The 144,179-nt window shown below is 32.9% G+C and overlaps 8 protein-coding genes across 12 annotated transcripts; 4 read left to right on the top strand and 4 right to left on the bottom strand.

Moving 5' to 3' along the window:
- Positions 1-16,588: 16,588 nt before the first annotated feature.
- LOC120084969 (uncharacterized) lies at positions 16,589-17,077 on the bottom strand. Its single transcript, XM_039040781.1, has one exon. The coding sequence runs from the start codon at positions 17,075-17,077 to the stop codon at positions 16,589-16,591; it is 489 nt and encodes a 162-aa protein (XP_038896709.1).
- A 12,770-nt stretch (positions 17,078-29,847) lies between these two features.
- Positions 29,848-32,795, bottom strand: LOC120086609 (beta-glucuronosyltransferase GlcAT14B-like). 2 transcript variants are annotated; one of them, XM_039043342.2, is made up of 5 exons: positions 32,530-32,795; positions 31,259-31,920; positions 30,835-30,910; positions 30,641-30,756; positions 29,848-30,528 (listed from the first exon to the last, which is right to left on the bottom strand). In XM_039043342.2, exons 2-5 carry the CDS (start codon positions 31,845-31,847, stop codon positions 30,026-30,028), a joined length of 1,284 nt encoding a protein of 427 aa, XP_038899270.1. In that variant the 5' UTR covers positions 31,848-31,920; positions 32,530-32,795; the 3' UTR covers positions 29,848-30,025. The 2 variants fall into 2 exon arrangements, with proteins under 2 accessions (XP_038899270.1, XP_090173569.1); XM_090317443.1 differs by lacking the exon at positions 32,530-32,795 and having other exon boundaries at positions 31,259-31,995.
- Positions 32,796-44,260: 11,465 nt separating this feature from the next.
- On the top strand, positions 44,261-49,077 carry LOC120085866 (proton pump-interactor 1-like). 2 transcript variants are annotated; one of them, XM_090317785.1, is made up of 8 exons: positions 44,261-44,657; positions 45,142-45,544; positions 46,207-46,395; positions 46,523-46,702; positions 46,796-46,990; positions 47,607-47,705; positions 47,812-48,333; positions 48,429-49,077. In XM_090317785.1, exons 2-8 carry the CDS (start codon positions 45,170-45,172, stop codon positions 48,771-48,773), a joined length of 1,905 nt encoding a protein of 634 aa, XP_090173911.1. In that variant the 5' UTR covers positions 44,261-44,657; positions 45,142-45,169; the 3' UTR covers positions 48,774-49,077. The 2 variants fall into 2 exon arrangements, with proteins under 2 accessions (XP_090173911.1, XP_090173910.1); XM_090317784.1 differs by lacking the exon at positions 44,261-44,657 and adding an exon at positions 44,664-44,781 and having other exon boundaries at positions 47,812-49,077.
- A 677-nt stretch (positions 49,078-49,754) lies between these two features.
- Positions 49,755-54,532, top strand: DRP5A (Dynamin related protein 5A). The gene is made up of 8 exons (XM_039041211.2): positions 49,755-50,225; positions 50,415-50,606; positions 50,707-50,913; positions 51,165-51,593; positions 52,358-52,585; positions 52,664-52,859; positions 53,117-53,798; positions 53,984-54,532. Exons 1-8 carry the CDS (start codon positions 49,806-49,808, stop codon positions 54,171-54,173), a joined length of 2,544 nt encoding a protein of 847 aa, XP_038897139.1. The 5' UTR covers positions 49,755-49,805; the 3' UTR covers positions 54,174-54,532.
- Positions 54,533-66,551: 12,019 nt separating this feature from the next.
- LOC120085053 (VQ motif-containing protein) lies at positions 66,552-67,835 on the top strand. Its single transcript, XM_039040891.2, has one exon. The coding sequence runs from the start codon at positions 66,842-66,844 to the stop codon at positions 67,595-67,597; it is 756 nt and encodes a 251-aa protein (XP_038896819.1). The 5' UTR covers positions 66,552-66,841; the 3' UTR covers positions 67,598-67,835.
- A 5,344-nt stretch (positions 67,836-73,179) lies between these two features.
- Positions 73,180-81,093, bottom strand: LOC120086357 (haloacid dehalogenase-like hydrolase family protein). 2 transcript variants are annotated; one of them, XM_039042973.2, is made up of 13 exons: positions 80,517-81,093; positions 79,801-79,937; positions 78,796-78,891; positions 77,837-77,956; positions 77,296-77,385; positions 76,755-76,895; positions 76,420-76,575; positions 75,944-76,093; positions 75,771-75,872; positions 74,276-74,385; positions 74,057-74,175; positions 73,488-73,586; positions 73,180-73,294 (listed from the first exon to the last, which is right to left on the bottom strand). In XM_039042973.2, the coding sequence occupies exons 1-12, from the start codon at positions 80,740-80,742 to the stop codon at positions 73,495-73,497; spliced, it is 1,539 nt and encodes a 512-aa protein (XP_038898901.2). In that variant the 5' UTR covers positions 80,743-81,093; the 3' UTR covers positions 73,180-73,294; positions 73,488-73,494. The 2 variants fall into 2 exon arrangements, with proteins under 2 accessions (XP_038898901.2, XP_038898900.2); XM_039042972.2 differs by lacking the exon at positions 73,180-73,294 and having other exon boundaries at positions 73,340-73,586.
- Positions 81,094-91,290: 10,197 nt separating this feature from the next.
- On the top strand, positions 91,291-106,696 carry EMB2737 (embryo defective 2737). 2 transcript variants are annotated; one of them, XM_039042586.2, is made up of 12 exons: positions 91,291-91,718; positions 92,205-92,269; positions 92,782-92,880; positions 93,021-93,153; positions 93,522-93,581; positions 99,882-99,941; positions 101,609-101,731; positions 102,433-102,504; positions 103,272-103,409; positions 104,223-104,378; positions 104,718-104,822; positions 106,266-106,696. In XM_039042586.2, exons 1-12 carry the CDS (start codon positions 91,494-91,496, stop codon positions 106,296-106,298), a joined length of 1,269 nt encoding a protein of 422 aa, XP_038898514.1. In that variant the 5' UTR covers positions 91,291-91,493; the 3' UTR covers positions 106,299-106,696. The 2 variants fall into 2 exon arrangements, with proteins under 2 accessions (XP_038898514.1, XP_038898515.1); XM_039042587.2 differs by having other exon boundaries at positions 91,379-91,718; positions 92,205-92,304.
- Positions 106,697-142,241: 35,545 nt separating this feature from the next.
- Positions 142,242-144,077, bottom strand: ENODL1 (early nodulin-like protein 1). Its single transcript, XM_090317400.1, has 2 exons — positions 143,851-144,077; positions 142,242-143,770 (listed from the first exon to the last, which is right to left on the bottom strand). Exons 1-2 carry the CDS (start codon positions 144,023-144,025, stop codon positions 142,452-142,454), a joined length of 1,494 nt encoding a protein of 497 aa, XP_090173526.1. The 5' UTR covers positions 144,026-144,077; the 3' UTR covers positions 142,242-142,451.
- Between the last annotated feature and the right edge of the window lie 102 nt (positions 144,078-144,179).

The raw sequence follows: 144,179 nt of genomic DNA on the forward strand, positions 1-144,179 counted from the left end.
TACTTTGGTTATTTAAAAGAAAAACAATTAATTATCTAATAACTAATATTATTATAAACATAAATGATAACAAACTTATCATACTATATTTATAACCTATAATTTTAATATTTCATCTCATGAAACATATAAACCATAGTTCTTTTTCCATTCCATGGTATATGTAAATCTCATTTACATCAATCCTCCACTAGATGTATCTTATATATCATACCGATTATATCATATATAATCAAAATACCTCTTGTCAATTTGAACATTTCAAATCAATACCAAGAATTGACACTCAACAGAATCCAAGCTACCAAGGGAACCTTATGAACCTGTAGATCCGAAGCTCCAACGGTACGTGAATAATTGACTAAACTCTTTAGTCACGGGATCCACCATCCGTTAACTGCCAGTCACTTCATTAAAGATTGACAACTAAACTCTCCTCACTACAGATATATTATGTGTCCATCTTAACCAATCAGCAGTGCGATAACCCTTCACAGATCACTCGTAAGTACAGCTGAGCCAACTGTTATGCCCCTATAGTTACATCTGTCTCCTTAAGTACCACAGACCCTCAAATGAACATAAGTCATAGTCCTACTATGACTGAGTCTTCTCTTCCAAAGAGAAATTGTGGCCACTATGTTCAAGCCCTAGAATTAGCCTTTATGGGAACAATCTTTCTACTTATCCCTGCTTCGAGAAAGGAGTGAATTCCATCTTGTGGATTGAGTTCCCAGCTCCCAGATTAGACAAGTCCCCAAAAAGGTAGGCATGTTGAGTTGGCAATCTGGACTCGCACCCATACTAATCAAAGGACCGACCTCAAAGTTAGGAGTTCCCAAAACACTCAGGATTGAGGTCGTGTCACCTATGGTCATTTAGGTAAGATGCAAGTCTCTAGTATCAACGGCGTTATATACAGAGTCTAGTCATCTCGTGGTCCAGGTCTTATATAAACTCTTTGTATAGGACACCCCCACTCCACATCTTCATATGAATAGTTAGGATCGACCATCTGTAGTAGTTTACAACACTTGCAAACCTCTACAAAGTGGGTCGTATCCGTAGTGTCACCAGGATCAGGTATCCCACCTTAATCATTATACTACAGATCAATTTAGGTTATCACTTAAGGCATGATCCACTTGTATATCACATATACATGCTTAAGTTCACATAAGATAACCAAGGAGCTTTGTTTATTGGATATGAGTAAATTTCAGAATTAAATAACAATTATTTTATTCATTGAACAATGTGTATCTTTACAAAACAACAAGACTCTGGGAGAATTAGGACACCAATCCCAATTCTGGCTGTTATTGCCGTACTGAACATTTGGTCTTTTAGCTGTTGTTGCCGTACTGAACATTTCAATGTTAAACAAGGCTTTTATGACTAACGTCCTTAGTATATATAAGTTATTTTCCATTGAACCATAACCAATCTCCATTCCATTCTTGAAAATAAACACTTTATTCTTAGAAAAGGAGATAGTGTAGCTTTGTTCAATGAGACAAGAAACCGAGATTAAGTTCCTCTTAATATGAGGAACTACAAAAACATTATCCAGTAACAGATAACGTTTCTTGTCAATAAATAACTTCAGCCTGTCTACAACAACAGCTAAAACAACCTCACCATTATTGACTCGAAGAGTCATCTCTCCCTGTGGCAACGTTTGCCAGGAACTAAATCCTTGGTAAGAGGAACTGACATGATTGGTAGCACCTGAATCAAGGATCCAGACAGAATCATCATTCTTTATCAGACATGTCTCCAAGACCAATAAATCATATTTAGTGTCTTGTCTCCTCTTTTGGAGAGTAGTGGAATGGATGTCATTTACCACGAAATTCGTTTCACACGATTCTTTCCACTGTAATAAATCGATCATTTTTAAAAACTTTAAACGGAAATACTAATGTGTTGTTGAAAAGAAAAACACATTGACCTACATTAGGTTTTAAGCAAATACCCATTGTAAAACAAAACAACATCCAATAAGGTTTTAGCAAAACTAACATGAACCCCATGTGACATCTAGTTTCGCAATGACGCTTCAAAGGTTTAGGACAAAAGCCGCCGAAGAGAGGTCAGTTATCCTTCCTTTGAATTGAGAAGATCTCAATCAATCATTAATACCAGAACAACTCTTGTTTCTATAACGATTATCCATCATTGATTTGGCCAAGAGATCATTAACTTATTTAACAATCTCCCGTAAGTGTGACCCGCCATTTTAAACCCTAAAGATCCGTCCCAAAAGGCCAATCCGAAGGGAAAAAATCCGATTGGGGAAAAATCTAAAGCAACTCTATCTATTTCTGAAGTTCACCTTGATATTGACCAATTGCACAAAACCCATCCGAAGGGGGCCGCTCCGAAGGCGACACGAGGGCGTACAGAATGATCTTACGGTGTGAACCAATGACAGAGACCATAGGACGTGTTGACACATACCCTTCACCCACTTACTATAAATACTCTCTCCGTCCACCTTGATATTGACTCATGCAAACACCATCCGAAGGGGGATGCATCCTAGGGCATCTCGAGGCCAAGCATGAATTTCACAGTGTGAACATATAGGGAGAAACGTGAGTGGAAGCATAGACATATCTGATACGCCTCCTCCTCCCATTGAGTATTTTATAACCTTGGGTTTAACTTACTTAAAAAAAACACGGCTAAAGATTTTAACTAAGTGACTTTTAGGTTTTCCCAAGAGTAGCTTTTACCTTGGATAGTTGAACAACTTTTGATCATCATCCATTAAACTCTTTAACGGAGTCTTTGACCAATACATCGCATGCTTGTTGAAAATTTATCTAATTCACCTTTGCAGGTAGGTTCCCAGGTAGGGGTATTACGTTTCCGTCAACTTAAGAATCCCAGCCTAGCCAGAACCCGTCTTAGACAAAAGGTCCCTTATAGATAGGTTTACAACAAATTTAATCTTTTATTCCAACCAATTTAATCCTATTAAACCGATTTTAAAAGATTAATCTAGGTTACTAAACTCTTTAGAATCACTTGAACTTAGGTGTATCTCAAACCAATTTTAAAACCTTTTTAAAGCACTTGAGTTCACCCTAGCATGCAACTCTAAATTATTGATTTTAGGTCTAATTTCCTTTATAACACTTATAAACGGAAACAACCACAATGCTAAGCTAACACATGCAAGGCATTCACAACGATTATAAACAGCCTAAGTGTCATGCTCAATGCATTGTCTATTCATTGCTACTTCTTTTATATAACACTTATACAAAAACCACAAAGAAACAAGCAAGATATGTTTCCATTCACCCTTAGACTATAGCATTTATAATAATAGAATGATGCATGATAATGCTTAATGCATGCAAAATATAACTCTTATATTTCATGATGCATGCGCATGCTTTCAAGTAATTTCTTCATGCAATATTATAAAATTATAATACATGTTGCATGAATAATTGCACAATCTAAGGTGGGTTTTTAACTATATGACAAACACTTTGGCATATAAGCACCATACATCACATGTATAAGTTATAAAAGTCGATGAACCGGGTAAAATTGCCTTAAAAATATATAAAAGAAAAGCTAACTATTACAAAGACAAGGTGTCTCGGGTTCAAAAAGGCGAACCGGGTCTTGAATCGCTCGACAAAGCATTGGTTCTCCAACCATCCATCGTGTATTAAGCTCCCGCGATCGTCTACACGATAAAACAAACTTTTTGCTCTGTCGCTTACCAGCGCTCCCAGAACTAAACGATCATTTAGCATACACTATACGATCTTCTAGAAAAATCGCACGATCGTTTATCTATTATTGCACGATCGTGTACCTTTACTAAGCGATGAAGCCTAAAGTACACGATTGCTTAGCACGCTCTGCACAGCGCCTGCCTTCCGCAATCGTCTAAATGACTACGATGCCGCGAAGCACCATCACCTAAGTGATCGCTTAACTAGCGTCTCCGTATCGTATACGTGCGATCGCTTAGCTAAGCGATGAAGCTTGCTAACTACACGATCGTCTAGCGCACGCCTTCTACTAAACGACGAGCATTGCATTCTCTCACTACGATCACCTACCTCCAGCGCCTACGCGATTGCGCAACCAACGCGACACGATATGGTAAACGATTTACCCCATCGCTTAGCATTAGCTAAATGATCGATTAGAAAATACTATACGATCGTCTAGAACAAAAAATCTAAACGATCGCTTAGTAAAATCCCTACGATCGTTTACCTGAGGCTACACGATTCGACCAACGCTTTATCTTCTTCTTCGTTGAGAACAACATCGCCATGCGCCGAAGCTTCATCACGAATAACTCGACAAACTCGAACTTTTTGAATTACAGACTCGATTGCAAAGTTAATTTCACCCAAAACGCAAGGGCCTTTACAATTAACACTTTGTAATACCGAAAGCTTTAACAAAAAGGCAATTAAACCCGAAACGTTCATCACATTCATCCACAAATGTAGAAAACGGTTAACTACAAATGCAGAAACCCATCGCGACTGTAAAAAGCGTTCAATTCAGATCTGTAATTTGGAATATCAGAGAACCTGGCTCTGATACCAATTGAAGGAAATCAGAAACGAGGATTTCCATGAGCAGCGGAACAAGACTATTCCAAATTACAATCATGAATCAACAAAACATTTACAGTCGACTTCAAACAAACGATTATGCAATTCATATAGAAATTACAGCATGTAAAATACAAAGGAATAGAGAGTAAAACTCTACACACATAGGCAGAAGCATCTTCACGCTTCGATGCGCACTCTGATAAAACAACAGCGACCACGGACACTCGATCTCCATGATCGCAACACCGCACGAACATAGCACAAACATTTCACGCTCGTCCTCAACGATCTTCTTGGTCATTAACTCCTTCGCAACATGAACGGCCTCCACAGCACCACGAATGACCTTCAGAAAACCTCGATGGTGTCGAGTTGAGTCTGACACCACCAACAAGGGGATCTTGGTATTCTCGATGTGAGAATCGAGAGGGTGGGATCTGTTCAAACTTGGTATGAGGCAGATGAAGGGAGGAAACAACGATCGCGTATACGACTGGGCAAGTGGGAGATGGCTGAGACCTATCGTATAGGTTGATGCCTAATCGTTTAGATAAAGCTATGTGATCATCTAACAAAAGCTATTCGATCGTTTAGCTCTATTTTTTAGTTTGATATGTCGCGTATAGACTTTACATGATCGTTTACCTTGGGCCAACGATCGTCTATCAAAGCTATGTGATCGTTTAGCTCGCACCTGCATGATCGTTTAGCTCGCCTAGCCATCGTTTAGTAAATCTGTATTTACTTGACGACTCGTGAGTTTCTTTGCGCGAGAGACAAAAACTCAAAAACTTTTTTCAATCGTTTGTAAAACCTCATTTTTTAGAAAATAGGAAACTAATTTTCTTTTAAACTCACGGTTACCATGATCCAATAACCACCCACTACTTTGGTTATTTAAAAGAAAAAGAATTAATTCTAACCTATATTATAAACATAAATGATAACCAACTTATCATACTATATTTATAACCTATAGTTTTAATATTTCATCTCATGAAACATATAAACCATAGTTCTTTTTCTATTCCATGGTATATGTAAATCTCATTTACATCAATCCTCCACTAGATGTATCTTATATATCATACCGATTATATCATATATAATCAAAATACCTCTTGTCAATTTGAACATTTCAAATCAACACCAAGAACTGACACTCAACAGAATCCAAGCTACCAAGGTACCTTATGGACCTGTAGATCCGAAGCTCTAACGGTACGTGAATAACCGACTAAACTCTTTAGTCACGGGATCCACCATCCGTTAACTGCCAGACACTCAACTAAAGATCGACAGCTGAACTCTCCTCACTACAGATATATTATGTGTCCATCTTAATCAATCAGCAGTGCGACAACCCTTCACAGATCGCTTGTAAGTACAACTGGGCCAATAACCGTTATGCATATGTAGTTACATCTGTCTCCTTAACTACCACTGATCCCTCAAATGAACATAAGTCACAGTCCTACTATGACTGAGTCTTCTCTTCCAAAGAGAAGTTGTGGCCACTATGTTCAAGCCCCATAATCAGCCTGTTGGTTCGGAAAAATTTAAGGACGGATGGGGTTGTACATGCAATCATGCTTTAGACATGGCTTAATCTATGCGTTTACGCCCATGCATCAGAGGTCATGCGTCGGAATGAAAATGCGTTAATCTAGTGTGCAATGACCATTTGTTCCTATCACAAGTTTTCTTACACTTGCGCCAAGTATAACGCGAACGTAAGTTTCTCGGGTAATCCGAGGTCGAACACAGGGACTTGTCACTCGATAATGCTTGTGAAGCAATGCATTTGAGGCGATGAAAAGAAAAAATAAAAAGAAGAAGCTTAATGGATTTACACACTACTTCTACTCCTATCTAAACAGATTGAGCAATAGAAGACTTGTGATGAGAATAGATAGATACACAACAACCATTAATGCATAGTGATGTTTATTTTCTTAAATCGCCTAAGTAATCCCAGCTCATTGCACTAGCGCATCGCACACCTCTCGGTGGTCAGCCGCATGACTATATCTCTGTAGTGCATGGTTGCATCGAGCATAAGATTGTGCCTATCTCTAAGAACAATACATACTTTACTTTAGTGCGTTCCATTTCTTACCTTCTCAGGTAGTTAGACGCGCCTATTTAACTTATAGACAAGCAATGTAACAACCCATAGATAAGCGTTGTTACAACCTTTCACCAAGCAAAGAGGATTAACTCACTATACTCGCATAATGCACACCTCTCGATGGGTTGCTACATGCGTCCTATCTCTAGGCTACACGATTAAGTATGCGATCACCTTTGATAAATAAACGTTGAAGATAAACAATGATAGAGATAAAGATGATGAAGAAGATGGCATTGAAGGAATCAAGAGATGCATTGATTTCAAATCGTCTTATTATCTTAAGCTAAAATGTAATACAATACAGAGGTTAGAAGAGAAATGAAGGACTGTGCATTAAGGCTGTCGGTGGTGCCATGGATGAATGGTGGAGATCTCTCTCGAGCTCTATCTCCGGCGAAAGCTCCGGTCGTCACTCGGTCTAGTTTGTGGAGGTGAAGAATTCTCACTGAAAATCTTGCTCAAGCTCTCATCTGTGATCGCAAACCTCTGCCTTGAGGCAGAAGTTCGGATGTCTTGAAATGAAGGTTCAAAAGGCTATTTATAGAGTTTAAATGCTGACAGCTATCATGATTGTGTTATAGCTCACTGCTGCTTTTGTCGCGGTATGGGCAATGTCACATTGTCTTATCTTGTTGATACTCCCAAGGTATGCATCCGAGCTTGATTCAGCTGAAGTATGAACACGTTCTACCGATCTTGCGATCATCCTTCTATTATGGTTGTCACTCCGTGGCTGCAATTTCCAATTGATCACCGCAACTTCCATGCGATGGACGCATGCGATCCAACTTTCAGTGCATGCATTTGTCTTTGAAATCGCTTGGTTTCAGCGCATGCATTTGTCTGTGATTGCTTATTTCAAACGCATGTGTTTGATTCCTGCGATAGCTACAAAAATAGACACTTTGGCATGGAGTAACGCATAATATTGGGGTCAGTGAGGATTTAGGTGCTAATCGACGTAAAACTCAATTTTTCGCAAATGCTAAGTATTATCACCGCATTTTCTACTTATTAGCCCTCATGATTCTAAATAAAAGGCGTATAATAATTGGCATTTCTGCCAGTTATCACAGCCCTTATGGGAGCAATCTCTAAATAAAACGCATGTGGCTGAGGGATTTGGTTTAGTGATTCGAGGATAAAACAGATATTTGACCCAGTCGTTATTACGAACAACTTGTGAAGGGTCGACTTGTTGATTATGGTTAAATCATGTGGACATAATATCTATAGTGAGGGGAGTGCAACTATGGGCTTTAGTGGAGTGACCCATTAGTTAACGAATGGAGATTAATTTGGTCTAATGAGTTTAGCCAATTAATCTCGGATCGTTGGAGCCCACGATCTGTAGGTCCAGTAGGTCCCCCTACTAGCTCGTAACGGACTAGGTTTAGAATAGCGTGATAAGTTAATTTGAAACGTTCAAACTAGAATTAAGGGAATCAGTAATTATATGAGATATAATTACATGTTTAATTTTAGAATTAAATGGAATGGAAGAATTTATATATTTAAATATGATTTAAATATATAAAGATGAATATGTATTAAAATTAATTTAATATTTGATATTAAAGTAATTAATTTATGAAATTAATTAGATTTTTCATTTTCTAAAATCAAAATAGATTTTATAAAATCAAATTTTGATTTTGTGATAAAATTAGAAAAAGTAAAAAAAACAAAATACTAAAATGGAAAAAAAAAAGATTTTCCATTATCCATCTTTTAAGTAGCTTACACATAATGCATCTTCTTGGCCTTGTCTTCTCCAGGCATGAGCTGCAACTCATACAACTCTTTTCTTTGCATGTTGATCTGCAATATAATGAAGATATTTGAGTGAAAATCGGACATGCAATCTATAGAGATTTTGAAAGAAATTTTGGTTTGAAGAAAGAATTCTTCAGCTAGTTTTCTACAGTGAGCATTTCTCCTTCTTCCATTGATTCAAGCTTGTTTTGAGTCCCACAACTCAATCTAGAGCACCAAGAGAATAGTGAGGAAGATCTTGAGGTGGTCTATAACAAGATATGGAGAAGATAGCAGTTGGTGAATGAGCTTTGAAGAAGTTCTACAAGAGGTATGTCTTGAAACTCACCTGTTTCTGCAAAAACATGCTTTATATTTTGCCAAAATTAGTAACTTTGAGTGCTTAGATGATCCTTGTACTTCTGTTGTTGTTGATACAATCCTACACATACTAAACCTCCTTTATATAGAGATAGGAAGCTTACCATGCATTACATTAGCTAGACACATTATAAGACACATTAGTACATAAGATGACACTTAAAGTTTAAAAGCCAAACATTTGTACAATACATTGAAACTTAAATTTGACATGCGTACAACATTTTGTCTTCATTTGGATTTTTTTGTCTACTGATTTGGATCAGTAGATTGAGTTAGCATGTGGATGTGATGCACAAAATTTGCAAATTCGTTGTCCTCCTCTTCTTCTTGAATGTGGGATGTATATTCTTCTTGGATGGTAGTGGATTGAGACGAAATTTGTTGAAGGATAATATTGAGTTCTTTTTCATTTGATACTTGTGTCATTGCAGTCATCAATCTTGATTTTTGAATCAAGAATTGTTGGTTTTTTCTAGGTTTGGCTTCATGTTGTGGGGATAGATGGAAAACTATTTTTCCACCACATTTTTTGAAGCAACGGCTGTGTTGAATTTGTCCCACAACTTGATTCTATATGATCGAGAAAGGTAGGAGATAAATTTTATTCTGTAACTGAGTAATTCCAGCAAAAGATCCATGCTAGATGAAAATAATTTGAAAAACTTAGAGTTAAGTCAAAAGAATTTGAGAAAATATTATTTGAAAAGTATTTAAAACTTTTAAGAATTGGGTATGGTAGGATAGTCTCATTATGGCCAAATATATCCCATTAATCATTAAACCATAATGAAAAATTTTGAATACATGTTTTGTCAAACATTATAAACCAAGAATGATTAAAATTGTTTAACCAAAACATATTGTACCAAGCATTTTGATAATCGATGTATGAATAAGTTTATGGAGAAAATTGATGAGAATTTTTTTTTTTGGGTATAAATACTTTGATTCCATTTAGTTGGAGTTAAAACACGAAAAATTCTAACTTTTGAAAAGGTAATTCTATTGGGGTCGTCTTTGTTCATATTATGAGTGATTTCAATTGAGTCGGTATCAACAAGAATAAATTCATAGAATAAACGAGTTTTTTGTGGATGATTTGGAATAAAATGGAAATTTGACGGAAATGTTTTTTTGAATTGTTTCAAGCGTAGAGTTACCTAGGAATTCTGGTTCAAGAGTTGTAATATATGAAGTATGGATTTTATTATGGTAAAAAGTAGATGAAGATATCAATAATTAAAAGTTTTGTTTGAGGGTATAACTTCTGAATTTTGAGAGTTTGAGTTTGTAATGGCTTGGACATAAGTGGTTGGAGGAGTGGATGACTCCTTAATTTTGATAGGGAAGAGTTGATTGTCAAGGCAGAAGGCTTTGAAGGGATGAAAGATCCCAAAATTTGAAATTTAGTTGATAACGGTATTGCTATATGATTTTTCCCTTTTCAATCCTTCATTCCTGGTGATGATTCTCCTTTGAGAAATTGAAACGCTTAAGAGTACGAGGCTTTAGTTTGTGGAGGTGTTGATTGTTGTTGTTATTCTTGATCACGATCATGCTTTTCTTTTTTCTTGCAAGTAGAATTCACTTTTTCTTTTCTTTCTCTCTTTCACTCTCTCTTTTAGTCTTGCCTTGAAGAAATTCTCTAGTGAGGTAATTAGGAAAGGGAGTTTGTACTTCCTTTTATAGCTTCAATCTTGAAGTCAAAACAAGAAAGTATTGCTTGCCATTTGGCAAAAATTTATCGAGAAACCAGAGTTTTAACATCCTTTTGTAAAACATTTGTAGTTGCTGTGCAATCAACATATTAAAAAAGTTTTGTTGATTAAATTATTTTGAAATTTGTTGGTACATAAAACAATTGATAAAATCTCTTTTTTATGGTGGAATAATTTTTTTGAGATCCTAGCCAGATACCCGAATGATATCTAACTAGTTGTTCGATACTATTGATGGACTATTTGAGAATGTCTCCATATTTTATATTTGATGCATCTGTTTCTACAATGAGTGATGCATGTGGATTGATGATGGATAAACATAGAAGACTCTTGACTAGACATTTGATGGTTTTAATGATGCATGTATGTTGATGAGTCTTTGGAGGGGGATTTTTTCTGAGTATTTCATATAAGGTTCATATGTTTCTCGTAAATTTGGAATAAAATCTGATATATAATTTAAGCAACCTAAGAATCTTTGTAATTGATTTTTATTGGTGATTTCATCTGGAAATTTGTAGCAAATTCTATTGATCTTTGAATTGGTTTTATTTTTCCTTGAAAAATATCGTATCCTAAGAACCTTATTTTTTGTTGAAATAATTTTATTTTAGGTAAAGAAACAATTAAACCATTTTATTTAATTATTTTGTAAAATATTTTTAAATTTTTAAATTTTTAAATTTTGTTCTATGGATTGTGAAAAGATTAAAACATCATCAATATAGTCAGTTGTAATTCTTGATATGGGTTAAAAATGTCATTCATAATATTTTGAAATTCATAAAGGGCATTTTTCAGTCCAAATGACATTACATTCCATTCGTATTGTCCAAATGGAACATTGAATGCTTTTATACTTATCTTTTCAGCAATTTGAATTTGTCAAAATCCAGATTTCATATCAAATTTTGTGAAGATTAAGGCATTTTGTATTCAGTTAATTAGGTTTTTTTTTTTTTTGTATGGAATAACATATCCATTCTAGAACAGAATTTAAAGGTTTGTAATTGATTACAAGACGAGTACTCCTTATTCAATTTCTGCTTAAGCAGCACGACTCCAGGGTGATTTGCTAGGTCGTATAACTCCTTTCTCTAGAAGTTCTTCAATTTCTTTATGGCAGTGTTTTAATAATTCAGCATTCATCTATATAGGTCTTGCTTTTATAGGAATTTTTTATATATATGGTAGGCTAACAATGTGTTGCTTTCTTTCCCAAAAGACAGTAGGAATAGAAGCACATATATCTTTTTCAATTAATTCTTTAAAGCGATTAATTTGATTTTGGATATAAGGGTCATCTAATTATTTTTCGATTCTTTTATAACTTATTTCGTCTTTTAGAAATTGTATTTGTTGTGTCTTTCTTTTAATGGAATTAATAGTTTTAAATGTTGAGAAATTTTGAATATAATTTATTAATTTAGTAGATATTGGATTTACAAATTTGAAAGTAATGTTTTGATCTAAATTTTTTTAATTTATTTCTTTCTCATTTACTGAGAATGGATAAAGTTGGGATAGGAATGGAGTTCCTAATATTATATCTTCATCTAATTCTTTAACTAATATGAAGGTATTTTTTAAACAATATCTTTGATTGCTGATATGTGCATTTGAAAGTTTGTAATGAATTTTTAATCGTTGACCAATGGTACCATGTAATTTCTATGAGGTTGTTTTAAAATATTTGGTAGGTATTAAGCCTTCTCGTATATAGTTTTGATCCGCTCCTAAGTCAATTAAAACCTAAGAAGTTAAATGGTATTCCTTATTTATGACAAGATTAATAATAGAGTACCATTTTTGTATTTGAACTTTATTAATAAGATTGGTAAACGATTCATATGAAATTTTATCGGCGTTGTTATCAGTTTCTATGTTTTCAGGATTCTCAGAAGTAGAAGGTTGATCAATTATTTGTTGAGTTTGAAGTAATAAGAGTTCGAATTTTATTTGAGAATTTTCTTTTTTAATGTTGGAAATTTCTTCCTTTATTATATTTATTTCCTTTTGAAGATCAAGAATAGTTACTGGTTTTGTTTTTTGTTCGAAGCGAGAAATTATATCTTTAAGATTGTAATGTTGGAAACTTTGTTGTTTAGGTTCTTCTATAATAAGATCTTTAAGTTTTTCAAAATATTCTCTCTTAATTTCAAAGTCTTCAATTTGACGAATGACTTCAAAAAGAATTTCTTTGTCTCTTGAAATATCATTTATAGTTTTATTGCATGTACATGTCTCGATTTGATTATCACTAGAGGATATTGATATTCCATAATCAGAATTATCAATATGTTCTTGGATTTCAAAAATTTGGTCATAAGAAGATTCTTCATTCTCGTCTGACGAAGAGGAAGAGTCTGAAGATGTTAATAAATTTAATAATCAAATTTTTAAATCTTCATCTATTTCTAAACTATTAATTTTTCCTTTCATAGGACAATTGGGAGCTATGTGTCCATTTTGTCTACATTTATAACAAGTAATCTCTTTTCTTTTCTTAGTAGTTTTATAATTTTTAAATCTTCTTTTCTGTTTTGATCTATATAAGTTTGTTTTGTTTGGGTTATTTTGAAAATATCCTTGGGTTTTATAAGGTTTTCAGTAACAATTTTATTTAAATTGCTTGGGTCGTTTTCTTTTTTAGGGAGCTTGTATTTTCTCATAACCATATTGAGCACAAAAAGACAAAAGTTCTTGTTTTTGTTTATGAAATTCATTTTTTTATTTTTGCCTTCAATTTAAGGTCCGTGCATAAAGCTAAACCTTCATTGTTTATAAAGTTAATTAGTTCACCGTAGGTTAGATTATCAAAAGGAATTGTACCTTGATAAGTTTGTCTTATTATTTGGCGTACCTTTTCTGTAAATAATTTTGGCAATCCTGAGAGGAATCTTTCTTTCCAATATTGATTATTGCAATATGTTCGGGTGTAGACTTTGCTCAAGAAAATATCTTTATACCATCTGAAATCTTAGAAGTTTCGGACAGGTAAGGTTGGAAAGAATTTCAGAACTTCGTTCTTGGAAATTGAACGAGTTCTCCTATAAAGTTTTTGGTAATGGTGTAAATCAAAGTTGCAATAGAATCTTGTGTTTGACTTATTCCTGAACTACTTAATTCAACTTTAATGGCAGTTAGTATTTTTGTTTTGTCACTTGAAGATACATAATTATATTTTAAATTGTCAGTGAAAACGGAAATTAGCATTTGAGCAATTTGGTAGTCTGTATTTTGATGTATTTTGTAAACAATGGCTACTAAGGTCATCTCATACATAAATTTAGAATTTGATGTTCAGCCATGCCATCTATATTCCATTCATAGATGTCATTTTCTGTATATTTAGCATGGCTTAATTGATGTCTCTCTTAGTATTGCATGTCAAGGAGAGATGGCCTGGAATAATAGTTTCTTAATTTTGGATATGTAGGATTTGTTATCTTTTGAAAGGTGAGATTCTGAAATTGTTTTTCCAGGTTATTTTCAAAATTGTCTTCTAATTTATGTAAGTCATCAAGATTGTCTTTATTTCATGTATGTCAGAATGATTTTTACCGAGAGTTTCATTTATAGTATTAATTCTTGATGTTGAGGTTGATGTATTAAATGCTTTTGTGGAATTTAGATTCCGGTTTTGTAATTGAAGGTTAATTTTGTCTAAAATATTATTAGATTCTTTACTTCAAAAATTAATTAGTTTTAAATTTTTATCATATTTCAAAAAGTTTAAACAAAGGTTTTGTCTTATCAATTAGTTGAGGATGTGATTTTATAGGATAATGTTGAGATTCAAGTTTGGATTCTATTCTTTACTTGGTTCGATATTGTATGTAAAATTTTATTAGAATAATTATTCTGTAATAGTATATTTTTAATATCTTTTAATGTTTGTACTTTTGTTTCAATTTCAGGTATGTAGCAACCCCACCTCCTAGAACTACTAAAAAGGGGATCGCTACTGCATGCATGCATAAATATTTTCATTGTGGAAAATAAAGTAAATTAAAATAGAATAATCACGATTTTGAACTGCTTTAGGTATATAAGAAAATGTTCTGACATTATCTCAAAATCTTAAATCATTCAACCTGGGCATCCTTTTCAGCAAGAAACAAATCATAAATAATAAAAAAAATTATAATAAAACCATGAATGTAATAAAAACAAAACATGCGAAAATATAAAGGGTCAAATGCAGAAGCGAATTTTGGTTCCTTTGTCACTGTCACGGATTCCTCTTATCAGTCGCCCGAGTGTCCTTGTCCTTATCTAGAAAAAAAAATAAAGATAAAGGGTGAGTATAAAATACTCGGTAAGTGATCCCATTACCGGGATCAGACTATGCATCCATGAGCAAAAAAAGATAGCCCGTAGCTCATACAGCTACATCGGTTTTTTGATGATGAAAGGAAAACCAAAAGACGTACTATCTTGCCTTGAAACACATGTCTAGCGACCCGTAGGCACACCGTCAAACATGATAATAACATGAACGTGAACCCGTCGACTCACGCATGTCCAGCGGCCCATAGGATCACCTTCAAAACATGAAACATGAAAATAAAAGTAACATGAACGTAAACTTGTTGGCTCACTCATGTCTAGCGACCCATAGCACACCATCAACATGGTAATAACATGAACGTAAACCTATCGGTTCACGCATGTCTAGCGGCCTGTAGGCACACCGTCAAACATGATAAAAACATAAACGTAAACCTGTCGGTTCACGCATGTCTAGTGGCCCATAGGCACACCGTCAAACATGAAACTAGACCCGTAGGTCTTATGAAATAAAACATGCGTCAAGGCGAGACAATAAGCCGCTCTACTGGTCTATTCATGTATCACATACATAATATTAGTACTGATTAAAAATTTGAACATGCTCATAATACTTGTAACTGCCATGCAACATGCAATCATAATGACAAACAAAATCATGCTCCAAAGTCCACTAAGTAACTTTATAGGTCTAATCTAGGTCGCCTGGCACGAAGGCACCAGTAATAGTATCACTTACCTCAACTTGGTCTCAAAAGTCTGCACAAATAACTCCTTAATAGCCCTTGGATAAAACTTAAACCAACCCTAAGACATTAACCACAAGTTTAGTTTAGCAACTATGGCCTAGGAAGTGAGTAAAAAAATTAAGTAAATCCTCGGGGTTCAAGTCCAAAGGATAACCAACCAACTTACACAAAACATACCCAAACTAAACTCTCAGTTGAAAAGAATAGTCTCTTCTTTGATAGCAATGCCCCAGAATCTTCCAAAATCCAAATCCTGGAAGTCGACACAATAGGTAATAACCAAAATTGTTTCCAACACCAAGTGACACTCCAAAAAGACTCAAACACTAACCCTTGCCCAAAATAATCCAACTCTTGTCCAATCTCAAAAAGGCAGTGGCGGATGAATGACGCCGACTTGGCTGGGCGCGACGGTAGAAACAAAATTGGACGGCGAGACAGCGATGGACGACTGAGCGCGGCGACGAGACAGCAGCGAATGACCGACGCTCTGACGCTGCGACGGGACGGTGCTGGCAAAGCAGCAAGGTGAGGCGGTGCTGCGGCTAGGGTTTGGAAGGAAGGAATAGAAGAAGAAGAAGGAAAAAGAAGGGGACGGCGTGCGGGGGTTGAGGAGAGAGAGAGAAAAAAAAACTTACTTTTTTTTCTTTCTCCTTTTCTCTTTTTTTTTAACCTTTCCTCAATATATATATACTTATATGTTCTTCTTTTAAAAAAATACAATAAACACATTTAATTATCTCCATAGATAATCAAATCTCCAAATGCAAGCCAAAATAAAACTCAATTAATTCTAAATAATTAAATCATATTTTAACTTAGCCAAAAAAAAAAATAAATCTCATATAATTTATCCAAGTAGCCAACATTAAAAAAAAAATAATTACAAAATAAATCAGGATGTTACATTCTCCCCCCCTTAAGAAACTTTCATCCTCGAAAGTTCTAATCCTGAAAAAGCTCGGGATAATGCACCCTCATGTCATCCTCACACTCCCACATTGCTTCCTCGAACTGTTGATTCTGCCAAAGAACCTTCACCAAAGCTATCTCCTTGTTGTGCAAAACTTTCACTTCCCTGGCTAAGATTCGAATGGGCTCCTCTTTGTAGCTCAGGTTCTCATTTAAATGCAAAGGCTCATAATCCACAACATGAGATGAGTCTGCTACGTACTTCCTCAACATGGAAACATGAAAAACATTGTGAACTGCAGAAAGAGATGGGGGCAAGGCCAGCCGGTAGGCTACAGGGCCAACCTGCTTCAAGATCTCAAATGGCCCGATGAAACAAGAGTTCAACTTACCCCTCTTACCAAACCTCAACACGCTCTTCATAGATGCCACTTTCAGAAACACCTTTCCACCTACCTCAAACTTCAGATCCTTATGCCTAACATCAACGTAACTCTTCTGCCTGCTTTGAGCCGTCAACATTCGGGCCCTAATCTTCTATATTGCCTCGTTCATGGTTTGTACTAACTCAGGTCCTAGTAATTTTCGCTCACCAACTTCATCCCAGCATACAGGTGACCTACAACTCTTCCCATAAAGGGCATCAAACGGTGACATGCAAATGGTTACCTGATAACTATTATTATAGGCAAACTTTATCAAATGCAGGTAAGAGTCCTAACTCCCTGCAAACTCTAGCACACAAGAACGTAACATATCCTCTAGTGTTTGGTTTAAACGCTCAATTTGACCGTCAGTTTGTGGGTGAAAAGCCGTACTGAAATATAAACGTGTACCCAATGCTGCGTGAAGGCTCTTCCAAAAACTGGAGGTAAATCGAGGGTCCCTATCAGACACAATGGACACTGGTACCCCGTGCAATCTTACCACTTCTTTCATATACAACTGGGCCCACCTACTCACTGAATATGTACACTTCCCTGGAATAAAATGTGCCAACTTGGTGAGTCTGTCCACTATAACCTAAATTACTGTAAAACCCTTCGCGGTTCGCGGCAAACCTACAATGAAGTCCATCGAGACATGCTCCCAATTCCATTTTGGTATGCTCAAAGGTTGCAACAAACCTGCTGGCTTTTGTCTTGGGGCCTTTACCTGCTGACACACCAAGAACTTACTGACAAACTCTAATATCTCCACTTTCATGTTATTCCACCAGTAGCAACGTTTTAGGTCTTGGTACATTTTGGTACTGCCAGGATGTATTGAAAATGGGGAGTTATGAGCTTCCCATAACAGATCGTTCTTGAGGTCACTATCTGCTGGAACACATAAACGTCTTCGAAAAGTAAGACCATTATCTACTGACAAGGAGAACTCACCACCCTGTCATGTCTTCACTTGTTACGTTACTTCAATTAAGTAAGGATCACTGCGTTGAGCACCAATGATCCTCTGCCTTAAACTTGGTTGTATTGACAATTGTGCTAACTGCGCAGAGATCTCCCCTACCACCACTGCTATCTCGACTCGCTCAAGGTCCTTACATAAACGACTATGAAAGAAAGAAAGGCCTAGTCGAAGGAGAAGGAGGCAGGCGTTAGCTTATGATTTCTGTTGTCCAATCAACTAATGGGGTTTTGGGGTGTGCAACCTGAATTGCTTAATCTATTCTAGAATGTCAAAGAAATGGTTGCCCTAATCAATAAGCGAGGTTGACGGGCGATCCTAAGGAAAGAAGAATGAAAGGGATAAGGCTTCAAGAAGAACCTAAAGAGGAAGCTCCACCGAAAGAAGAAGAGGAAATAAGACTCGAGTTTCTGGAAATATTTCAATAGGGAGTTCCATAGCGAAAACGGAGAGAGGAAAATTCAGAAAAGAGAAAAAAAAGAAGAAGATTGTGGTGATAAGGACTGCTGAATGGGTTACCTTCCTAGTTAGAGCATCCGCCACTACATTTACCTTTCCTGGGTGGTACAGAATCTCACAATCATAATCTTTCACTAGCTCCAACCACCTACGTTGTCTCATGTTTAACTCCTTCTGAGTGAAGAAGTATTTTAAACTCTAGTGGTCGGTAAACATCTGTATCTTCTCGCCATACAAATAGTGCCTCCAGATTTTTAAAGCAAAGACCACAACTGCTAACTCCAAATCATGTGTGGGATAGTTCAGTTCATGGTTCTTTAGCTGGTGAGAGGCATAAGCAACTACCTTACCTTGCGGCATCAACACACACCCAACCCTCTCTTGGAGGCATCACTGTAAATAACAAAACCACCTGTTCCATCTGGTATGGTGAGAACTGGGGCAGTAACCAACCTTTGCTTGAGATCTTGGAAATTATCCTTGCAAGCCTTACTCCAAATAAAGGAAGCTCATTTTCTTGTCAACTGGGTCAGAGAGATGGCTATACGGGAAAAGTCTTTCACAAACGACGATAATAGCCTGCCAACCCCAAGAAACTGCATACCTCTCCGACTGTGGTAGGACGAGACCAACTCGTGACTGCCTCGATCTTTGCAGGATCAATAGATACACCTTCCTTGGACACCACATACCCTAGAAAGGACACTTGCTTTACCCAGAACTCGCATTTGGTAAACTTAGCATATAACTGTTGCGCCCTCAAGGTCTCTAGAACCTTTTGTAAATGTTCCTCGTGCTCCACCTCTGTCTTCGAGTAAACCAAAATGTCATCTATAAAGACTATCACGAAGGTGTCAAGAAATTCCTTAAACACCCTATTCATCAGGTCCATGAATACTGCAGGAACCTTCGTCAACCCAAATGACATCACGACAAACTCATAATGCCCATATCTCGAACAAAAAGCTGTATTGGGGATATCACTGTCCTTTATCCTCAACTGATGATACCCCAACCAAAGATCAATCTTAGAAAACACTGTAGCTCCCTGCAACTAGTCAAAAAAGTCATTAATCCTGAAAGCGGATACTTATTTTTTATAGTCACCTTGTTTAGTTCCCTGTAGTCAATGCAGAGCCGTAATGAACCATCTTTCTTTTTCACAAACAGCACCGGCACACCTAAGGGGACACACTAGGGCATATGAAACCCTTATCCAACAACTCTTGCAACTGAACCTTAAGTTCCTTCAGTTCTGCTAGGACCATTCTGTACGAAGCTTTCGAGATAGAAGTTGTGCCTGGCTCTAACTCGATAGTCACGTACCACTGGCTCCAAAGTCAAAGAGACCTCAGGTTCTCTAGTTTCGACGACACTAGCCAAGATACTCTAGGTACCCTGGTTAAGCAACCTCTGGCTTTCATGGCAGAAATCACTTTGGGCAGGACCACGATCCCCGCCCCTTTAAATTTAAAGCTGGCTTCTATGGGAGGGTTAAAGATCACCTCCTTGCGAGAGAAATCTATACTGGCATGGTTAGCAACTAGTCAATCCATGCCCAAAATCACATCAAAATCTCGCATGTCCAAGACTAATAAAGTCACATCCAGGGTATGACTCGCTACTTCAATCTGACATGCTTTTATCTTCTCCTTTGCTAACATAATTTCTCCAGATAGAGTGGAAACTGACAACACAGAGTGCAAAAGCTCTAGTTCTAACATGGCATGCTTAACAAACAACGATGATATAAACGAATGGAATGAACCCGAATCAAACAATACTAGCACAAAATGTCCCAAGAATGGGAGCATACCTGTCACAACAGTGTCTGCTTTATCGGCCTCCTGTCGGGTGGTAGAGTAAATACGACCTTGTTGATACTAAGGCCTACCTAAACTCCTCTGTTCATGGCCTACAAACTGGTTCCCATAACCGAACGTGCTTCTAGCCAGACATCTATCTATCGAGTGCCCCTCCTGCTTACAATGAAAACAAACCCCAGTGCCTGCCAAACATCGACCATAGTGACGTCTTCCACACGAGTTACACACCGGTCGCATTCTCTCCACCATACCTGCCTCAGCAGTCTGCTACTTAAAATGTCGAGGCGGTCTGTCTGAACTTTAAACCTTCTGATGGGGGTGAGGCTTGAAAGACTTTTGATCTTCCTTCCTCTTCTGACCGGAGGAAGGTCCCACCCTAAACGCTCATGAATACTCGTCTCTTGACTATGGGTCAACCTCGGCTGCCAAGCGAAGTGCCTCAACATGAGTGGTTGGTTTGAATGCTCGCACGATACCTCGTATACTGTCTTTTAGGTCTTGAACGAACCTTTCTGCCCTCATAGCTTCCATGGCGACCAACTCCGAAGCAAACCAGGATAAGGTGTCAAACTCCTGGTCATACTCCTCCATGACCTGTGTCCCTGCCTCAGCTCTAAGAACTCCTTCTGCTTATTGTACCTCAGGTTGGCAAAGAAGTACTTCGCATAAAAGCGCTCCTTAAACTGCTTCCATGTCACTGGATCCCCTCTTACACCAACATCCTTTCTGCCGACTGCCACCAAATTTGAGCTTTATCGATAAACATAAAAATGATACGTTGCACCTTCTAATCTTCTGGGCATTTCATATAAAAAAGATTGTTTCATTCGTGGATATCTATAATTCTGTATTGGTAAGGTCATTTAGTGACCCATTGAAGGTGTTGGGATTGTGCTTCCTGAAATCTTGCAAATGTTTGGCCTCCACCGAAAGGCCTGACATGCTTTGGTTCTGGATCATGTTCTGAGTCTAGACTTGTGACACCTGATCCTGTGGTGGTGGTGTCTGATGGAACTGGGCAAACTGGGCTAGTCGTTCATCCAACATGTCCTTCACCTTACCCAACACGACTGATGTAACTGCTTCCCCAATAGTGGCTTCCCAATCTGTAACCTCTGCTGGAGCACAGGGGTGCTCTGCGTCTGTGGTGGCGTGGTCGTTTGCTGGACTCTACTTCGTGTCTGGGTTCGCTGCCACCCTGACCCTGAGGGGTCCCTCGTCGGCAAGGAATCCTCTGGTACCGAAGGGTCCTGAACTTGTGCATCTTGAAGTTGTGGATCCTCATCATGAGGATCTTGATCCTGAACTGATGGATTCTGCTCTTCAGGAATATGCCCCCTTTCGGTAACTCTATGACTGCCTCTTCCCCTAACGAACCATTTTCCTGACAGTTATTCACAACCACCCCTTAGCTACTTTTCTTACTAGCACAAAACACATCAATTGCAATCATAATGCTACTAACTCGGGTGCATATTATCCTAAATACTTTTCATAAAGAACACACCTGGTGATGACGAAGAATTCGTTATAGGCCAAAAGGAACAACCTGGACTTACATAATAAGTCAATCTATAGAACCTCAAAACACGGGTTCTGATACCAACTATAACAACCCCACCTCCTAAGACTACTAAAAGGGGATCGCTACTGCGTGCATGCATAAATATTCTCATTGAGGAAAATAAAGTAAATTAAAATAGAATAATCACGATTTTGAACTGCTTTAGGTATACAAGAAAATGTTCTGATATTATCTCAAAATCTTAAATCATTCAACCCGGGCATCCTTTTCAGCAAGAAACAAATCATAAATAATAAAAAAAAGTTTATAATAAAACCATGAATGTAATAAAAACAAAACATGCGAAAATATAAAGGGTTAAATGCGGAAGCGAAATCTAGTTCCTTTGGCACTGTCACGAATTCCTCTTGTCAGTCGTCCGAGTGTCCTTGCCCTTACCTGGAAAAAAAATAAAGATAAAGGGTGAGTATAAAATACTCAGTAAGTGATCCCATTACTGGGATTAGACTATGCATCCACGAGCAAAGAAAGATAGCCCGTGGCTCATACAGCTACATCGATTTTTGATGATGAAAGGAAAACCAAAAGACGTACTATCTTGCCTTGAAACACATGTCTAGCAGCTCGTTGGCACACCGTCAAACATGATAATAACGTGAATGTGAACCCGTTGACTCACGCATGTCTAGCGGCCCGTAGGCTCGCCGTCAAAACATGAAACATGAAAATAAAAGTAACATGAACGTAAACCTATCGGCTCATGCATGTCTAGTGGCCCGTAGGCACACCGTCAAACATGATAATAACATGAACGTAAACCTGTCAGTTCACGCATGTCTAGTGGCCCGTAGGCACACCATCAAACATGAAACTAGACCTGAAATAAAACATGCGTCAAGGTGAGACAATAAACCACTCTGCTAGTCTATTCATGCATCACATACATAATATCAATATTGATTAGAAATTTGAACATGCTCATAATACTTTAACTGTCATGCAACATGCAATCATAACGACAAACAAAATAATGCTCCATAGTCCATCAAGTAACTTTATAGGTCTAATCTAGATCGCCTGGCACGAAGGCGAAGGCACCAGTAATAGTATCACTTACCTCAACTTGGTCTCAAAAGTCTGCACAAATAACTCCTTAATAGCCCTTGGATAAAACTCAAATCAACCCTAAGACATTAACCACAAGTTTAGTTTAGCAACTATGGCCTAGAAAGTGAGTCAAAAATTAAGTAAATCCTCAAGGTCCAAGTCCAAAGGATCACCAACCAACCTACACAAAACTTACCCAAACTAAACTCTCCGTTGAAAAGAATGGTCTCTTCTTTAACAGCAACGCCCCAAAATCTTCCAAAATCCAAATCCTGAAAGTCGACACAATGGGTAATAACTAAAATTATTTCCAACACCAAGTAACACTCCAAAAAGAAACACCAACCCTTGCCCAAAATAATCCAACTCTTACCCAATCTCAAAAAGGCAGTGGCGGACGAACGACGACGACTTGGTTGGGTGCGGCGGCAGAAACGAAACTGAACGGCGAGGCGCGGCGGCAAGACAGCGGCGGATGACTGAGCGCGGTGGTGAGACAACAGCAGACGACCGACACTCTGACGCTGCGACGGGATGGCGCTGGCGAAGCAGCGAGGTGAGGCGGCACTACGTCTAGGGTTTGGAAGGAAGGAACGGAAGAAGAAGAAGGAAAAAGAAGGGGACGGCGAGCATGGGTTGAGGAGAGAGAGGGAAAAAAAACTTACCTTTTTTTTTTCTTTTTCCTTTTCTCTTTTTTTTTTTTTTTAACCTTTCCTCAAGTATAAATAACAAAACTAAACTTCTTCTTTTTCCCTTTTAAAAAAAATTCCTTAATAAATTTCCAAAATATATATATACTTATATATTTTTTCTTTTAAAAAAATCCAATAAACACATTTAATTATCTCTATAGATAATCAAATCTCCAAATGCAAGCCAAAATAAAACTCAATTAATTCCAAATTATTAAATCATATTTTAACTTAGCCAAAAAAAACATAAATCTCATATAATTTATCCTAGTAGGCAACATAAAAAAAACTTAATTACAAAATAAATCAAGATGTTACAAGGTACATCTATTATATTAAACTATTGTCTCATCAATACTAATATATTCATCATTCTTCATAATTTTACATTCCATACAATTCAAAATTTTCCATTCCATACAATCATCATTTAATTTCTTTCTTTGCCACATGTCAAGCATGCATGCTTCCATCAACTTCATCTATTCCATCTACTTCATGCTACATGCACATCGCGTGTCCAATTCAAAACATCTTCATACTATATGTATGTATGTATGTATTTGATTGAATTCCTTTATGGAAAATTTTGAAAGTTATGCATAATAGCTAATTATTCTTCCTAAAGCTACACTTGAAGCTGTATAAATCAATTAGTGTTCATTATTTTTTCCATGCACCTATAGTTGCACATATTTTAAATTAATAAATGCTTATAAACTAATGAACATATATCAAACATGTTGTGCTCTTGTATTAGCAGTTTGAGAAAGAAATTTTGAAACATTGTGATGAATATTTATCTAATATCTTTTAAGGTTGAATAAAACATACGAGCAGGTGTTTGTATAAAAAATAATGAATTTAGACCAAATAATATAATATCATTCTCTGAAGTGAATGTTTCAATATTTAATCATTGAGGTCGAAATCATGTTAATAAATGAAGAAGTAATCATTCTATTAAAACCACACATATATAATGTTTTGAAGAAAGATTTCATTTTTCAAATGTGATGCAAAAGAGACAATAATTTTTTATTTGTTGTACAATAAGAATTAAAATCCTTATTAATGAAAAAGAAACAATACGTGGAAGCAAACTTTGAGAATTTATTTGAATCTCCTAAAAAGATAGTAAGTTATCTTTTTAACTCCTAAATATGATATTATATTACAAGTTTCTTAGAATCTCTTAAAGAGATTATTGTTGTTTTTTAAAACTTCCATTTGAGATATTTGGATTTCTTTTAAATCTCCCGAAGAGAATAAGAGCAAATAATATTTATGTTTTTCATTTAGTACATCTATGCATATTATAATTAAAAGTAGACAATATATTTTCAAAAATTCAAATGCTTGAAGCGAAAAATCAAATATGATATTAAGTCATGTAGATTTGATTAAAGATTTTGAAAATTGACAATTGATATACTTTATTTTCTTGTAAATCAAAGAGAAGTTTAGTAAATTTAGAAAGTATACGTTGTAATTGATATCATCTAGAAAGATTGATAATAAGAATAATATATGGTATTTGTATACTATATCTATAGTCTTCTATGGGAAGTGCATATAGAAAAGTTATGTTTTTCCTTCTAAATTGTGTTCATATATATTTGTACATTTGAAATATATATTAACAATGAACCTAAAGTTCATCGATCCAAATATATTTTCCTTTGACATGATGAGTCATTTTGGGTCAATAGTGAAAATAATTTTTGAAAATATACATTGATATCTATTGAAGAACTAGAAGATTCTCCATCTAATAAATTGTCATGGTGTCGTGTTCTCAAGAAATTAATTATCAAACTCTCACTAGCTAAAATTGAAATTGAACTTTTCTTACTTTTGGAACAGATTCATAGTTTTATGGTTTTTGTTGATGCAACCAATTGATAGTCACATATATACTTAATATTTTGTTTTGATAATGCTAGTGAGTTTGCATCCCAAATATTTGATAATTGATTGGGATAAGTGTTAAACATCCTGTAACTTATGTTCAAATAGCAAAACTTCTAGATTTGTATGAAATCATGTTATTATGTATGCTCGATCAAAGACTAATGAACTTATGGCCAGAAGCCAAATATATTTCATATGCAAGATATGGAGTAGGTGTTTAAATTGTTCCACAACAACAATTAAGATGATGAAACAATTAAAATCTATGTTGAAATTGATTTTACATCAATTAGTTACTTTGAATCCGTGGATTGTTTTACACACAATTTAATTGTTATTAATGAGACAAATTTTCTAACATTAGAGGGAGAAATTAAGGAAAAGTTGGAAAAATAAATTGAATAAAATACATAAGTATTGTCTAGTTTGATCATCATACAGATCACTTTGAACTAGAAGTTCAAAAGATAATTCATTTGTAAAATATAACAAATCAATACTAGATTCTTTACATAACACTTACAGATGCAAGAAAGTGACCAAGTTATATCTCAATGCAACAAGTTATATACTAATGAGTCTGCAATGCAACACAACTGAAGCGTGATAGACAAATAGGTTCCAAAGATAAAGATCATCAAAAAAAGTTATTAATCAATGACTCAATTGAGAATATACATATTCTCGAAGAAATCCTAAATATGAGCACTCATAAAAATTTTGAAGTAAATGAGGAGAATAAATAGATCTCAATAAATTATATGTCATGACAAGAAAAGGATGGAACCATACTCAAATAAGTTGACAACATTTCTACATACACTATTGCTCACGATATTATTTATGAAAATGAGGATTATATACTCAGATATATTGAAAAATGTCACTACATAGAAATGATTGACTTATGTAGAAAGAAACATTCCAATAGAAATAAATTCATTTTCCAAATCATGAGAACTAGTAGTTCAGTCATTAGAGAATATCAAATATGTGGGAGTATTTGTAAGAAAAACAAATAGAATGGGTCGCAATATATAAAGCGAGACAATTTCTACAATAATTCTCGCAAAGAATTGGTATTGATCATAAGGAGACATTATCCTATGGTGGATACAATACCATGAAATATTTAATTTATCTAATTGTGGATGAAAAAAAGCTTAACATGCATCTTATGGATGTAGTTATTGTACATTTATATGAATCTCTTAATAATATATCCTTGAAGGATTAAAGGTACCAAAATCATATGAGTAAAATATTGGAGAATGATATATATATCATAGAGATTTTTATAAAACATTCCTTATGAATGTAAAATAATCATCTTATTAAATATTTGAAGATATGAGGGTATAAAAATAACCCTATTTATCTATATGCTTTTATAAAGAAATCACAACATGAGATTTACTATACATTATTTAATATATATATATATATATATTGATGATTTGAGCAAAAACTCCTTATGAGATTTCAAAGGCAATAGAGTTTCTTAAAAAATAAATTAAGATAGTAAGTTTTGTTTTAGCTTGCAAATAAAGCATAAAGCAAATGAAATTGCAACAACTTATATATAAAATATCTTACATGGACTAGTTACTTTACCATGGTGGTTCATTCACTTAGTATAAAAAAAAATTAAATCATCTGATATCAGAAAAATAATGAAGAACTTTAGGTCCTAAAGAATCATAATTTTGATAAATAAATACACTTATATCTTACTAGTTTATACACTACCTATTGTAGTATTTTTTGTAAATTTGTTACATAAATATAATATTTCTCCAAAGAAAGATTTTAGAGTAAAGTTAAACATATGCTATGTTTTTATTTGAGAATTAGTCTACATGGATTTATTATATTCTCATAAATCTAATTGTGATCTAGTTGATTGTGAAGATGTAGGTTACTTAGTACATTAAGAAGAATTTTATATTATGACAGTCTATAAAGCAAATTATAATAACTTATACTTTAATTCATGCTGAAATCATGATGATTCACGAGGCTAGCAAATAGTGTTCTTATATGAAGACAATAAATTATCAAATGACAACATCACTTTTCAACAAAATTCTTCAAAAGATGACTTGAAGGACTTATTGATGAAGGTGCTACCCTACAACAACATTTGATAAGTTAACCACAACATTTGTTTGTGACAACTAAGAGTATCAAGTGATATTTTTATGAGGGGAGTAAATATGTTACACTATTTTTCCTTCACTAGCCTATTGGATTTTTCTTAGTAAGGTTTTAATGAGACACATATTATATATTCTATGCACATCTAAGGGGGAGTATTATAAATATGATAATTATGTAGATGTCCATGCTAACTTCCGTAAGTTAAAACTCATCCATTAACCTCTCAATTAATCCTCATAATTATCTTGTCCCCTCCTTATGTTTCATTCTTGTAACCACTATTCTCACAACCCTATAAATAGAAGTTGTAGAGATCATTTGAAAACGCACCTCAATTGAGCATAATATATATGTTCTATTTTCTTCTCTCCATTTCTTTCTTATATTCTTATGTTTGTTCTTCTCTCCTCTCTATCTTATGACATTTTCAAAATTATTTATAGAAGAAGACTAATATTTTTATTTAAAAAATTAAAAATAAAATGTAGATTCTTTTCCAGATTTATTGAAGAATAAAAACTAAAATGATATTTAATTTTTTTTTTTTTGTAACAATTAATGTGTGATTCAAAAGTTTTTTTCTTTTTTTCTTTTTTTTTTTTGTAAATTCAAGTTTATTTCATTGAATTAATTATATAATGTGCAGTGAGATGAACAAACTCATAAGCTAAGTTAAATACACAAATTTAATTGCAATTTTGTGGCGCACACGCTTACTTCTCAGACGTCGTTAATTTGGTTTGAAAACCATCCTCCATGATGTGAAATCTGTTTGAATTGATTGCAGTTGGTTTTCTTAGTTTTGTATTCTAAAGAAAAATGTTAAATAAATAAATATATCAAATTAGACTCGATTTCTTAATTTTTGAGTTGCACAGAGTTAGAGTTGCAAAAGTCTAACTCGTGAACCAAATACTTCTTGGATCTTGGGAGGCATTTATCAAATCTATTCTCTTCCAAATATTTCTCTTTGTGTTCACATATATGTTTCTAGTTTCTTGTATAATAGTAAAGCCAATAAATGAAGTTTTTTTCCAAAATAGTTGAAATATCTTTAATTTTGAAAAATAGTTGTTGGTAGAAAGCTTCTTATATTATAAGTTGTCATTGTCAACCTTAATTGGGAGCTTATTTACTCATGGCTATTATGGATTCCCAAAAGCATGTTCTCTTGCAAATCATGATTTTGGTTATTAAAAGTACTTCTAATCATGAAGTTTTATCAAAATAACATTTTTATCCCTAAATTTTATTTCATAACGATTTACTAGTCTTGTTATTTTCAATCTCATATTAATAGTCTCTATATTTTAAATTTTATAACAGTATTATGGTCTCATTTGGTAATCATTTAATTTTTTTTTAAAAAAAAAAAATTAAGCCAACTTTGATAATGGTCAACTCTAGTGACCGACTGCAATCACCAACTTTATTGATCATCTCCAACGACTAACTCTAACAACCAATTGCTAAAAGAAATACTCGATTGATGAAAATGTTTATACACATTTAAAAATATTAGTTCATAGTATTTAATAGAATGTCTTTAGTATATAAATCAAACAAACTTATATATAAAAACAAGTAAAAGAACCAAATTAGGAACAACGGGTTGACAAGGCTAAGAAGCCAACTAGGAAAATCCTTCCATCACAACGAGAATAAATCTCTTCCCATCGCCTAACGAGCCAAGCCATCAACCATCATATTTTAAAAAATAATAATAAATAAATAAAAATCTCTTATGAACTTTTAATCAACTTCGTCTTATCCTCTTTTTAATCATTTTGAATCAACTTCTTTTTAATTCTTAATAAGAATCAAGTAAAACACAGTAAAGATGATTTCAAAGAACACTCATGATTTTAGTCTTACATTTTAATCCATGCAGTTGTAAACGAGTATACTAGCTTAGATGACGTTTTCACTATTCGTTTCCAAATTGTGAAACAGATTTTTGTTTTCCTATATAGAGGAACATAGCATAAGAAATCATAATCCAGCATGTTTGGCCTCATTTGGAAAAATGAAAAGCAATAAGCATGATGAAAATTAAGAAAGGGCTGTAAATATTACTAAACGGACCAGGATTAACAACATGCGCTCCCTTTTAATGATATTTTTAGTACTTATTTCAAAATTGTGAAACATGTTCATGTTTCTTTACATATAAACTGTGAAATATAACGAAAAGAATCATCATCAAACATGGTTGTTTCTCATTTGTAAATTAGAAACAAGAAATAGAATGGTGACATGAATGTTATTGATAACATCTATGACCAGAGAATGAAAAGTGACATGGGAACAAGAATTCCAAACTTTTTTTTTTTTATCTTTTAGCTTCTTCATGAATCAATATTTCTTCTAGCTAAGACTATTTACACTGATCTTGACCTACTTTAGCAGCCAAAGTTAGCTTGGTTATGAGGCGGCGAAGCCTCTTAGCTCCTGGCCCTGGCTTGATCTTCAATGGGTTTCCAACTTTTGTGCATTTTGGCTTCCCAGAGCACCACCCACCAGGGGTAAAACTCCCTTTATCATCACGTCCCAGTAGCTCCTGATCAATCTTGTCCAGCACAGGGTTGTCTTGCCGAAACTTCCGAGCAAAGGCAGCACCACTGGCTATCATCTTTTCGGTGTCGTTAATGGTGAGGGCATGAGGATGCTGTCGCGGTGGCACGTCCCAAGAGATGTAATGCAAGTCATGGTTAACTGCAGTTTTTGCAAACTCAGGCTCATTGCAGATTACAGTGTGAAAGTAGCCTTCTGGGGAGGAAACGAAGTTTGTGTAGTACATGAGAAGTGTTCTAGGGAGGTTGTCCCAACCCCATATGAGGTACTCCACAAATGAACGAGACAGAACCATCCATGCCGATCCTAGTAAAAGAAAAATCCAAGAACTCTTTTGATAACGTTTCTGTTTTTAAATGAACCAAAAGTATTCAAATTCAGTAGATTAGAATGTTAAATCTGTTATCTCATCACAAACCAGTGAACAACTTGAAAGCTGTGGGCAGAGCTCGTGGGGGGTTAACCCAAAAAACATCTGATTTGGTTGTTTTGTATAATCCAGGATCTATCATCAATGGCATTGCTCGTTTTGTCCTGCAGAAGAAATTCAAATATTGACTCATTTCACCATCATAAGGCGAGAAAGAGAGAAAGAGAGAAGAAAATGCTCACGCTTTCCATCCTAACTTGCTTGTGTGTTCAATGAAGTTCAAATTTCTATCTAGTGGTGAGAATGTGTGAAGAAGATCTGTAAGTAGCACCAAAATTTCTCCTCGTTAAATCACACCAAAGCAAGAAAAGGAAAGAAACTAGATATATTGGTGATTTTAGCTACTGAAGCTTCTATGTTCTAAACCCTCCAACCTTGTTCCATATGTTGAAAGAGAATGTGGGAAGCACTTCTCAAATTTATGCCTATCTATGTGTTCGACCAATGACAAAAAATATTCAACCGGGTCTTGGTTCACAGCTTGAACTCTCAATCAATTGATGGTAGAATGGCTAACAAGATCATAAGCAAGAAAAGTTCACTGGTGCAACCACAAGGGCTTGTATGTTGCCAAAATTTCAATTAAATGATGGAAATGGGACTGACCGTCTTGAGTGATGAGAGGGTAGTCTGAGGCACTGAGGTTGATAAACCAATCCCAATCATTGCTCCTCTTGAGAAGAATAGCACAAGCATGGAGGGTATTAGCCACCATTGTTGGTCCTCTGTAAGTAACCATATTTGCTTTGGTGATCATGAAAACATTCCCAATCTCAGCAAAAATGGACTCATTTGCCACTCTTGAAGCCAGCTCCAACCTCTCCCTTGGATGTGACTCCAGGTCCAAATGAACAACGTATTGATTCAATGGATGGTAAAGTGCTTTGAGAGTTCTCCACAGCTTCTCTAAGTCACCTTTTGATCCTGAAACCAGGTAAGCAAACCGTGGAATCATAGATGTTGGGTTCGGCGGTGGCGGAGGCTGTGGCAATCTCCCAACTTTCCTCTCAGCAAACAATGCTGCGTTAGTTTGGTTAGTGGGCATTGGAGATGGGAACATTGAGAAAATTGAATTAATTGTGTGGAGAGAAGAGATTAGACCCATGTTGAAGGAAGTGACAAGGAGGAATATACATATTAGAGAGCTTATCACAAGAGGAAATAGCCATTTCTTCTCTAAGCCGGGATGCCCCATAGCAGAATCTTATCATAAGTTCTTGCAAATCAAACTCTCATCTACTTGGGCTTTTGCAACTCCAATCAATAGCCTTTAATCAAACAAGTAAATGACATTTAGACTTTACAAGAACATGATCAAATGAACAGAAAAATTGCTGAAAAAGTACACTCAGAAAAAGACACCAATATCTAGCATTAACATTCGTTTTCACAAAGTAACAAGAGTTTTCCTTATTGAAACAGAGTGAAACAAGTCCAAATAACATTGATTTTGGCCAAAACTCAGGTAAAATGACCATATAAACCTATCATTTCCATCTGATGAACACAATTAACAAGACAGGAAATGTTAGAAACACAATGAGGATTAACTAACATATCTCTCTCTCCAAAATTCTAGGAATCCAAGTCAATAAAACAGTAACAAACCCTAATCTGTACACTCAGTAACAGGCAGCAGATTCAATTGAACATTCATGTAACAGACCACCAGCAGGTAAAGAAGGCTAAAACACCAATAAGAATCCTACAACAAGCCCGACCCAGATAAGAAAATCGATTTATCAAATCAATCCAGATACCAGAAAAAGAAAAAGGCAACAACAACTCAAATCATTCGTAATATCAGACGCACAAAACGAAAACAGAGCAGAGTGTTGTTACATAACAAATAAGAAGAAACTAAAACCGAAGAATACCCAGAAATGGTTACACCAGGGAGACCAAAAAAAGAGCAGCAATATGATTCAAACCCAGAAGAGAATCAAAACTGGACGAACAGAAGAAGAAGATGATGATGGTGGAATAAATGAAGCAGAAGGCGACATGGGTTTGCTGTACGCACGTCCAAAGAAGAAGGAAGAATATTAAAAAAGAAAAGGGGAAAAAAATAATAAAAGGATTGTTGGGATTTTTTTGAGTTAGCCAGAGAAGGTGAAAGTCAGAGATGGGAAAATAAAATAATGAAGAGAAAGAGAGGGGAATTGGGGTTAGCCATTACCATTTCTGTTATAGCTTTCTTTGGGATCTTGACCAAGACAACGGCTACTTTCCCTACCATTGATTGATATATAAATATATATATGTTGAGTGTTTGGAATCTCGACCAATCTTTCAAGACAATGTCTGACTCTACAATATTTGGATACCAATAAAACTCGTAAGAAATTAATTCATAGGTAGGCGTCCACTATGAATTGAACTGAACTCTTACCCTCTTAGAAAGTGTTTTAAGGCAATAAATTGGTTATTATAATTGGGTTATAATAATTTGTTTTTAAGGTGTACATTCTTTTTGTTTGGTTATAATAGTATGTGTTTAAGGTATAAACTATTTTATTTTAAGAATGAAATAGTAAACACTATAGCAAATAATAAAAAGAATGAATGTAAAATAGTAAATATCATAGCAAATGAGAATTTTGAAATAATGTTGCTAATTGAGGACTAAAAAATAACTGTAGCAAAATATGATTATTATAGTCTTAATTCTTATCCCAAACGTCCCTTTAGTCATTTGTTGAGACTATATCTCATTTTTACCATTAGGCAAACCCATGATGGTTCCTTAATGGTTCTCTCTTTTATTTCTCTTTTCATTTATTTTATTGCTTAAAATATCATTTTCATCCCATGTTTTAAAATTTGTTCACTTTTAGTTTCTATGCCTTCGAAGATCCACTTTTAGTGCATATTTTTCATAAATCTTATCTAAATTTGTTAAATAATAATAATAATTTAGACAAATTACAAAAATTAAAACATGTGATATCTACAATTACACTCTCAAACTTTTAATTATAAAAATTGAGTTCACATCAAAACCTTCCTAACTAACAATGTTTTTGGACTTTCTTGAAATCTTAGGATAGAATTGTAGATAATCTTATTCAAATCTTATGTAATCTTTTCCATTTTTTTTTTTTTTTTCAGATTTTAACATTCCCAAATCTTACACCAATTTTGATGGTTTGGATGTGGCGTAATAAATTTTTAATCAAGATTGATCTCGAAAGTAAAGAATCGAGAAAAACTATTATAACTAATTGACAAAAACAAATGTTAACGATAAAAGGTGAAAATTTTTAGGGTTATTTTTTACCATTTTGTATTGGACTCCTTCAAACATATATATTTATTATTTCTTGATTAAAAACCGGTTTGTATCTTCTTCCGAACTAATAGAAAGGATTTGTCCTATATTTAAAATAAATAAATAACGGATCTTGTCCTCAAATAATTAATAATGGGATCGCCTTGCTTTCCATATATTGTTTATTTATTAAATAAAATATCGATAAAAAGATTTCCCAATTAAATTGCAATTGAGATAAAACGATTGAAAGTAATAAATAAATTATACAAATAAAATAAGACATGCATGCATGGATGGTTAAATCCTATTGGTATAATTCTTGTTTGGTTTCATGTTATTATTATTATTATTTTGGATTTTGACTAGGGATTAAATTATTTTGATCAATTATAGTAAAAAATGGAGAAAAAAACCATTTTTTTTTTTTTTTTTTTAGTTTTCAAAGCTAGGCTTAATTTTTTAAAATCGTAGAAAATTGAAGTATTTATTAGAACGACTAACAAGATATTAGTATAAAAGAGAATAGTTTTCTTTTCATTTACACTCATAGTATATACCTATTTGTACAACTAAACCAGCCCAACTGAAAATTAATTTTTTTTATTAAAAAAAAACAGGCAAATTTAGTATTTTCTGACCCCTCACTAGCATGTTGAGAAAATAAGATCTAAGATTTTGTTTTTTTTAGTTTATACCTTTGCTATATGTATGCATTTATGAGAGTGTTGAACTCAATTAATTCAACTCAATCTATACTGGTTGGATTGGATTGGTTCATCTGTTTATCTAAAATAATTTAAACCAATCCGAATTTATTATTGATTTCAAAAAGTATGTTTATTTTACATATGATGCAATCATATATATACAAATATTTATTTTAAATTTATTTAATTTCATGATTTTTTGGATAATTTATTCTTCCACCATTCTTAAAAATAATTTTTTTTAGTACTTTGGAAAAAAAAACTATCCTAATCTAAATTGAAATTCAATTGTTACTCTTAATTCAATTAAATCTTTTACATATTAACAATTTACTTATTTTTGGAACAACAATTTAAAACAATCGATTCGCTTCGTTCCTCAGTAACATTCGAGGTAGAGTTTCATGATTTTGAAAACTGAAAATGTTTGATTTTTTATGATTGTATCTGTTGTACCGTATATGGACCATAGTAGTTTCTATCGTTTTTTCTCTTCATCTACTCTTAACAAGATACATGCTAATGGGTTTCTGTTTTTTAGTACTGTAAATATGTAGCCTAGTTGTTTTAGTATTTTCAAATGTTTTGAAAAATAATATAGATAATTTTAGTATAATGTATAAATACTATTGTTTATATATCGTTTTTGAGTTCTTGTTTTAATAGGTTCATAAATCATTGTCAAAAATATGTAGTTATACATCAAGTGACATGCTATAAATTGGTAACATGTAGACGTTGTTATTTGATATGGTATTGCATTGTACATTTTATGATACAATGTGCAAATATATATATATATATATATATATATATATTGTATTTCATATTTTTTAATAAATGTGATATACATCCGTTGATAGATATATAATGAATATACCCTAATATGACAAAAATATTGTTGCCAACATTTTCTTTTATCATGTAAGTTTATTACAAATATACATGTGTATATCTAAAAAATAAATATAATATCTACGTATATATTCTAATAAATTTCACAAGATGAAGAAAATAAGTTCTAAAAGTTAAACATGTGAAACCAAAAAAAATGTGGAAGTGTCAACTTCATCAGATTTTTACAATCATTTATTTGAAGACATGACAAATGATTCCATATCATTAAGAATATTAGATAACATAACAAATTAAAGAAGAAAAGGAAATGGAAACAATTGGAACACAATTGAAATATATTGATGAATGTATTTATAATATACCTGACAATATATTATATACACTTTTTGTATATACCATGGGATATCTAAATATCTAACATCCTACGTATACATAGGTATACATAAAAAAATACATATGAAGAAATGTAATATTAGAATATTTGACATTTTGAATACGTAGTGGTAAATCTACGAATATAAAATAGAATATAATGTATGACACATCAAAATTGAATACTATGATATTTCTAATACATACAAACTAAATATACACATGTATACATAAATAGAGTCGCAACTACTTAGTAACAAGATTCTAGAACACTATCGAATCTACCAAAAATAAAGATAAAAAATAGTAAGAACAAAGCGAAAAAGTATGAAAAGAAATGATAACTATAACTATCAGGTGAATGAGAAATGACAACTGTAACTATGAGGTGAGTGATTTTCCACGTAAAATTAAACCAAATCTCTAAAGGAAAATTAAACAAATCTCCTACCATTAAGAAAACTTAAATTTGGATAATTCTATATTAAATTCACTGTAAAAACTCGTTAGTATAAATTAGAATTTTAGATATTCGTCATATATCAATTTAGGCATAGTTTAATTGATTAAAATATGTCTTCAACCCAAGAAGTTTGAAGTTTGAATCATCCTCCATTATTTGTTGTTGGAAAAAAAAAATCTAGTTGACTCAAGTATAATTTATCAAGATAGTAGTAATTTTGTTGCAGATTTAATTCGCATATTGAGAGCTACGATATTTAAAAATGAATGAATTAAGGTAAATGGTTGATGTAAAACTGGTCTAAGAATTGGACAAATGGTGAAAATGAAAGTATCCTTAAAAAAAAAAATACTATATTAAGGTAAGAACATTTATTAACTGTTTTTTTAAAAAAGTTAAGGGTACTAATGCAACTTTTAAAAATTTTAAAATATTTTTTGAAATAAATTAATGACGATTTGTATTCATGTACGTTACGATAATGGTATTTTCTTTAACCTTAAAAGTTGAGTGATATTGTGAAATAAATTACTAATAGTTTATATCTAATATTAATTATAAGATAATTATTTTTTAAATGGTTTTTTATTAGCTTGGGAGTGTATATATATAATTTAAAGATTGTAATGGGTAATAACCACTGGCCGGTGGGTTTAAGGTAATCGAGGGATGAGGGATAGTTTCGTCATTTGGAAGGTCAACGGATCTAAGCCTCGGGCTGTTCGCAACCGTCTGATCAAAAATCGTGAACGGAACAGCCAATAGAAATGTACATAGTGGGACCCACCAGAAAGAACTATCCGGTGCGACACGTGGCAACATATGGGCCTAAACCGTTTTCAAATGCGCGTACATTGACTTGGGCCGCTGACCGTGTACACCCCAGCCCATAGGATAATTGCCAATCAAATGGGATAAATTGCATTTTTTTTTTTAATGTTTTCCAAATATCAAGTTAAAAAGTGTCTTTCATTCGATTACATTTGGTGTTATTTATTTGTATTCTATATCTATACTATCATATGGAGTCTATGTCTAAGTCTATAAACGAAAAATGCAAATTGATTAACAAATGGAGGATGCTGATTGCGTCTAAAAATTACGTTGTATCGTTACTGTTACGGTTATAGTTATAGTTATGGTTATGATTATCATTATTGTAGGTTGACCTCAGAGATAAAGGTAACCAAAATGGTAACAATAGATTTGACAAAATTCATGATTTCAAATTCAAATAATGGAATTTCATTATAATTACACCAATTTTCATTATAAATTGGTAAATATGACCTTTGATTTTTCCTAATAATATATACTTAACTATTCACTTGTTTATTTGGAATAACTTGTTTGAACAATGTTTTTTTAGGAATTTAGATTGTGTCAGTATATATCTAGTGGACAATAGTGTGTTTTCTTTTTAAAGAATCTTAATAAAATTAACTTTCAAATTGATTCAAGTTTTTAAATTATTATTTTAAAGAATTCTTTTGATGATTAAAAAAAATCTACACTAAACACACTTTCCATTATTAATTTCCATATATAATTTGGTTAAGAAGTAAGGTTTGTTTTCCTGAATTATTCCTACCCCAATATAAATTCCGGGTTCTTAATTTGTCGAATCGACAATCAATATGTCACGAAGTCATTTAAAAAATTATAGTGGAAAATATGAGATGAAATTAGAAATTTTCCACTTTTTCTCTGGACCATCTCATTTGTTTTTCTAAGAGTAGTCGACTGTATCATTTCAATTAATTTGTTTTTCTGATGTGTAATAGTTTGAGTAAACTATAAAATACTCATCATTGAAGGGAGTCAAATACGAGCTAAGTGAATAATTATGGCCTTGCAAATCTACTATGCCAAGTGTTTTGAACTAGCTCATTTGCAAATCTACTATGCCAAGTGTTTTGAACTAGCTTATTTGCAGTTCCTAGCATAATCCATGATAGTGTTGTCTTTTATATAGGAGTTGTATATATGGTAGTGGTCTAGTGGGTTAGTGGTTTGTACTAGTGAGAGAATTTTGAGGGTATAGTGGTATATTTCTCAAGTGGGAATGATTGCAATAGTTACATGGTAAAATAAGATTCAATTTCTAATGTCTTCACCTAATTTGTTTTTGACATTTTTGTTGGCATGTGTGTGAAAGTTAGGGAATAAAAAGCAGCTTAGCTTTCATGATAATAGGAATCAAATGAAAAATATCACATTAATTATCATTGAGTTAAGCTGATTTTAACATATACTAAATAGTTAAGATAACATAAATTATTAATGATAAATATAGTTTTATGTTCTTATATTTAATAATTAATTGAAATCAATAGTAATAATTAGTTGTTATTAAGATGGAATTTAAAGTTCCATGATAGCGACATAAATGGAATTTATGAAAGAAATCAATTATTTAAATATTTGTTTGAAAACCCGTAACGAAACTAGGGGTGTTAAAAAAACTCGGTAATCCGACCAACCCGAACTACCCATTATGGTTTGGGTTGGGTTAAAAATGTTAAAAAAATATTAAATTCGGGTTGGGTCAAGGGTTACCCAATTTCAGGATTAGGTTGGGTTGAGTTGGGTTGACCCTCCAAAAAAGAATTAATAGGGTTCATTATTAGTCAATCCAAATTTTTTGGTTGGTCCACAAGAATTTTCCAATCCAGCCCAACTCGGATTATGTACACCCCTAAACAAAACTGTAAAATAAATAGTTTTTATGGACTTTTGTTATTGATTCATTAAAAAAATTATTTACTTAGGTAAACAAATCTAAACACATACATAAAGTATATATATAAATAAAGGCACGTGTAATGTGTTAGCTATACATGTTATCTTCATCCTTTCAATCTCATGCTCCAATAATTGTTTTTTCATCTATAATTTTTCCCAAACTCAAAATTCCCAAATTTAATTAGCACTACACAAACTTTTCAGGTCCATAAATTTATTGATAAAGGCTTTCAAAAATCTTTTTAGGAAAAAAATCTCCAAAACTCTAGAGATTTAAGGTTGAAAGATTTGATAACTATTTTATTTTTGTTTTTGAAAAGTAAGCATATCAACGTTACTTTTATTTTTAATTTTCTTTTCAAATGCTATGTTTGGTAATTATTTTACATTTTATTTTTGTTTTAAAAATTAAATTTATAGATACTGTTTTAAAATTTTTTTTCTTTTGTTATATATTTTTCATCAATAATTAAAAAAAAAAAAAAAAAACAAAGTCAATTTTGAAAAATAAAAAAATAGCTTTTAAAAAATTATTTTTATTTTTTTGAATTTGACTCCGAATGTATCCATTATATTAAGAAATATGTAAATCATCTCAAAAAATAGGATGAAACGGACTTATTTTAAAAAATAAAAAATCAAATTAATATCAAACGGTTTAAAATGGGAAAAAAAAAAAGCAATTGAGGTATAATTGGGAAAAAAAAGTCAAGCACGGGAGTATCTAAATTGTTATATTTAAATCCAAGTAAGGGTATTATGGTGGTAGGATTTGTCAATGTGTCCTTATTAAGGGCACCGGAAATCCACGTGTTAACACGTGGGGATTCAATTGACTCACCGAGGGAGACAAAATTATGATATAAACTCTAAAATGCAAGGGTATTGAAGTCATTGCATATTTGCAGTGGCCCACATCTTAAAGACAAAACTGCGCAGTTATTATGTTGCAGTATGAGCCACGCGCCTTTTGAGTTTTGCATAACCAACCAAGTACCATAGGTTTTTGCCCCCACTACCGTTTTCCTTTCTTTCTTTTGCATTGCCAAAAAATAGCCCTATTAAAATTTCACTTTTTAACCTTTGCACGTTTTCTAAAATTTTGTTCAACTAGTTTTTTTCGATATGAAATTCATCACGGAGATTTAGTTAAAAATTAATTTTTTAAATTTATCGATAGTTTTAGACTTTCTCGTTGAAATATTATCAATTTTTTTTTTCTAAATCTATAGATCTCAAATGCACTATAATTTTTAAATTTTGTAAATGATCAAATTCTGCAAATAAAAAAAAATAAATTTTGGTAAAATATAAAGAATCTCGACGTTAATCTGTCCGAGATTTCATCGAGAAAATCCAAACATATAGAATGTCGGTGTTAATTTTGTTCAAGATACACCGACATTCTCTATATCTCCCAAACCTTCTTAAAATTTTGTTGAAATATTTGAAAAATTAAATAAAATTTGATATAAAATTTGAAAGATTACATCATATTTAGAAAAATGATAGAATGTTTGTGTTAACGGCCAAGATCTGTCCAAAACAATCGATAATTTATAAAAAGTTAAATTTTTTATGTAAATTTGGTCGATCCGAGGCAAAATAGTCTGAGAAAAACTATTGTAATGAATTTTCAGAAAAATATACTAGTTTTGAAAAATGAAAATATGAAGAGGTGTAATTTTTCAAATTATCTATTTAATCCTTATATTTATAAGATATTTTTAAATAGTTCCCAAAATTGATTTATTTAAACAAAATAAAAATTGTTTCATCTCTCTTGGTTTATTTTTCATTTCACCTTTTATTGACCTTACTTCTTTCTTTTCTTTTTTTCTTTTTTTTTTTAATTATTATTTTTTTTAAAGATATTAAATTGCAATAAAATAAAGAAGACTTTTAAGTCACATTCAAAATACAAACACAACTAAATAAACTAAGACGAGAGTAATAACAAAAACAAACAAATATATAGAAAAGAAATCAAAATAGGTGAACCTAGTTAAGTCTCCCCAATAGAAGCCTCAACAACATAGAAGAATTATTGAAAACTCACTCTCATTTTTGTTTTGTTAGGTTAAATGCATTTAGTGATATGTATAAGACAGATTTATAAATTTTAAAAATTATTAAACAGGTTTTTAAATGCTCGATTATGTATCTAATAGATCATATATTTTTTTCAATATTTCTAAGAAAAATATCAATTTATATCCTTAAACTTTGGTGTTGTGTCAATGAAAACCCCAAACTAATAATTATATCAATTTAAATTCAATTTTCGTAATTTTATCAACTTATATTGTCATTATTATTTTTTTAACCAATATCGTGTGAAACTTGTAATTTGACATAGCTAATTTTCCACATTTTTACAAGTTAATCAATTTAGACAATTCTTTATGATTATCATAAAAATTATCCATGCATTACCTCTCAAACGTGAGTGTTTTGCCTCAAATGTCAGTTTAACAAAAATGATGATTAGAGTTAATGCATTGACGATTTTCAAAGGGAATTATGTTTAGAAATATAAATTGAGATGTTTATGAACTTTTACGAGTTTAGCTTATACAATTATAAGTCTTATATATGTAATGAAAGGTATAATCGATAAAATTATTATTTTATAGTTTAAATTAATGCAACTGGTAAAGTTTATAGTATAAATTGATATTTTTTTCCTACTCTACGTCCATATTTTTGTCTCTAGGGTCCACTCACATCTCTCTTTTTCGTTAATTTTGTTTTGCTTTGTCGGCTATAATAATACACGCATTTTAATCTTCTTTATTTTTATCTTTTTGAATTTGATTTGATTATATCAATTACTCACATTTTATCTATCTATTTATTTTTGGAGGTAATTGAGTATTCAAGGAATACATATTTAACATGTTTGTTTTTTTTAAACGTCTTTGAAATAATAAAAACCATGGAAACAATTGTTTCGAAAAAAAAAAAAAATCATGAAAAAAATAGTTTTTTTTTATGCTTCTTACGCATATTTTAAATTTAAGTTTTTAAAATGTAAGATTATAGTAAAAGGATGAAACTTTGATATATATATATATATAAAGGAATTTCAATAAATATATTATTCATCCTTTTCATATTGTAGATTAAACTCGTCTTTATTAAACTTAAACTATGTGTAATATAGTACATTGTAATGTAATAATTGTATCAATTGTATGACATAATATAGGTTCATAAGTTATTAGATAATAATTGAAATTTATTGTATTATTTATTTAGTAAGTGAAACCATGGTTTATTTAGAACTACACTAAAAGTACATTTCTAATTTTTTTTTTCAAATTGAGGTTTAGTTTATAATATTGTTAACAAACACATATTTGAGAATACTGGAAAAACTAAATACAACTCTATAATTTTTTTTAATGGATCTCTCTTTTTTAATTTATGTTTCCACATCACCAACTAAATACACGATTAGATTTTTTTACTTGTATATAACTATCTCGATCTAAATAGAATGAAGTTAGAATTAGAAAAAATCGTCTATAATGTAAGATAAAATAAGAAAAGATGAATTTGTGTTGTATATAAAAATGAATAAAAATTTGTGATATTCTTTAAATTCAACCTAATTTTATGATTTGAAGTAAATTTTTTCAAAAGTAATTTGCTACTTGTAATTTATTAAGAGAAAAATATATGGTTTTGAGATGAGCCAAGGTTTCAAAATTATTATGTTAAGGGTAAAAGATAGAGAAAAGTCAATCTATTGATGCATTAGTAACCTTCAAGTAACCGATAGTCTGGATTCCATCCCTAGAAAAAGTCAACTTAAATAATTGACTCTTTTTTTTCCCCTCAAATTACTATTAACTAAATTCTAAAAATTCTTAATAATTTTAATTATAAATAATTTCATTTATCTTGATTATTCATAGAAAATTCAAACTAAGGAAACAAATCTGTAAACGCCAATTTTAGACTAGGAAACAAGGAGCCCTCTAGTATTTACTAAATGCAGTTCAACTTTACCATTTATTTAAAAAATATCCATGTACTTCTCAAAAATCACAAATATTATCCTTAAATTCTCATAAAAGATTTTTTTTTAAATTTTTTAATAGAGTAAAATTTTTTTAATGTTAGGCAAAAATTGAGACATAATATAGTGTGTAGAGATATCCACTTTCCATATGAGGACGACATGCTATAAGACCCCACCCCGATTTCCCAATTAGGCGATGAATGAAGGCGATAATGGAAAAAAATTCCTAAAAGCTAAATGAGGATAGAGATAAGGAACGAATATGTTTGAATTAGTGTAAAAAATAATGAATGTATTTGGATTAGCATAAAAAAATAGTATATTTAAATTCTAATAAAATTTAAATTATGTATATGAATAATTTGATAGATAATCATTTTTGAAAATTTTGAGTAATTTTTCTTTAAATTATAATTATTTATTGGAACTAATCATATAAAAATTAACAATTTCAATATGTTAATTGTTTTTCTTTTAAAATCAAATGCAGAAAAAATTTTCGCAGAAAATCTGATCCTCGCAAATTTTCGGTAAAAAATCCCTACCTCAATCCATTTGGGAAATTTGACGAGGACAGATAATGAAATGGGGAGGAGAAAGTCATTCCCGACCCAACTCCATGGACATCTCTAATAGTGTAGCAACAATTTAGAATAGATCATCACATGATATTAAATCATCGTCATAGAGTTTTGACTCTTAATTTAGGTTCAAAATTTTAGTCTAAAGAGTTCTCGGCCTTATAATTAAAAATCATCAATTTTATAGTTTATTAACTTATTAAATCGTAGGCCCACTTCACTCTTTGTTCGAAAATGCCCCTCAACCTATTTTTATATATTGTAAAACAAAGTTGAAAATATTTGTTACAGTTTAGTTTGAATTCTAATTTAAATTCTCCCTCACATCTCAATCTAAATCTATATGAATCCAAAAACGGCAACAATAATTCTGATACGATTCTTTGAAAATTAAAACAAGAAAAAAGAAAAAGGAATCAACATTTCACCAGTCGATCTGTGGAAAAGGGATGTGTATAATTCTTGAAGAGACTAAACAAAGATTACATTTTATTTTGTTTGATAATAGATTATGAAAACCAAGAACGATTTCTTTTTTCTTTTTCCATAAAAAGACGATAAATTTGTGTTGCCCATTTGAAGAAGGCAGAAGAAGAGAAAGGAAAGTAAAATAAAAATAAAATTTTGATGAAAAAGAAAAAAAAAATAGAAATCGAAATGGAAAAAGCCCATTAAAATCATAGGGAGCGAACAAACACCTACCCTGTGAAAAATTGATATATAGATCGACTAGTCTCTTCCATTTTTTCTGTTCTTCTCTATCTTTCTCTGTCACTGAACCCCTCTATTTTGAAGAGAGAGAAGTTGTTTGAGATTAAAAATAGAGGGCGAGATCTGGCTCTGACCCATTTCTTTCTTTTTTCCTTTCTGGGTTTTTGTCTAAATTCGGAATTCGAGATCCCTTCGTTCAAAAAGGGTCGTCTTCCTCTTCTTCTTCTTCTTCTTCTTCTTCTTATTTACCTGCTTCCATTACTGGTAATTATTCTTTCTTTTATTGGGTTTTTTTCATGTTTCTCTCTATGTCTCTTCATTTCTGTGAATTGGGATTTTCTGATTCTCTTTTTAGATACCCTTTTCTTGTTTGATTTCATATGATTAGGTTCGATCTTTCACCATCTGTTTGTTTTGTTTTGTTATTTCATACCCTTTTCTTCTTTTGAATCCCTTTTTGTGGGGGGTATTTTTTTTTTTTTTTTCCATCTTGAATTCTTGAATCCAAGGAGAATTTATTGTTGTTTGGATGTTTCTTCTTTGCGTTGTTAATTGACAGATCTGTTCTTTTGAAACTGAAATTTTATTTTTGGTTGGTTTTATTAGGAATTGTAATCTGTTCTTGATGATGTTTTGGTCAACCAATTATGAATGTTTGGATTGTTTTCTTTTTTTCTTAATCAAATGGGTGTTTTGGTTTTGATAGTTCAATTATAGGTTAAATTGTTTTTTTGCCATATTGCATCAGGATCTTTTAGTTCCCTGTGCTGGGAGCTATGGGTGTTGAGGTAGTTGGATTTGAGATGGTCAAGGGACCACTTGATTCTGTACCGGCTGCAGATAATTCTGTTTTGAAAAGCAAGGAAAATGGAGATTTGGATCAATTGCCTGAAAAAAATGCTCCTATAAAATTTGGTTCTCATGAAGATGAACCTGTTAAAGAGCAGGCAGATGGTTCTTCAACCACTAATGTCCCAAAAGATGCTGCTGATGAATGGCCTGCACCTAAGCAAATCCATACCTTCTATTTTGTGAGGCATCGGGCGTACGACGATCCGAATGTCAAGGCGAAAATTGATTTGGCTGATAAAGAGATACAGAAGAGGAGTCAAGCTCGGTTTCAAATCACTGAAGCACTCAAGGGAAAAAGGGTAAGAAAAAAGGGTTCTGTGTTTGACAAATTGGTGCTTGAAATGGATATGGCAGTATACTTTTTTATTCTTTGAAGCATAATTTGATAGAAACACACACACACACTTCTTTCCTTGTTCGTCTCTTAATTCTATGTGTGATGACTATGCATGTGAAGGGAAATAATCTGATCAAAGCATGAAGTCAAATGAAGCCTCTAATTAGTTCGAGGAATAGTTGTTAGCTCCAATTTTGAGTTGGTTTCTATCCAAAGCACGATATATAATTCAATTTTTGGAAGACTTTCTATTATGTGCAAAATATATTACTCAAATTTGTTAAGATCGAGCTAAAAAGGGGAAGAAAAGGATCATCTTGTATGAAAGAATCAAATTGATTATCATAATTTGAAAGGGTTTGGAGTTATGTCTCATTGACCTTGGTAGAGGCACTTAAACTAGCTATAGTCGTGCATGGAAAAATGAAATAGATTACATGGATGAAATAAAGAGTATATACTTTTCCTGTGCGTTAAAATGTTCTATGTTTCTTTTTCTGAGTTGTGTAAATTGTGTGCAATCACTACAGCTAGCTTATTTACGGGATATTAAAATGTTCAATCACTAGTCTGACCTTTCATGTTCCATACTTCATTGTGTTTAATTTATTATTACATCTACAGGGGGAACGAGCAGAGTTGATTACTCAGATGAAAGCTCTGAGAGATGACAACAGGCAATTTAAATCAATTGTTGACGAGAAAATTAAGGAGATTGAACCTCTTAATCAAGCTCTTGGCAAGCTCCGTAATGCAAACAATGCTGGTCGCAATGGTGGTTTATGTTCATCTGAGGAAGAGCTTAATGCTGTTGTAGGTTTTTTTTTTCGAGTTCTTAGAAAATATCAAAACCACTAATTTCTTTCACTCTGATGTGGGATTCACTTCTTTTTCTCTCCTGATCTTCCCTCTTTGATGCCATTTGGGTTGCTGGCTGCAGATTCAGAGCCTGCAATACCATATACAACATGAGAGCATTCCACTTTCTGAGGAAAAGCAAATTTTAAGAGAAATTAAACAGCTTGAAGGGACAAGGGAGAAAGTTATTGCTAATGCTGCTATGAGAGCAAAGCTTCAGGATTCAATGGTACATAAAGAAGCCCTCCAAGATCAAGTCAAGGTTAGGAACTGTGAAGTTAAATTCAATTCTGTTTTACCAATTAACTTCTGTAATGCAATAAGTTCACATGTCTTACAAATCATGCTAATGTAGATTATCGGTGGTGATTTGGATGGAGTGAGGAAGGAACAACAAGCAGTTAGAGCCAAGATAAAGCAACTCGATGATGCCTTGAAGGCAATAGACAATGATATTAAAACTTTGCAGGATGAGCTAACTTCTGTTACAGAGAAGAGAGGCAGGGCTCATGAAAGCATTCAGCAACTTAGGAAGAACCGTGACGAGGGGGTGTGTTGGATTATTTGATCTTACAATTTTATTTCTATAACTGTTTATATTGTTCTCTGCAGCAGGGTAGTTGATGCTAGTTCATGCAGCTGTGATAGAATATTAATTATCCCTCGTGAGCAAGTTGAATCGAACACTTCGAAAATATATAGGCAAAGTTTGATAATCTATGAATAATAATCAATCTCTATTCTAACTCCACTTTGTCTTAGTTTGACAGACTAAGAAGATAGTTTGGATTAAGATTAATCTATTTTATTTGAATTTTAGTGAAGAACTGTTTTAGAAGTACGGAGAATATTGAAAACAAAAACACGAGTCCAATTAAGTAATGCCCCTGCCTTCTATTCTGTAATTAGAGGCTTCTTTAAAAAGTGGAGTTTGGGTTTTTTGAATGCAACTATTCAATTTTAAGTTTCTTCACATGAAGTTTCAGCCTCGAACTAAATAAAAACAACATACTCAGAGAATAACAGAGTTTGGAAATGATGTTTATACATTTGGAGTATAATTCGGGATTGGGTTTGTACCTTATGTTACCTTCTTTTTCATATTCATCTGGTTAGTTATAATGAGTTTTGAGATGGTTTTTGGTTGGATGTTATTTTGTTTCCAGAATGCCCACTTTTATCAAAGCCGATCACTCTTAAACAAAGCTAGAGAACTTGCTGCAAAGAAGGACGTCAAGGCCCTTGAGGAGCTTGCTTTTAATGAGGTTTGTTGAATTATGTTTCTTTTAGTAAGAACATTTCTTGTTAATCTTAATTTTCCCAAAATTGCTCATTCCTTCGCTTTGTAACTTCAAAACTTCTGTCGATCAGGTTGAGAAGTTTATGTCCCTCTGGAATGGTGATAAGGCTTTCAGGGATGACTATGAGAAAAGAATTCTTCCATCATTGGATATTCGACAGATGAGTAGGGATGGTCGGATAAGGAACCCTGACGAGAAGCCAATACTTGCACCTGCAGAACCTGCACCCCCTCAAACTGAGATGGCAGCAAAACCTAACATTAAACGAACTAAGGAAGAACCCAAACCAGTACCATCTGATACTCTTCCAGCTCAGAAAGTTGATAAAGAAGTTAAACACAAAGCTGGAAAACCCATACGCCCCTTGGAGCAAGAGGATAAAGCGGAGGAGGAGATCCCTGGTTTAGAAAAATTGTCAAAGGACATCCCTAAAGAACCCGAGGTCGATCCTGCAAAATTGAAGGAAATGAAGAGGGCTGAGGAAATCGCAAAAGCTAAACTAGCCATGGAAAGGAAGAAGAAATTGCAAGAGAAAGCAGCTGCGAAAGCCTCTCTACGAGCTCAAAAGGAAGCAGAAAAGAAATTGAAGGAAATTATTTATATATACACATATAGTTGTCAGTTGTGAAATACATTCTTCTTAAGTGCATTCATGATAGTGATATGTTTCTGTATTTACCTCAGGACCGTGAAAAGAAAGCAAAGAAGAAGGCGACAGCATCTGGATCCGCCACACTTACTGATGAAGAACCTGTGGATGCTGATGCTGGTGCAGTTCAGGAGGAATCTACAGAACTTGAAAAGGTTAATGAAAGTGCTGAAGCTCCGGTTCCAGTTAAGACTAAAATCCCGAAGGAGTCTGGCGGTAGGAACCGTGGCAGGCAAAGAGGGCTGGATTCTGTTCCGAAAGTGATTCGGAAACGCAAGAAGTCGATCAATTACTTGGACTGGGCTGGTCCTGCTGCTGCTGGTGCTGCAGTTTTACTTGTGATCCTTCTGGTTCTTGGATATTACTACTACTACCTTCTCTAAAAACCATGAAAGTAGGAGTTAGAAGAGGTTTATGGATGGGACAAATTTTCTGTTGATGATGAGTATGCTGATGATGAGTGGCTTTAGATGATCAGTTATATTTTTAATTATGTTTATTTCTGTTTATTTCATCCTTACTGGGGATGGACTCAACTCATAATGGTTGGCATTTTAGTCAGGTTCACAGTATTTACTGAGGTTGAAAACATGCATTTTGGTTCTTTCAATGTATTTCCAAATTTTGACTTTGATCAATCTCCATTGCTGATATATATCTTGAGGCCTCAAATTTGCCTTTTTGTAATAGATGAATTATTGGCTTGTTGCCATTTTGACTGTTTCTAAAAGCATTGTGTACATGCAGGAGAGAAAATGAAGGTTACTCGTATATTGTTATTTATGAGCTTTGTTCATCATGAATTTATACCAAAACTCTTAATTGGTTTCTTTTGGTTTGTAGGTCAATTATATTGAGCTAAGCTTATTATCACATATCGACTATATAGTTCTCTTCTTATTACTATTATTACTTTTTGCTTAAAGACTAATATTCTTCCTTCTCAACTTTGTTGTTAATTGTTAATTACCTAAAAATTGAAGATCAAATCTAAAAAAAGGGCCAAAAATAATGGTAGTTTTTTTTTTTTTTTTTTTTTTTGGTAAGCTGAAGAGTTGGTTTATGTTCATATGTTGGTAATTTTGACTCTTTTTTTAAGTGTATTTTTTAAAGTTTAATAATATTTTTGAAATATATTAATGAAAAGGATATTTTTTATTTATTTTTTTTTGGTTTACGGGATATTTTAAAATTTTTAAAAATTTAAAGATATCTTTTACCAAAATAGATGAACTTAACCACCTCGATGAATATTTTAGTCTCCAATTAATTACCGACAATAAATTTAATATTGTTCTTCTCACAATATAATAACAACTCTTTTACCCAAATGCTATGAAAATAATGGAAAATAATGATGAAAATTTGGTGAGGCCCAAACTAAAACCAAGCCCAGCTTCCACCAGAACGTTAAAATGAAGTTCAAATTCAAATTCATCTTCTTCAGTCCGCTCCCCTTTCTCCTTTTCTTCTTCTTCTTCTTCCTCACCACTCCAATGGCTTCCTCCACTTCGTACTTCACTACGCCAACCAAAACCCCTTCAGAAAAGTCCACCAGGAAGGTTCAGAACTCCAGCCGTATGGACGCGTCCGACTCCAGATCCCGATTCGAAGCCTACAATCGTCTTCAGGCGGCGGCTGTTGCGTTTGGTGAGAAGCTTCCCATTCCTGAGATCGTTGCCTTGGGTGGTCAATCCGATGGAAAGAGCTCTCTCTTAGAAGCCCTACTTGGATTCCGCTTCAATGTCCGCGAAGTCGAAATGGGGACACGCAGGCCCTTGATCCTCCAAATGGTCCACGATCCGACTGCTCTCGAGCCCCGCTGCCGATTTCAGGTCCTCTTATGGTTGTATTTACTCAATCTTTATAGCTCCTTTTGGTATACTCGGGCCTTTTGTGTCTTCGAGGTGTCAAATTTATCTCGGGGGCTTTAGTTTCATCCTTCATGTTTGACCTCGTAGGAAATAATTCGAGTGAATTTCAATTATTTTGATGATGCAACTTGTTTGTTTATGGGAAAATAGGAGGAAGATTCTGAAGAATATGGAAGTCCTGTTGTTTTAGCATCTGCTATTGCAGACGTTATAAAGTCTCGAACTGAGGCACTGTTGAAGAAGACCAAAAGTGCAGTTTCTTCCAAGCCAATTGTGATGAGGGCAGAATATGCACATTGCCCCAATCTTACCATTATCGATACCCCTGGCTTTGTACTTAAGGTTTGGTACATAAATTATCAAGAACTACATGTTTGATTCGTTCAAATGGATGTCCTTATTATATACCGATTCCCAGTGATTGATTGGTCCTTTATGACAGGCAAGGAAGGGAGAGCCAGAGAACACTCCAGAAGAAATTCTTTCAATGGTGAAGTCCCTTGCAAGTCCTCCCCATCGTATCCTCTTGTTTCTTCAACAAAGTAGTGTAGAATGGTGTTCATCCTTGTGGCTGGATTCTATTCGTGAAATTGATCCAGCTTTCAGACGGACGATAGTTGTTGTCTCCAAATTTGATAATCGTCTGAAGGTACGAATCCACTGCACATATGTGAAACCCATTTTCTAAAAGAAATGTTAGATGGATATTTTACACCAGAAAGTTGCGTGAACTTAAGTCATTGAATCAAAATCGTTATGATCATTTTCATGCACTATTGAAGACTCGGATTTTGCTATTTCCGTGAAATCAAGAAACTCACTGGAACATGTACAGCAGGAATAGACTCGCTGACTTTATCATGTGGAAAAAAGTTTATGATATATTTCTTTCATGCTCAGGAATTTGGTGACAGATGGGAAGTGGATAAATATTTGAGTGCCAGTGGTTACCTTGGAGATAACACGCACCCATTTTTTGTGGCCCTGCCAAAGGATAGAAATACTGTTTCTAATGATGAATTTCGCCGACAAATATCTCAAGTGGATTCTGAAGTTCTTCGTCATCTACGTGATGGTGTCAAGGGAGGGTTTGATGAAGAGAAATATAGGTCTTACATTGGTTTTGGCTGCCTCAGGGAATATTTAGAATCTGAGCTTCAGAAGAGATACAAGGAAGCGGCTCCAGCAACTTTGGCTTTGTTAGAGCAACGTTGTGTCGAAGTTTCATCTGAACTATGTAGAATGGAGTCAAAAATACAAGCTACTTCAGATATTGCACATCTTAGGAGATCTGCTATGTTGTATACAGCTTCTATCAGCAATCATGTGGTGAGTAATTTCTTGACATTGACATTTGTGATTGTAGGTTTTCGTTAATATTTATTTATTGTTTGTAATTTTTTCTCTGGATTTTGGATTCGGAGCATCAACAATTTGAAGCTTCAAATGTGTGAATTATGTTAAAAACTGCTTCCACATTTCATATGCATCTGAGCTTCAAATTAAACATCCTTTTTTGCTTGAACTTTCTAGTTTCTACGCTGTAAATGAAATCTAATTTAATTCTACGTTGTGAATGAAATCTAATTTAATGAAATCTACGTTGTGAACAATCTAATTTAATTTAATTTAATCTAATTTAAGGACCCATGTGATAACAATTTGTTTTTGAAAATTATGTATGTTTCCTCACCAATTCTTTAGTATTTACTAACCATTTCTTAAAGAAACATTTGAATTCTTAGCTGAATTCCAAAAACAAGTTTGTAAAAACTACTCTTTTTTTTCAAAACTTGATTAGATTTTGAAAACAGGTTTAGAAGATGGATAACAAAGGAAAGAAACTCATATACTGAAGCAGTATTAATAAGTTAACTTATTAATACTTGAAGGCTTTGTTTCAAATGTTTTTACTCTTTGCCGTTTTGAGGGTGCCATGAAGTTATTTGCAGCTGTGATTGGACAAGTTGTTATATTTTATTTGAAGGCTTTGTTTCAAATGTTTTCACTCTTTCTTTCATATCATTCTCTCATTAACCGAGTTCACCTTTTAGACTAATAAAATAATGTATTTCTGTTTATCTATGGTAAAGAGCGCATTGATTGAAGGAGCTGCAGATCCTGCCCCAGAGCAATGGGGGAAAACTACTTCAGAGGAACAATCAGGAAGTGGTATTGGAAGTTGGCCTGGTGTTATATCAGAAGTCAAACCTGCCAACTCTAGCCTTCGGTTGTATGGTGGTGCTGCTTTTGAAAGAGTGATGTTTGAGTTTCGATGTGCTGCTTACTCCATCGAGTGCCCTTCAGTATCAAGGGAGAAGGCAAGAGTCACTCGTTCTTCGAATTTGATTAATTTTCAAATTAACTATTGCTTAAGCTCCTTTGCTTTTTGGAAACAGGTAGCAAACATATTACTTGCTCATGCTGGCAAACGTGGAGGCAGGGGATTGACTGAGGCTGCTGCAGAGATTGCTCGTGCTGCTGCACGATCATGGCTTGCTCCTCTTCTAGATACTGCTTGTGATCGTCTAGCTTTTGTATTGGAAAATCTTTTTGATCTTGCTCTGGAAAGAAATCGTGCCTATGAATCACAAAGTAAATAGACTTCTCCCAGTTTCCCTTCAATTATTCACTTTTCTTGGGGTTTTTCTTTTCTTTGCAACTTCTACATAACTTCATCTTCGACTCATCTATACTCACGAACGAACGAGAATAACTCAATAGTCATTCCAGGATCAGTCTTTTCATATTCATGGACGGGCGAGAATAACTCAATATTTGTTGGGTGGAAAAAATAACTTGCATTCTAGTTAATTTATGGTTAGTGCCTTATCAAAGATTTTGGTTTTCAGATGGGAAGAAGCATTGTAACATGGATGGCTACGTTGGTTTTCATGCTGCTTTAAGGCATGCGTACAATCGTTTTCTGAAGGATCTTGCTAAACAGTGCAAGCAACTACTTCGTCACCACCTCGATTCTGTTACAAGCCCATATTCACTTGTCTGCTATGAGAACGACTTTGAAGGAGGCTCTCTCTCAAATGCATCATCCTTTCAGAAATTCTATCGGGTTTCTGCAGGTTTGTTCTCGTTTGAATTGTCTGATTGTGGAGGAGTATCTCGCAATGAAACAATGAAGGATCAGGAGAACATACCTCCAGAAAAGAACATACAGCAGATAACACCAGGAAAAGGTACAGAATGTAGAGAAGCCCTTCGAGAATGCCAAATGACCGTTCCTGAGACTCCATCACCAGAACAACCTAATGATGTTGGGTATGGAGTAAAGAAGGAACTTGGAAATGGGATTGATATTGGAGTTCGGAAAAGGGTTTCAAGAGTCAGAAATTCTAGTCGGATAGGTGGTCAAGATGGTTGCGGAACTTTATTCAGTAATGGTGATGGAAGTTCAAGATGTAGCTCAGCTTACACAGAAATTTGCTCATCAGCAGCGCAACATTTTGCTCGGATTCGTGAAGTTCTCATTGAGCGAAGTGTGATGTCTACACTGAATTCTGGATTTTTAACACCGTGGTAAGTTACTATTATCACCCAAATTTGTTTAGAGTTGTTAAATGTTTATATAAATAGATATATTATATGACAATGGGGTAAAACAGAAATAATTTAATTTTCTTCAAGAGAGAAATCCACAAACATATTATTCAACTTTTGTTAGCAATTAATTATTGTTGCTCTTTATACATGCCTTTTTGCAGTCGAGAAAGACTTGTAGTGGCACTTTCTTTGGAATTATTTGCCGTGAATGACGAGAAGTTCACAGACATGTTCGTAGCTCCAGGTGCTATCGAGGTACTTCAGAATGAAAGACAGTCTCTCCAAAAGCGTCAAAAGACACTACAAACATGTCTGAACGAGTTCAAAACTGTAGCTCAATCACTTTGTTGATAGTTCAATGGAACTTCAATTCCAACTGCTATTCCTCAATTTCACTTCCAAGTACCACAATATTTCCGTCCTTGGCGGCATAACGCAATGTAAGTGTATCTTCATCTTGAGAAGGCAATCTCTCTAGAAGTGTCAGGAATATGGCAAGAATGTTTGGATGATTTTAAAAGTGCAGGTCAATCACTTTGTTGGCTCACTTTATCTGCATCAATTCTATAAACTCCCAGAGTTTTTTCGTAATTGAATTCTGCATATTGTGAGTGTATTCTTTCCCTGTGTAAGCTCATGTAGTTCTTCTCTATTTACATGTTATGTAAAACAGAAGCTACTTTCCTAATGTGAGCATTGAATTATTGCAATTGTTCTGTTATCTTTTTATTGTATTATAGAAGTCTAAAAGAGCAAATAAGATGGCTACCAAATATTGAAAACAAACAAAAGGGAGTTACTGATCTGTATTCCTCATCTTGTTGTACATTTATCAAACTGTAGGACCATGATATTTTTTAATTGCAGCACCATGTTACTGGCAGTATGTTAATGCCATCATCTGGGTACGGTCAATATGATTTTGCTGATTTTTTTCACAATCCCAACTAGAATTAGTTGAATAACTTTGATCATGTGCATGTGATTGCTTAAAGTTGAAAGTTGAAGGGGATGGAGTTCTTTAATTCTTCCAGTGAGAAAATTGATGGTCAGAGGCAGTTTTTGCTCATTAAATTTTTTGTAAAGCTTGTGGTCAGGAAGCTATGGTCTAGATGTTTAGTTGTCTTTGTAAATGCAGGTGGTTCAAGTTGCAAGTTTGTTCTTCCTCAATTATTAAGAAGGCTGAGCTGAACTTTCTCTTTCTCTATTATTTCTATGGTTCAAAATTCAAATACCAATTTGGTTTATGTATTTTGGATTTAATTCTATTTGTCCTTTTATTTTCAAATGTCTTATTTTAGCCTCCATATTTTCAATAAATCTTAATAATAGTCATTTTATATAGTTTATTTTGCTGACTTTTTTTTAAAAAAAATTTAATAAAAGCATATAGCATTTTCTTTATAAAATTTGAAAATGTATTCCTGTTTCTAGCAAGAAAATTATTATTATTATTTAACCAATTTTAATAAAGAAAAATAAATCTTTGAACGAATAAGTTTAAGATTTATTGAAAATATATGCGCTATGAGAAGTATAAGGATTGATTCGGACAATTTAAAAGTATAAAGACTAAAATAAAATGGAATCTAAAGTGGTCCAAAATTATATTTTAATTTATTTTTAATAATGGTTTTTTTTTTTTTTTTTTAGTTCTATGATTTTAGATGTTTAAGCTTTTATTAACTAGCCCATTTTCCTCACTTTTCAAGTCTCAACAAATTTATTTATTTATTTAGAAAATAAAACAGCTTTAAAATATTGTTTTTGGCTTTCAAAAATTTGGTTCGGAAAATAAAATTGTTTTCGAATGGTATGCTATAAAGGAAAGAAGATTGCAAGTTTAACAAAGAAGATTGTAAGTTTAACAAACTCAATTTTTTAAATAAAAAAATATAAAAAAAATTACTAAACCCAAATACTAAGGCCCATTTGATAACCATGTCGTTTTTTATTTTTAATTTTTTGAAAATTAAACTTATTTTCTTCTTATTTCTTACAATGATTGACATTTCTGTCAAGTACAATGATTACATTCTTAGTCAAATTTAAAAAAACAAAAACAAGAATTTAAAAGCTATTTATTTTAGTTCTCAGAATTTGACTTTGATTCTTTAAACAATTGGTATAAAAAAAATAGACACCAAGAGAAAAAACTTGGAGGTGAAAGTAGTGTTTATAGACTTAATTTTTTTTTTTAAAAAAAAAGTCAAATGATTACCAAACTGGGACCTAAGTTCTTCATATTGATTATTTAACAAAAAGTCAAATTTTCTTTAGACAAGAAAGACTCAAATCAATCTATAAAGTAGAATAGTGTCTATGAAACATCTAAAATAATGTGTCCATAATGAAAATAGTGAGCATAAACAAACGTCCAACTCATATTACTCTTTTTTTAATACAATATCATAGGTGTATGATAGAGATTCAAACTTTTAAATATGAGGAGGATATGGTTAATTTTTTAGAATTGAATTTCTTTTTAATAGATGGGAGGTGACATAAATCATTTATAATCAAACTTAATTTTTTTTTTTTTTTTAAAAAAAAAAAGCTAAATCACAAAGTAGTCTAAAAGAAAGTTTCCAAATCATCTATCAACATCTTTAAAGAATATGCTAAATTTTATTGGTATTGTTTTCAAATGTACAAGGATGCATTGAAAATGTCAAAAAATAGAAAAATGTTATTCAACCTCACATATACATATTATATATTGATGTAATTAAGAGGAGGAAAAAGAAGACAATAATGAAAAAGAAAATGAGAGAAAATATGGGTTGGCTTGGCCTAGAATAAAAGTCAAACACTATAATAATTTTCAAATGTTGTTCATATCAACAATCTATTTATAATCAATTAATACCAAAGATATATATTTTTTTATGATAGGTCTTTGAAGTTTTCATTTTTAGTGTAGCAATTGAATAGTACTTTCCAACAACAAATTGAACATGGATTAGGAACTAGTCCAAAACATCTTAATGTTTGCACTTTGCAAATTGATTTCAATTAGCATTATTGACCTTGTAGTTAATTACTTACCATATATCATTTGACATTAAATTGAGAGGTAACAAATTATTAAACTAAGATTGTTTTCAAATTAAGTCAGCCATGAAATTATGAGACCACTAACCATGGAAACTCTCTAAGCCAAGCATAATGAGAGGTGGGTAAAAAATCATATTTGAAATAATTGGGTTAAATTATAAGTTCACTTCTTGAATTTTTCATGTTTGTAGTATTTATGACTCATTTGAAAACTATTTGATTTTTTGTTTTTAGTTTTTGAAAATTAATCTTATAAATATCAATTCTTTCCACCTTCAATCTACTTTCTATCAATATTTTCGAAAATCAAGCCAAGTTTTGAAAACTATTAAAACTATTAAAAAATAGTTTTTAAAAAGTCTTGTTTTTGTTTTTGGAATTTTGACTAAGAAATCAGCTTGTTTACTTAAGAAAGATGAAAACCATGATAGGAAATTGAAAAAAAAATAAGCTCAAGTTTCAAAAATAAATAATAAATAATAAATAATCAAATGATTAGCTGAGCTTTAAAAAATGTTTAATATAATAAGTCCAAGGGTGTTGATTTTATTTTCAATAAGTCCAACCTTTGAAGTAGGTTCTCAAATTTGAAAAGATGCTTGAATTTTCAAATATACATAGTTCATTGACTCATTCTAATTGTTTTTAGTTCACAAATTTCTAGGCTTAAAATTGAAATTTTATAATTCTATTACAAATAAGATTCAATTTAATATACTAGAATAATTAACTTTTAAATTTTTAAATATTTTAATGGACCTATTAGATACACCAAAAACTTAATTTTATTAGATATATTTTAAGTTCAGAAAAACCTTATCAAACAAAAAATTGAAGAAGCAGAATCATATTGAACATACTTTTTAAAATTTAAGGGCATCTTTTAATAGATTTGAAAGATTTTTAAAATTTAGAAATTAAACTTGCAATTAACCAAATAATTTTATATTTGGTAAAAGGATGTATTAAAAAATAGATGTCCAAACTGAATTTTCAAAATATGTGTCTAATAATTTTTTTGTTGTTTCTTAAATAAACTTTTTACGTATATTATCATTAGATATTTATTTATTTATTCATTTATTTGATACATATAATTTGGATTGATGTATTAAAGAATAAGATGGAAAACGAAAATTATTACTTCAATTCATTTTTTAATAGATGAAAAGTACTGTCGTTCTTAGTAAAGTTGGTGATATTTTTATTAATGGGATTGGACATTCATGAATAACCCAATTAAAAAAATCAATACAAACCAATTACAACGGTTAAACGAACGTAATTCAATTAACATATAATATCAGATAATTTGTATATTAAATCTTCATCATTCTTGAATGCTAAAAAAAAATATAATCAATCACATTGCAAGCAATCACAAGTAGTTTCAATAAAATTTGGTAGACAAATATAACTCTAAAAGTCAACTTTATATTTGGTTCTTTTAATTATGAAAAAAATTATGAACTAATTTTATTATTTCATTTAATTTTCTTAGGAACATGAGAAGGTAATTAATTTATTTTAGATGATACGATGTTAAATTTACCTTCACTCGTTGGTTTAAGCTTTTGGATCAATTGGTAATTTAAGAGTTTGACTTAAAATTTTACAATGTTTTGTTGATGTATGCGAGACGAATAGTGAAATGAAATCTATTAAGTATCATAAAGCGAAGATGTAATCTATTGAGGAACATAATTTTTTGTAAGATAAATGGTTTATTTCTCTCGTTATCAATGTGTTGAAATAGAACTCCATATTAACAAAGAAGTTATTGGAACCCATGAATTCTACATGGATATTCGATTGAAGAATGATGAACTCAAAAAGACACTATCTTCCAAGGTGATTAGTGATATTTATCTTTTTCAACTAAGTTTTTTTTATAATTAATTTTAACTTAAAAGGAATATTTAATTAGTGTATATATGATGCAAAATTCACTTAAAAAAATAGGGATTTTAATAAAGGCATTTCTAGAAGCCCTCCACCCCCACAAAAAAACATATAATAAACAAATAATAATGAATTTGCATGATGAAAACCCTCTTTCAATCATCATAAGAAAACAACAAAAGAAAATGACCCAAAAAAAATTATAGAACTACATACCTAATTGGAGGACTATGTCAAATGCTTGAAAAGTACATGATATCTATTAATTTGGACTACTAAACAACATATATTTATGGTATATTATAAAGTTAATTTTGGTCTCCAATATCCAAATGGTAGGCACTACCACCAAAATGGACTTAAAGAAACTTATTATTCAACTTTGAATAATAATAATAAAAAAAAAAAAAAGAAGAAGAAGTAAATGGCTATAAAGTAGAAAGCCTAATTATTTCATTAAGTTTTTGGAGAATCTAATTTTAGTCACAATAATAATTTTATTAACACACATAATACTCTTGCTATTCACCAAAAGAGTAAGATTTTTTTTAAAAAAAAAAAAAAAAAACCATGCTTTGTCACATTTTAAGAGGATCAAATTAGTTATTATTTTTTTTTTCTAGAGTCAATTAGATTAAGCTTTTGGAAAGAAAAAAGATGGAAATTTGAATTAAGATGTTTGGGAGAATAAAGAGATGTCCATGTTTAGATTTGACATAAAATTGCACTTTAAGAATAAAAGATATAATATTTGGATGGTAAGGGTGAGATATATATATAAAATATCATTCTACTTTTTTTTTTTTTTTTAATTATTATTCTTATTAAATTACATTACATTATGTATATTTCAATATCGAATATAGATTTATAATAATGAAATTCAATCCATGATGACGTCAATAATATTGATTTTGTATGTTTCTTTTAGCAATGTCAAATTTGAAAGAATCTTAAAAACAATAAATTTTAAATATCATCATATTCGATGTTGATTGATGACCAAAATTTACCAAATCGACAATTAAATCAATAATCTATAAAAGAAAGGAGTTTAGAGGACCTTTGAAGTACATGGATTGATCTTGAGAAAAAGTAAGAGGGCTTATTTAAATGAAAATAAAATAATAAAATTGGTGGAGAAAATGGCATCAATTGACCTAACTATATATTCTCGGGGCAAAATTTCAGGAAGTGGGACCTCTTTTCAAGAGTCTGACTATCTAGAAGATGTCTAAGCTATTAGATTATGAGCAACTTTGTTTTCCTCTTAGAAATTTTACAGAAGGAAAAAACATGAATACCAGATGCAAAAGTTATGCAAAGGATCTTTGCAATTTTTAAATGGAGAAATGCGATGGACTCTTTTTGTTATATATACTTATTAATTAGCTTAATATTTTTAGAATATTATAATTGGGGTGGGAAGATGAGATTCGAACCACATATCTCTTGGTTGCTGTCACACTTTAGCTATTAATTAGGTCAAATTATATAATTTTTTAACAATATGTGAGGTGGAAGAATCAAACATCTGACCTCAAAGTCGATAGTATAAGCAATCTATTAAACTGTATAGTTTACTATTCTCTTGTTATTAGGCCAAACTTTGAAAGTTTAGAGAGCAGATTTATCATTGAGCATAGTTTGTTAGATAAGGCATTAACTACCATCTTCCAGGGCAATAATTTGATCTACCAACTTTGGAATTTTGAATTTAAAAAAAAAAAATCAAACTTGTAGTTTAACTAAATACTTTTCTTAAAAAGTGGTTAAGGTTCATATTTCAACCCTATAATTTGAAGTAATACTTTAAAAAAGTGTAGGTACGTGCTTTCAAAATAAAATAGTTAGCAATAACATATTTGAATGATTGTAATAATGATATACAAATTAAAGAGAGGGTAATCGTAAAATACTCGAAATCGTAGCGATTATGGACAATATATGATCCAACAAAGTCGATTTACAAGCTATAGAGAATCATCTTTTAATCGTGTATAAGAATATTTTGTTTGTAATTAAGACTCAAATTATCTTAATATAACTAAATATTAAATTTAATTATTTAGGCTCTGTTTAGTAATTAGTTAGTTTTTAGTTTTTATATTTTTAAAATTAAACATATTTCATTCACAATTCTTATAATGATTTGCATCTAAACAAAAGCTATTTTCTGAAAGATACTTTTTTTAGTTCTCAAATTTTGACTTAATTTTTTAAAACCATTAGTAAAGAGTAGATAACAGAAATTTGGAGGTGGAAGTAGTGTCCATAAACTTAACTTTAAAAAACATAAAGAAAAAACAAAAATGATTATCGAACGAATCTTAGTAATTCATTTCATGAAATAGCGTAAATTATAAAATAAAATAATTCACTGAAAATAAACAAGTAACTCTAAAATTAAATAAGTAATTAGAAAATGATTTTGGATAATACAAAGTTGTCGGAAACATTTGATTTTTGGTTTAATATATTTCTCAAGTCTATAAATTTTACAGGAGATATAAAAATCATTGTTTTAATATAGTTTTCCACTATTTATATATATATATATATAAACAGTGTTAAAATGTCATCAAATTAAACCATGCAAGTTGACTTTTATTTTTGATAAATTGTTTTAAGAAAAATACTTTTATTATATACATATAAGATTGAATTAGTTAAGGACTGAAATAAAAAAATTTAAAAAAAAAATGTAAATGCGTTTTTGAGTCACATTTCCATAAAAAGAAAAAAAAAGGACCATTTTTCCTATATGTAGTTTCAAATAAGTTTGTTTTTGACTAATGGTGTTTTTTTTCAAATACAATAATACTCTAATTTACCTCCAAATTAATAAGAGAAAAAACATAATAGGAAAAAAGTATACTTTATAAATTAAAAATAAATAGATTTAAAAAAAGTCTCAAGAAATTTTTGATAGGGAAACTTCCTTTGACTTTATATTTGAACGAAATTGGTTTCATATTCTTCCGGCCCATCTGTGTTATTTTTATTTTTCTTCTTTAAATTTTTTATTATAAATTTAAAAAACAGAAAATTAAAAATAGAAATCATTAATCACATGGACCTCAGATATTGATGGATTAAGACAAATTACAGTAATTATTGACTAACATGTATTAATATGCATAATTGATGATAGATTTAGATAATGATTAATGAAACTGCAATAATTATATTGGATTTATATTTTATAATAATTTATAATTATGTCGATATATATTATGTATTAAGCACTAAAAAATTTAGAATTTGTTTCGTAGAAAATTTAAAATTAAAAAATTAAAAAATTAAAAACAATGAAAACAAATAGCAAATTCAAAAATTAATTATTTAAACTATGTTTGATACTCTATACTTATAAATCATAAAACTATAAAACTAGTTATAATTATTCATTAATATTTAATCGATAATAAAATATTATAAATTTATTTATAAATATGTAGGTTTTAAAAAAATTTATAATTATTATAATAAAGTAAAAAAATTACCATCTAGTTAGAATAAGTTTAAAAACTACTTGATTACAATATAATTTTTTTTTCCTCAAACCATCTTGCTTTTATTTTAATATTCCATCCACCAATAAGATGCAAGATCCAATATTCCTATGAAAAAGAATTGAAAAGAATACTTTTGAGCACCCAAGAACCTGAGACATGCTTTATTGGAGTAAACTTTTTATTTATTTGTTTATGTGATTTAGAGGTATTAAATAATATTATATCTTATATGTAGGGATTTCAACTATATATATATATATATATATATATATATATATATAAATACATTGATTGGTAATGGTATTGGAAAAGATAATGAGTGTTTGTGGACCTTTGATGGTGCTTTTGAACACTGTGTGTGAATCAAATCATATAGATATTTGAGCTAACACAAATCCATCATTTTTGACCTTGTAGATTGTGTTATCATTTTAGGGTCCCCTCCACCATTTTCATTCTATAATCATATAATTTTTTAAACAGATTTGTTTTTTTTTTTAAATAAAAAAAAGATACAAATTCCACGATGATTAATACTTTTGAATGAAAAATACTTAAATGCATCTCAGATAGTACTTGTATTTGTATGGCCTACTAAAATTATCTAATCATAATCTGTTATGTGATAGATTCTCATTATTTATTCTTTTATATATTTTCTTGATTTTGTGTGTATGACAAGAGTGAAACCCATAAAGATGCATCTACTATGGTTACTATTATATTTAGAGTCTGTTTGGAATGACTTTTAAATGCTTAAAATATTTTCTTAAGCGAAGAAAATAAATGTAATTTTAAGCACTAGTCATTCCTAATGGATCTTTAGAGAAGTCAAATATTGATCTACTACTAGTATCCAAACATACTTGAGTGTTTATCGAACACTAGATATGATCAGAAGTAAGTGAAGATAATTATACAAAATTTTCAATATAATTAAGGATATCATTGAAATGACTACATAAGAGATATTTAAAGAGGTGTTTAATATTAAATTTAGAGAATCTTGATAAAGTAGGCTAAGGACTATGTCATAGACCATAAGATGGAAATGTCGTCTCATGATATGTACGGAAACTTATTGTTTGATGTAATTTTTAGAGAGAAGAAATAGATTTTCAAATGTGTAATTATTTGTTGGAGATTATTTATTTTCATAGTTCCATTTCTATTTATAGTTGAAGATTTGAACTTCTAACTTTGGGAGAAGACGTATATAATCCAAAAAGGAGTAACAATCTTTTTTTTTTTTTTTTCCAACCACCTTTTCAAATAAATTACCACATTTTGATATTTAAATGATTTCTATGTTTTGACTGTCAACACAAAACAATGCCCTCTCTCTCTTTTCAAATGCAAATGGAAGGGGGAGTGATTCCAAAAATGCCCTTTTTTATTTTTTATTTTGTGGTATTAAGAAATGAAAAACAAAACTTGGAGCCAGTCCACTAGCTAATGTGGATGTGGGAATAAACATATTCAGAAATTTGGATTTGACAATACTTAAATTTAGGGTATCTAAATGGGGTTTCAGCTTACTTATGCAAACACTTATTTTTAGAACAAGAACTTATTCATATTCAATACAGGGTGGAAAATATAATTTCACTTTTATTTCATAAATAAATTATATTATTTAACGGTTTAAATTCAAATCAAATCTATCTAAATGAAGTGACGTGTCAAATTTTCAAAAGCTAGAAAATTTAAAGTTAATTTATATTGTAATAATGATCTAGATTAAGATATACTTATTTAATTTGTTTAGAATAATATAACATTTTTTAGTTCCTTAATCAATTCAACTATACTTAATTTGATGATAATACTATTTTAGTTAATGATTAATTCATAACTTAGATTATACAATACTATTGTTATTGCTTGACATTAATGTTTATATATGCGTTTTGTACTTTATTTTTGGATCTCAAAGTCATCAAGGGTTAGGTTAAAAATGATGTCAGAGAGTCTTGCTTTGCTTCTAAGAAGCCTTCACTTTCACTTTGTCCACAAAATGTCAAAGTTTGACCCTTTTTTTATGGTCATTTTCTCAATTATCATATTCTAGATAAACCAAACCATCTCGTAATATTTATAGATAGATAGTGATCTCAGAAATAATAATAATAATAACAAATTTGAAAAACAATATCAAATTATTCATATGATATTGCAAAAATTATATATATACACCTGCATGTCGTTTAAATATAATTTTTGTCTAAAAAAGATGAAGAAAAATGATACTTATTGAGTATTCATGAGAGTCAACTCAATTCAACCATTTCTTAAGAAATTTTAAATAAACAAATCCTAAAAAGATTTTGTAGGAAAATAATTTTAAAATATTCAAAATAACTTTTGTCGGTTGAAAATTACTTCAAAATATGTTTTTATTAATTCAATATTAACTTAATGTGTGATTTTAAATCCTTAAACTTTATTTTCATATTAACAAAATTTATTTTCAATGCTTAAAAGTATTTTTTTTTTATGCTTTTGAACTTAATAAAAGTGACTTTAACCACGGTAAAATCACCTATCTAATTACCAATTTCAAAACTCAAATAAAAAAAATTTAAACTAAAAAGAATTCATAAAATTATTTTATTTTAAAAAGTTTGATTAAAAGTTTAAAATTTTATATAAATTTAAAATCAAGATTATTATGAAATGAGAATTTTAGATATAAAAATTTGGAAAATAGGATTTAAAAAAAAAAAAAAAAAAAAAAAAACCCAACGTATATGAGCATTTAATTGACGCGTGAAAGGCACGGCGTTAAAATGTCCAACGCCATGGGGCAGTCGGGCAGACACTCAGACAAACAAGTCCTACGGTCAGGTCAGGGCCTCTTAAGTCAAACCCAACTTTCCCTTTTTTTTTGTTCTTTTTTTTTTCCTTTTTACCAAACAATATTATTATTATTATTATTATTTTATGAATTTCAAAAATGAAAAATGGAAAATTCTTGGTTCCTTCTGTCTAACCAAATCAAACCAATGGTGGCATCCTCTTCTTCTCTACTTCTATGGATGGTTGGGCATTTTCTCACCAGTCACTCACCACTAACACTTCTCTTTTTATTTATTTTAAATCTCCTTCTATAAATTCTATTCTTTCTAAGTTGCTTGACAAACCAAAATAAATCAATAGTCCTCTAAAGGGAGATTCTTGTCTAAAGTTGTATTTCAAATTGTGTTATTTGGCAAATAAATCATGATTATTACTTCATTGCTTAAAACTTCTACTATTTGTTCTAATAAGAAGAGCCACGAAGTCATAATCCACTATTTATTGAATTATAATTTAGAGCTATAAAATTAATAAACCACTTGAAACGAAAAATTTAGAGTACATAAATAGTTTCTTCTTCTAAAACTTCAATCACAAACGCCAACATGGAAGAAGGAAACATTAACCATCTCATGCACCACCACTAGGGTTGGCAACGGAGCGGGCGGAGTCGGGAATGCACTCCTCGTCCCTGTTCTTGTCTCTATAGGGATTTATAATCTCTGTCTCCGCTCCGTTTCCCGTTTTAATAATAGCAAAGTTACTGTTTTATTCTTTTAACCCTTTTTTTTCTTTTACTTTTTTTTAAAAATTTATTTTATAATATAATTATCTTAAACTTTTATGAAATCTAAAATAATTAATTATATATATATATATATATATATATATATTATTAAAAAAAAAATTAAAAAAATATTATGAGTAGGGTCAATCCCTGTCTCGTCCCTGATCGATGACACATTTCTTTTCCTAGTCAAACTGAAGATTCCCGGCCCCGATCGAGGTAGGAACCTGCGAGAATTTTTGCCAACCCTAACTGCCACCTCTTCAATGAAGAAAGAAACTTTGGTAAGATCCACTAGACATCAATAAGCCAGTTAATCCTCCACATAGTCAGACTTAACTCAATATGATGAATATTGAGGGAACAGTAAGACCATGAAGACCTCGATGACATTACAACTTGGTATGAATGTATATCAAACCAAGTGAACGGGATTCAAATAGTCCCAAAAAACCATCTAACCCCGTATTCTATTTGATCGGACTCCAAACAACATAAGTGTTCAACTTCTACATGTTCTACGTAAAGAAAAATGACTTGAGACTCTCATGGGTTTACCCTTTCAAAATATTTAAAACAACTTGAAAAATGAAAATAAAAAAAATAAATAAAAAAGAAGAAGAAAACTTCAACAAAACCCCACAAGAATAATAAAGTGAAGACTTTGAAAGATAGAAGAAAAAAATTATAAAAGTGAGAAAGAGAGAGAAGGAAATAGACAGGAGACAACAAAAACATTTCATACACAACCCCTCCAAAAAAAAAAAGAAGGAAAGAAAGGCTAAACATTTTCCCTTTCTTTTTCTTTTCTTCCTCCATTCTCCTCCCCTTTTCCCTCATCAAAAACCTTGTTTCTCACTCTTCTCCCTTTCTCTCTCATCCTCTCCAATCAAAACCCACCCCCTCTGAAAGGTGCTTGTGTTTTGCTGTATTACATTTTCAGAGAAACCCCATCAATGGAAATCACTTCATCTTCAACCTCGACAACAAGATCATCCCATGAAAGAGAAAGAAACCCTTCTCCTAATACTTCCCCAAACAGTACAACCATCAATTCAAATCCTCCTCCTCCTCCTCCTCCTAAGCTTCTCCCCAGATCTGATTCAAACCCTTATCCCACCACTTTTGTTCAAGCTGATACCTCCAATTTCAAGCACGTCGTTCAAATGCTCACCGGCTCATCGGAGTCTCCCCGCCCACCGCACCACCCACCAACGCCGTCTTCCTCAAAGCCCTGTTCGATTCCTCCCTCTCCTTCTCCTTCTCAAGACCCCTTTCAATCCTCCAAAAACTTCCCGATTCCTCCCATCAAAACCGCCCCCAAGAAACAGCAGAGTTTCAAGCTCTATGAAAGAAGGAATCACCTCAAGAATAGTCTCATGATCAATACCCTAATCCCCAATTTCTCCGGTTCCGGTGCGGCGGCAGGTTTTTCTCCTCGTAACGTTGATATTCTCTCTCCCAGTATCCTCGATTTCCCTTCCCTTGCTCTCAGCCCTGTTACGCCCTTGAACGATGACCCCTTGTTCGACAAATCGTCATCCTCGCCGTCGCTTGGGAGCTCGTCCGAGGAGGAGAGAGCGATTGCTGAAAAGGGGTTTTACTTGCATCCATCGCCGATGAATACCCCCAGAGCCGCCGACCCGCCGCAGCTTCTTTCTCTGTTCCCGGAAACGTCGCCTAGGGTTTCTGGATCCTCGTCTTCTTCGTAACGAAATCGAGGGTTTGTTTATTTGGTTTGGTTGTGTAGAGATTTGTAACTTTTGATTGATTTTTCCTTCCCAAAGAAAGATGATCGTCGATCAATTAACTGGGTTTGGGTTTGATGAACTGATTCTCTGAGATTGAAAAGGAAAAGTTACGCAGAGAAGAGAGAGATCTTAGTTCCGAATTTCACTGTACAATTTGATGAGAAATCCATTGGAAATGGTAAACCCCTTTCTTCGTGAACTTCGATTTTACTTTGATCTTGCTTTTTTTGTTTCAATTGTTCTGTTTTTGTGAAACATTTTCCCGGAAAGTTGGTGAGAAAATATTTGTGCCTTGTTTTTTATTCATTGGGTCAGTAAGCAGTGGTAACCACAAGTACTGTAGCGAGAGAATAAGATCGAACCATGAATTTAGTTTGAATCCAATTATCAACCTTCGAAAGGGTTGTAAAACGACACTTTTACTATATAACCCCCACATTCCACATCAAAATTATTCCTTTCAAATATAGAAATTTGTGGATAGAAATAATAAAAATTCTCTAAATTCTTATTACACATAAAACTCAAATATATATCTAAAAAAACACCCATCTACTAGACATTGAAATTTGTAAGACATTTTAAAGTTGGTTGTTTTAGGGTCTTGTTTTTTGAAAATAATAATGAGTGACTCAGTCCATGAGAGTTGCATTAAACAATGGTGGAAATCCATAAGGAAAATGGTTGGAAGTTGCACTCGTTGTTTTGGTGGATATCTTTGTTCTACAAATTGGGGCTGTAAATACCATACCTTTCTTACTCTTTTGTCTTTTCTGTTTTAAAATAAACCAAAAAAAAAAAGTTTTCTCTTTTCTTTTTAAATTTCTTCTATAACTCTCAATTATTATTTCTTTTCCATTTTTCTTCCCCACATTTTCAAATGCTTTGTCCTTTTTTAAGTCCTATGGATAGTTTAGTATGACTTTTCCAACTGTTTAAAGGTAACTTTTTATCATGCTTTTTATATATATATGCTTTTCGTTCTCAAACTTTCATGAAAATAACAATTTAGTCCATGTACTATTAAATTATATTTACAATTTATAATAATTTTGTTCTTATCATGAAAATTTTCATCGAGATTAAGTGTCAATTTTAGTAACGTAACAACTTAGTTTTTATAGTTTATAAATAAATTTTAATCTTTATCAATTTATTGATTTATATGTGTAAAAAAGAAATTTCATTAAACCATATTAATATTTTTCACGATAGAGACTAAGTCGTTACAATTTATAGGATACATAGACTAAATTGTTATTTATTAAAATTCAAAACTAAATTGTTACAAATTTAAAAAGATAAAAAGACTAAATCATTATTAACTAAAATTTAATAACTAAACTGTTAAAAATTCAGAGATTAAAAATATTTTTTTTAAGTTGTATGTCCCTAATTTTTTAGATAGTTTAATTATATTATCTAGAATAATCTTGATGACTCTTAAAATATTTTGATAAAAAAAAGTCATATTAAATTGATTTTGGTACTTTTAAATATTATCTTTTATATCACTTTCCATAAAAATATATTTTTAGTGTCTTATTATGTTTTCACATTGTATTTATCACTCATGTTGGTGGGAATCGTATCGAAGCTATATCATTTATTTAGGTTACATTCGATAACTATTTGGTTTTTAGTTTTTGTTTTTTGAAAATTAAACCTATTTCATTTATATTTTTTACGATGATTTACATCTTTCTTAACTACAATGGTTAAATTCTTAACCAAATTCAAAAAGCAAAAATAACTTTTTGAAAGCTATTTTTTTTAGTTCTAAAAAATTGATTTTTAAATCATCGATGAAAAGTAGATAATAAATGAGAAAAATTTGAGGTGGAGATAGTATCCATAGACTTGATTTTCAAAAACAAAATGATTATCAAACGAGATATTAATTATTATATATATTTGAGCTTTTGTATGATTCTATGTAAATTTAAGAACAATAACCAAATTGTTTTCTTTCAAATCATAGTTCATGAATCGTATATAGTAAGGTTTAAAATGAAATTAGTATGAAATTTAAAAATTAAAATAGAATTTACAGTTTCTCTTTAAACTATATTAATATGAATTCTATATGCGAGTCAAAATGTAGGATTCACTGATGAGTATTGTTAAGAGAAGTCAAATGTTAATTTCAATTAAAAAATAAGAGAAGTTCTTATAAATAGAAAATTTTTAAAAATATTTATATTTTATAACAAAATGTTTCAAGAGTGTTTGTGTTTTGAATTTTTTTTTTTTTTTAAATGTAAATATTTTTTAAAATAATAAAGTGGTATAGAAAATAACAACCACACAATCAAAGTCAATTGTTGTTGTCAGTTTTAGATGTCATGGGAATTACCAAAATAATGATCAATCACAAAATTGCTTAAAACTTTCTTCAATTAGATTGATTCCAAAGGGTAGGGTTGGCATTTAGGCTGTGTTTGGCAAAATTAAATAGAAATTAGGCAATAAGTTGTGTGTTCATGTGCCTCTGTTTTCATATTTATTCGTCAATTGCTAATATATAAGAATATTTTCTTAGTTTATGTGGGTTGAGTTGATTTTCTTTCGTAGAATGAAAGAATCGAACCTCTAATTTTGAAGTTGATAATATAAATGATATACCAATTGAACTATGTCTATTTTAAATTTCTATTTAGTTTCCATCTACTTAATAATTTAAAAATAATTTTTTTTAGTCAAGGACGTTTGTTTTTTGTGATCAACAACCATGACATAAAGATAGTGTGAATTTTTAGCTTCCGTTTGGACAATACTAATGTAGTAGAGAGTAACTAATGATGGATTAAATTACACTTTTGATTTTTGAGATTTCGTATTTGTATCAAAATAGTTCTTAAATTTTAAAATTGCACAATTAGGACTCAAACATTTATAATGATTTTATGATATGATAATTTTAAGTCAACATAACAATATTAATTATTATTTTTTTTTATGTATATAAAAAGGCATCTCATATTTTTATTGATTAAATTATACATAATACTATTGATTGAGATAAGGACACGTTTATCGAACCGTAATGAAAATTGCTATAATTCTAATGAAATTTCATTAATGGATCAATTGTAATGAGCTTGAATCGCAAATGTAATTGGAATGATTTTGATCGCATTTATTTAAAATTATAAATTTTATTAAATTTACTATTACCATTACTTTTACCTTTAAGGATCAAACGGTAACAGTAACGGTAAAGATGTAAAAATTGATAATTTTTCAGCTGTAATAGTAACAATAATGGTAGTTGTAATGATAGCTATAACGGTAACAATAACTATATGACGTAATTCTCAAACGCAATCGAATTGGACACTCTTTATTAATCAATCAGATTGCGTTATTTCATAAAGATTTGGATGTGGGGCAAAGTAATCAAATGGAGACCATCTTTTTTATTCTCATTGATCTATTACATTTTTAATAGGGTAAATGTTGCCTCTTTAATTATGTTCTTTGATTTCAAAAGATTTTATTTTAATCATTAAACTTCCAAATTTGTTCCAAAATACAACTGAAGGGGTTTTTTGTTGTTGTTAAAATAAAATAATAACTGATGCAACGACTTATGTGTAAAAATTGGAATATATATGTGACATCATTTACAACATCATTAAGACAAAATTGATATGACAGTTGATCTATAAAAATTTACTGGATAAATTATTTTAATGATATTTTTTTAGATGAAAATATGATTACAATAATCTTAATTTTTATAATAAAGTTATAAATAATATCATGCATGTCTTCTAATTTTTACACATAAACAGCCAAATTAATTGCCATTCTTTAATATATATATATATATATATAATACCACTTTTTTTTCTTAGAATATCCCTATTCTTTCAAAATTTATAATATTGTTCATGAATGTTTTGAAACTATTATTGAAGTAGAAATCAAAATTCAATAATTACCACCTTCAATGATTCCAACATGTTTGAGTCCCAAACTATTTCAGTTCCTAATTTTTGTCCATCATTCTAACAAAAGTCAAAATTAATATTGAGTGAAGGAAGACATTTTTAAAATTTAGCCTTTTAATCCAATTTTATGGTTCAAGCTTATTTTTTGAAACAAATTTCAAAATTCAAGATAAAAATGAAGTTCTTAGGTTATTTTGAATAATTTAGGTCTTGTTTGATAACGATTTGGTTTTTAGTGTTTTTGTTTTTGAAAATTTAGCCTATAGATACTACTTTCACCACTAAATTGTTCTTCTACCTCCAAGTTTCTTCTTTTATTATCTACTTTTTACCAATAGTTTAAAAAACCAATCCAAAATTTGAAAACTAAAAAAGGTAGTTTTTAAAAAATTTGTTTTTATTTTTTGAATTTAGCTAAAAATTCAACTATGATATTTAAGAAAGATGCAAATCATTGTAAAAAAAAATGAAGGAAATAGACTTAATTTTCAAAATCCAAAAACAAAAAAATAAATGGTTTACCAAAAGTTGTCTTTTTAACTTTTTATTTTTATGTATCGTCTTTGTAAGCACAATGAATTGTTAGTCAAAACATAATCCAAAATAAAGCACCAAAACGAACAACTTTGTTAAAGAGATGGAAACAAAGTGTTAGAAAATAACTAATTTAAGAGAGAGATTATGAAATGATAAAAGTAGGGAAATTTCCAATTTTTTTTTAAAAAAATATATATATAAGTTTAGTCCATAAATTTTAAAATTTACATATATTTTGTGTTTAAATTTTTAAAACTATTTAATAAGTTTCTAAAATTTCAATTATGTTTTTAATTGATCTTTAAACTTTGAATTTTGTGTTTAAAATTTTAAAATTAATTGATATATTAGATGTGAATTTGAATTTTATGTGTAATAGAACTTTACACCAATTTTGTGTTTAACACTAACATGGATATTGGTTGCAACTTAACTATACAGATTGACAAGTCTTGAGATCTTAATGAAATGATCTTTAGCATAATATTGCATTACTTCCAATAGATTAATTGTTCATTTCATTAATTGCAATTAAGCAACAAGAGTTATTTTGTACTAAAATGAGTAACAAAAATTTACAATTGGAGTGAGATTTTTATACTTAATTTAGTCAAATGAACATAAAAATAAACCTTATCCTAAAAAAACAAAAAACAGAAAACAGAAAACAATGTTGACCCGTCGTATGGTACTCTTGGAATATCAATGGTATAAAAATATGGACCTCAAAGAGTAATTAATTAAGATAGCTTGGTTGGTTAAGCTTCCTTTTATAGAACCCTTCATTAAAAGATAAAATTATAGCATTAGAGTTCAACAAATTAGGGATGGCTTGTAACCTCAAATTTATTGTCATTTTGGTTAATAAGTACAATCCATAGACCAAAGTAGAAAATAGATTGCAGAGAACTTTATATTTGATAGAGGCCCCTTATCAGTTGAATGAGATCATACATCAAACTAGAATTGCATTTGTTATTTCGTGTAAGATAATTCAATCCTTATTTGTATGAACGCGACGTTGTAATAAAATCAAAGGTAGAACTCAACTTTCAAATCAGTTTGGTAATGGAACTAATCACGAAAAAGGTGAGCGACAGGGAAACAAAATTGTGATGAGTGTCATCGCTATACATACTCGTCTGAGGTATCGTTAACCAATCGTCTGGAGAAAGAAGCAAGGAACAAGACTTAAAAGGAGGACTATTAATGCAGGAGAATAATTATGATTATCATTGCAGACAATGAGAACTTGCATTTAAACTCAAAGACGTTGAAGAAGTTATTTATTTGAGACAAGTTGTCTATCTTCTCAAGCTTTATTGTACATTCCAATATGGAAAAAGAGAATCACATACCAGCTCTTCAGATTTCTGAAAAAGATTGAATGGTTTTGAACCCATGATTGTCTGGAAGGGGAGCGTTTCCGGGTCGTATCGATATATTCACATCCAATCCTGAAAAAAGAGATCTCAATCAGGTAACAAGGCATAAACAGTGAACAGAACAAGTGTGGTACAGTTAGCAATATGACAAGTGCGAGCGCATGCACGCCACACAAAAAAGTTGTGTCCCTATTTAATTCCATGAATCAGGAAGGGCGTTCTTTGTCCCCGCTCGGTTCGTTGTATATGAGAATCGCTGATGCATTTGATGTTTGCATGGTTGATCATACTCGATTTTTTGTTAGTCGTAGGTATCAAATTTTCGATAGGAAGGTTTGGAGTTTATGATTGTTTCCTTCATCATTATGTCAATCAGAGATGGTATTATTTCTTAAACTTGTCTCATGACAAAACAATTACTCATCACTATTTACTTTTAATCATTTGAAGCCAACAATACCAAGGAGATGATGACTCTTACAAGCAGAATTTTATAGAACAAACCATACATGCAAAAGGGTTAGGAAGAAGATGTTAAATACCTGCTGCTTTTGCAGCTACAGCTTCCTGGAAAACATCAGTGACAAACAAAATTTCCGATGGCTTATCAACGCCAACAGACTCTCTGATTTCGACGTAACTGCGCGTTTCTCTTTTGTTCCTGAGAGCATAGAATGAGTAGTTTGTATAAGAGTGTAAAGTCATTGTTGTAATTCTATCCTACTGACAGGGAAATTATCAAAGGTAAAATTAGGTTTTACCCCACTGCGGTATCAAAATATCCTGACAGATATTTTCTCAGATCCCCATATTTTGTATTTCCAAATAGAAGCCTCTGTGCCAACCTACTACCGCTCGAGTATATATAAACCTGCAAAAATCATTTTATTATCATTATTAGAAAAGAAAGATTCATCCATGGTTAACAGTCATGTCAGTAACAAATGAACTTGAAGTCTTCATACATTGCAAGAATTAAGAGAGTACAAGAAATGAAGAATGTCAATCAAAGGAGAATAAAAACTTTGAATAGATTTCTGCTGCTTCGGTTATCTCCCATCTTACTAAGATGGTGCAAGTAATTCCAGATACTAAGCCATTGAGACTAAAGAAATTCTGTTTGAAGTGGAAAATATGCGGATGAACAAAGAGAACAATGATTTTTTGAGGTATCTGGTTGATTATTACTAAAGTTTGACGACGAGGAGTTAACTGTGAGTAAAACTGTAAGGCCCCTAGTATAGAAATAGTAGGACTATTAGGAGAATATTAATATTGGTATCAGTAAGGGGTATAAGAGTAATTAGATAGGAAGTTAGTTAGTGAATATTGCTATAAATAGGAGTGGGAGTGGGAGTGGTAGGAAGGTGTGAAGAATTTGGTGGGAATTTTCTTTGGGGAATTTGGGAGAGATTACCCTCTCGAAAAGCTAGGTTTATCTTGTTATTTTGTTTGTGAGTTTATAGCCTATTTTAATACGTTTTCCTATATTTCTATAATTGAATTGCCCTTGAGTTTATTCTATATTCTTGAGTACTGTTCTTGTTAGGAAGGTTCCTAACAAAAACTAACTTTATAGTATGTAATCACACGGATGGCAACATCATATTAAGCTCCCAGAATTGTAGAAGGAAAATTTTGAGCTAGGGGGTTTTATTGGAAACTAAAATCAAATGAGTTAGTACTGAAATAAGTAAAAGACGTAGGGGAAGTGAAAATATTTCAAGAGCAAACCATTATAAACCATTATCACTCCTAACGGTATTCAGGGATGAGGATTCATTTATCATTAGACAACAAAAAGAAGAAAACTACAGAAATACAAAAATAGATATTACTGGAATAAAGGTCAGGGACTCAGTAGTTCCATCTATGAATAGTGACCATAGCATTAACATAGATTTTTAAAAGATATAACTTTGTGTGGGATGAGTTTGATGTAACTTCTGAAAAATTACTTCTAGAAAGTACATAACAAAATTTCCATGGTGCTTGGCAACAGAAAAGTAATTTTCAAATTTCTCGTGGTGTTTGGTCAAGTATGTAAAAGTAATCTCAATATTCTAGTTAATGTGCTTTGAGGTGAAGTTAATCATACTTTTCCAGAAAGTGATCATAGAAAAAGTTGCTGGTGCTATTTGTACAGAAGGGAAAAAACACTAAAAGAAGACAAGATGGAGCAGAGTATAGGCATATCAGAACTTGTAATCATCAGCGTTGCAAATGTGGAAGAGAGAAAAGTGTATTATATAAAACCTTTATGCCCGAGGCATGCCACCTTTCCAGAGCTCTTGGTACATCCTCAAAAACTTCACCTTTCAATTCATTGTTCTCAAATCCAGTTAGCCATATATGACCCTAACAAAGCTATAGGTTAGTTCTTGTTCCACAAAAGTAAGTTATTTTCTTCATTAATTATTTCTGCTTACTTGCAACTGTTTTAGAGCAGGAATCTTCCTGTCAGCTTTTATCATGCCTTCAACATTCGCAACTATAGCTGCAATAACCTCCTCTTTTGCAGAATCATCAAGAGGAATAGGCACGGCTCCAGCAATGCCTTTTTCCAGATCATCTTGCACCTGCAATTGGATTTTTGAAGTTACTCACCACACAAGTTTAGAATACTTTTTCACTATGCTCAAACTGAACCATTTATGGTCAAACTTTTCTTTAATACTCCCGAATTTTCAAACCTGTAAAAGGGCCATGTTGAACTTTCAGTGTGCTTTCTCTAAATAAAAAAGATATCCGTACAAGGCATTTCTTCTTAATTTCTCCACCATTTTATCATACATTCATTCTTCATATTTGAATAAATTTCCTAAGAGACTTGTTTTAAAATATCCTAATCCATCGCCAGATATGTTTTGTGACCTTCTTGAATGCCTAAATAGAACTATCTTACCTGAGATCGCAACAACTTTATGTCTTCTTTAGTCTCTGCAGTATCAAATGTTAGAGACAAATGTTTGTGGACATTGTTGCGAGCATATGGAAAAAGAACATCAGTCACAAATGATATTGGAGTAGTAGTTCCTTCTATGTCAAGAACAATGCAACGCTGCAGAAAAAATTATCGAAAAAATAATTGTAACTTTAGAGTTTATGATATCAAACTCAAGAAAAATAATTAAAGAACAATTTAATTTAACAGAAACATGTAGGTACACACTCCACAGTCCACACACAGATTGTACTACAATCAAATTGCCATGCGTTAGATTATATCGGAGCTATAACCTCTGAAGATGCTCCATCGTTGCAACCACCTACGACAACTTCTTTGACTTTCTGAATGGGACCATGATTTGGAGTAGACCAGTCTAGGCCCAATTGATAAAGCTTGATGGCCGCATCAAAGAGATAGTGGTAACATTCAGCCTGAAACAATGAGTGGACTATTCAGAAAGAGAGTATATGAATATTGAATGTAATATCTTCCCTTGCCTTCCATGTTGGACCATTACTGTATAAAGCTGGAAATTTCGAAGAGTAGGCAAGGATTAAAATTTTACAAATCTTATTTTCAGAATGCAATAGGATCCTAAAATGAAGATTATAGATGCACTTCATCAATCTTTTTTTTTTTTTTTTTTTTTTAATTGGTCCCTTCTTGGGTGCACTTCATTCATCACTGTTCAAGAGTACAGCTGAAGCAATATAAACACAAGTTTCTCAAAACTTCAATACCAGAGTGGTAGCAGGAACCATTCTATTTTGAAATCAAGCCAAAAGATGTCAAAAATACCGACTTGGCCCTAAACTACCATGTATAACAAACCTGAGTTTTTGCATGGATCCATGAATCTCCCCATACATAAATGCCATGGTTTCGAACAAGCACAGCAGTTGTTTTCGGGTAGGCTTTAATCTGTAGAAAGCAAAGGAAATTGCATTTACTCTTAATCGTGGTGTACTAGTGAAATGATGATTTTAGAACAAAATAAACACTTGACAGAGTATGCATGGTTTTCTACTGGCAGAAATTTTTTTTTGCCATTTATCAACAATGAAAGGTTATTCCATTAATCAATCAATATCAATAACTCCATCATTTTCATTTAATGGCATAGTAGTTATTACATAGGAAAATAATGTTCAACATTACTCGAAAGATACAATGATAAGTATGGTTAAGTCACCCAACATACACATGTAGGAACTTTATCAATTAGTAAATTGATTTTCAAATAAAAGACTGCATTAGTCTATCATTTGTTAAGTGGAAATTGCTTATCATTGGCCCCCTTCTTAATTCTCCTGAGGACCAACAAGAAAAACCAGCAGATAAGATTTAAGTTTAAAGCATCACAACTCCTTACTGCTTTAGCTAGAGATTCTGTGAGCTCATATTCATAAGCTGTATTTTCTATTATTGGGATCACAAGTTCATCATAGTAACCATGCCCTTTGATTCCTTTGATCATTTCCATATGAGTAATCTGCAGTAATAATAGTAAGGAATAATTAAAATAATAATAATAAATAAATCCAGAATTACAACAGGAAACAAACCCGTAATTAACAGGAAATTAACAGGATAAAAAGATATTCTTGTCTTCATTCTAGAATTTCACATGTTGCTGAATTATATTTCAGTGTGCCTCGTGACTATCTTCTAAAACTACTCTTAGACTGTTATGCTCGACAGGTTTATATGCAACTATATAGTTATGCTAGCTAAAACACCAGTTAATTTTTTGGCCCAGCTCTCATCTGTGTAATGTTCTCCTCAAATGAAGATAAACATCATTGGAAATTTAATTTTATAACCTTTTATTATTATGAATATTAGCTTGAAGATTACAAACAGGTCCTTTTACACAAATAAAGATGACTGTTAATTTCGTTTTCTAGATCTGAATTCAAGTGGGTTCAGTTGATAACAATTTATTGTAGAATCATCTATCTTATGACCAAATTTCTACATACATTTACTCAAAAATCTCTCACGAGCTCACAACTACAATATTATATTCCCATGTGATCATCATGACATTTTGCATCTATACCATATTTCTTTGCAGAATATTTAGCTAACCTCCTACAGGCATCTTTACAAGTCCAGATAGTACTCATGGTAGCATCAACCAAAGAATAATTAGTCTAAAGAGCTAGAAATAATTCATACAAAAGGCAGTTCATCATCATATAGCCTTCATCCAGGTTCAAAGAATTTAAGCAGATCTGGACAAAGGTGGACATGAACTGGAAAATTTTGTGGGATCAGGCACACACAACATTCACCCTTGTTAATAAATGCCAAGAAGTAAAAACTCACTCTAAATTCCTTTGCTGATGGATTGATCATTGTTGCAAGGCATGATTCTATCCCGTGACTGTGAATAACAGCTCCAGCATCTCGCATCTGATATGCCTGGATTGGAAGGGGAAAAAAGAAAAATTATCAGATATTAATCTCGCAACTGCTACACAATCAAGAATCTAAAACTAGAAAGTGGTCAACCCGACTGAAGAAGTCAGTAAACCTTTATAATTAAACTTTCTTATTAATGCAACAAGTATCGTGCATCCAATAAGGAAAGGCACCATAGTATTCAGCTTCATGCGAGGATCTTTTCTACAAGAAGAATATGGTGATGAAATGAACAACAGAAGAAGGCTCTAGTCAGCAGAGACTGACTACTATTCTCCATATACTGCAGTAAACATTAGCAGTTATCACACTACGTCTCTTAGACCTTCATTAAAAACATAAGATCCACCGATTTAGAAATAATTTTTATCACATTATTGTGAAGCATAGCCTCAAGTCACGCTGCATCTCACCCATCACACATTTTTTTTTTACAAAATGTAACCCAGCTGCATTCAATTTGGAAGGGGGGAAAGGAGAAAGAAACATTTATTCGTCAACGTAATCCAGCTAATGAAGATAAGATGTTTTATTATCTGAATTATAGTGGAAATTTAGATTCAGCTGTCTACCAGCCTAGTATAACATCACTATGAAAATTGTCATAGTTTGTAAGTTTTAAATGACTGGTTCTATGCTAGATTATCTTTCTGTCCCTTATAGAGACCCAAATTCAGATAAATCAAAAAGAGATTTCTTTGTACCCACTGATAAGAATCTTTGACATTTTCACCTATATATCATTGTGTTGTACAAACACAAAAATTAAATATATACACAAGAATGCACAGCTCTTGGAAGTTTAACTGATTTAACAGAAAATGCTAGTAACGTGTCGTCTGACTTAATGAACAAAATGAACAAGAAATTGCACATCAGCATGGTAGCAGAAGAATGTGAAATCAAAACCTTCATAAAAAGGGGACCACAGTCCGAACATTTTGGAGGCTTGTGTGGGTATGGCTTCACAGTAGGAGAAGCTAAAACAGAACCATCTGGAGATAACACATACATGTCCTCTGGTACCATCCGCTCCTTCTGAACGCCTATTAATGAGTGATAAATTGGTATGAAAACCATGCCAGATGACCAATATAAACATAACAAACAGTTGGTTTTACAGAGACACTGCCACGAAGAATTAGACACAAAAATCATGGTTTATCAAGGAAATAAGCTAGCAAATGACAAGGTAGATAGCATAAAATACACAACAAGCATTTTGCAACAGAGATTAACATCATCATCCTCCAGAAAGTCAGATACCCTTGCATGAAACATGATCAAATAAGGAATCTGTGCTCACACACAATACCTCTATACAAATAGTCTAAGTTCTAATAACTAGCTTAAAGAGCAACTGCTGAATGCAGCTTAGAGCACAGAAATTGCAAACCAAGGATTAAACAACACGAAAAGAATATAACCCCAAAAGGAGTTGATAGCAAATCCCCATTAAATTGGGAGCAAAAAACTATGGATGCAAACCAGAGAAACAAACAAAAACTTGATGGACCTTGAAAAACTCCTCCATAGACCAAAAGAAACAAATGGGGAAACAAAAAAAAACACTATAAATCAGATAATCTGAAGGAAGAAGGGGGAGAGGGATGCAAGTATCAAACCAGAAGGGGACATAACGACGAGCTGATTCTGCTTGGGAATAGCGTCATCATGAACCTTGATGGTGATACTGCCGCCAGTTCCAGAAACCCATCCAAGCCCATAAAAATGGCGGCACAGCTCTGAAAGTAGAGCCTTAGTTTCCTGGACCCCCTTACTCTCCAAGAAATCAGGGGATATCTTAGCCCTCTTCTCTCCGTTCACACCCACATCTGATACCGTTGCCATTGGAGCTATTTCTATGTTAAAACGGAGAAGCCCTCTAGAAAACTGGGTGGTTTAGCTTGGAATGAAAAGGGGTTTAACTTAATAGATGAGAATTGGAAGAGAATCGCGAGTGGAATTCTTTATTCCTCTTTAACTCAGTGTAAAGAGAAGGCAATCAAAGCACTGCGCTTAGAGGTCAAGCAGCCATAGTGTTGACCTTTTTGCTGACTGAAGAAAGCTGAGATTTTTTTAATTGGGATTATTAGCAAGTTTTGTTTTAATTGTTCCTCGGCTTTATTCGTTGCATTGCAGTCAGATTCTTAGAATTTTGGCGATCTTCTTGTATTGAATTTGTGTACGAAACTGATTCGTGGGTCACCAAATTCTATTTGGATGGCTTAATGGTCCAAAAACTTAAACTGGGTAAGATTTTTCGATCGAAATTGTAGAAATTTTGGTCCAAAGTTTTCATTTCTTCTCATCGCTCAATCAATTCGAGAAAGTTTGGGCCGATGACCTAAATGAGATTGTCTATTTTGTTCATAAACAATCATTTTGAATATAAGGTAAGGAAGTCAACTAAATCTTTGTTTAAAATGTATAAGGATAATTGTAAGTGGAGCCTTCGTGCAGTGAAAATCTCAGGGTGTGACATATTTAAGATCACAAAGTATATGTGGTCACACACATGTTCTATTAGAATTTTAAATCATGACCATGGACAAGCAACGACTGCGGTAGTTGGTGAACTAATCAAAGTCAAGTTTACAGACATAGAACGTGTTTATAAACCTCGTCACATCATTGAGGATATGAGGAAAGAGTCTGACGTAAACATAAGTTACGATAAGGAGTGGCGTGCAAGGAAAACCACTTATGCTCTCGCCAGGGGTACTCCAGAAGAGTCGTACGCTGTTTTACATGCATATGATGAAGCGTTAAAAATGGATAATCCAGGTACAAGATTTGAAATCGAACTTGAAAATAATGTGCATTTCAAGTACATGTTTATAGCATTAGGGCCTTGTATTAGAGATTTTGCAAGTTGTCGGCCTGTGATAATTGTTAATGAATCACATTTGAAATGAAAATACAAAGGGGCCATGTTGATCGGGGTTTCCATGGACGATAACAACCAAGTATATCTACTAGCATATGTCATAGTGGACAATGAAATTGATCGAGCTTGGAAGTAGTTTATGTCGAATTTGAAGTGTGCCATTGGAGAACCTTCTAACTTGATGTTTGTGTCTGATCGAGCCGTATCTATTAGCAATGTCATTCGTGTAGTCTTTCCTACAACATTTCATGGATTGTTCACGTATCACATAAAAAATAATATTCTTTCCAACTTTAAGGATAGTACGATTGTTGGTATGAGCGGAAGCGGATCTTTCCAATTCATTGTGATAGAATTTCCATATATACATTCAAACATATAGATATGCATTCATAATGCTAAATTACTGGCATGCTTAAAAGAAAAAGAAGAAAAAAAAAAAAGAAAGATCGAGAGAACATACCAGTTGAAGACTTTTCTTCACTTAAAATCCTGCTCTCTCCATGAATGAACTCCTTTCGCTAGAATGTTAAACTAGCGAGTAATCGTCCAACAACATCCTGGCCGTCTACACGAATAGCTTCGCACGAACAACAGGCAAACTCGGAGCCCTCAGTATTCTCGGAGTGAGAATCCAAAGGGTGGGCTTTGATGAAATTAGTAGAGGAAAGGAGGAAAGGCTATCGTGTACAAATGATCAAGCAGGTGGTGGAAAGACTATCGTATAGTCGGGTGTTTGATCGTTTAGTGCAGGGTACACAATCGTGTAGTAAAAGCTAAGTGATCGTCTATACGATCGTTTAGTTATGCTCGAGCGCTAAGCAATTGTCTATGAAAAGGTAAGTGATCATTTAAATAAAGGACACATGGATGTGCGATCGTTTAGTAAGCGGGCGTTATCTTATAGGCTCTCAAACACTAAGCGATAGAAGGCTTATCACACCGTGAGCGATTATGCATATCTTTTGTAAAATTAAAACCATTTTCATTTTATTCTTTAGTTACTAGAACTGAATTAAACTTCCCACTAACGCACGAATTCGGAGAAAACGTTGGCCAATTATCTCATAACCGTTCAATTAACAAATTAATAAATATGATTGATGATGGGAAATTAAAAGTCAAATTATTCAACAACTAAAATCCATTGGATGCAATATGTGATGCATGTTCTTAAGATATGCATTGATAGTCATCCATCGATGGTCATGCGTTAGAATGATTATGCGTTAACGAATGTATGCGATGACCATGCGTCCTGTCACAAGTTTTCTTGCGTTCACGCCAAGTATAACGCAAACGCAAGTTTCTCGGGTGATTCGAGGTTGAACACGGGGACTTGTAGCAAAATGAATGCGGTGATGTGCATGTGGCAGTTTAAATAAAAGAATGTTGGAGGGGTTGCTAAGTTGATCATATTCCTACTTTTATCTAACAGACAACGCAATGAGAATATGCATGAGAGGTAGAGACACGACAACTCTTGACATGAAACAAATGAATGGGAAAGATAGATAAAATACGGAGATGTTTTCATTGCAACCCTTAAGAGTGACCGCAAGGGCAACCTTAGTCAACGTAAGTCATGCGATCATGCAACACACATACAATAGTAAACCACCTCTCGGTGCGAATGCTACGACTTCTAATACTAGAACGCATGCGATATATGAGATAAGTCTACAAGGCCTAAGTTACATACAGACAACCAGGGATTTTAAGTTTATTGGTTTGTGGTAAAGCAAATAAAACATCCAAATGAGCAAAATCAAAAAGTGAAGTAAATATCATATATTATATATCACAAACGCCCATACAAACTAGTTACAAACTACAGGACACGAGACTTTAGGGCATCAATCCCAACACTAAACTCTTTAGAAGTCCACTTTTCACCAACTGTTCAATCCTATTGAGGTTGATGTTACCTAACCTTAAATGCCAAAAGGCCGTTTTCCTTAGGAGAAATCTTTAGTCTTTTAGCTATTGTTACCATACTGAACATTTCAGTGTTAAACAAGGCTTTTATGACTAACGACCTTAGTACATATAAGTTACTTTCCAGTGAACCAAAACCAATCTCCATCCCATTCTTGAAAATAAACACTTCATTATCAGAAAATGAGATGGTATAACCTTGTTTAATGAGACAAGAAACCGAGATTAAGTTCCTCTTGATATGAGGAACTACGAAAACATTATCCAGTAACAGATAACGTTTCTTGTCCAAAAATAACTTCAGCCTGCCTATAGCAATAGCTGAAACAACCTCACCAGTACCGACTCGAAGAGTCATCTCTCCTTGTGGCAACATTTGCCAAGAACTGAATCCTTGGTAAGAGGAACTGACGTGATTAGTAGCACCTGAATCAAGGATCCAGTCAGAATCATCATTCTTTTCCAAACACGTCTCTAAGACCAATAAATCACATTTATCGTCTTTAGACATCCTCCTTTTTTGGAGACTAGTGGGATCAATACCAAAACCTAAATAAGCTCCAAATTCCATGTCAGAGAACATTTCTCTTCTATGAACCTCAACAGAGTCAGCAACATTTGCTTCCTCTTCCTGGAGTTTAACTTAGGAATTGACACTACTAGTATTGTCATCCATCCCTCTGTGCTCGAAAAGTAAGAACTGACGTTCAAAGAAATCTTGCAACGAATCCATGATCTCGTGTGCAATAACCATGTTCTCAACCCTTTTGGCCAAAACACTATGGTTTATGTTGAAAAGAATGTGCTTTGTAATGTTGTTTCGAAAAGTTGTTAAATTCTTTGTTTGTAGGGGAGTATTTATGGAATTAATCCTCTTTCTCGTTCATTGCTCAAAATTGGTAAAATTCTTGCTTGTGTTGTTATCATGTTTATATTGATTTGCTAATATGATTTTGCTATTATTTGGTAATCGTTATTTGTTCTTCAACAATTGATATTTATTTTCAAATATTTGATATTTTGGTATGCTTTTTTTTTTTTTAGTTTATTTATAGAGGGAGTTATATACTTTTATAGATGAACTTCATGTTTGAATGAAATTGAATCCCATATTACTATATTTTTTTGTACCCCTCTTGTGCATATTATTATCCTTTTAGGGGAGTAGTTGTCTTTGGAATTAAAATTTAGTTGAAAATTTGTTTGATATTTCTACCCTCAAGTTGAAATATGTGGTAAATGTCTTTTTGTCCCTTATTAAGCGGGTGTGCTTAGTTGATTTCAAAATGAGGAGAAATTTGTGAAATTGGTCTTAAATTAAATTAACTCGAGCTTGGGTGATTCCTTGTGATGTCTCTAGAGTCTAAAATATTGTTGCTTGGTTTTAGAAGGAAGGTTATAGGAGAAGAATTGAAAATTTATATATTCATGATCTTAGTAGAATTTTAATGTTTTTGTTTTTGTTTTTTTTTTTTTATTGTCATTTTTCTATTGATTCTAAAAGGGGAGAGATAATAAGAAAAATGAACGCATGCTATTAATGACATATCTATTGTTTTCAAATGAATTGAAATTATGTATGAGTGTTGATTGTTATTCAAGTAAATATTTCATATCACACACCTCTTTGGATTTTATTTTTCTTGTGTTATTTTTCATCACAAAAATGAGGAGATCGTTGGCTTTTTAGTCCTTAATATCAAATTAATTAATGTTTTGATGATAACAAATATGAATTTATTCACTAACAATGTTAGTTTTTTTTAATAGTCTACTGCGTAGAGCTCAAAATAAAGATTTCAACGCAATTTGAATCACTCAAATCGAAGCTCAAATTAAACGAAGAAGATATGGTCAAAACAAGCTCAACGAGAAAATCTTGAGTTAACGTGAGAGAATTTTTCTTATCAAATTGAAATGTGTCATTTGAAGTAATGAGAAGTGACACATGGTGGACTTTTGATTTTTGGATTGATTTTTAAAATGAAAATGAATTTAAAAGTAAAATGAATTTAAATTATTTTATGTTTATGTCTAAAGTATTGGATACTTTTTATTTTTTTGTTGAGTTTTTAGAAAGAAAGTGAATTTAAAAAGAAAAAGAACTTAATATTATATTATGTTTGAGTCTAACGGTCAATTGAATTTAAATCTCCACCATTCAATTTTCTTTTACTAACATCACCAAATTGAATTTGGTTTTCACTTTTCTTCTCTTTTTAAACTCTTCATCTTCTTCAAAATTAAAATAACAATTACACATTATTTTCAATCCTCCATAATTCATTAAGTCTCCATTCATGCTCTCTCTAAGCTTCAATGTTCTTTTTTTCCATCTTATTCTTGAGAGAGATTTATGTATGACGAAATTGATTTGTTGTAAGCTCAAAATTTATAAATAAACTCTTTTAGAGAGTTTCTCAAGTGTTTTCTTTGATTTTTCAAACATCTTGTAAGGGGTTGCTCTTAGTCTCGAAAAAGAGCAGTTGTAATGGTTTGATCCTAATCCATGGAAATGATTGAGTTTGCTTTTGAACTTGCAAAAAGAGTGGTGTAGCGGTTGGACTCTAATCCGTGGAAAGAGTTGATGAGATCCTTATTCAAAATCCCAAGAGGCGCTTGGAAAAGTGGATGTAGATTGAGTCTGACCGAACTGCTTTAATTTTGCAATTAGTGTGTGATTATAATTTATTATATAAATTTAATTACTATATTTATTCTTGAGAAGTTAATTGCTCATATTTATTTCCTTTGATGGGTAGTTCTTTAATTTGCATGTCTTTTACCAATTTTATTATTGAAATTAAATTGGGTGATTGAAATTGCTAAGTCAATTTATTAACCATTTTAAAGTGAATGTATATGTATAAAATTATTGTTTAAATTGCTTATTAACAAAAGTGTAGTAATTTGCTTAATTGGACCTACATTTAAGAAAAAATTTTTAATTAGTTTAATAAACCCTATTCACTTCCCTCTAGGGTTTCCATATCGATCTTATAGTAGTTGTGCTAGAGAAGAAGAAGAATTGTGAAGATGTGAAGAAGAAGAAGGAAAAAAAAAACTCGATTGAAGAAGACGACTCACGGAGACGAAGAAGATGTGAAGAAGAAGAAAAAACTCAAACGAAGAAGAAGACCAATGTGAAAAAAAAAAAAAAGAAGAAAAAACCAGACCTATCGATGGTCTAGAGAAGAAGAAAGAAAAATAAATAAATAAATGAAGGGCAATACCGTAACTTTACTTGTCTATGACATATTTGACATTTTAAAAAAAAATTGGGTCATTTTGGGTTGCACTTCCAAAAATACATTTTTGATGTCATCTATCTTTTGCACTTCCACATTCTCACGCTTAGGGTTCCTACTTTATTTCCATTTTCAATATTTATCTCCACGATGGGATGGTATTATCTCTCATGACTTTGCTTTTGGTTTCACTCCAAAAGGCCTCTCACACTAATGGAGATAATTTTTCCCAATTATATATCCATGATCCTCACTTATCTAACCAATGTGGGATTTTGATCGTATTTCCAATAATATATATATATTCTCATTTTATTTTTCAGTAAATGTTTTGGTTTTTGAGATGCATGTTGTTGCATGAAGAATATGTTTGGCAAGAATTTTTTTAACGTGATCTCTATGAAAATATATAAATCTCGACCAGGATATATATTACCCTGATATTACATATAAATGAAGTAAATCTTAGTCGAGGATATTGTATTTATGGACCGAGATTTACCTTTTTATTTTGAGATTGAATATAATTTTAACTTTTTTCATTACCTTATATTCAAGATGTCTTCGTATATGTTTGTTGGTGGTAAGTGGAAGGAGACTAAGAAATAATATGTATGGTGTCTGTCTAAAAGTTTGACGGTGAATTTTGGAATAACTTGGGGTCGTTTGATTTGAGATTTTTTCAATGTCCAAGAATTAAGGATGTTTGAGAATAAAATTACTGGGAATCAAGGATGACTATGTTTGGTAGTGGATGGGAAAACAATGTTTGAAAATAGTATGTGTGGAAATTAAAGATAACTATGTTTGGTTGTATAGGAAATGTTATCAATTTTTCTGAGAATAAGTAATACATGTGTTTTGTGTTGCATGAGAATATTATTAGATCACCCAAGTAAATGTTATTTTTGTTTAAATTGTGTGATCACTTTCAACATTTTGTGTAATTATAAAGCATATAACTAATAAAAAAAACTTGCCTTGGTTGATTTTAAATAATTAATTTGTGCAGTTTTATTTTTATTATGCAATTATTAAAAACAACCTTAAGCAGCTGCACTATATTTTATTCCAAAAATCAAATATAACTAATATCAAAGTAAAAATACTAAACATAGACAAAATAAACATTTATATGCTGGTAGGAAGGGGAAGAAGAAGTGAAAATGGTGGTAGGAAGTGGAAGAATAAGTGAAAACCCACACTTCCCAATGGGTATGTAATCTGACTAAAAGATGCCTAGGAAATGTCTTTTCCAACATAAATAAACAAAGCCCACAAACCAAACATGGGCTTTAAGCTCATTCCCATTCCTACCCTCTTTTCCCTCCAACCAAACAACCCATATGGTTTTTTTCCCCCTTAGGTCATATATAGAATAAGTGGAAAAAGTTTTAATGAGTTTGAGCTAGTAATGGGGTGTTTGTATAGTGTTAGGTTGAATGTTTATGCTTTTGTGATTAATAATCAAGAAAAATTGTATTTTGTGCAGGATGGTACGGGTAGAATGTTGTCATTCTCAATCTCACTACAGTAGAATATACCAATATTTTTCTTTGTATTTGATTTGATTTTATTTATGAATACAACATAAAGATGAATGATGTGCAATCACTGAGTTCATTAAATAAGAATGTATGTAGTCCCATTTGGTATGAAAGAGATGATAGAGATGAGTTGATGAATAGGAAGTCGGTCGTTGATGCAGATATGACGACTGATTCAGATGTAGAAGTTGAGTATAGATAACATGAATGTCATTGATGAAGAGTTACTTGGTGATCAACGATTGATGATCGAAGGAGAGTCGACAATGAATATAGAATCACTAAAGACCAATAAGAGAGAGTACTCCGATGATAAATGGTAAATCTGTCACAGAATTAATGACAAATGGTGAGTCGATCATCGACCATAAAAAAGGAAGTGTGTCTAGCAACAATGTATTAATCCTATCTGTCATCTCAAGGAGGCATTTTCTTTGCCATTTTTCTTGTATTGATTTTGATCTTATATTTTTAGAGTTTTTTTTGCATCTTTTATTTCTCTAATCCTTAAAAAGAATGAAATATCTAAACATAATTCATCAAGTCATGGCATATGTCATAGACTTAGAGATTCAAATATTGTTGAACTAAAGGATAGAGAGAAAAAAATATACATTTTTTAAGTCATTAACTTATGAAATTGTATCAACTTTCATCACTAACTTATAATTTCATTTAAATTGAACCCTAAACTTAAGCAAAGGTTGCAATCTTTGTCCATTATTTCATTTCTATTTTCTACTAATTGACCTACTAATGTCAAAATAAAAAACACAACCAATGTAAAATCTCCAGAGTCTCATAAGTTCTAATAAAATCAATCTTTGCACAAAATTAAGTTTGATCAATGCACAATTTATTCCTCAAATAACTTTGTCAAAAATTATAAATTTCAACAAAAGTTAGCAATAAAATCCAATCTCCTTGAAATCCTATTAATTATATTGCATACATATATTTTATAATTCATTAGTTTCATGTGATAATTTTGAAAAAATAATCAGATAATCAAAACTGCAAGACTTTTTAAAATTAAATATTAAAATTCCACTGCTTACTAAGCAGTGGAATATAAAGAAAGTGAATATTTAGGATAAAAGTTAATACATTGTAACAAGTCTGTAGTTCAAAATCGATTCGACTTAATAAAAAAAACCTTTGACTATACATTAGAAAATACTAAATTATATATATAAAAAATATCATTCAACTTTCTTTTTAAAAAAAAAATTGCAACGATACTCCTGAATTTTCGTAAACATTTCACAATTATCCTTTAGATAGAAATTCTTTAGAATTTCAAATAGAAATCAAGACTTCGAATAATGTAAGAGGTGTTTGATAAGTGAGTATGAGTTATTGAGTTAGGTGGATATTTATTACCCATGTTTGTTAAGCTCATAAAGAAAACCTATGGGTTATTAAAACATTTTTTACCTACTCAAAACTCTCCTTTTTTTTATCCCCTCAAAACTAGGACATTTTATATTAATATGGTTGTTTTCAAAATTTATTAGAGAAATATTGTTGTTTTGGGAGATCGAGGCTAGAAGTCGAGGGTTGAAGATTTGATTAATGTAGAGGTCGAACGTTGAGAACTCAACAAACAAAGAAAAACTTGGAAACAATATGTATATTAGGGTTGCCGAAGGTTGAAGTTCGACATACATAGGTCGAACATTAATCGAACGTTGAGAACTAGACAAACAAATAAAAACTTGGAAACAATATGTATAATGGGTTGTCGAAGGTTAAAATTTCGACATACATAAGTCGAAACTTCAACACTCGACAAGTGAAATCTTGCTAATTTTGTGATGAGGATCTCGCTCTAGAAAGAAATCTCACTAATTTTGATGAGGATCTTGCTCTAGAAGGGAATCTCACTAGAAATGTGGGCTGAATCTCGCTGGTAAGGTGAGCTTCGCTAGGAAAGAAATGCTTGATCTCGCTCATGAGGAGGATCTCGCTCATGAAAATCCTCATGAGCGAGATCCTCATTGTTTTTTTAGTATTTCTATTTACTTGACTTTACCATGCTACTTTATTAAGAAGACCTTTTTTATCTAATAATACGTTCATTTCCCTATAAAGATGGATACTGTTGAAGATTCAATATATATACATACAATGTACAATATATACCAATTAATTGAGCAACAATATGAAATATATTTTGTTGGTATGTTTTACCGATTGAAGAGAATTGAAATTATTACCGTTTTTGAAAAGAATATATGAAAAACAATCTATTATGTTCTACAAATTGAGAAAAAAATTGAGATTGTCGAGTTTATGTCATAAATAATTTGAGAAAATACGTGTATATTTGAAAATTAATCAACAATAACAAAACATAAAACTAAAAAATAAAAGAATAAAATAAAAAAACATACAGAAAAAATAGAACTAATCTCATTCACAAAAAACTGCATAGATCCCTAACTCAACTCAACTTTGCACAACAAACACAGACAATTTAACTCCCCAGATAATTTAACTATGATAATTACCAATTCAACTCTCTACTTTTATCACATACCAAACACACCCTAATCTAAAATGGTGTGATGGTCCAAATTTTTGTTTTAGGTCATTGCTAGTCTGCTACACCAGTTTGATCTTAATTTTTATTCGAAATTGTAAATGATTTATACTCTAATGATAATTTTGAAATGTTTATGAAATTTTATGAGTAGTATTACAACTTTTGAAAATATAAGATTAATGTCAAACAGAAGACAAAGTTAAATTAAAAGTGTATTCTTTATAAACTAAGACTAACCTTAGAAGAATTACAAAAGTTCACATTTTTATAACATGAATTAGGTTCTCAGTTTGGGAACATCTTGGTGAGTGGTGAGGGGCCCTTTTGGTGAGAGAGAAATCCATCTCATAAAACCCAATTCTTGGATAACCCCATCGTATCTCGTCGCATTATTTTGATTAATCCTACCTCTATCCTCTCCCTCTGGTTCCATGTCTAGAGGAACGGACCGTCTGGTGAAGAATTTGAAGAAATTCGCTGACATTCAGTACAAGCTTTTCACAACTCGATATGGGCAGCAAGTGATTGACATACTCGAGTTCCCATTTAAGGTGGTCTTATCCCCTTTCACGCTTGCTTTCGACATTGCTGGCTCAGCCCCTCGTGGTTTCGGCGTTCCCGAGCTCATTTCCAAGCTCTCATATGCTTCAATCTTTGTAAGTTATTGATTTCAAAGTTTGTTTTTCTCCAGTGTCACTAATTAGCTAAGAACTAGACGAAATTCCAAGACTTTAATGTGTTTGCGAGAGTGCGAATTCTGAGATGGGAGGTTTGGCTTATAACAAGATGCTGTAAGTTAGTTGTATCCTTTCAAATGATTTTATAACTGACTTCTTTGATGCACTGCGTTGTTGGTTAGATTGGTCATCTGGGTTTGCATTGTACTGTCATTATGCCATGTGGATCCTGAGATAAACTGTGAATGACCCAGTCGTCTTGTTAAACTTCTTTTTTAATCTAGTTGAAGGGTCTGCTGTTCTTTCCTGTCAATCTTTTTTCTTTTTTAATTTTTGTAAATTTGCACGAGGTCTATACATTTGGGGGCTGTAAGTTTGGTTCCCTGTAAGATTGCATGAGGTCTATAAATTTGGAGGTACTATCAATCTTTTTAATGCCGTTGTCTCTAACTCTGGTTATTGCAGGCCATTGCTACGTTTGGGACTTATGATATTGCGCTAGAGCTAGGAAAGAAAGTTATATGTCAGAGGTGCCTCCTGTTACCATCTTGAATCTCTTTTCATGGTGAATACTGAGCATAACTGTTTTGTTTCACTTCAAAACAAAATGGATAGATTATTTAGTGTAAACCGTAAAGTATCTACATGATATGATGTGCACAAAATCCCTTTTTTTCTTTCTTTCTTTTTTTTTGTTCAATCCTTGCAATTATCCCTATTTCCTATTTAATAAAAGCTTGAAATCTTATAATTTTGTTTTTTCGGTTCTCTGCTTTTGTTCAGTCCCTTATAGGGCCTCCTCTTGTACTTTCATCTGATAACTTTTCATAAAAAAAATAAAAATAAAAAATAAAAATAAAAATAAAAAATTAGAAAGCTTGCTTTGTTGGTTCATAGCGTTTTTCAAACTGGTTGATTAGATAATGCCTAGTTTCCAAATTAGATGTACAACTGGAGTTCATATTTCTACATTTTGTGTTTTTGTACTTGTACTTTTTTGTTCCATATCTGATAATTCTTAGATAGTTTGGTCTTTTTGCAGGCACTGTCAAACCTGCAATGGATGGCAAGCCATGCAGTGTACCAAGTGCAGAGGGTCGGGGATGGTGAACTACCAAGTGAAGAACTATGTGTTGAGAAGGTAACCCACTTCCTATTCACTTTGATCTCGATTGAAACCACTTAAATTATTTTTCACGAAAGGAATCGTTGACAACTCATGTACCTGAAATTCATAACTAGAATCTTAACCTCAAATTCATAACTTGAATCTTCCTGCAGTGGAGAGAAGGCAACACCAGAAAGTATTGCAGATGCCATTGCAGAGAATCGGGCTGAGTTGATTCACCTTCCTTCCACTTTGGATCTTCACACACCACTGCCATCCAAAGATTGCCCAACATGTGATGGAACAGTGCGGATAATATCTCCATATTCCAAGCACTACACGCTAAGACATTCAAAATAGTATATAAAATAAAAGAACCAGTCGTAATCCTATAACCTAATTAGCATCTTTCAGAATCTTGCTGCTTGCAGATGACTATAATATGCATGCCTTTTCTGCTTTATATGCGTGTAGTTATTCAAATAACTAATTGCAATGTAACTAAGGGAATGAGTGCTCAACTATATCACAACCTATTGGTAACTAGCACACACAATACCTCATTTATTATAATAATAATAATAATTATTCTTATTTAAAGAAAAGGAAGTGACCGTTGAACTTAAACTTGCAAACTCTTTCCAACAATAATTCATTCTGTGTGTATATTGCAGGGAGTGATGAGCTGCCCTGAATGCAAGAATAAATTGCAAGTGAGAATCTCAGCAGACGATGTAAGTTTCATGAAAATTTTAATCCATTGAAGTGCATCTTACTTTATAATACTGAAACATCAACTACTTTGGATGTCTTAATATGGCTGCATGAATTTTTGAAACTTTAGCTTGTGGACTGCCTTTCTTCCCCTGTAGCCAGAGCTGACAGGACATCGGAGGGCCTGTTTGATGAACGTAGGATTGCATTGAAAACATTCTATTTTTTGAGCTAATCTATCTTTTGCTAGTTCTTTAGGGCACATGACTTTTAGATTCAAAAGCTATTAAAGAAAAAAAAAAAACACTATTTGTTTGTTTGTTTTTATTTTTTTTTTACTAATGAAAATTAGTGAAACCGAAACTCTGTGTGTGTGTGTGTATATATATATTGTTTTGGAGGCTTAGAGAAAATAGTCACCTCAAACCTCCAGTTTCTTATTTAATACTAAAAGCTTAGAACTCAAGGACACAGGTGTGCAACCTATAGAGTAAAATACAAATTAGTCAGCCCAAGTATGGTTGTTATTTTGTTGAAATGGTGTTTTAGCCCTAAGGGCGTTTTAGTCTTTTTCTCAGTGTCTACTGTCTAGGGTTTCTCTCTGTTTGGTTATTTATACCTGTCTTGTGTTGAGTACTGTGTATCAGAAAAATTAAAAGAATAAAAATTCTCTTATCGTGGTTTTTCTCCCTGATCTAGGGTTTCCACGTAAATCTGTGTTTCTTTTCTTTTCTTCTTTTCAATATGGTATTAGAGCATGGCGACAAAGTCCTGGCCGTCATTGATGAGAACAAACCAGAGACTCCAACAGAAACCTCCACTGGAACGAAGGGATCCATGAACGCTGAAGTTGCTGCAGCCATAAGAGAAGCCATTGAGCATTATTTTCACGCTGCTATGCCTCAACTCCACAAATCCATGTCTGATCCAACCACTAGCCAGACCCAACCCGATCCTCAAATCTGTAACCAGTGGACTACCGTTGCAGACCCGACCACTGGAGCTCTCAGACTCGATCGGCACACAGATCCGAGCTCCTCCACGATGCACGGACCAGCCGATTACACGAATCCCGCCAGACCAATCGACCCATCTGGATTTTTTGCCTCAGATCCGATCGACCCATCTGGAGTCCGACACCAACGATCGACGCACGGTCCTACCGACTTCCACCAGATTCTACCTTAGAACCCCCCGATGCACGGGAAACCATCATCCTCGGGATTTTTTGCTCAGGCCGACACCACCGCCCGTGATTGGCGGTCTACAACCAATCTCCAGTCCTCGTTTTCAGGTCAGCTACCGGCTCTAGCGTATGTTCCAGGTCGCCCGTGGATGACCCAAGTTGCTCAGCCGGTCCAGCCGGTTCAGCCGAACCAACCGGTTCAACCAAACCCGATTCAACCGAATCGGGTCTAGCCGAACCAGTATGGTCAATCAGTTCCTAGCCCTTCTTTTGGTTCGTCCTCAAGCCAAAATGAAGCTATCTTTCCAGGAATTTATGGGCAAAACCAACCTATGGCAAATTCTAGTGGAACCATTGGTTTTGAACAGCAGTTGGCCAACTTACAGCAGCAAATATCGGCCCTTAGATCCACGACAAATCCTACAACTGGTTTTTATCCACATTCAAACTTCTCTTTATGCTCAGAAACACCGGTAAATGCTTACTCTAATTTACCTGTTGCAAATATTATGTGGGAAACTCTGCAGGAATGTCTATTGGTGAGAATTACTTTTCTTGGTCTCAATCGGTAAGAATGGTCCTTGAGGGATGTCACAAGTTTGGGTATCTAACTGGAGAAATACCAAAACCAAACCCCGGTGATCCCCAGGAACGTATATGGAAAGGAGAGGACTCTCTCCTTCGCTCAATTCTGATAAACAGCATGGAACCCCAGATCGGAAAGCCACTTCTGTACTCAGCCTCCGCTCGGGATATTTGGGAAGCTGTCCAGAAGCTCTATTCATAGAGGCAAAATGCCTCACGTCTTTATACCTTGAGGAAACATATTCATGAGTGCAAACAAGGGACTCTTGACGTAACGTCTTATTTCAATAGATTGTCCCTGTTATGGCAAGAAATGGACTTGTGCCACGAAGTCGTGTGGAATTGTCTTGTTGATGGAGTTCAGTACTCAAAGATTGAGGAGGCGGACCGGGTGTATGATTTTCTAGCTGGCTTAAACCCTAAATTTGATGGTGTCCGAAGTCGGATTTTGGGACAGAGACCAATACCGTCTCTAATGGAAGTATGCTCAGAGGTCAGGTTAGAAGAGGACAGAACTAGAGCTATGAATGACACTAGCAACAACCACTTAGATTCTGCTGCGTTTGGAGCCAAGTCTTCGGGACCAGAGAGCGACAAACAGAATGGAAAATCCCCACCAATCTGTGAGCACTGTAAGAAACCGTGGCACACCAAAGATCAATGCTGGAAGTTACACGGTCGCCCACCGAATGGCAAGCGACGATCTACGAATGATAAATAAAAAATCGGTCGGGCCCTTGTCAGTGAAACAGGGGATGGTACATCATTAGCCACCAACCAGGTAGAGTCAAGCATGGTTGGAACCAACAATGTCGCGCAACCAGGTACTTCTCAGTCCTTTAGCTTCTTGGTCGAAGGGGATGAATCGTGGATCCTTGACTCAGGAGCAACGGACCACCTAACTGGATCATCTGATCAATTCCTCTCGTATTATCCAAGTGCGGGAAACGAAAGAATACGAATTGTAGATGGATCCTTTGCTTCCGTTGCTGGGAAAGGTCACTTATCTCCTATTCGAGGGTTGATTTTACAGAATGTCCTGCATGTGCCGAAGATATCTTATAATCTGCTATCTGTCAATAAAATAACCAGAGATCTGAATTGTAATGTCGTTTTCTCACGGGATAATGTTTTGTTTCAGGACCTGAGCTCGGGGAAGACGATTGGCACTGCCCGGCACAGTAAGGGGCTCTACTTCCTCTCGGAGGATGTTTTATCTAGGAGTTTATCTAGCACTTGTTTACTCTCTTCCCTTACTATTTCTGAAACTGATTTCCTGTTATGGCATTTTCGTCTTGGACATCCGAGTTTTCATTATATGAAGTATTTATTTCCCCATTATATTTCATCTTTATCTTGTGATGTATGTATTCGTGCAAAACAACCTCGGGTGTCTTTTACTTCCCAGCCTTATAAACCGTCCCAACCTTTCCACCTGATACATAATGATGTGTGGGGCCCATCAAATATCACAACCGTGTCGGGTAAACGGTGGTTTGTCACCTTCATAGATGATCATACTCGTCTTACATGGGTGTTCCTTCTTACGGATAAGTCTGAAGTGACTACAGTCTTTCAACAATTCTACACCACGGTCGAAACCCAGTTCAATACCAAAATTGCTATCCTTCGGAGTGACAATGGCCGTGAGTTCGTTAATCAGTCCCTCCGTGAGTTTTTAAATTCTAAAGGTATCATCCACCAGAACTCCTGTGCCTATACCCCACAACAAAATGGGGTGGCCGAATAGAAAAACCGTCACCTTATTGAGGTTGCTCGGGCTCTCATGATTCCTGCATCCATACCCTCGTACCTATGGGATGATGCTGTACTCACTGCAGCCCATCTCATTAATCGAATGCCTTCCTGTGTTCTCAAGTTCCAGAATCCCTTAGCCCATTTCAAAGAATCCTTCTCTTCTACCCGGCTTTTCCCAAATGTTCCTCTTCATGTGTTTGGGTGTACGGTGTTTGTTCATAATCATGGTTCCCACAGTAAATTCGCTCCTAGGGCTAAAAAATGTGTCTTTGTTGGGTATCTGCTCCATCAACGGGGCTATAAATGTTATTAGCCATCTTCTCGAAAGTACTTTATCACCATGGATGCTACCTTTCAAGAAGATAAACCTTTTTTTTCCTGTTAGTCCTCTTCAGGGGGAGACTTCAAGTGAAGAGACTAACACGTCATCCACTTATTCCATTCCTGTAGACTTGTTTCTTGAACCAATTCCTGACACTAATCCTGGCCCTCCCATTCCGGACAATTCTATCCTTCCTACAAAACAAGTTCCTTGAATAACCTACTATCGGAAGAATCTACGAAAGGAAATAGTTTCCCTTGCTGCTCCACCAGAAAGTGTTCAAGAGTCAGAACCAGAGACAACTCAAGGTAACCATATTCTTGATAATAATAACTCTGTTGAAAGTAGTGCAGTGAACACTGGCAATGCAGCGACTCTCGACAAAATTAGGGAGGATGAGAGCAATGAATTTCCTCATGATGTTCAGGAGACTGAAAATGTACAGCAGATGAATACAGAGGAAAAAGGTAACAAGACCAGTGAAATTGATGCCACCCTAGACTTACCAATTGCCCTGCGAAAGGGAACAAGGTCCTGCACCAAGTATTCTATGAAAAGCTTCTTATTTTACAGTAGCTTGTCAACAAGATTCAAGGCTTTCACCACTAGCCTGGACACTGTGATTATCCCGGAAAATGTGTACAAGGCTCTGGAAATTTCTAAATGGCGAGCTGCAGTCATGGAAGAAATGCGGGCACTTAAGACCAACAAAACATGGGACCTAGTTGTTCTTCCTAGAGGTCACAAAACCATCGGGTGCAAATGGGTGTTCACAGTCAAGTACAAATCCGATGGGACTCTTGACAGATATAAGGCCAGATTAGTCGCGAAAGGGTTCACTCAAACATATGGGGTGGACTACTCAGAAACTTTCTCGCCAGTGGAAAAACTCAACACTATTCGGGTTCTTCTCTCTGTTGCTGTGAACCTAGACTAGCCTCTATATCAGTTGGATGTAAAGAATGCGTTTCTAAATGGTGAGTTGGAAGAAGAGGTTTATATGACCCCTCCTTCAGGGTTTGAAGCACAGTTTGGGAGTCAGGTGTGCAAGCTAAAGAAGTCTTTGTATGGTCTGAAACAGTCCCCTAGAGCCTGGTTCGATCGGTTTACTACCTTTGTTAAAACCCAGGGGTGCATTCAAGGTCACTCCAATCACACCCTGTTCACTAAGAAGTCAGCATTAGGAAAAGTAGCAGTGTTAATCGTATACGTTGACGATATTATTCTGTCAGGGAATGATTCTGTAGAAATTGACAAGCTGAAACAGAAAATGGCAGAGGAGTTTGAAATTAAAGATCTTGGTTCCTTGAGGTACTTCCTAGGCATGGAGGTAGCAAGGTCAAAGGAAGGGATCTCAGTGTCTTAGAGAAAATATACGTTAGACCTTCTACAAGAGACTGGGATGACTGGATGTAAACCTGCAGATACTCCAGTTGAGGTCAACAATAATCTGGTAAACTCAGTAGACAACGTACCAGTGAACAAGGAGAGATATCAACGTCTTGTAGGGAAGCTGATATATCTCTCACACACCAGACCTGATATTTCATATGCTGTGAGTTTGGTAAGCCAGTTTATGCAAGTCCTGTATGAGAGACACATGGAAGCTGTTAACCGGATTCTGAGATATCTAAAGTCAACACCTGGGAAGGGCTTGATGTTCAGGAAAAATGATAGAAGATGCATAGAAGCATACACTGACTCGGACTGGGCCGGTTCTGCTACTGACAGGAAGTCAACCTCGGGGTATTGTACCTTAGTATGGGGAAACCTCGTTACATGGAGGAGTAAGAAACAGGGTGTCGTGGCTAGAAGTAGTGCCAAAGCTGAATACAGAGCTATGAGCTTGGATATCTGTGAGGAAATTTGGTTGAAGAAGGTATTCGTAGATCTTCATCAAGAGAGTCATGACTCGATGAGACTCTACTGTGACAACAAGGTTGCTATCAATATTGCCAATAACCCTGTTAAGCATGACAGAACCAAACATGTTGAGATTGACCGACATTTCATAAAAGAGAAACTTGACAACTGTAGTATTTGTGTTCCCTATGTTCCATCCAGCCAACAGATTGCGGATGTTCTGACTAAGGGTCTACCTAGACAGATGTTTGACACTTGTATTAGCAAGTTGGGCCTCATTGATATTTATGCCACAACTTGAGGGGGAGTGTTGAAATGGTGTTTTAGCCCTAAGAGCGTTTTAGTCTTTTTCTCCGTGTCTACTGTCTAGTGTTTCTCTCAGTTTGGTTATTTATACCTGTCCTGTGTATCAGAAAAATTAAAAGAATAAAAATTCTCCTATCGTGGTTTTTCTCCTGATCTAGGGTTTCCACGTAAATCTGTGTTTCTTTTCTTCTCTTCTTTTCAATATATTTAATGCTAAAAACTGCTATAGAAGCATATGTTTATCTTTTTGTCTTTGTAAATAGGAATGGGGCCCTTATTCTGTTCTTCCTTTTTATGCAGATCATGGAACCACCTTGGAAAGCTTATAATGTTCTGAGAAAGATGGAATATCCATATGAGGTTATTATGCCCTTCTTCACCCCTCTATGGTTATGGTTTCTATGCCAGAGTAGTTACTAACTAGAGAGCCTGTTATTTTTAACGTTAAACTACTAGATTTTCATGAGCACACCACATTTGGATAATTGAATCACTAACTCATGCCATAATGGATTCAGAATGCAAATTACATTAAGCTACACATACTATAACATACAAATATCATGCTGTAAGTATAAAGAGAGCACAAGTTCTCACCCAAACTTTGTATAAGCAGAGAGCAATTCAACCACATGCCATTTATAGGCGAAGAACTACTTGCCTCAATTTTGTGTATAGGTGAACATTTGAACTGCCCACAAATATATTTGGATTGGTCAGTTTGGATGTATGTCAACCGGATATAAGAAAAGGAGGGTAGAACAGGTTGTTGCGGGATTGCTAGTTTGCTGAATATCTTTGGAACCGCTGGATGAATTCATTTGGTATTTGTAGAGCTTGGAATAGAGATGGTAGATCAATGTTGGAGGAGGTGCAGTTTTGTGGGGTATTTGGCTTTGAATTTTAGAGAGATCGAGAGACTTGGTGAAGATGTTTAGGAGGTGGGTAGGTTTAATGTCTCCTTGTTGGTGTTAGTCACTAGGCCATTTTGTAATTATGAGCTTGATTTGTTTTTTTGGGACTGGAATCAATTTCTGTAGGTACTAGGTAAGATTGGACTCTTTTTGTTGAGGTTTGTTTTTACGCTCTTGTATATTCAATGAAAACGAGAGAACCCACATCTAGGCTCATAGGTGTAAGATAATTTACACGAGAACATTTACTTTCAATTGGAGTAATTGCTAAACTAGCACGAAATTCATAATCTTAACTTTAGTTTATTTGTGAGTTCGGAGTCTCAGTAAGTAAATCATAACCAACTGTTAAATCATCAATCAACCCAAAAGCTTAAGCTAATGGGCTATGACAAATTCAAGACACTCTAAACATTCCTTCTCATTTGTGGCTTGAAAATTTGTTAAAAGGGCCAACAAGTGAATTTTGATATTAATAGGGGAAGAAATGATTTTACAGGGAATTAAGCTCAAACTCTCCTACTCTGTTACCACATTAAATCATCGATCAACCCAAAAACTTAAGTTGATGGTTTATGAAAAATTCAATAGTTATATCAATATTCTAACACCAATCTTACCTTGGCAATCACCACAGAGGCAAAAAAAAAAAAAATGTCAATTCATAAACTTTTCAGAGCACGCTTGGGAAGTGTTTAATGACATTGGATGTTAATAGCTTAGTTGTCATTCTCAAGCGCAAAAATTCCATCACATGTGATCTATTATTATTACTCTTATTTTTTTGATAAAAAACAAAAGGACTGTAACAATGAACTTTTCCTGAACTGCTGGTGCTTCGATTCATATGAAATCCAATTCTTCTTGTTCATTGTTCCTTTGGATTGGAGTTTCTTCTGTGGTTAGTGTTTGACTCTTGTTTTTTGGAGGCTCGTTTTTTGTTCGCCCTTGTATTCTTTATTTCTTCAATGAAAGTTCAGTTTTTTTACCAAAAAAGGAAAAAAAACCTCTTGTTCAGAACAATTTGTGTAAATATCTTCGTCATATAAAGAAGATTTAGATGTGTGAATCTTCGACATATTTTATGTTTTGATTGTGCCTTTGGTATCTCAGCATTTAGTTCAGAGTATGAAGGACCCCAGCATTGCTACATTTTGGTTAATTACTTTCCCTCAAATTGTTGGTGGATTCAACTTTGATGATGATGTCAAGCAAAAGATTTGGTGGCAGTACAAGGTTCGAACCACTTTCCTCACGTGCTTTCTGTTCTGTCAATTACTTTGAATAATTAGCCTGTGCCTGTTGACGTTACGTAGTTAGTAACATAAGCATTTTCACATTATTAATTATTAGAAATGCTCGAAGGAATCTTCCTACAACTATTTAATTTTCAGTGTTTTACTTCTATGAGGTGTTTATGTCTCTCTCTATTTCTCTTAGCAAAGCGTTTTATTTGATTTGATTATATGGGTTTGATGATACCTACTTTTATTAAATTCTTACGAGTCATATGGGCTCAGTTCTGTTACCTTGTTATAGTTTAAGAGAAAACAGACAGCTTCTCCTTCCCTCTTGAGCAAGATCATATCAGTTCTGAAGAAAAAATAAATTTGATATTTTATCCTCTGAGAATTGTTGTTAACTTGATGTAGTTTTTGGTCAACCTTTAACTCACATTCACAATCGGAATTTTTTGAAACCCATGCAAGGTTAACTTGGAAAGTCAATTATACATTTTCTGACGTTGTAAAAGATTTATACTTCAGTTCCTTATATGCAACCTTTTCATGTTGGATCGTTATTTATTTATTTTTACTGTTATTATCATTTTTTTGTTGAACACATTTTATTTAAGGTTGACCTTTTCAATTTGATGCCATATTTTAAAATTGCTAATATCACTTGGATAGTTGTTAATGTTTGTGGTTTGCATTTAGGAATCCATGCGATATGATCAACTCAGAGATGTTGTTGCTAAGAGGAAGCCTGGATGGGAGTACTTACAGGATGTAAGAAAAATTTTACTTTTAGCACGTCTTCAATCAATTATATGCATGGAAGTTGGATCACATATCTTTGCTTCTAAATTTCAGGGGATTGGCTGTAACTCACTTTGACCTTTATTATCCTGTCTTATGAGCATCAGATTTTTATTATTATATCTTTAATCAGAAACAAAGCTTTTTACCTTTTTATCGAAGAAATAGAAAGAGTCTTTAATGCTCAAAAGATACAAACGCCTTACAGAAAAAAGATAAAACAAAATTATGAAGCAAAAATTAAAGCTTCCCAATTCAAACGAATATCTTGTTCTGAAAAGTCAACAAATAGATGAGATAGTAGAACATACCATTAAGAAGTATTGATTTTAGCTGACTCAAATCAATGGTGATTATAACATCCGTCATATTTTTGGGTACTTCTGCAGTTGCATTATTGTACTATATGTTGTTTTAAGTAAAATCTTGAGCAGAAATATTTTTGCCAAAATAATCTTAAATCTTCTATTCCTTGGCAAAAGGGACTCACCTATGTTACTTACTTTTCGTCTTCATTATTATTACACATTGTAGGGTAAACAGGGATCCATAGAGTTAGTTGAGTGCACGTAACTCGGCTGACAAAAACAAATATTGTCTCCTGGTTTTCCCACCGTATATGTTTCTATTGTACTTTGCCTCGACGGAAAGATGGTTCATATTTAATTTATTGTTCTTATTAAAATAATAATAATAATAATAATAATAATTTATTTGTCGATATCTGCAATTCATAGGCATTGATTTCCATAGACCCTGTTCGAGCCAGGGATGATCCTGTGGTCGTGAAGAACATTCCTTACTACAAGGCCAAGAAAACACTTGAGGCAGAAGTGATGAAGCTTGATCCTCCACCACGGCCACAAAATTGGGGTGTACGTCTGAACTCCCTCCACTTTAAGATCGTTGAATCGATGTTAAAAGTTCTGTTGTTTCTCTTCTTGATGTGCATAATTATTTCTTTGTCAAACGGTCTTTTTCAAACAGTTTGTAATGTGATTTACTAGCTTTGCTTCAGCCTCCAAATGATTGTAATTGTATAGACTAGTGATTTGCTGGGGGAGTTCCTCCATTTGCCTTTTTTGTGAGAAGGGCCGATTCTTATGGTTTGCTGGGGTTTGTTCTTTTTTGTGGAATCTTTGGGGTGAGTGAAATGGGTATGAGAGGATCCTAGTGAGGTTTGGTCTCTTGTAAGATTTTCACGTTTCCTTTTAGGCGTCAATTTCAAAGATATTTTGTAAGTACTCTTTAAGCTCTATTTTGTATAACTGGAGCCATTTCCTTTAATGAGACTTCCTTTTGTGGGTTTGGTTTTTTATATGCTTCTTTTATTTTTTTTTTTCTAAGTGAAAGTTGTTGCTTTTATCAAAATTAGAAAAAAACCCATTTTATTATATTTTCCATCTTGTAGTCATAATTCCTTGCACTAGTTGACAAGTGATCCGTGTACTCTGTTCAAGATACTTGACGAGTGATCTATATACTCTCTCTCACTCTGTCGGCATTTGCATATCACACCATTTTTGTTTTATGTGTATAGTCATTGCCATGTAATTGTTTGGATGAATAAGTAATGCATTTTAATGATAGAACACAGCCTACCTAGGCATCATAAATTTTGAGGATAAGGAGATGCCTCTCTATTGGCTATGGCTTTTGCTATTATGCTGACTCTGGTTTATTGTCAGGAGTTGGACCTTCCACTGAATTCATCTTCTTGGAGTCAGGATGATCTTAAAGACCCGGGAAAATTTTATGAAATGACTGTACTTCTAAATGCCCAAAGAGAAATAGCTGATAAAATCTTGGATGCACAGTGGGAAACGAAATGGCGGCAGGAAAAGGTTATTGACTTCTAAACCTCTGTGTCTTCCTTATGGAATGAGTAACTGGTAGTCTAAGCACCAATTTCTTGGGTTGGCTCATCTTCTGGACCTAATCATCAAGTAATGTTGCTTCATTTATATATCTATATGAATATTTGGGAAGTAACCAAAGAAAGGCATGATGGATAAACTTCCTTGTAAGTGATGACTAATAAGTATGCACATGTTTGATAACGTAACTTATTTGTCCCTGATTTTTACCCTTTCTTTGCATTATTAGACTGACGACCTTCTGTGCTTCTTGCTTTAAATCGTGTATCTAACTTGGATCTACTATTGTTATAAATTTATTGTCAGCTGAACGAATTGTTGGAGGAAAAGCTGCGGCCTTACGTTACAAGTGCCAACAGCAATGTCCTTACCGCACCAATCGTGTTGAAGTCACAGGACCCGGATCAGAAGGTTTTGCCCTTTCTTTTTCAACCATTACATTTTGCCGCTTTGATTTTATAGGATTAGCAAATGACGAAGTCCCTCTACCGCTGCCTTTAGTGCTTCAAATATTTTATTCACTTGAAGTATGGGATAACATAAGTTGCCATTATTAGCATTTGTATATTCTTTCAATGTTAATTAGTTCCCACCACATTTTTCATTCAACATGGCAGTTACTTTTCAGTCATTGGTCCAACTACAACGATAGACTTAGGGCCAGTCCCGAATAAACACTCGGAGAGTCATCTCAAACAGGCATTTACTTTTGCTGAGATGAGCTATTTTTCTCTTGTTCTTTATTAAGCTTTAGTAACACCTGTTACTTACATGAACCTTCCAACTTTGTAGCCAACGGTTTATGTCCGCATATGATAACTATTTAGTTTTTAGTTTTTGTTTTTTTTTTGAAAAATTAAGATTTTCCATTTATCGATTTTTTTGTTTTGTTATCTATTTTTTAGGAGCGTTAAAAAACTAGGGCAAGTTTTGAAAACTAAGGCCCTGTTTGGTAACCATTTGGTTTTTTGTTTTTGTTTTTGAAAATTAAGTCTATGGACACTACTTCCACCTCCAAATTCTTCCTTTGTTGTCTACTTTTTACCAATAATTTAAAAAACCAAACCAAATTTTGAGAACAAAAAAAGTAACTTCAAAAAGTTGTTTTTGTTTTTGGAATTTAGTTAAAAAATCAACTAGTATACTTAAGAAAGATGCAAACCATTGTAAAAAAATGTGAATGGAATAGGTTTAATTTTAAAAAACAAAAATAAAAAATCAAATGGTTACCAAACAGGGCCTAAAGAAATTTCTGTCTTTGAAATTTGACTACGAATTCAAATGTTTAGTTAGAAATGATAAAAACCTTGGTAAAGAAGAAGTAAGAATACAAGCGTAATTTTCAAAAACCAAAAACCAATTGGTTCCAAACAAGGCCTTATGGTTTCTTTCTTATGGTTCCTTTGTTCAGAATTGTCTGCCCTGTAATGCTAATGTTAAAATGAACTTTTAGTAATTAGTGGGCTATTTCATTTTGGTTGCTTCCATCTGGACCTCCCATTGTTAAAAGTGTATTAGATAAAGAGAGTGAAGGAGGAATCGGCTTAGCGTGTGTGAAGGAGGTGTAGGGGAGCTCTTGAATCTCCCTCACCTTGTCCCTTCCATGTTAATAAAAATTTAGTGCCTTTAAGAACTCATAGTTCCTGGAATCAAATCCCGGACAATGTCTCAAATATGGTAATGAATTGCTTTAATTTGAGTTGGTTTGCAATTACACCATTCTGTACTTCCAACTGTATGGAGCTGTTGTTGCTCTCTATTTTGCACTGTGCACACACGTACTATAAAATCACAGATATATCTCCTCACAGCAACTCTAGGATATTTCATTTAACTTGTTGAAAATTGTTTCAGAGAAACCGACGGCGACGGTTTTGGTTCTTTTGACAACGTCCATCTTTTCAAGTCAAAAGAGCATCTTGGGCATCCTAAGCTAGTTCTGAAACAGCATTCTTCGCGACATTCTTTCTTAAGGTACATTGCCTCTTTTTTTCTTCGAGTTATACTTCGTTATTGAAAGCGGCTGGAAAGTGTACTGTGGCACTTGCCATACTGTGTCGATGTCCCTGCTGCCGCCCCCACCCCTGGATAATAAGAAATGAAGAGGCAAGGAAGTTGGGAGAGAAGAAACTGGTGCTTAAAATCATTCATGAGACTTGTGGTTTTGGTACTCTTAAGATTGCCCACTAAAACCTCTTCTTTTTGACCAGTTAGGTACTATATTTGTCAAGTTCTTACTGTTCTATAAGTACTCTAACTTCTTTTAAGATGAATCTCTTTCTAAATGCCCTCTCTATGTGCTATGTGGCTAAATCATATTACCCATTTTTTTTCCCATCCCTTCCCAAAAAATATAACATTTTTGAAGTAAGGAGATTTAATCTTCATGAGTTAAAGTTAAAAGATGGATGTTTTTAAGGCAGTATTCTATTTTCCTACCCAAAGTGTTCTTTTTTCCTTCCCCAAAAATAGCTGATATTTTTAAAGGGTATAAATTTACATTATAATTATGGTTATGAAGATTCAAATCTTCATGAGTTCAATTTAGGCTAAAATCTAGATTTTGTTAAAAAAAAAAAAAGAAAAAAAAAGAAGATAACCCTTGAATGTTGTCTTTTGTTTAAAAAATACTTCTTGCTCTTAAAAGTTATACTATCAGCGTGATTTTTCATAGACGTGTGAAAAGCTACATTATTTAGGAGAATATTGATAAGAAGAAAAAAGGGTGCTTGAAATGATTTGATGTTAACCTGGAATGGAAAGTGGGACCTTTTAACACTGCTTCAATGTTTTAGGCTATGAAACACAAATACTTCATGTGAGGTAAAGAATTTGTATAGACACGTATCAGATATTGATATTTTCAGATACTTTTCAGATGCGTATTTGACACGTGATTTGACGTATCTATTTTTATGCGTATTTTTTTAAAAGAAAAAAGACAAGCAACTCATCTAAATCTTTTCCAATATAAAACTAGGCAACCTATTTAAAAAGCTCACTACTTAGTTCAAAATTAAAAGGATAAATAAATAATAAATGACCAAATTCTAGACTAAAATCATCTGATCTCTATTTTCATATTTGAATTTTCATAAAGTCCACAAAAATATAAACCATTTGGATATCTTCAATAATTCAATGAAAAAGTTTTTTGTTTATCTTCATACTTCTTCCTCTAATTTTATTCTTCTTTGCAATATGAGTCACTTTTCTATTGCATTTTATTAACTATTGTACTTCAACATTTTAGATGTTTTTTTTTTAAATTAATTTTTTTTTATTTATATATATTGTATTTCAGTGTTTGTATTTTATTTTGTGCTATTATTATTAACTTGTATGTTAAAATTATCTATATCCTAGATTTTTTTAAAGAAAAAAAATGTATTTTCAATGTATCAGTATCCTCATTTTTTAGAAATATATATATTAAAAAATATATAAAAAATGACGCATCCTTAGATATATTCGTATCTTAGTTTTTTAGAAATTGATAAATCACTATCCGTATTGTGTAATCGTATCTGTATCTGTGCTTCATAGGTTTTAGGTCATAACCACACCTGGAATAGATTTCAAATTTCTCGTGGATTTTGCCTCTAAGGTTAGTTTTGTATTTATGAAAGGATAAGGGTAATAGTGCAACTTTTGAAAGAACAAGAATATTTTTGAAATAAAGAGTAATGTCCGAAGATTATTATTATTTTTTTGGAATTTAGCAGTTAAATTTAAAAAATAGCTAATTTTTCAACGCCTTTATAAGTTTTTACTATTGTTTAGATTGACGGTTGAAAAGTAAAAAACTCAACGTTCCGTTTAGACATATTTGATAAAATGGAAACGATACAAAAAAGATTAGCGCCCTTTGCAAAATAAATAAATAAATAATAATAATAATAATTAAAGAAGGTAAAAATCAATGGCATCCATAACTACTTTTTTTGGCCGGCGGATTGCATCATGATGATGTTATTCGTTTCTTTTTCCCTTCTGTTTTTCTTAGAAATATATAATAATATAAATGAATTGTTCAAGATAGTTTATGACAACAATTAAATAGTTGATTTTTTTCTTTTTCTCTTACTTTTTTTTCTTTTGTTAGTGTTGAATGAAGAATTTTGGACCAATCACAAGTTGCCACGTTGTTTACTAAATTAATGATAAAATTCTAAATCATTAAATTTGGATCCAATTAGAAGTTCACATATCTCCCGAATTGAATTGAAGACAAATTTTGATGACGCCATGCGGTTGGATCAGATGAGATTAAATTGATACAATTTGATATTATTATTTGGGTTTAAAGTCCAAACTACAAAAAAGGCTGAATTGGACTCAAATTTTAAACTAGACCCAAAACCAACTAATTGGGCCCAAGGGCCAGGCCCATGGATCAACCAAGCCAAAGTTCAAATAATTGGGCCCATGGACCAACCAAACCCAACCCACGAAGCCCACTTGAGAATTCTATAAATAGAGAAATTCTCTTCATTTGTGAGAGTCAGCAATTCTATACTCCAGAGAGCTTATAGGGAACTCTCTACAATTAGAAGACTTCTTGACTCCTGAAGCTGACCACGCTTGAAGACTGAAGTCATTTGGAGATACAAGCATTCTGAAGACTAAAGTCCTTTGGAGATGCAAGCATTCTGAAGACTAAAGTCCTTTGGAGATGCAAGCATTCTGAACACACTTGAAGACTGAAGTCCTTTGGAGATACAAGCGTTTTGAAGACTGAAGTCCTTTGAAGATACAAACATTCTGACCACGCTTGAAGACTGGAATCCTTTGAAGATACAAACATTCTTCCAAGATTCGAAGTTTAAGAACATCCACATGCCCCACTTCTAAACATAAGCATACGCATTCAACCGAGAAAGAATCAAAGGATTAAGTACTAGAGATCGAACCACATCGCATTAAATCAATCTCAACATCAACACCAACTCAAGTTCAACTCCACGAAACAAGTTTCTCCGAAGCCTTGTTCGAACATTAATCCTCCAAGGAGATCAACAAGCTCAAAGGTCGATCATCCAAGAAGATCAACAAGTCCAAAGGTTGATTGTTCAAGAAGATCAACAAGCCCAAAGGCCAATCATCCAAGAAGATCAAGCCCAAAGGCCGATCCTCCAAGAAGATCAACAAGCCCAAAGACCGATCATTCAAGAAGATCAACAAGCCCAAAGACCGATCATTCAAGAAGATCAACAAGCCCAAAGGGCGATCGTTCAAGAAGATCAACCAACTTAAAGATTATAGTTTATTTTGAAAGCATCAAAATACTATGTATTAGAGATTGTATTCATCTTCCACAAAAATAATACAAATACAAAGTTCAAGTTCCATGAAATAAATTTCTTTTGAAATCTCGTGCGAAAAAATTGGCACGCCCAATGGGACCTCTCTGCCTCTCATCTCTCTTTCGTCATCTGAGTCAACAAATCTACAAATGGCACCAAAGAAAGTTGCATCCAAAGCTACCGTCGCAAGTAACACTTACATAAGTTCTGTAATCACGGAGGAAATCTGGGACCAGCTGATGGAATTTCCTAAAGGCTGGATCGTTATCAGAGAAAATCTCTTGTTTGAAAACTATGCTTCTGCTACTGATCTATCAGAGAAAGAATCACATTTTGATGTAGTGTCTATCATGATGACTGACGTAACGACTGAGTCGACCATGGCAGAGATGGAGGTAAAGATAAATCTCTTAATGAAGGATGTAGAGGAGTGAGATCATGAAATCGCTGCTTTAAGAGATCAGATACATGCTCAAGATACTGCTGATTCAAGTCAATCTCCAGCTACAAAAGCCAATGACAAAGGAAAGACTGTCTTGTAGGAAAGTCAGCCACCACAATCCACCTCTGTTGCCTCCCTGTTAGTTCAACAGCTCCAGGATATGATCACAAACTCTATAAGAGCTCAGTACGGAGGATTGCTGCAAACTTTTTTTATGTACTCCAAGTCATACACCAAGAGAATCGACAGCCTGAGAATGCCAGCTGGGTATCAACCTTCAAAGTTTTAGTAGTTCGATGGAAAGGGCAATCCAAAACAACATGTTGCACACTTCATTGAAATTTGCAAAAATGCAGGAACCAGAGGAGACCAGCTAGTCAAGCAGTTCATCCGTACTTTGAAAGGAAATACTTTCGATTGGTATACTGATTTGGAGCTAGAAGTGATTGACAATTGGGAACAGCTAAAAAGGGAGTTCCTGAACCGCTTCTACAGTACAAGGCGCACTGTTAGCATGATGGAGCTGATGAACACCAAACAGTGGAAGGGCGAGACAGTCATTGATTACATCAACCGATGGAGAGCTTTATGTCTAGATTGCAAAGATACTCACTGAATTATTTGCAGTGGAGATGTCCAGTCAAGGCATGCACTGAAAGCTTCTCTACATCCTACAAGGGATAAAACCTCGTACGTTTGAGGAGCTGGCAACATGTGCTCATGATATGGAGCTGAGCATCGCCAACAGGGTAACTAAAGATTTCCTAGTCCCTGAAGGGAGAAAATACACGAATGAAGCCAAAGGCACTGAAAAGATCGTGGGTAGTGCCACAAAAGAATCTATGGTCATTCATGTGACCCCATTGAAATTTTCCTCCAAAGGAAAACAAACAAAGTTTGAAAAAAGGCACAATGAGGGTGAGAAATGTCGTCCAACTCTTAAAGAAAGAAAAGAGAAGATTGATCCATTCCCTGGCTCTGATGTGGCAGATATGTTGGAGTAACTGCTAGAAAAGAAACTTATTTAGCTGTCGGAATGCAAGCGGCCGGAACAAGCAGGAAAAGTAGATGATCCTAACTACTGCAAGTATCATCGGGTCATTAGTCACCCAGTTGAAAGGTGCTTTGTGGTGAAGGAATGAATTCTGAACTTGGCTCGTGAAAAGAAGATCGAGCTAGATTTAAATGAAGTAACTCAGACAAATCACGCTACAGTAGTGGCAACTTCAAGTGTTCCAATCCTGTCTGTGTCCCATGCTCAAAGACAAAGCCTTGTCCAATCTAGAGCCTTCGAGCTTATAGTTGTTCGGTTCCAGCAAGAGATTCAAACAACAAATTCTAAAAAAAAAGATGAGCTCGTTGAAGATGACAACGAAGGGTGGATAGTTGTGACTCGTCGAAAAAGAAGACAGCCAAACTCCACCCAAAAAGAGTCGCGTTCCTATCGAAGCTATAGAAGAAGGAACAAGACTCATAAAAAGAAAGGCAAAAAGATGACACTGAAGCCTAAATCTGCTAAGAAAGAAGACAAGGACTTTCTTCAACGGCCGACAACTTTGGCAGAATTTCTCCCAAGAAGCTTTCTTAATAATCATCTAGAGAAAGTATCAGAAGTCATTGCATGTCACACTATCGGCATAGTGGAAGTCGACAACAATCATATAATTGTTGAAGAAGTCAACGACTTAGAAGAAATGAAGCAAAGAACTTCTATCTTCGATCATTTTAGGCCTTCAACTGCTCGATCTTCAGTCTTTCAAAGATTGAGTATGGCCACGGTAGGAGAAGAAGACCAATGTCCAATGACTAGTTCTACTCGAACTTTAGCCTTCAAAAGGCTAAGTATATCCACATCAAAGAAAGATCGACCTTCAGCATCTGCTTTTGATCGTCTCAAGAAAACAAGCTATCAACATAAAGGAAGGATGAAAATCTTGAAGGCAATGCCATTCCATGAAGAAAACAACAACGAAAAGATTCACAGTCGTATCCCTTTACGCATGAAGAGGAAATTTTCTGTTGACATAAGTACAGAAGATTTCTTGATAGTGAAGTCAAAACTCATCATATTGACGAATCCTACAAATGAAGAGGATGATCAAAACCATGATGAAATAAGAGCTTCTGAAGTTTAAATGAAGTAGCTCCTCATCGCAAGAGCCTAACTCCATGATGCTCCTGGCTCGCATGAGCTTAAAATGTGAACGACCCAAAAAAAAAAAAAATCTTTGTACGAACTACGTTATGACTTGATCCCTGCCATTATAAAGGGTACGTAGGCAACTTAAAGAAAATTAAGTTAAGTTGCGTATAAAAAAAAAAAAAATCTTTTTGAACTACATTATGACTTGATCCCTATCATTAAAAAGGGTATGTAAGCAGCTTGAAAGAAACTTCAAGTTCAGTCCAGTTAAAAAAAAAAAAAAAGCTTGAACTACGTCATGATTTGATCCGTTTCTTTAAAGGTATGAAGGAAACTTAAAGAAATTTAAGTTTAGTCCATCAGAAAAGGTACCACAACCACCTAAGTATGATATTACAAGATTGATATTGATCATCCTCGTTAAAGAATGACACTCCAGATTGAAGATGTTCATCCCTATTGGGGGCAACACAATGGATTGAAGAAGTTCATCCTTTGTAAGGAGCCAACACAGTAAATAAAAGGCACACGTTTGGAATGCGCTTCGCTTCCTCTTTGAAATCAAACTTAGATACTCCTCCATCTTCAAGTTCAGAGGCTTCGTCGATGTTCTTCAATCTCCAAGTTCAGAGGCTTCATCGATGCTCCTCCATCTTTAAGTTTAGAGGCTTCATCGATACTTCGTCAAACTCAAATGTGGAGGATTTTTCGATGCTTTGTCAAACTCAAACACGAAGGTCTCGTCGATGCTTGTCCATCTTTAAGTTCAAAGACTCCATCGAAGCTATTCCATCTTCAAGTTCAAGATCGGTGTGCCTCCGCTCCGTCTTCAAGTCCAAGGTTGGTGTGCATGACTCTGCTCCATCTTTAAGCTCAAAGGTCGGTGTGCATGGCTCCTCTTGATCTTCAATGACCCGGTCTACAAAATCATGATGCAACTTTGCTTCATCTTCAAAGTCTGGTGTGGTTCGCTTCATCTCCAAACTGATGATGCGACTTCACTTCATCTTTAAATTCGTGGCGTGGCTTCGCTTCATCTTCAAACTAATAACATGGCTTTGCTTCATCTCCAAACTAATAGCATGGCTTTGCTTCATCTCCAAACTAATAGCATGGCTTTGCTTCATGGCCAAACTAATAGCATGGCTTTGCTTCATCTCCAAAATGTTGGCGCAATTTCGCTTTATCTCCAAAGTCTGGCGTGGTTCACTTCATCTCCAAAGTTGTGGCGTGGCTTCGCTTCATCTCCAAACTAATGGCGCGACTTCGTTTCATCTCCAAAGTCGTGCGGTTTTGTTTCCTCTCTAAAATGTTGGCGTAGCTTCGCTTCATCTCCAAAGTCATGGCGTGACTTTGTTTCATCTCCGAACTGATGGTGCAGTTTCACTTCATCTCTAAATTGATGACGCGGCTTCACTCCATCTTCAAAATCATGGTGCGGTTTCGTTTCCTTTCCAAAATATTGGTACAACTTCGCCCCTTCTCCAAAATGGTCGTGTAGCTTCGCTTCCTCTCCAAAAATATGGGTGTGGTTCCACCTCATATGCGAGATCAAGTTTGGTTTGCCTAGCTCTACCTCATATGCGAGGACAACTCTGGTCCATCCGATTTCACCTCATATGCGAGGACAACTCTGGTCCATCCGAATCCACCTCATATGCGAGGACAACTCTAGTCCGTCCAGCTCCGCCTTGTACACGAGATCAACTCTAGACAACCTGACTCCGCTCAAAAGCTTGATGGCATATTCTTCTCATCTTCAAAGTTTGATGGCATATCCGCCTCATCTTCAATACTCGATGGCATATTTCCCTTATCTTCAAACTTTGATCGAGGAGTAACATAAGAAGGTAGACCTTATCGAGATCCTCTCTAGGGTGAAAGCATGGGAGAGTTGTAAGCCTTGTAGGGCCCCTCCCATGACGATCAGGATATGCGAACGGTGCTACAAGGTAGACCTTATCGGGATCCTTCTTAGGGTGAAACATGGGAGAGTTGTAAGCTGTCACACCCCACACCAGATTACCCTTTTAACCTGGACGGAATGGTGACGGCAGCAGCTACCAACCCTTTTACTGGCACTTACTGCCTATCTTACTTGTTAAATATCGCTCAAACCCTGAATACATACAAATTAACTCAGAACTTAACACATTTACATTACAGGGTTTTGCAGCATTGCTCATACACGGATATTACAACCTAGTAAGCCCCATCAAGAATACTAGTCACTAGATAGACACATGTATACTAACTAACATAGGTATTCATTTACGCTTCCTTCAACCTGTTTCTTTGAGTGACAGAGCAGCAACAGAAAAGTCTTTTGGGAACTGACTGCTACCTGAAAAGGAAAAAATTTGAAAATGTGAGCTAAAAGCCCAGTGAGTGACTTAATAAAAATATAAATCCCATGCTCAAAACCGAAAGCTTGAAAACATAATACTGAAACTAAAGTATACCAAGAAAACATGTACATAAAACCTTTAAAACCACCATTAACATCATTATTCTTCAGTTGAGAACAAGCATACATCGCTCTAGCTCCCAACGTCTCTTATCGGCTAAGAGACCCATACCTCGGCCTCTCATTCAGATCTGTCTACGTGCTCGTGGAGTTTTCTATGTACCGTCAACACCTTAGGTACATTTATTCAGATTCCTTCCTTACCTTTGGTATCCGGCTCACTTAAGCTATCAAGTTCTCGAAAAGCATTTAAAGAATAGTTCTCAAATATAGCATAGAAAACTCTTTAGGATACCTTCTCTACCTTTAGTATCCCTTTCAGTATATTTAGGAATACTAATGCATGTACTTTGACAATCTTAGGTATTTAAAGCATAGTACATCAAGCTTTATACGACCTTAGCTTTAACCCTAACGCATGCTTCATACTTTTCAAAATAAGTTGGCTTAAATCATGTTGAACTAGCTTGTAAAACTATTAGCATGCGTTAGATATGGAAAACGTACTTGAAAAACTCATACATTAATAATATCATGCGTTGATAAACATTCATAAGCATTAGCAATTCCAAACTATTCTTTTAGTCTAGAAGAAGACATGACTACCTTTATCCTTAGTTGAGAGTGAACTATTAGATCTAATCCTCAATGCCAACCTTAGTCGGGAAGAACCCTTTTGCTCAATCCCTCGATGTCGTATTACCTACGTGCACGTGGTTATAATTGAGTACCATCATACTTTAGGTACTTGACTAGGATACCTTCTCATCGTCCTTCAGTACCCTTAGGACACCTTCTCATTGTCCTTCAGTATCCTTAGGATACCTTTTCATTGTCCTTCAGTATCCGTCATATAACTAGTCATAAACATTTAGTTGAAAGGATACCTTCTCATTTTCCTTCAGTATCCGTCATATAACTAGTCATAAACCTTTAGTTGAACACTAAGACTTAGTGCTCAAATCATCATACTAGTTCATCCATCATACTGGTTCATCATAAAAATGGAGTTACTTAAACATACTGATAGTATTTGGACAAGATAACATATCTAAATCATGCCAATTCCATGGAAAACATGCTTTACTTAGCATAAGAAACAGTTTCACAAATATGTTGCTTGGCACATCATTTAAACACTTAGGATGAGAAATATCTTCAAAGAGATCAAAAGTTTCTAAATCATTAAAACAGTAAGTCATCATATAGTCACTCACAGCTCGTTGGCCTCTTAACGAATTATACGCCTTTCCTAGCTTCTCTTGGCCTGAAAGGACATAATTCCCAGTTAAACTACTTAGAATTCTTAGTAAAATACCTCAATTAATTCATTTATTAAAGGAACTTTCATCAACAAAGACAGCTTTACTGGCGAGATCCCATGAGCGAGGACAGCGAGATCCTCTAGAGCGATACCAGCGAGATCAGCGAGATCCTCTAGAGCGATATCAACGAAACTAGAACCCAAGATTCTAGAGCGAGATCGATACTCACCTTATCAGCGATACTTAGCCCAATTTCTAGTGAGATTCCCTTCTAGAGCGAGATCCTCATCACAAAATTAGCGAGATTCTCATCATTAGCGAGATCTCATCACAAAATCTCGCTATAATCTCCACGGTGAGCTGTTTGCTTGTTCTTCCAAGCAGCTGTCTGCTTATGCATAGATTCTCTGTTACAACTTTAAAAATTCATAACTCAACCTCTTTTGAAGAAACTTCCTTCTACAAACATGTTTAGAATTGAGTTAAATTTCTTACCTTAAAATTTCAGCCAAAAATTCCTTATAGTTTGGCCTAGAGCTTCCAATCTTCACCTCGGGCCCTGATTAATCCGTGATTCTACCTCGTCTTCACTTTCTTCACTTCTTGTTCTTCTCCTCCTGAAATATTTCTCTGGCAAGATAACCTTGAAAACTAGATTCTCCCAGCTTTCAAATGGCATCGATTTTACTAAATTTGCTCATGTAGATTGCCGAAACTAAGCTTTCGAAGTTCCTCTTCCTTTTAATCTTCCTGCCGCCTCCCGAATTCAAGGATTAACCGCCACGTGCCAAACCAATAAGTGAGCTTTCTTATTTTGTTTTTTTCTTTTCCTTTCTTTACAACTCCTATAAATAACATAGACTTTCACTTATTAGATATTTAATATATCATTCCTTTGGCTAAACATGCTTGTTTAGGAAACTTAGAATTCGGGGTTTACACTTAGCTACATAAGATCTTATTTTTTCTTGCTTCCATCCTCTATCCCTCCTAAAACATGGCTTCATTTAACTCACTAGAAGACATCACATTACTTACTCTTACTTAAAGTAATTAGGGTTCGGGTTTTATATAAGCCTTGCAGGGCCCCTCATGACATACGATCAGGAATGCAAAAACGGTCGTGCTACAAGGTAGACCTTATCGGGATCCTCCCTAGGGTGAAAGCATGAGAGGGTTGTAAGCCTTGCAGGGCCCCTTCCATGACATTCAGGATATGTAAATGGTGCTACAAGGTAGACCTTATCGGGATCCTCCCTAGGGTGAAAGCATGAGAGAGTTGTAAGCCTTGCAGAGCCCCTCCTATGACATTCAGGATATACAAACGGTGCTACAAGGTAGACCTTATCGGGATCCTCCCTAGGGTGAAAGCATGGGAGAGTTGTAAGCCTTGCAGGGCTCCTCCCATGACGTTTAGGATATGCAAACGGTGCTACAAGGTAAGACCTTATCGGGATCCTCCCTAGGGTGAAAGCATGGGAGAGTTGTAAGCCTTGCAAGGTCTCTCCCATGACGTTCAGGATATGCGAACGGTGCTACAAGATAGACCTTATCGGGATGCTCCCTAGGGTGAAAGCATGGGAGAGTTATAAGCCTTGCAGGGCCCCTCTTATGACGTTCAGGATATGCGAACGGTGCTACAAGATAGACTTTATTGGGATGCTCTCTAGGGTGAAAGCATGGGAGAGTTGTAAGCCTTGCAAGGCCCTTCCCATGACGATCAGGATATGTGAACGGTGCTACAAGGTAGACCTAGACCTTATCGGGATCCTCCCTAGGGTGAAAGCATAGAAGAGCTGTAAGCCTTGCAGGCCCCTCCATTACAATAGGGAAGTAACGAACAGGCATACAATAGATAGACCATACCAAGGTCATCCCTACAAAAGAAACGGTTGTACTCCCTTGAGTTGTGCTTTAGTTCTTACAAAGAGTAAGGGGAACAAGTTAGTAAACCTACGCGCAAAAAAAAAAAGGCAAGTAAAAAAAAAAAAGAAAAAAAGGGGCAAGTAAAAAAAAAAAAAAAGAAAAGATAAAGAAAAAAATACAAAATTTTCTTTAAAAAACAAAAGAGGGAAGGAAAATTTTTTTTGAAAGAAGAAGAGGAAAAAAAGAGAAAGGAAAGATTAGAAGAAGATGGGGGGATGAGGATAATGGAGGGGTTTGAGGTCCTATTTATAGAGGTTACTAGGTTCCCTACCAAATTAAGAAATCCAAATCAAATAAATATTTGATTCAAAATATTAGATTTCTTAATTTGATTCTATCCTAATGTCAAATTAAATTAAACAAATTCCCTATCTAATTTGATTTTATTAGTTTTTTGTCCTTAAATTTACCTTTAACTAAGATTTGGACATATTCCAAATTTTATTCAAAATAAAATTTAAATTGTGGATAAAATCACAAATTAAAATTTAACCATATTCCAAATTTGATTCAAAATCAAATTGTTTAACATTGAAATTAAATTGTAAATAAGATTTCAAATTAAAATTTGGACATATTCTCAATTTTATCCCAAAATCCAAATCATCACTTTTATCCTCAAGCCAAATTATTAAAGATAAAATCTCAATTTAAAATTTTGACATATTCCAAATTTTATCCCAAATCTAAATCACCAAATCACACTTTTATCCCTAAATTATTAAGGATAAAATCTCAAATTAAAATTTGGGCATATTCCAATTTTTTTCCCAAATTCAAGTTAAACTTATGCACTAAATTCATAGTTTGACTGACATATCAATTGAGATCAAATTAAAGAACAAATGTATTTGGATTTTGATTCTAACTTTATATTTTTCGAGATTCATCCACCCATATATGTGCATAAATCTCGAAATGAGCATTTGTTTAATGAAGAATTTTGGACCAATCACAAGATGCCACGTCGTTTACTAAATTAATGATAAAATTCTAAATCATTAAATTTGGATCCAATTAAAAGTTGACATATGTCCCGAATTGAATTGAAGACAAATTTCGATGACGCGATCAGATGAGATTAAATTGGTCCAATTTGATATTATTATTTGGGTTTAAAGTCCAAACTACAAAAAAAAGTTGAATTGGACTCAAATTTCAAATCAGGCCTAAAACCAACTAATTGGGCCCAAGGGTCAGGCCCATGGATCAACCAAGCCCAAGCCCACGAAACTCACTTGATAACTCTATAAATAGAGAAGTTTTCTTCATTTGTGGGAGTCAAGAATTCTATACTCCAGAGAGCTTATAGGGAATTCTCTACAATCAGAAGACTTCTTGACTCCTGAAGCTGACCACGCTTGAAGACTGAAGTCCTTTGGAGATACAAGCAGACGCAAGCATTCTGAAGACCGCAAGCACTCTGAAGACTGAAGTCATTTGAAGATACAAGCATTCTGACTACGCTTGAAGATTGAAGTCCTTTGGAGATACAAGCGTTTTGAAGACTGAAGTCCTTTGAAGATACAAGCATTCTGACCACGCTTGAAGATTGAAATCCTTTGAAGATATAAATATTCTTCCAAGATTCAAAGTTTAAGAACATCCACATGCCCCACTTCTAAACATCAAGCGTACGCATTCAACCGAGAGAGAATCAAAAGATCAAGTACTAGAGATCGAATCACATCGTATTAAATCAACCTCAATATCAACACCAACTCAAGTTCAACTCCATGAAACAAGTTTATTCGGAAGCCTCGTGCGAACACTAATCCTACAAGGAGATCAACAAGCTCAAAGGCCGATCATCTAAAAAGATCAACAAGCTCAAGGCCGATCATCCAAAAAGATCAACAAGCCCAAAGGCGTTCAAGAAGATCAACAAGCCCAAAGACCGATCATCCAATAAGATCAACAAACCCAAAGGCCGATCATCCAATAAGATCAACAAACCCAAAGGCCGATCCAGATCAACAAGTCCAAAGACCGATCATCCAAGAAGATCAACAAGTCCAAATGCTGATCGTTCAAGAAGATCAACCAACTTAAGGATTATAGTTTATTTTGAAAGCATAAAAAATACTATGTATTAGAGATTGTACTCACTTTCCACAAAATTAATACAAATACAAAGTTCAAGTTCCACGAAATAAATTTCTCTTGAAATCTTGTGGGAACAGTTAGATTTTTATTTTTTTTTAATCTACAATAATCACTCTTGTAGTGTTGATGTAACATCCCTTTAAAAAAAAATTGATGCAACAATTTACCCCCTTTAAAATGTTATGGATAACAATAACAAAGTATTGACTCTAAGTTCAAACTTTTTTAGATGAAATATGATTTTGAGATTTTACATGGGTTCTAATTAAAAAACAATAACATTAATCAAATGTATTTTTAACATATTTTTTATTTTAAAATATTGGTTTTTTTAATTAGTATTTTCTAAAAAAATTGATTTGATTAAATTAAGAAAGGAATAATTAAAAATGCAACCAATTTTTGTAAGTATACAGATAAATGGGCTTTTCAATTGAGAGGAATGACCTTTGGTGACGGTCAATTTGGTGTTGCATGTGAACCTTTTGGCATATTAAACACTTTGGGTGAAAAGTTAGGTCTGCTTGGAATGATTTATATATATTTTCCAAAACTCATTATTTAAACATTTTGTTATAAAAGCTTCTTAAAATATAAAGACACATATGTTCGTAACTCTTTAAATATTTTTATATACGAATTTGTTTGATTTGTTATCTACTAAAAGTAATTTCATTAATGTCAAATTACTATAAAGAAATTTCTTGTGGCAGTCGCTGGAAGTTTGTCAGAGGTGGTTGGAAGTTGGCCCTCAGGTGGTTGTTGAAAGTGGTGGTTGGACTTGGCTCGCGGCCAGTTGTCGGAAGTGGCCGTTTCTCATACAAATTAAGGAGAAATTAATCATTAAATACTCAAATTCATTTTCTAAAAATTGGTTTCAAGTGTTTATCCTAAATCAAATTATTTTATAAACTTATTTTTTCAAAATTCATTTGGAGTGATTACCAAACACTTGAATTTCTTTCGCAATGACTTAAGTTTTAAAATTAGTCATTTGAAAATGTATTCCAAACACTTTACTATGATCGTGATAATTAATTAATTAGTTTATTTATTTATTGGGAAGTTATTGAAGTTTGTTCTAAATGATATTTTCCCCCTTACTTTTGGGGGAAAAAAATAAAGGTCATTTTTTATAATTATTTCGGTTTTTTCCCCTAATTTGTACTCGTTTTCATACTGTATTTTTTTTTTTTTTTTTTTTTATCATTCTTAAATAAACATTTATATTTCTAGCTTTTAAAAAAAAAAAAAAAAATTAACAAAGCTTTTTATTTTATTTTTTTTAATTTTTAAAATTTGATTTAGTTTTTCAAAATGTTCAAATAGATAACAAAACTGATGTAGTAGTTTTAAGCTTAATTTAAAAAAATTAAATGGTTATGAGTAAGGCTTACACATCTTGTTTAGTAACTATTTGGGGGTGTCTCGTCCGCAATAAAAGCACAAAGTTAGTTGAGTTGGTAATTATTGTTTGAGTTAAATTATTTAGAGAGTTAAATTTCTATGTTTATAGTGCAGAATTGAGTTGAGTTGGTAATTATTGTCCGTGTTTGGGGTGCTGAGTTGAGTTGAGTTGAGCTAGAGATATGTGTTTCGGATATAAACTTAAGTTGGGGTATCTGGAACAGTTTTTCCAAATGAATATCATTCGGTCTTTTTTTTTTCTTTCCTCTTTCTATTATTGATTTTAATTTGTAACTATACACATATTTTCCTAATTTTTCTAAGACCAAAAAAAAAAAGTTCTAATTCTTTTCCATTCTTGAATCAAAACAAATTCTCTACAAAATTTTCACAGCACGAACATACAGATCTAAACTAGAACATAAACTCGAAAAAAAAATTTAGAACCATAGGCTAATCTAACATGCAAGGATGAACAAAATATGAGGGGATCAAAATGCAAACATACAGATCCAAACCTAGGACATAAACCCCAAAAAATTTTAAAATCATGGGCTAAATAAATTTTACTGCCATAGAAAGAAAATAAAATAAAAAAGGAGAAAAGAGGAGTTGAGGAAGAAAAGGGAAAATAAAACCCATACGGCCAAATAGAGTAAGAAAAGAAAAGATGAGAAAAATGAACCAAACGACGAAAGAAGAGAGAAGATGAGAAAGGATGAGTAAATGTGAAGAAACGCATGAGAGAGAAATGACAAATTAGGGGAATAATGAAAACATGTAGGAAAATGAGTGAGAGTGAGAATGATAAAATGGTTTTATTTTTATCAGCACAACAAATGCGGACCCAACTTTTTTTACCCATCCAACCCAACTCGGTTGGGCTACCAAGTAACACCTTAGTTTTTTTAAAAATTACGCTTATAAATACTATTCTTACTTTAGATTTTTTCTTGTTTACTATCTATGAGTGTTTTTAAAATTCAAACCATGCTATTAAAAAAAAAGTAATTTTGGTAGAATATTTGTAAACTAACTCATTCAGAACTCTAAATTAACATCTTCTAACTTCTGTGATTTTTTTTAAAATAATGTTATTTTAATATTTATTAACAAAAAAAACAAAAATAGGGTTGATTTGAAACTATGGACAAAAATAGGGTTGTGAAATCGTGAACCGGGTCCACTATTTTTGAGTCAGTACGTGTACCCGTCAGCTAAATCGTGTACCCCGTCCACGATTTAATGTCAGCTACGAATTTTTCGCATCTTTTCTTAACTTCTTCTTTTTTTTTTTAGCATTTTTTTTTGTATTTTTGGAGAATTTTTTACTATGAAATGCAAATTTTCAAAAGGTCTACAGTAAAATAAAAATCGAATGAAATTTCTAGCCACGATTTAATTCTAATTTTTTTTTCACATTTTCCCCAACTTCTATCTTCTTCTTTTATTTATTTATTTATTTTTTTTTTTGCATTTTTGAAGAATCTTTTAATTTAAATTCTGAAAGGCCTACGGTAAAATAAAAATTGAATCAAATTTTTAGTCACGAATTAAGACTAAATCTATTTTTTTCACATGTTCCCCCACTTCCGTCTACTTCTTTTGTTTTTTAGTATTTTGTTTTTTCATTTTTGGAGAATCTTTTACTGTGCAATTCAAATTCTTAAAAGGCCTATGGTAAAATAAAAATTAAATTAAATTTATAGCCACGAATTAAGGTTAATTTTTTTTTTCATATTTTCTCTTTTGTCTTCTTTTATTTTTTAGTGTTTTTTTTTATCTAGAGAATTTTTTAGTGTAAAATTCAAATTTTTAACGGTTGTGGTAAAATAAAAATTGAATCAAATTTCTAACCATGAATGAAGACTAAATCTATTTTTTTCAATTGTTTTTAGATTTTTTTTCACATACATTTGTTTTACCGTGAAATTCAAATAGATTTGTTCCAATTTGTATCCACTCAAATAAAAAAGCAATAAAAAATAATAAAAGCAATAAAAAATAATAAAAATATGGAACTCGTGGACCTCCACGAGTTCATTAGCTGACGGTACATGATTTTGCTACACTTCATTTTGTCAATACTTTTTCCTCCACCTTACTTTTGTAATTTCTTTCTTATATATCCTATCTTTGTTATTACTTTAAAAAAAATACACTATTCTTGAACTTACCTCAAGTACTCTAATTTGTTAGTACAAGTAGTTAAGAGGGTTGGAAAGTACGGAACTTATGGATGGAAACAATCCTCATGGTTTTAATATGCGGTAGGAATAATCAAAATCAAAGTCCAGGTCGTGGAGCTTTTCTTCCTTGTTTTGTGTATATAGGAAGTATATATATATGTATATAGGCAAAACAATATAACTTCTTTTTTTTTTTTTTGTTGGAATTTGAATGTAACTATTGTAAAAAGTTTAGAAAGTAAGTATAATTTTCAAAAATTAGAAAATAAGTAATATATGACTATCAAACGAGGTCTAGCTTATCAATTTAGTTCAAGATTTTTTTATATATAAAAAAACCCAATTAAATTCTTAAATATGTTTGGTAACCCTTTGTGGGTTGTTTGGGACATGAAGTTGGTTATTATAGTCTATAGTTATAATAGTTTGTGTTTAGGTGCAAATCATGTTGGTCTGGATTGTAAATGAGAAGAGACGATGGTTACATAATAGTAAACATTGTACAATGGGGGTTTTCGAATAGTTTTACTATAACTAAATGTGAATTATAATAATTAAAAATTTCAGCTATTATAATGGGAGACACAAACATTGATTGAACTGTAATAACTCATCCCACCCAAGACAAATTGAGGGCCCAAATTTCCCCTTAATTTTTCAAAATTAAGTTATTTCGTCTGTCTTTTAATCATCTTTTCATAAATGTTTTAAAAAATCAAGCTAATTTTTTTAGAAAGGAAAAATTAAAACTTGTTCTTACTTTTAGATTTTAATTAAAAATATTAATTGTTTCGTTAAAAAATGTGAGAACTGTTATATAGAGTTTTTAGAAAACGAACATAAGTTTCAAAAACAGAAAAATAAAAATAAAATTATTGCTAAACAAATCCTTAATAAAATGCTAATGCGACTAAAATTAATTTGGTATTGAGTTGTTTAATAAAATGCTAATGTGACGTGTCAATTACCTTATCAAGAAATATGATGTTGCTTCTTTTGCGTTGTGTGTGTTTTATCGTGATTATAATGATGCGGATGAATGAATGATGGTGAAAAAGATGTACAATCTAACTTTTGGTATGAAGGTGGTGCTATGTGTTGGATGATGATAGAGTTATGTGCGTGCACATCTTGCTATTTCATACAAGTTTTTTTAAACTAGACCCAAGTATAAATTAGCCAAGTGTCCTAGTAAGTTCAAGGACGAATGTATGGACTCTGGAGTGTACTAACTCAGGGTTGGTCTTCGGATCTATTGCAAAAGTTTCCTAAATAATTGATGCGCGTTAGTTATGTACACTAAACTACTAGCACACGTGCAAGAAGGAAGTAGGAGTTTAGAGCGAAGGAGAAATGTATCATGGATGAGTGGCTTAAGCATAGATGGTATGTATTGATTTCCTAGTGAGAACAACAAGCCTATATAAGCACAATGACAATGAATGAAGATGATATAGATGTCAACTAAAATCTAAGTGTATGCGTGATGCATTGGAGATCTGTTCTTTAATTCATGTTCAACATCTCTCGATGCAGATGCCATAATTATCCTATCTCTAGGATGCATGCGTTAGAATGAACAAACAAGTGACATGAATAATTTTCTCTAGATTTATTTCATGCCCTAGTTTGATGTGTTCAACAATTAACTACTCTTTCGAGTGACTAATAGCGTTTTCACTTCAATCAACTGATCAGATAGATTTAAGTAATTAACTTTATGCATTCATCAAGCTAGAAGATTCACAAACACAAACAACTTAGACAACTAGATGGAGATGTGAAGAATGGTCGAAAATGAGTTTGAATTAAAGATATAAATTTGATACAAATACTCTAAGTTCAATCAAATGGTATGATATATGAGAATGTAAAGTAAAAGAAGTTAAGTTGCAGGGTTCAATCTCTTGTCCCCTTTAGCTTGTTTTAATGCTTGTTGTGACCAACTTGGTGGAGGGATTAGAGAAGATATCTCTCTCGAGCTTCTCTTCGACAACACCTCATTACCGATGGTGGAGAATGGTTATTGTCCGTCCTACTCCTTGCTTGCAGACAACAAAGATAAAAAAAAATATCTAACTCTCTAACTACTGGCTAATTTTCTCTAACTTGCTGAACTGTTTATCTTGCAGGCAGCTTCTCCTTATATAGGCAATTAGCACAACCACTTGGTGATGTGATTGCATTAAATTTCATACCCTAAGACAGCCGCCTGCAACTCTGCATCTATCAGATGCCCATGCCTACAAGTTGTGATTTGACGTGAATTGCATGGGCCAAATGTATCTCTCATGTGTTGGGTAAACTGGATGCATGCCCCTTGTGTTGGCCTTGTCTGCACACAGTGAATTTTTCTGATTCCTGCATTAAAGTGCATTAGTGATGCAGTTTTTCACTTAAGAAGATACTTTTGCATGAATTTATCACATATATACAATTTCATGCATTTTCCTTCATCATGAGTGCGTTTACATCACTTATAATCCTAATTATTCCAACTTTGAGAGAACAATAACTTGTATTTCTACAAGTTATCATATGACTATTATTCTAATTTAACCAAAATTAATTTGGTTCAACATGTACTTTGGAACTTATTCAATTTTAGAGTGTATAATTTCAAATGTTTAATTTTAGTCTTTGTAATTTCTATATATCTTAAATTTAGTTTTTCAAAGGTAAATAGTAATAATAATTTTAATGTAAGAAAATAAATTAGGAACATATTTTGAGAATTTTTATAGTGGAATTGTTCATAGATAATAAAAAAGTTTTTAAAGAAATCAACAATAAATTAGTAATAGGAACTAAATTTAAGAATAATTAAAAGTACAATGACCAAAATTAGAGGTTTGAAAATATAGGACTTAAAATTGAATAAATTTATAGTGGAAATATTCATAGATGATAACATGAAGAGTCCATTGATTTTTTTTATCACATTTTAAAGTAAGATTTATTATATAAATATTACAAAAAAATAGATGCGCATCCTTCATGTCTCCATGTGTCTTTGTACATGTTGGCCATTTGTCTTGCAATTACATATTATTAGTATTCAAATAAGCCCACCTACTACTTGCCAAATTACTTTTAAATAGAGGCAATTGGTGAGTTCATATGTGAGAAAAATTAGAGAAAATTTCATAATTTTATACATTTTTATTCTCTTTATTTTCTTTAAGTTATTTATTTATATTATTTTAATATTATAATTTCTCGGTATTTATGCTCCATTGTGCTTCTCAATTTTCCAACACATTATCAGCATGAGCTTCTATCGTTTTTCCTGCTAAAGGTATGTCGGTTTTTTCCTCTTCGTTAAAGTTAATAAATTAAATGTTGTTTTACATATTTGATATATATTAAATTTCTGATATAAATATAATATTTCGTAATAGTGTTACTATGAAAAATATTACAAAATTAGAATTTATAGCATTTGATATTAATGGTAATAATTATTTTTCATCGGTGCTTGATGCCAAAATACACTCTATAAAAATGTGATCATTAGAAAACAATTTTTCTTCCCAAAGCTCGTCGTAAATGGATGCACTTGAGGCTCCAAAATTTTAAATCAATATGTTAGAGAAGAAATTTTTCTACATTTTGGATATGCTCCTACAGTAGCAATACCGAGAGAAATATTTTAAATGTATTATGTACTTATTTGATGTCTTCTCGTGGTTGGATGAAATAACAAGTTATTGATTAAAAAAAATTATGAATCTCAGCCGTCTAGAGCAACAACATTCCCTAAAGTGAATGTTGTGAATTTTAATAATTATGGATTAAAAATCATGAATTTCAACTGACTGAAACAACACCATTCCCTGAAGTGATGCTGTGAATTTTAATAATCGTGGTCACGGTCGAGGTCATGACTGTGGCCGGGGAAGAAATAATTTTTATTTTGTGATGGTCGTTTTAATAATTGAAATTTCAAAAGAACCACACAAAATGATGATCACAAAGAAAAAACTCCATAAGATAAAAGTACAAAAAGTGTTGATAATAAATGCCCCGATGTAGAATAACTGAGCATTGGTCACATACCTGTCGTACGTCAAAATACTTAGTTGATCTCTATCAAGCCTCCCGATGGAAAAAAGAAAAAAAACGTGGAAGCAAATTTTTTATACCGGGATAATGAGATATTTGACCCATCCAATATAACAGATTTGGATGTAGCACATTTTTTCAAATCTTCTGAAGAGAAAATTGGCACAATTGATGGCATAACAAACGTTTCTTTTGATTTTGAGAATACTTAGTTTTAATGATGTCCATTTTTTTTTTTCTATTTTCATGTTTTTTTTTCTTAGTTAATGTTAACTTTTGTATATTCCAAGTGTTGTTTTTCATTGTAATTATTTTCTTTTAATGAAGAAACATGGATGATTTTTATAAATTGGGTGATTAAAAAATGAGCAAAGAAGATCTACGAATGGCAGACAGTGCAACTACACATACAATAATTACAAGTAAAAAAATATTTTTCTAAACTAACAATGCTAGAAGTAAAAGTCAATACAATATCAAGTTCTGCAAAACTAATTGGGAGGTTTAGAAAAACAAATATTGTTTTGCATAGAGGAACAAAATTTATAGTTGACAATGCATTGTTCTCTAGTCAATCAAAGAGAAATCTACTTAGTTTTAAAGATATACGTTACAATAGTTATCATATTGAGACTGGTAGAAAGAATAATATGACGTATCTTTTTTATTATATCTACTATCTCATATGAAAAACGTATACTAGAAGAGTTGCCTGTTTTATCTTCTGGATTATTATACTCATATACGAATAATTGAAACATATGCAATAATGAACCTGAAGTTCGTGAATCCTTATTTGCAATTTGACATGACATATTAGGTCATATAGGGTTGATAATGATGAGAAGAATTATTAAAAATTCAAATGGACACCCATTGAAGAGCTAGAAGATTCTTGACCTTCACCAGTCAAAGTGGGAATTGAACCCCTGCATTTTTAGAACGAATTTATAGTGATATATGTAGACCTATTAACCCACCAAGTGGACCATTTAGATATCTTATGGTATTTATAGACACATCCAACAGATGGTCACTTGTGTGCTTATTATCAAGTCGAAATCTTGTATTTGCAAGATTACTTGCTCAAATAATTAAGTTAAGAACATAATTTCCTGATTATACAATTAAGACCATTTGTCTTGATAATGCTGGTGAATTTACGCCCCAAGCTTTTGATAATTATTGTATGTAAATTGGGATAAGTGTTGAAAATTTTGTAGCTCATGTTCATACACAAAATGCTTTAGCAGAATCATTTATAAAACGTTTGCAGTTAATTGCTAGACCATTACTTATGAGGGCTAAGCTTCTTACATCTGTATTGGGACATGCTATTTTGTATGTAGCGTCACTTGTATGCATTGGACCAGTAGCTTATCATAAGTACTCGCCATTACAATTAGCTTATGGTCATGAGCCAGATATTTTCTATTTGAGAATTTTTTAATGTGCAGTATATGTTCTAATTACTCCACCACAATGTACTAAAATGAGTTCTCAAAAGAGGTTAGGAATATATGTTGGATATGATTTCCCTTCAATTATTAAATATCTTAAACCCCTGATGAGTGATGTATTTACTGCACAATTTATTGATTGTTATTTTAATAAGACAAATTTTCTAACATTGAGAAGAGAAATTAAGAAATTGAAAAAAGGAATTACATGGAATGAATCGTTATTGTCTCATTTAGATCTCAGTACAAATCAATATGAACTTGAAGTTTAGAAAACAATTCATTTGCAAAGTATAGCAAATTAGTTACCAAATGCATTTATAGATGCAAAGAAAGTAACTAAATCACATATACCAGCTTTAAATGTTCCATTAAAAATTGATATCCCAACATAACAAGTTGTCACTAATGAGTAACCTGAAATGTCAATACTTAATTATAATTTTATAAATATATTTTGAGTCTATAAGTCATAAAGCAATATAGGAAATGTGACAATTGTTATACCTTCACTTTTTTTGCTCTGTCATGCATCATTTTTTACATTTTTTTATGTCCATTTTCTTCTTCCTCATTGTCTTCAATCTTTTGTAAATATTATATAAGTGTATCAATAAAGAAAATTGTAGAAGCTGTCGATATATTTTTCCATGATATAATCTATCATTAAGAAAAAATTAAAAGAACTAGATGTTGTTATTGTTGGATTCCAATAAAAAAAAATGATAATATTCTATCAGCGATAGAAACCTATCACTATAGACTATAATGACCAGCACATTTGAAGTCTAAAAAAACATACTAGCAAAACCTATTATTAGGGGTTTCCTTTTCTTTATCACGATTTTCTTCAAGTTTCTGTAGATATTAGTATACCAATAAAAAAGAATGAAAATGTTGTCAGTAAACTTTATATGGTCTATCCGGGGGGGGGATTTCCAAGGACTCTCGAGATTATCTTACTTCGACATTTGTGTGGGACCTTCTGCTTTCTTTTCTAAGGACTCTTGATATTGTCTTTCACTTTGACATTTGTGTGGGACCTTTTGCTTTACAATTTCTGTTAAAGAATGTATCAAATTGAGAATCTCCTTTTGTCCCTTTCTAAGATCTTCAATATTTTCTTTGTGTTGCCTTTTTAGACTTTCAATAACTTCTTATAAAGAAGATATTCTTTCTCTAATCTTTTTATCTTTTTCTGCAACATATTCTTCTTCAATCTTTTCTTCTCCATCTCCAGAAAATTTTTGAAGTATTTTGATGACATTTCTTCTTCTGATGCAACAATAGGAATTATAGAGAGCTGAAATATAACATTTAATTGGTACTTTATACAAAATACCTTCTTTTTATGAGATTTGAAATACTCATATAATCATAGGTAGTAGTTATCAGTGACATAGTTTAATGAGAGCATATCAGTGATATGAGCTTATCACTGATAGACCATGTTACTTAGATAGACCAATATCACTGATATGATCTATGTATCTGTGATATATGATATAATATTGGTCTATCATTAATAAATTATGTCGCTGATAGACTCCTTCCCTACAGTTATTTGAGTGTTTCAATAGAAATAATACTTCTATCACCAATATTTGTCTATCACTGATAGACCAATATCATTGATAGACTTGTATCACAATTATTGATGGAAAAAATTAGAAACTTATATTTTGTTTCGAGAAGACGTTGTCATTAAGATCTTGCCAATCTGATTGTTTCGTTGCTTCCCAATTCAATATTTTTGGAAAACTATTTCTTTCTTCTTTTTTTTTTTAATTTTTAATTTTAACTCTCAATAGATTTTTTTAAAAACTCTGCAGTAACACTATAAGACAATCTTCCCTATGGATAATTCCTAAACTTCTCCTCATCATTCAACATCTTAACATGCTTCCAGTCCACGCAATTATGAGGTTGTTTTGGAATCAACAAGTTTTTTAACAAATAAAGATTGACAAGTTTTGCTATTTTTTTTTTCATCATTGCATTGACTAGTAAAATAGTTAAATGCACTCTTAAGATTTTCTTTAGTGATGCTATATCATTTCTAATGTTTGTCTAATTTCTGAATCATTTTCTTCATTTCATCTAAAACATACTCAACATGGTATTCATTACAATTTAATCTTGTAATTAAACAAAAATCCCTCAACCCAAACTCTACAATGTTACCTTCAATGTTGAAAAGGAGAACATTGTTATCAGCAGAGACACATTGTCTTCTAATCAAATGTGCTAGAAGTTGTAAAGGTACTTTGGACATTTTTAAACCTAGCAAATATCCAAACGGTCCTTCCTTAAATAAAGATAGACACGTAGAATTTAAACCCTTAATGATATGGTCTATCACTCCGAGCTTGACATAAACTATGACTTTCAAAGTGGAATTCCATTTTTCTTTAGGAATTTTTTTTTTGTCTATTTAAATAAAAAAGAAGATATATGTTATAAATATTCTAAATTACAACTTAGAACTAAATATATAGTGAATACCTTCTCTTTTTTCACTTTTTTTTTTTTTTTTTGCTTGATGATTCTTCAAGTTCTAAGGTTCTTTTTGCCCCTTTTTTGTTGTTTTCTTTCCATAATTGTTTTTCACTTATTAATCTGTCAAATTAGTAATAAACACTTCAGTAAAAAAAACTAAACACTTCAAGTTTATTAGTGATAGAGTTAACAACTAATAGATTTAAAGTAGTGAAGTCTATCAGTGATAAACTTATCACTGATACGCTTTTGTCATTGATAGACTTGAAGCAGTATCAGTGATAACCCTATCATCGATAGACTTCACCGCTTCAAACAGATAGACTTTAATCAACAATATATTTGAAATCTAAAAGCATACTAGCAATAATCTATCAACTAAATAATAACTAAACAGAAATGAAACTACAATTTTTCTTACTTTTCATGAAAAATAAATCCAACATGCTTCAAGTCTATCCGTGATAGAAACCTATCAATAGCATAAAAAAACAATAAATAAATAGCAGTGAAATTATGCATTTACTTCATAGTAGACTCTAAGCAACAACAAGAAAAGAATAAACAGCAGTGAAATCATGCATTTACTTACATTGCATGGAAATAAATTCAACATCCCTTAAGCATATCAGTGATAGACTCTAATCAACAACACCAAAGAAAAAAACAGCGAAACTATGCATTTACTTACCTTTCATTGAAAACAAAAAACAAATTCAACATTCCTCAAGTTTATTGGTGACAGAAATCTATTGCCGATAGACCCCAAACAAAAACACATTTGAAGTTTAAAGTATACAAACAACAATTAATCAACTAAACAACAAAAAAGAAAAAAACAGTCATGAAACTATGCTTTTTCTTACTTTTTCAATGTTTTTCCACAATCGATTTCAGTGTTGTTTTTACAAGTATTGATTGATTCTCTCCTTCGATATTTGATAGATGAATGGGAACGGAAACAGATGTGCTAGAAGCAGATTGTTAAAGGGAGACGTTAAGGTTTTTTTGATTGGCAGATGTTAGGGTTCTTGCATCGTCGTTTGAAGAAGATCAATGGGGTTAGGGTTTTTCGAACAAAAAAGGAAGAAACTAAATGAATACTGATGGATGAAGAGTTGAATCGTCGATGGATGTGAATTGTCGATGGATGTGAATTGTCGATGGATGTGAATCGTCGATCGTTTTTTGAAGAAGAACGTGGAATATGCTGGATTTGATCATGGATCGTGGGCTTATTATATTTTCATGGGCTTTTTAGTCTTTTTATATGGGTTGGACTCAAATTTGGTCATATTTGTATTTTTTTTTTATTAATGTCATATTTACAATTAGTTTGACCCAGAAGGTTATGTTTGCAAGCAGTCCTAAATAAAGACTTTTGGTGGGTTCATATGGGTGTGTGAATATTAGTGAGAAATCCCAACTTTTTGGAGAGAAATTAAAGAAAATTTCATAATTTTCTTATTTTCTTAAATTTATTTAAGTTATTTATTTATATTAGTTTAATATTATAATTTCTCGATATTTATGTTTCGTTGTGCTCCTCAATTTTACAACAATATTACATTATTTCTTACCCTTTCACTTTTTATTCAAAGTATTATCAAAATATGTGATGTAATGGGTTAAGACATTAGGCTAAATTTATACCTAAATATGGAAAGTTCATCCTTAAATATTGAGAGAACAAAAATAAATAAATAAATAAATAATAAAGGTCATATATTAAAAAACTTTCTATTACAATCCTAAATTGGTTATTTATAATCTTACAAGAAAATAAGATAATTAACTTAATTAACCCAAAAAAAAAACTAATTAATTTAAATTAACAACTAAATTACCATATTAACTAAAAAAAACTATAAAAACAATATATAGTTGTAATATTTAGGATATGTGAATTATGTATAATGTCTTTTAAGATATTTGTAATATCTTTGTAAGTTCTTTTTTCAAAACATGACTTTGCTAAATTTCAATGCAATTAAGATGTAATGTATCCCATCTCATTTTCCCTTTTAGTTCAAAGAGTATAGATTTACACTTGTAATATTTGGAATATATGCATATTATGTATATTGTCTCAATTGATTGAAATATGATTAGATTAGTCACATCGTAAAGTTCATTCTTACAATCACTTGCAATATTTGGAATATTATTATTCACACTCACATTCAATGTGAGATAACACACTATTTAAAAGCATAAGAATCAAATTAAAATGACCATTACATACATTTCTACCTCATATATAATGTAATATTCTAAAAGAATAAAGGTTAAAATACAACTTTAGTCTTTATGATTTTGGTATAGTCTCAATTTGATTCTTATAATTTAGTCAAATCTCGAGAATTATCTATATTAATACCAAAGTGTGACCCCTTTTTTTTTTATGTGGTATTGAGGTGATGTTTTCTATTTCGCTATATATGTATTAGCTTGTTACATTAGGGTTTTGGATAAGATATTAAACACAATTTTAAAAACTCATAAAATAAAAATCATGGCACGTTTAAAAGGTTAAAAAACAATAATTTAGTCTTTAAATTTTGTAACAATTTAGGTCACGTACTTTCAATTTTATAATCATTTAGTTCATGAATTTTAGATTGTAACAATTAAATCTATATTGAGAAAAATTATTAAATTTTAAAGAAATATTAATCTATGGACCACATGAATTTATAAATTATAAAATTGGAATTTAATTTTATGAGATTTTTTTGTATGGTAAAGAATAGAGATTAAATTGTTACAAAATTTAAATTTTAATAACTAAATTGCTACCTACTAAAATTTAGATACAAAATCAAAGTACAAATACTAAAAATTTACCTACCAAATTTTTTTTTAAAGATCCTTAAATAAAAAAAAAAAAAGATGTGATCAATAAAATTTAATCTCTATGATTTGATAAATGCCTCGTAAATAATTCTTAATTTACTGTTTATCTAACTTTTATCAAATTATAGAGATTATTTATAAAATTTTATCAAATTATAAAAACGAAATTCTAATTATAAAGATCAAATTTATAATTTAATCAATTATTTAAAATAATTAAACTGTTACATTTATGATTTCTAAAAAAAAGTGATACATTTATTAGAAAGGACAGAGTACAACAATATTTGTAGCATATACAATAAATGGCTGCCGACACATCGGTTAAAAAAGAAAAAAAAAAGTAATCTGATTTTTATGCGTCACATCAGAGGAAGTGCCACGTGTACTAGACACCCACTATCCTTCTTCCGCGTTTCCTTTCCTACTAGATTACGATTGTCGGCCTGATTGGATTGTTTCTCATGGCCCCACTCTCCCTATCACCATGCTCCCACGTGTACATTATTTTTCTCTCTCTCTTTTTATTTCTTCTCCAAAAAGTCTACGTGGACATTAGTTATTTAACACGTCATCTTTTGATATATTTTTGATTAAATTTTCATTTAAATCTATATACATTCCATAAATCTTAAATTCAATCCTATAAAATTAAATACTAGTGAAATTAATTAAATAATGATTATAACTTTTATAAAAAAAATACTATGTAAATATGTAAATAAAATGTTCTTATATATTCCTTGTTAAAAAAATCATGAAGAAATTTACTATAGTCTAATTTTAAGATTTATTGAAAGTAAAATAACTAAATTGGAAATCTATATTATAGGGCCAAAATGAAATAAAATCTAAAGTACATTTTAACATATTTTATTGAGTAATATCTAGATAAAATCCAAGTTGCACCCATTTTCAATTACATAGTAAAAAAGAGTTTAAAAATATAATTTTTTTTTTGTCATGTGACAAAAATTGATTGGATAATTGAGTACGTTACACAAACATAGGTGTAATCTATGATAACACTCAATTTTTTTTCTTTTCTATTTTATTATTATTTCATGGGTCCCAAACAATTCTTTAAATGTTGATCGGAAGTGAATTTGTCATCCTAACTCCTTGCTTAGCCTATAAAGTTTGTGGGCTCACGAGATTATTTTTAAATAAAGAAAAATGAATTAACTAACTTATTTACAAATATACCAAAATATTACTATTTATTAATGATAGACCGTGATAGACATCTATTAGTATCCGTGATAGATGTTTATCGCACGCGATCTATCACGGATGTACAATGATATTTTGCTATACTTTTAAATATTTTCAACAGTTTTATTATTTAAAATAATTATCTTAACAAATATTGATTACATATTTTATCAACTCCTTACATTGTCAGTCACACTACTCTATAAACTTTTAATTTTTAAATTTTGTGTTGATATAAAGCCTCGTGGTATTTTTAAATAACCCTACAGTATTATTTAAATTTGTTAGTAGAGAATAGCTTTTAGCTATAAATACTCGTTGTTTGTTCTAGAAAAACAAGGATGAATTTCGTCATCTAAAATATAGTTCAACACATCATATATTATTCCAAATAATAAATATTATTCAAATTTTCACTTTTAGAAGTTAGAACTCAAAAATGTTAATGATAACATTTATGGGTTATATACTAATTTAATAGAAAAATATAGGATAACGACCCAATTTATTTATAAATATAGCAAAATGTCACTAAATGTCTATCACTGTTTATTACCATTTAATGTTTATCATTGAGTAACATTTTACTATATTTAAAAATATTTTTAACAATTTTTTCATTTAAAATAATTATCGTAGTAAAGGTGGACTAATTATTAGTTATCAATTACTTTTTTGAAAAAATTCTAGATCTTTCCATAACTTTATATTCGTCTAAAAAAATAATTAACGTTTTCAAAATGAAATAATAATTATTGATGCTAAGGTAAGGTTCTAAATTTGGCCTATAATATCCTTAATTCAGAAGCTAGGTAGAATCTAATTCTCAAGTCATTGACATCATTGGATAATAAGCTATCTTTTTAAAAGTTACTACAAATTGAGATAAATGATATATATATTATTTTGAAGAGATATATATGTTTAGAAAAAAAAAAGTAATTCTTTATTTAAATAGTTAATTCATTTTCAAAACAAATATGTGAAATAAGGTCAAAAAAAAAAAAAAAAAAAGCTAAAAAACCTAGAACTTTAAAGAAATGATATTGGTAGGCAATATTATCTTGAATTGTTCACAGAAAAGTACTTAATTTTTAGTTAGCAATAATAATGTGGGAAAAAGGAACCCCCCAACAAAAAAAAAAAAAAAGAAGAAGAAGAAGAAGAAGAAAAAAGAAAAAAGAAAAAAAGATTTGACTGAATTAATTGTAATTTTGTTTGGTAGCCCAAGTCTTCACCCTCATTCAATTTGATAATTACTTGCCCAATTTAAGAAGTGTAATAATAATGGTTTTTTTTAGAATACAAATAATAATGAATTGATATAATAAACTTAGGCCCTAGAATGACAACCATATATATTAGATATTATGAGAATCATATTATTCTTTTAAAATATATTATGATTCTTATATCGAATTATTGTAATTCTCTTTTAAAATATGTATTATGATTCTTAGATCATTATGTTTTATCTACTAATTCTGTGTAAATTAATTTTTTTATTCAATAAAAATTTTTGATTTATAGTATACGTATTTATTTATTTATTTATCTTTTGAGATGTTGGTCCTTACTCAATAATTTTTTTATAGATAAAGTCAATCAACGTTGATAATTAAGGGTGTTCATGGGTTGGGTTGAATTGGGTTGAAAGACTTTTTAGACCAAATCCAATTGTTCAGATTGTAAATTTTTTAAACCCAAATAACCTTTATTAAAAAATGAACTCAACCCAACCCAACCATAAAATATTTGGGTTGGGTTGGTTTGGGTTAATCGGATCATTTATTTAAAATTTTGTTCTAAAAAGAAGTAAAACGTAAACATGTAAAAATCAAATTTAATTATTTTCATATATTGAATTAAAATTAACTACTCAACTTCAATTTATACCGTGCAAATTTTCTTTCTAAAATGCAAAAAAAACTACTTTTAAGAGTTGTTGAAAAATAAATTATTAAATAAAATATATTGGAATTAAATAAAATTAAAATCAATATATGTATAAATAATTATGTTATAATTAGCAAAAAATATATATTTTAAAATTAAAAAAAACGGATTGGTTCGAGTTGGTTTGAGTTATATTAGGTGAACCCATGAACCAACCCAACCCAACCCATAAAATTTTCATTTATTTGAACCAAATCCAACCAAAATGAGTGGATAACCCAACCCAAACCGCACGGGTTGAGTTGGGTTGATCGATTTTTTCGGGTGATTGGATTTTTTGAACACCCCTATTGATAATCATAATTTAATATTATTTTTATTGGCCCAATATGTTGGAGTTGACATCAATTAGTTGAAGCAATTAGGATATTAAGTACTTTAATTTCATCCATTTTAGCATAAAAACATGCAAGGTCATAAACTAATAATAGGGTGTTGAAGATATACCTTTGAAGTACCATTTAATCTTCAAATCGAGCTTGAATCTTCACTCCAAGTGCTTGTAGACCACTACTTGATCTTCCCTACTATCCTCTAGGACCTTAGATTGTTCGAAGGTGGATTCTAAAATGAGATAGAATTAAAGGGAATGAGAGAGAATTTTTAGGTGTTTGAAGAACATTAAAAAAATCCTTTTTTCTCTTCTTCAAAACATTCAGCATCCTTCATTACCTCAGCAAAATCAATTGTTTTTGTCAAGCCAAACATGCAATCAACATTTGATGAGAGCTTGACACCAGGATTCTATGATCAACGTGGAATGTGAGGTGTTTTAGTTTGGAAAAAAAACCACTCAATATTATTTCAATTATTTAAATTGAATTCAAAATTAAATTTTCAAATTTTGAAATCAAAATTTCAAAATTAAAATGAAATTATTAATTCAATCATTAATATTCTTTAACTTTACCAAAAAAAAATTAATTCTTAATAATTAATTAATAATTTAATTAACTAAATTAATTTAATATCAAATATTAAATTAACTAAATACGAATTCCTAAGACATGTATCTCTATTTATGTTTTTAATCTTTAAATCATTATTCAATTCTAATTAAACGTGTAATTCTATTGTATATAATTACTGATTCTCTTAATTCGAAATTGAACGCTTCAAATTTATTCATCACGCTATTCTAAGGTTTAATCCATTTGTGTACTAGTAGGGAACCTAATGAACCTACAAATCATGGGCTCCAACGATCCGAGATTAATTGGCTAAACTCGTTAAATCAAATTAATCAACATTCGTTAACTATTGGGTCACTCCACTAAAGCTCGTAGCTGCATTCCCCTCACTGTAGATATATTTCTATCAACTTGATATAACCATAATCTCAACCCTTCACAGGTTGTTCGTAATAACGCATGGGTTAAAAGTTGTTTTACCCTCGAGATTACATCTTGCTCCTTAAGTTCCACTGATTCTCTAATGAACAATTGGTTTTTAATCCAATCATCAAACTGAGTCCCTCCCAGGCCAATGAGAGGGTAGAAGTGAATTCTGTCTTGCACCTGAAGAAAATTAGACATGAAAATTTTCATGAGCAGCGGAAGGATCGTTCCAAATTCCATTCGAAATTGAACACTAACAATTACAGTCAATAAACATAAACTAACAGGTCATGCATAACATGAAATTACAGCATGTTTATAAAGAATATCACGGGATAGAGTATACATACCTTTGAAGAAACATTCTTCGAACTCCCTCGATCAATCTACTAGCGTCCACAGCAACACAACCCTCGAACGCAACGACCGATGCAACACGATCACCGGCATGAACAACATAAATAACCAAAAGCTCCTCGAACACAATTGAGTTGAGTGAGGACACCATCATAATGATTACCTTGGTATTCTCGGTATGAGAATCCAGGAGTTGTGAGCTCTGTATGAACTTGGCTTGAGGAAAAGACTGAAGAACAACGATCGTGTAGACGATCGAACAAGTGGGAGATGACATAGTCTATCGTATAGACGATGTGCTCGATCGTATAGTAAGTGGCAGACTATCATATAGACAATGCCACGCGATCATTTAGCTACGATCAGCTGAATGAATTATTGTATAGTCAAAATCCACGATCGTCTAGTCTCTGTGAGCTATCGCTTAGTGAAACATTTTCACTTGATAGCCATATCCATGAGAAACTTTCCGAATCAAGTAACTTCTAATTTTAGGAAAACTTTTTTCCTTTTATCACACGGTTACGACAAAACAACCAATAACCTCCCACTCAATTGGTTACTAGAGAAAAAAAAGATAATTATCAAATAATTAATATTATTATAAATAAATATGATAACTAACTTACCATATTATATTTATAATTTATAATTTTAATATTTCATCTCATGAAACATACAAACCATAGTTCTTTTTCTATTTTATGGTACTTAAATGTAAACCATATTTACATTAGTCCTCCACTTGATGTATCTCACACATCACACCAATTAACCCCAAGATAATTGAATTTTCTCTTGTCAATTTGAATATTTCAAATCAACCCCAAGAACTGATTCTCAATTTGAATCCATTGAGTTAGCAAGGGGACCTTATGAACCTGTAGCTTGAAGCTTCAACAGTACGTGAATAACTGACTAAACTCTTTAGTCACGGGATCCACCATCTGTTAACTGTCGGGCACTCCACTAAAGACCGACAATTGTACTCTCCTCACTATAGATATATTTCTGTGTCCATATCAACCAATCAACTTGCGATAACCCTTCATAGATCGCTCGTAAGTACAACTAGACCAATTTACTATTTTGCTCCTGTAGTTATATCTAACTATTTAAGTACCACTAATTTCTCTAATGAACATAAGTCATAGTTCTACTATGACTTAGTCCTCTCTTCTAAAGAGAGGATGTGACCACTATGTTCAAGACCTGGAATCAGCTTTCAAGGGAGCAATCTATCTACTTACCCTGCATCGGGAAAAGAGTGAATTCTGTCTTGTGTAACTGAGTTCCCAGCTCTCTAATCAGATAAATTCCCAAAAAGGTAGGCTTGTTGAGTTGGCAATCTGGTCACTCTCACCCATATTAATCAAAGAACCACCCTCAAAGGCAAGAGTTCACGAAACACTCAAGATTAAGGGGCATGTCACCGATGGTCGTTTAGGTGAGATGTAAGTCGGAAGTATCAACAGTGTTATATAAAGAGACGAATCATGTCGTGGTCTAGTCTTATACAAACTCTTTGTATAGGACATCTCCACTCGCATGTTTCCACATGAATAGTCAGGATCAGACCATCTGTAGTAGGTCACAACACTTGTAAACCTCTACAAAGTGGGTCGTATTCGTAGTGTCACCAGGATAAGGTATCCCTCCTTTATCCTTATACTACAAACCTTTTTTAGGTTATTACTTAAGGCATGATCCACTTGTATATCTCATATACATACTTAAGTTTATATACAATAACCATGGATCTCTGTTTATTGGATATGAGTAAATGCAAATAAAATAACTCTTATCTTATTTTACAAACTACGAGACTCTGGGAGAATTAAGACACCAATCTCAACAACACTCTATGTCCCTAGCTATCTATCCGATCTTACCCCTCAAATGGGGGACTTATTGAGTCGGTGCTGTTGAGCCAACCTCCACCCATGCAAATCTAAGGATAGTCTCAAATAAACAGGAATTTTTAGTTAGCTTAGCATGAAGTTCAAGTTACCCAGGTCATCGTTTTGAAATAGTTGGTTTTAAACAGTAAACAACATTATAAAGTAAAAGTGACTTATTTCTTGTGGTCTTATACGAATTCTTTGCATAGGATGTCTCCACTCATATGTCTCTACATGAACGATTCAAAATCACATAGTTTGTACTAATTATAAAGTGGACCGCTTTCGATAGTGTTTCCAAAATAACGTACCAGTCTTATCCGTATATTATAGACCGTTTTGACTATCCACTCGAACTTGATCTATTCTTATGTCTCCACAAAAATCCAAGTACTTATGTAATAATTATGGATTTTAGTTTATTATTTAATGTAATTTACATATTCAATAATAGTTTTATTGAACAAAATCTCAATAACATCTTCATTGCAAATAGAATATGTTTAATCATACAAACTACAAGTTTTAGAACACACAACCTAATACAATAATCTTGATTAGTTATCCTATTAGACCAATGATTCACAAATCTAGGAGAGTTTTTTTAGAGGGAAGATATATCTCAATATTGTCTTAAAAACATTAAAGAAAATAATATAACATAAAACAAATTTAACATGCAATATAAAAAAATACTATTATTTTAAATATTTTAAATATAACATAAATTTTTGGATTATTTTCAAATATAGAAAAAGAACCAAAATATTTAGTCCACCTTATATTAAGAATTCAACCATTGTATGAAAGATGTAAATCATAGTAAAAAAGATAATATATTTATTTATTTTTTTCAAAAAAATAGTTAGCAAACAATGCCAAAATTTATCATGCATATTATAAAAACTAAATTATGTTGAAGAACTTGAGAGATATTTAATTAAAATATATATTCATCTACTTATAACGTATATATTACAAACATCAATGGCTTAAATTATATATTATGAGCGGCGATGACAAATACAAAGAAAAAAAAGGAAGCCATATTATTGGAGAAATTTCTCTAAAACTTATTCACAAATACTAAATAATAAAAATAAAAATGAGATTCATCTTCTTCCTTCTTCTTGTTGTTGTTGTTTAAGTGAAGTTCATAATCATTCCGCCATTGAGGACCATGCTTAACACCACTGTTATGGAACCTAACAAAATTACTGACGGAGTTGAAGATATGGCGGACGATCCAGTCGGCGATGGTGCCGGTCCTGAGGAAGATGACTGTGGAGACGGCGGGGAACTTACCGGAGAACCACCAGACTGCGGCGCTCCGGACGACGGCGATATCACTGGAGAGGTAATCGGAGAGGATGAACTCGGTGTCAATGCCGGCACCGGAGCAGTTGTCGGAGTGATAGCATGGGCTGGAGATGGCGATGTGGTCGGAGATTTATATTGTGAAGATGGTGAGCCCACGGGGGATGTTCCGGGAGTAGCGGTGCCGCCGGGAAGCGGTGAAGAGGGTGATACCGACGGAGAGATTTCTCCCGGTGATGGGGAAGTCGGAGAACCGGCCGGGGGTGTCGTCGTCGGAGTTTCGTAACCAGAAGGAGACGGCGAAGTGTATGAGGCTGACGGAGATCTTGCTCCAGGGTACCCATACCCAGAAGTGGGAGAAGCGGCCGGCGGAGTTTCGTAACCAGAAGGAGACGGCGAAGTGTATGAGGCTGACGGAGATCTTGCTCCAGGGTACCCATGCCCAGAAGTGGGAGAAGCGGCCGGCGGAGTTTCATACCCATACCCATACGGCGGAGAACCATAAGGAGATTGAGCTCCGGGATACGACGAACGGGGAGAATAAGACTCGGAAGGAGACGGTGAAGTGGGAGTTTCCGACGGCGGATATAGTAAAGTAGGTGTCCCTGGCGACGGCGATGGCGAGGTAGGTGTCAATGACGACGGCGACGGCGACGGCGAAGTAGGTGTCATTGACGACGGCGAAGGCGAACTAGGTGTCCCTGACGATGGCGGGGAACTAGGTGTCCCCGACGACGGCGACGACGAACTAGGTGTTTCCGACGGCGGAGAGGCAGATGGAGGTACCGGAGCCATCCCTGGAGATGTAGCCCCAGATGGAGAAGGTGAAGTGGGTGTTCGCGAAGGCGATTCTGCTCCCGGCGGAGAGGGAGAAACCTCTGGCGGCTGAGCTCCATAAGGTGGCGGCGAGCCCACCTTGGAGGGCGGAGGAAGAGAGCGCAGAGACATAACAACCACCACCAATTTCTGGCCATTTTCACAGCTGCCCGGTTTCCCACTAACAAAATAGAAAGCTCCAGAACGATCAAATTTGAACTCCGAATTCCCATCCTCCAATTTCACAACCGGATTATTCAAATCACATTTATCATAATCCTCTTTACTCACCACCAACACAGAATCCGACCCTCTTGCATACTTGAACACTACAAAAAACAGAGCACCAAAATAAGCCAAATAAAACAGAGTAAAAAACTCCATTGATGAGAAGAAATAGAGAACTCACCCAGAACGTCATTGACTTGAAACCTGTTTCGATTAGCCCAATTGTCGTAGCTCTCAGAGGGATCGAGAACCCACCCATCTTTTCCACCGACGTAGAACGTGTAAGCTTGAGAAAGGGAGAGAAAGCAGGGGAGGAAAATGCAGAGAGAAAGTGAGAGAGACCTAGAGAACGCCATTGAAAAAAAAAAAAAGGTTTAGAGAGAGAGAGATGGAAAGGCTGAAGGTACAGAAATGGCGGAATGAGAAATGAGATAAATAGAAGAGGGAAAATGGTGACCGTTACAGTGTGGAGAATTGTGGAGAAACCGTGTACCTGAAAATGGTTGATGA

This window comes from Benincasa hispida, chromosome 9 (genome assembly GCF_027475165.1).
Source record: "Benincasa hispida cultivar pf3 chromosome 9, pf3_genome.v1.1, whole genome shotgun sequence".
Classification (NCBI taxonomy): Eukaryota; Viridiplantae; Streptophyta; class Magnoliopsida; order Cucurbitales; family Cucurbitaceae; genus Benincasa; species Benincasa hispida.

Coding starts and splice junctions, on each gene's coding strand:
- DRP5A (XM_039041211.2), top strand. CDS start 49,806: ATGAAGTTCAAATTCAAATTCATCTTCTTCAGTCCGCTCCCCTTTCTC. Junction 50,914..51,164: donor AATTTGATAATCGTCTGAAG/GTACGAATCCAC, acceptor TTTCATGCTCAG/GAATTTGGTGACAGATGGGA. Junction 53,799..53,983: donor TCTGGATTTTTAACACCGTG/GTAAGTTACTAT, acceptor GCCTTTTTGCAG/TCGAGAAAGACTTGTAGTGG.
- LOC120086609 (XM_039043342.2), bottom strand. CDS start 31,847: ATGGGGCATCCCGGCTTAGAGAAGAAATGGCTATTTCCTCTTGTGATA. Junction 30,911..31,258: donor CCCTCTCATCACTCAAGACG/GTCAGTCCCATT, acceptor TGCTACTTACAG/ATCTTCTTCACACATTCTCA. Junction 30,757..30,834: donor AGCAAGTTAGGATGGAAAGC/GTGAGCATTTTC, acceptor TTTCTTCTGCAG/GACAAAACGAGCAATGCCAT.
- LOC120085053 (XM_039040891.2), top strand. CDS start 66,842: ATGGAAATCACTTCATCTTCAACCTCGACAACAAGATCATCCCATGAA.
- ENODL1 (XM_090317400.1), bottom strand. CDS start 144,025: ATGGCGTTCTCTAGGTCTCTCTCACTTTCTCTCTGCATTTTCCTCCCC. Junction 143,771..143,850: donor TCAAGTCAATGACGTTCTGG/GTGAGTTCTCTA, acceptor TGTTTTTTGTAG/TGTTCAAGTATGCAAGAGGG.
- EMB2737 (XM_039042586.2), top strand. CDS start 91,494: ATGTCTAGAGGAACGGACCGTCTGGTGAAGAATTTGAAGAAATTCGCT. Junction 92,881..93,020: donor AAGAACTATGTGTTGAGAAG/GTAACCCACTTC, acceptor ATCTTCCTGCAG/TGGAGAGAAGGCAACACCAG. Junction 93,582..99,881: donor TGAGAATCTCAGCAGACGAT/GTAAGTTTCATG, acceptor CTTTTTATGCAG/ATCATGGAACCACCTTGGAA.
- LOC120086357 (XM_039042973.2), bottom strand. CDS start 80,742: ATGGCAACGGTATCAGATGTGGGTGTGAACGGAGAGAAGAGGGCTAAG. Junction 79,938..80,516: donor CGTCGTTATGTCCCCTTCTG/GTTTGATACTTG, acceptor ACTCATTAATAG/GCGTTCAGAAGGAGCGGATG. Junction 78,892..79,800: donor GTGGTCCCCTTTTTATGAAG/GTTTTGATTTCA, acceptor CTTCCAATCCAG/GCATATCAGATGCGAGATGC.
- LOC120084969 (XM_039040781.1), bottom strand. CDS start 17,077: ATGTTGACGGCTCAAAGCAGGCAGAAGAGTTACGTTGATGTTAGGCAT.
- LOC120085866 (XM_090317785.1), top strand. CDS start 45,170: ATGGGTGTTGAGGTAGTTGGATTTGAGATGGTCAAGGGACCACTTGAT. Junction 45,545..46,206: donor AAGCACTCAAGGGAAAAAGG/GTAAGAAAAAAG, acceptor TTACATCTACAG/GGGGAACGAGCAGAGTTGAT. Junction 46,396..46,522: donor AGGAAGAGCTTAATGCTGTT/GTAGGTTTTTTT, acceptor TGCTGGCTGCAG/ATTCAGAGCCTGCAATACCA.